At 46.1% G+C, this 118,588-nt stretch overlaps 2 protein-coding genes and 1 non-coding gene across 10 annotated transcripts; 1 reads left to right on the top strand and 2 right to left on the bottom strand.

Moving 5' to 3' along the window:
• Positions 1-36,692: 36,692 nt before the first annotated feature.
• CDR2 (cerebellar degeneration related protein 2) lies at positions 36,693-63,146 on the top strand. 2 transcript variants are annotated; one of them, XM_059154743.1, is made up of 5 exons: positions 36,693-37,035; positions 45,415-45,527; positions 59,267-59,415; positions 59,673-59,834; positions 61,281-63,146. In XM_059154743.1, the coding sequence occupies exons 1-5, from the start codon at positions 36,957-36,959 to the stop codon at positions 62,143-62,145; spliced, it is 1,368 nt and encodes a 455-aa protein (XP_059010726.1). In that variant the 5' UTR covers positions 36,693-36,956; the 3' UTR covers positions 62,146-63,146. The 2 variants fall into 2 exon arrangements, with proteins under 2 accessions (XP_059010726.1, XP_059010725.1); XM_059154742.1 differs by lacking the exon at positions 45,415-45,527 and having other exon boundaries at positions 36,897-37,035.
• A 14,566-nt stretch (positions 63,147-77,712) lies between these two features.
• On the bottom strand, positions 77,713-115,896 carry POLR3E (RNA polymerase III subunit E). 7 transcript variants are annotated; one of them, XM_059154292.1, is made up of 22 exons: positions 115,738-115,876; positions 105,034-105,266; positions 102,622-102,694; positions 101,012-101,062; positions 98,761-98,838; positions 97,895-98,010; positions 97,528-97,610; positions 93,541-93,648; positions 93,165-93,214; positions 91,296-91,415; positions 90,236-90,321; positions 89,839-89,883; positions 89,639-89,730; positions 88,571-88,691; positions 85,957-86,038; positions 84,392-84,451; positions 84,138-84,295; positions 83,683-83,744; positions 82,672-83,207; positions 80,453-80,530; positions 78,694-78,819; positions 77,713-78,080 (listed from the first exon to the last, which is right to left on the bottom strand). In XM_059154292.1, exons 3-22 carry the CDS (start codon positions 102,655-102,657, stop codon positions 78,024-78,026), a joined length of 2,145 nt encoding a protein of 714 aa, XP_059010275.1. In that variant the 5' UTR covers positions 102,658-102,694; positions 105,034-105,266; positions 115,738-115,876; the 3' UTR covers positions 77,713-78,023. The 7 variants fall into 7 exon arrangements, with proteins under 7 accessions (XP_059010275.1, XP_059010276.1, XP_059010274.1 ...); XM_059154293.1 differs by lacking the exon at positions 105,034-105,266 and having other exon boundaries at positions 93,165-93,211; positions 115,738-115,896; XM_059154291.1 differs by lacking the exon at positions 105,034-105,266 and having other exon boundaries at positions 115,738-115,895.
• A 166-nt stretch (positions 115,897-116,062) lies between these two features.
• TRNAL-AAG (transfer RNA leucine (anticodon AAG)) lies at positions 116,063-116,144 on the bottom strand. Its single transcript has one exon. It is a non-coding gene; the product is annotated as a tRNA-Leu (tRNA).
• Positions 116,145-118,588: the final 2,444 nt, after the last annotated feature.

Genomic DNA, 118,588 nt, shown 5'->3' with positions numbered 1-118,588 from the left:
TAAGATAGCTGAAGTTGAATTCCTGTTCCTTCATAACTAAAAGCTCTGTGACTAAGACGGTGAGCAGTATAAATCTGGGTTTCCTACGCTAGACCCTGAATCCCCCAAATCTGACCGCTCTCAGTCACAGGGGAATCTACAGATCATGGTAATACGGTATTACTTAATGAAAAGGAAAAAGGAAATGATGTCTTCACTAATACAACCAGCTAAAGAAGCAGTAAAGGGCTTACAATAAAAGTGGCATGTACGGTCAGGTGGGCTCTGGGAAACCAAATCAACTCAGAGGGATTCAAGGGTGAAGAGTAACAGGTTGTGGCCAGGGTCCACAAGACCACTTGCAAACAGCCAACAGAGAGAGGCCTTAATTCCTATTTAACTTTCTTTCGACTATTATTATAGTCGAAAAGCCCTGAAACATGATGGGTTTTATTTGTTTGTTTTATCTGTTTTGTTTTCTAAACAAATTAGAGGTTATGAAGAACAGTTTTGCCTTCTGGTATAATGTAAACTCGATTAGAACAGATAAGCAACTGAAGTTTTATTTGAATCCCATGATAGCGAGCATTGGCCTTAAAGAGCCCTGTGTAGTCTGTCTTGTTTCTGATTGAGAATGGGCTCCAAACCAGAATCTGAATTACTGCAATGCTCAGGGGGACCAGGCAAATCAAATTAAACATAGCATCATGAAGATCTAAAATTGTACTAGGGAAAGAAAACCATCTTTAGGGCGCCTGGGTGGCTCAGTGGGTTAAGCCGCTGCCTTCGGCTCAGGTCATGATCTCAGGGTCCTGGGATCGAGCCCCACATCGGGCTCTCTGCTCAGCAGGGAGCCTGCTTCCTCCTCTCTCTGTCTGCCTGCCTCTCTGCCTACTTGTGATCTCTCTCTGTCAAATAAATAAATAAAATCTTAAAAAAAAAAAAAAAGAAAAGAAAACCATCTTTAGTTTCTCCAGTGGTTTCTTTTCTTTTCTTTTTTTAAGATTTTATTTATTTATTTGACAGAGAGAGATCATAAGTAGGGAGAGAGGCAGGCAAAGAGAGAGAGGGAACAGGCTCCCCGCCAAGCAAAGAGCCTGATGCGGGACTCGATTCCAGGACCCTGAGATCATGACCCCAGCCGAAGACAGAGGCTTAACCCACTGAGCCACCCAGGCGCCCTCTAGTGCTTTCTTATTAATTCGAAGCTATATAACAAAAAGTTTCAGAACAGTTAACGCTTTTTAAAAATAACAGAAATGTCATCAAATAATCTGGATTTTTCCAAGTAATTGAATAATCCCTACCTTGCAGTTGCCGATACCAGAGGAGGCTGGCATAAAAGCCTGTGATCATCATGCCTGAAGGACCTCACACAGAGAACAGGGGAAGTTGGAGGGCCGACGTGAGGCACAATGCATAGGTACATACTTCAGTCTTGAAATTACCATCCAGCATGTTTTAAAGATTTATTTTAGAGAGTGCGCATGCGTGAACATGGATGAGTAGGGGGAGGGGAAGAGGGAGAGAATCTTCAAGAAGATTCCCCGCTGGGTGCAGAGCTCCATGCAGGGCATGATCTCACGACCCATGAGATCATGACCTGAGCCAAGACCAGGAGTCCGACACTTAACCACTGAGGCGCCCCCTTCCGAGATGTTTTAAACAAAATGGTGGGAACCTGGTATTCATTTTTATTATTAAATGTATTATTATTATTCAACACAATTAGAGATGATAAGAGGAAACCACAGTTAACAATGTTATTCAGAAGTAGCATGTCCAGGTTTTCTGCCAGGAACTTCCACTAAACTCCAAGATCCCTGTGGTTCTTGATTATGTACCTGATAGATTTTTTTTTTTTTTTTAATTTAAATCATATACAGGAAAAGAGGGCTCCTGATTATTTGGGGGCTGACTATCCATTCTGCTGCTGCTTTTTGGTCACCTGGGTTACCTAAAATATCACCTCATTCATTCAATCAATTGAGGAAATAAGTGAAAAGACCAAACTAGATGATAGTTTAGGAAGAACAAGAGGCAGTTTGTTACATTTTCGTACTAAAATCAGCTGCTATTAGGAGAAACTAGATCTCATTCATTCATCTTAAAAAAAAACAAACAAACAGTCACTGTGTGATTATTAATGTGGTGACCCTGGGCTAAGTACTGGTATTCAATGGGAGGCAAAACTGATGGAGCTCCACCCTCAAGGAGCTGACCTTCTAGTGCAGGAGCTGGGTATGCATCAGGTAATCACAGATAAGAGTGATTTACTTATGGCAATATAAGATCATTGCTCTAGGGGCACTTGGGTAGTTCATTTGATTAAGGGTCTACCTTCGGCTCAGGTCATGATCTCAGGGTCCTGGAATCAAGCCCCACGTTGGGCTCTCTGCTCAGTGGGGAGTCTGCTTTCCTCTCTCTCTCTCTCTCTCTCCCTCTAGGCTCTCCCTTCTTTCCTCCTCTCACTCTTTCTCAAATAAATAAAATCTTAAGAAAAAAAAGTTCGCTGCATTAAGTGCATTAAGTGCTGTGATAGAAAAGTACAAGGTATTAGATGGGAGCACATAGCCAGAGGGTCTGCATACTCTTGGCAAGCCGAGTCCAGAGAAAGCTCGCCTGGGAAAACAGTATTGGAACTGACCTCTGAAGAATAAGTAGGCACTAACTAGAGGGCTTTTGCCTAGAATCATGTGCAAAACCTCCAGCCATCACTACCTCCTCCTCTAAAAGCCATGGCTGGGAATGCATGTCCTTGGTGCTCTAGACCGGACTGCATTGGTTAGGAATGGCCACCCCTTCCAATCAGTGCTCCAGAAGACCACCCTTCATCTTGAGTCCTAGTCAGTCCAAGAAGTGGTTATGACCTACCAACCCATTGTTCTTGTGCTGCTACTTTCTGGGTTCTGAGACAAACACAGAGCCTTGGGTCCCAGGCTGAGCCATCCAACACATAACAACTGTAGCCTCGGGAGGTAACAGAGGCACCAAGGGTGCCACTGAAATGTGGTGTCACTTCTCTACCCAAACTATCTATGGAAAACCTCATTTCTGGGGGCACAGAGTGTTTTGTCTTCCCTGAATTCCTTCCTTCCTTTAAGAAAAACCTCTCTTTTCTTCCCTCCCCAATCGACTACACAACTCCGACTCCCTTCTCTCTCTCTCTCTCTCTCTCTCGACCTTCACCCCTCCCCTTGTGCAGCTCTCTCTCAAATCTTTTAAAAATGTGTTTTTTTCCTTCTCATAAATTCATATTATAATGTCACTTTTAGTTCAGATCTAGATATCTTATCTCAGCTCCAAACTCACCAGCTGTGGAACTTTGGGCAACTCTATTAACCTAGTTAAGCCTTAGTGTCTTCTTCAGGGTTATTATGAAAATTTGTAGCAATGACGGAAAACCGTCAAACAGGACCAGGCACATTGTGACCCTGTAATCCATGTGATACCATCATTATTCTTAAAAGGGTCTCATCAGGCTGACCGTAGAAAGGAAATGTTCGCTTTCTGTTCTTGAGGTAGCAACAGAGAATAAGTTTCCCAACCCTAATTCAAAAGCATCTGTACTCCCACAAAACAGTATTACGGTTTAGCAAGTATAAGCTAAGACAAGAAAGTGAAGAAAAAGACCCCAAACAGCAATATTTTAGATGTCAGAACCTGTAGGGAGGTATTTTTTTCTTTTGAAAACAGAACATTATGAGAGAAAATTCAGAGCAAAAAAATTTTTCCATAAGCAAGAGACGCAATTGCTATTATTACTATAGGATAACATTAAAGATATCTCTGTATTGTTTCTGCCTCCACTACAATTGTTGATGGTAAGGATCGTTGTTGGTTTATTTACTCTACATTGCAAGCACCTAAAACAGTAAGTGTGCGTAAATACTTATTGAGCGAGCAAAATTCTAAGCGGGGCTTAGGAGTTATTTTTCCACCAGAGATTCACTCAAAAATGTGAAGGTTGGGGCGCTTGGGTGGCTCAGTGGGTTAAGCCGCTGCCTTCGGCTCAGGTCATGATCTCAGGGTCCTGGGATCGAGTCCCGCATCGGGCTCTCTGCTCAGCAGGGAGCCTGCTTCCTTCTCTCTCTCTCTCTCTGCCTGCCTCTCCGACTACTTGTGATTTCTCTCTGTCAAATAAATAAATAAATAAATCTAAAAAAAAAAAAAAAATGTGAAGGTTGGAAAGTATAAAAGCCCAATTGAGGGAGGAAAAGAAACTCTCTAAATCCTGTGCATCTTTCCCAGATTAGAATTACATTTTAAGAGCAAGAGGGACTCTTAAGAAAAGAGCAGAAAGAACAGGGAGATTTTTTTGAAGAGAATCAAACGATTCATTAAAGTAGTGGGGAAATAAATGTCCTCTGCTTTGGAGCACATGAAACATTAAAATCGTTGCAGTTTCAGTAATAATAGCAAGATCTGCCCCAGAGCACTAGGGCTTAAACCACAAGAAGGTAGTTATCAAATTGCCCTACTTATTGAAATATTCATCCCACTGCCTTTCCTTGAGCTTCTAGCCTGAGGCTTTCTCTCTGCTGTATTGTTAGCGTGCTCAGAGGAGGCTTTGCCTCTGCAGATCACCACAGGGGTTCCGAATGCCTCCCCTCACCATGGAAGAAAGAGAAAAAGACAGTTCTGTCTTGGAGATCGAATGTCTCCTGGAGAGAACCATTGGCAGCTGGAATCCAATTTCTTGATATTTCTGAAACCGGGATCTGTTATAAGTAGACAATGCCAAAGGGTAATGGGCTCCTACTGCTTTCCAAACACTCAGATAAAAATGTACGGAAGTGCGTCAGCCAAGCACAAACCAGTCTTTTCATAAAACACTGGGCTTCTCAGCACATATTGTAGTAATTCTGTGACTAGCAGCTCATGGTCATGGCTCTGCGGTTCTTTTCCTGTTTAAAGGTCTTGATTAGGCCAGTTCTTTCTTGCTTGTGTTTGGGAAATGTGTGATTTAGGCTGCTTCTAACTGGAACTTGGGTTTCTGTTACCTTGTTGACATCTGGCACCCACTGTCAATCCAGTTCTCTCTCCCGGTCTGTCTTGTGGTTCCCGTCAGCGAACAGTCAAAGGTCGTGAGACAGGCATGTGCACACCTACAATGTCACGTTCAAAAGTACAACCATGACCTTGTCTTCTCATTCTCAAAATCTGTGCTCAGCTGTTTCAAACCTCCTATGTCCTTGTTAGTAACGGCCAATTAGAAACCCTGAATCTTTTCCCTATAACGGTCAGAGGCTGCCAATTTATGGTAATTGGGACATAAGTGCCAATGGGAAAGTGCATTATTATTCAAGCTACTTTGGCTGTGAAAGAAACCCAGTGCGGGCTAGCTGAAATAAAAAAGGAACTTGCCAGCTCCTATAACTGCAAGGTCAGGCAGAGGTAGATCTGGGTAAGTGCCCAGATTATGATAGGAACCTGTTTCTTCTGTCCCTGACTTTCCTTCTGCAAAGATGCAGCCTTTCACCACATGGCAGCAAGGTAACTCCAGGCTTACTTGGGCCCAGCAGCGTAAGATCCTAAAGGAAACATGTACATTTCTCCCAGTAGCACCGCAGAAGTCCCCCGGAGGACCCTGAAAAGCCTTCCGTGAGTCACATGCCCATCGCTGACTCACTTAGTGGTAGCCTGAGGCTGGAGTTCTGACTAGGTCTGGGCACATGCCCAGTGCAGTTCAGTTGAGAGCACCAAGGACATGCATTCCCACCTATGGCTCTTAGAGGAGGAGGTAGGGATGGCTGGAGATTTTGCACGTGATTCCAGGCAGAGTTAGTGCCTACTTATTGTTCAGAACTTAGCTCAAATACTGCTTTCCACGTCGTGGGGCTCAGTCTCAGAACCCTGAGATCATGACCTGAGCCAGAATCAAGAGTCAAATGCTGAACCACCCAGGAACCCCAGAAAAAATAAAATTAAAGAACAGTCATATGCTTTCTGTGAAAATGAATTCAGAAAGTTTCAGTGAAAGGCAATGACCCATAACTAATACTAAGAACACTAACAGCTTGATAGCATCACATTACTGATAATGGAAATGTAAGATTGTAACTCCCTATACACCTGCTTTTCTTCGTGAGAAGCTGGGGATATTGTTAATGTTTCACATTAGTTTTCTAAAGACGAACTAGAAAAAAGAAGCGTATAATATTTCTCAAAAAAAAAAGAACCCAAAAATGAACAAAACAAAACAAATTCTGAGGGTATCTCCTTTGTACATAATCTTGTCCTCAAGCAGTCCCTTTGCAATGGAAAAACATCGCTCTTATATACAGAAGAAAGAAGCGAAAAATGGGGAAGAAATCATCATCACTGGTAATTGCACATAAAACCCAGGATATAGGGCGCCTGGGTGGCTCAGTGGGTTAAGCTGCTGCCTTCGGCTCAGGTCATGATCCCAGGGACCTGGGATCGAGTCCCGCATCGGGCTCTCTGCTCAGCGGGGAGCCTGCTTCCTCCTCTCTCTCTGCCTGCCTCTCTGCCTACTTGTGATCTCTGTCTGTTAAATAAATAAATAAAATCTTTAAAAAAAAAAAAAAAAAAAAAAAAAAAAAAAAAAAAAAAAAAAAAAAAACCCAGGATATATATTATTGTGGTCCTATGAACTTGAGGATAGGGTTTCCTCTACATCAGCTTACACCACAACCCCATTTCTGACACACCATTAGTAAACTGCTTTAGCCTCAATCATAATCTTTTGGACCAAATGTTTTTAATTTGGAATGTTACGAGGGCTCCTGTTCAAGATACTTGGGACTTGGCAAATGGACTCAGTATAGAACACCGTTAAACAGAAATTATCCCAGTATTTATTCTAGCAACCCCAACAAATGTGTATGCTTATAGGGACACCTTCCTTGCAGCTGTAACATTTTGTATCTTTTTAATCCTATATTTCCAAATAGTGATGGGGGAGGGGGAAGTCATATTTTAAAATTTAAGGCTCTGAAAAAAAAAAATTAAGGCTCTGCATACATGAGTGTCCTATCTACTGACTACTGCTTGCTCTTCCAATGACCCTATAATAAGCTGCATGAGCTCTTCAGAGAAGGGGGTGTTTGTTTTTCCTATTCAAGGCTCTGTGCGTCAGTGGCTTCATAGGTCAGGAGTATGTAAAAATATTAATCAAGGGATTTACAGTAAGTATTTCAGAACTACAGCAGTGTGATATTGAATGGATAGCTTGAAAGAACAAAATCCACCAGCACCAAGTATGATATGTAAGACTAGCCCATTTCTAGTCTAAGTAACCTAATCTTTAGTACTGAATAAAACCACCAACTTAGTCCTAATATGAAACAGAAATCATTAAACAAGCAGGAGAGAGTTGTTGCCTGAGAATATCCAGGCTGTTGCTATAGTAAATCACTATACAAAGCACTTATTTTCAAAAACCAGCTTTAAAATTGATTTCCATGATTAGCTACATATAATTAAATACCAAGAATATTTTCATTACTTAAAAGACAAAGCCTTGAGGTTATTTGTTATTTGTCAGTTATACACCCTGAAGCAATTCACTTTTGATCTGCTTCTTTGCTGGAGTTTAAGACAGTATTGTTTACTATATCATTAAGAGAAAAGTCATTTTCTAAACTTCTGTTGCAAGTATAACTTTTGAAGTATTATGAGCCTTTCAGACAAAAGAGAAGCAAAGGGAAAGCTACATTTACAACATTTAAAAACACACTTGGGGCGGCGGGGGGGGGGGGGGGCTGAGCCTGGGTGGCTCAGTCTGTTAAGCCTCTGCCTTCGGCTCAGGTCATGGTCCCAGGGTCCTGGGATGGAGCCCCGCATCGGGCTCCTTGCTCGGCGGGGAGCCTGCTTCTCCCTCCGCCTGCCACTCACCCCTTTCATGCTCTCTCTCCCTCTCATTTTGTCTCTCAAACAAATAAATAAATAATCTTTAGAAAACACACACTTGAATATGTAGCAGACTGATCTAAAGAGTATTTTTTTTAAGTCATGTATTTTTGTCTGAGTTTCCTGCAGAGTCTCCACAGAGGACAAACTCTAACTCCACACATGAACTGGCAGATTTTGACGACTGGGGAAATGCATCTTTCTATTCCAGAATGTCTCATCGCGCAGCAAGAACGTGGCCAGGACTCTGAGACAGCGCCACGCCATGGAGTCAGAGCCGGGCCCCGCGTTCTGGAACAAGGAGCCCAGTGCCCAGCCTGCGCTCCTCCTGCTCTCTGCTTATCTCAGTCGAGGACTTAGCCCGTTGTACCGGACTTTCTGTCTCCAGTCGGCCTCACCGCCAATGCCACGTAAGTTTCGAAGGGCAGGAAGGCGTCATGCCTCACGACTCTTTGTATCCCAGCTCCCAGCTCAGTGCTCACATCTACTAGGTGCTCCACACGTGTTTGCTGACAAAAGAAGGCAAGCGTGCTTTACTGGCCAAGTAGGAGGAGTAGCCTTTTTTCCATGACATACTAGGATTTCATGGTCATTTTGTGTGTGCGTGGAAAGTGTGGACATTGTTGCACTTTTAATAGAACTTACACGTATAAAATAAGATAATCAGTATCCAATATTATGACATAAAGTACCTTATCCCCTATAATTAGAAGAGATGACGCATTGATTTTCTTGCCCAAGTACCCCATTTGTGAATCTCCATTAACAATAAACTAACCATTACATTTACAGGCTACTGAGTAAGTATATCCTTTGGTCAATAAGAGGAAAATAGATCAGGGTGCCTGGGTGGCTCAGTCAAGAATCTGCCTTCAGTTTAGGTCATGATCCCAGTGTCCTGGGATTGAGCCCCACGTCAGGCTCCCTGCTTGGCGGGAAGCCTGCTTCTCCCTCTCACTCTTCCTCGGTGCTCTCCCCTCTCTCTTTTCCAAATAAATTAATAAAAATTAAAAGAAAAAAAATGCTCTATTTTACAAAAAGAAGAAGAAGAAGAAGAAGTAGTAGTAGTAGTAGTAGTTAGAAAATAGATCTATTAAACTTAGTAAAATAATATGCCCCTTAGAACCAACATTTCTCTAACTGTATCAAGAAATCACAGACCAGGGACGCCTGGGTGGCTCAGTTGGTTAAGCAGCTGCCTTCGGCTCAGGTCATGATCCCAGCGTCCTGGGATCGAGTCCCACATCGGGCTCCTTGCTCAGCAGGGAGCCTGCTTCTGCCTCTGCCTCTGCCTGCCATTCTGTCTGCCTGTGCTCGCTCTCTCCCCCCTCTCTCTCTGATAAATAAATAAAATCTAAAAAAAAAAAAAAAAAAAAAAAAAGCTCAAAATATTTAAAAAAAAAAAAAAAAAAAAAAAAAAAAAAAAAAAAAAAAGAAATCACAGACCAGGGGCACCTGGGTGTCTCAGCGGGTTAAACCTCTGCCTTCGGCTCAGGTCATGATCTCAGGGTCCTGGGATTGCGCCCCGCATCGGACTCTCTGCTCAGTAGGAAAACTGCTTCCCCTCTCTCTCTGCCTGTCTCTCTGCCTACTTGTGATCTCTCTCTCTCTCTCTGTCAAATAAATAAATAAAGTATTTTTAAAAAGAAATCACAGACCATTTTCAAAAATGGCAGGGGCAAGACTAACACTCCTGAACTGTACAGTTCTGCATTTTGTAACAATAAAGTATTAATCAGATACTAGAAAACTTCCTTACAAGGGGCGCCTGGGTGGCTCAGTGGGTTAAGCTTCTGCCTTCACCTCGGGTCATGGTCTCAGGGTCCTGGAATCGAGCTCCGCATCGGGCTCTCTGCTCAGCAGGGAGCCTGTCTCTCTCTCTCTGCCTGTTTCTCTCTCTGCCTGCCTCTCTGCCTACTTGTGATCTCTCTCTGTCAAATAAATAAATAAAATCTTAAAAAAAAAAAAGAAAAAGAAAAAGAAAACTCCCTTCCAAGCATGAAATATATTCCAAATAGACATTTGCTAAATTCATATACCATGAATCTCAAAGCACTCTCTGATCACCTACCATATCTGTTAAGTGTGCAGTTGACCTCTGGACTTCAGTCAGGCACTTTCAGATTACCAATAGCAGTGTAAGGCCACCAGATACCAAATGTTATCACTCAAAGATAAATAATTCTTGAGTGTCCTACATGAGTTTTTAATTCTAAAAACGCTTACTGGACCAGAAGACTACTTTGCCAACGTGTCTGGTTGTCAACGTATCTTTGCCCAAGTCAACAGGAATTCATCTCTAGAGCCGCTGTTTCCAAGGAAGTAAAGCTTTAGGTTCTCCACATTGGCTCCACAATCGAATAAACTAGTAAGTTGGAAAAAAATACCAATGTCTGGATCTCACTTCCAGAGATTCTGATTTAACTGGCCTAGGGTGTGGCCTGGACATCAGGACTTTTTCAAGCTCCAAGTGATTCTAATGTTCAATGGGGTTGAGAAACATTACTTTAGGGCCTCTATTCTCAAAGAAAATGTAGAGGGACACAGAGTTATGCACCCCCTTCTTCCTGCATCCTCTCACATCGATCAGTGAATGAGCTTTGAGTCCTTTCTACCCCAGATTCTGTTCCTCTCCCCTTCCAGTCATCATGGTCTTCTTCCACGACACTGCTTGAGACTTGTCATGTTACCTGGATTTCAAGCAACTTCCCTATGATTCTACAGAAGAAATGCCATCCAGAGCAGTCCACACTCACTCATTCACTTCCAGTGTATACTCAGCTCATTTCTTTTTTTTTTTTTACAATTTTTTAAAAAGATTTTTATTTATTTATTTGATAGAGAGAGATCACAGTAGGCAGAGAGGCAGGCAGAGAAAGAAGGGGAAACAGGCTCCTTCCTGAGTGAAGAGCCTGATGTGGGGCTCGATCCCAGGACCCTGAGATCATGACCTGAGCCAAAGGCAGAGGCTTAACCCACTGAGCCACCCAGGCGCCCCTACTCAGCTCATTTCTTAAGACACAGTTGCCCAGTTGTGAGTCATGCCTCTGTAACCAATTATCACCAAGTTGTGTTGATTCTAACTCCTCCATCTCTCTCATGGCGAGCTCCTCCTTGCTTTCCATGGTACATTGCTTTAGTTCAGACCCACACCAGCATTTCTCATATAAAAGCAGTCCATCGCATTGGGGAGGGTATGTGCTATGGTGAGTGCTGTGAAGTGTGTCAACCTGGCGATTCACAGACCAGTACCTCTGGGGATAAAACTACATTATATGTTTATAAAAAAATAAAAAATTTAAAAATAGATTAAAAAAAAAAAGTAGCCCATCAGCCTTCAAACTGTTCTTTTTTTGTAAATCGGCTAACGTCCTTCAAACCATACTTCACACTGCAGGGTGCTGTTTTCAAAAGCAAATCTGCTATTACCACTCCTTGGTTTAATAATAATAATGTTCCATTTCTTTTAGAATCAAATCCACACTGCCCAAGCGCTTCATAGACCATTTGCAGGTCCTCCAAGCATGTCACGTGATCTCGTGCCTCTGTACTTGCGCAGACTCCCACTCCATTTTCAGAATTCAGCTGAGAGATCATTTCTTTGCCACCCAGTCTGAACTACATGCTTAGCTAGGTGTACTCACATGGCATCCCATGCCTCCGCCTCTCAATAATACCTAACACATAGCATTATGATTTTCACCACAATTGACATCAGACTTATTCAGAATGGGGGCTGCATCTTTTGTCTCTTCGTGCATTAGGGCTTATAAAGGGAACTGATACCCAGTAAGTGTTCAGTAAATGTTTCAGTAAATGAATACCCTGTCATTTTACAAGTCCATGCTTTGCATGTACCATTACCCCTCCCTGGCTACCTCCAAACTCTGTTCACAGTATTAACACCTCCATTGGAACCCAGTGGAAGAATCTTCCTCTGGAAAGCCTGAAACGGATTTCTGAGTCCGTACAGATCATACCCACCTTTTAGCCACTATTATATCTTGTATATACTTCTAGTCATTGTAACTACCACTCCCTGCTGAGGTTACCTGTCCTGTGTCTGTCTCCTGCAGCAACCTATTTCATTTACCTTTGTATCCGAAGCACTTGTTACATCATAGGCAATGAGTAACCATGCTTTAATTTTTGTGCTCATCTAATCCTTGATTAATGTGACTGCCAGAATGTTCTAAAACAAAATTTAGGTCCTGTCATCCCCAGCTTAAAAACTTTCAATGATTTCCTTTATCTGTAGCAGTCTTTCCCAAAGAACAGGATCTGTGCTCCTGGTAGTACACACGATGATTTTCACATGTCACACAATTGTTCTTTTCATTTTAAGTGTTTTGTGTTAGGAAAGAATGTTTTGTGTTAGGAAAGAATGAAACCCACCAAATGAATGATTTTGTGTATAATTTTGCTTTTGACACATAAGATTTTTTTTAAATTCGTAATTAAAGAAAAATATTTATATTTAGCAAATAATAGTTCAGAGAGTAATCATACAACAACAGTCAAAAAATCATCATACTTGGGAAACGCTGATGTATTAGGATTAAGAACTAAATCTAACATTCAGGTCCTTTACAAGCCCTGATTACCTTTCCAGTCTCACTTCCCTCCACCTGCCCTCAGCACGACATACCGTATGTTACCAACTAGAGGTTTCCATATATTACTCCTCTCCCCCGTTCAGTCTTTTCTCAGCACAGCAGCCAGAGGAATGCTGTTAACGGGGTAGGTCAAATCAGGTCATTACTCTGATTAAAACTCTCCAGTCAGAATGTTTTTCTTTCCAGGAGATGTATACTAAACTGTAAGATTTATAAAAATAAGATCTATTTATAAATGTATAATATAGATATTTACAAAGATACATATTTATATATTTACAATATTTACATATATTTATAAGATATATTTACAAATATATATTTATAAAAATAAGATCTATGAGGTGCCACTATATCTGGAACTTAACCTTGAAATAGTTAAGAGAACAAAACACACACATACACATAACTAAAGATAAAGTCAATATGACAAAATGTTAACAGCTGTTGAATCTAAGGAGTGGGTGTATGGATTTTCTATATTTTCCTTTCATTGTGTGTGTGTGTGTTTGAAATTTTTTATAAAAAGTTGTGAGGGAAAATAAAATGGTTTGATGTATAATTAGAAAGATACATTGATCAATACGTAATAAAACCAATATGGTTAGATATAAACAGGTGAATCTAGCTGGTAAATATACAAATCTTCCTTATACACCTTTTTCAAATATTTGAAAATGAAAATGTTCATAATAAAAAGGGGGTAGGGATGTAAGAAAAACGTTAAAAAATAAATCCTTGGTGATGGAGAAAATCCAGAAGAATCAACAACAAAAACCGCCTGGAACTAATAAGCAAGGTTATTATAGCAAGGTTGCAGGATAGAAAGCTAATATTCAAAAGTCAGTTGCTTTCCTATGTATCAGTGATAAAGAAGTGGAACTTGGAATTAAAAACATAACACCATTTATATTAGCATCCTGAAAATTAAAGACTCTAAGTATGATGATTTTTCAGATTCAACAGCAGAGGCACGATTTTTAAAAGAAATAATTGATAAACTGGACTTCATTAAAGTTAGAAACTTCTGCTCTGCCAGAGACACTGTCAAGAGAATAAGAAGACCAGCCACAGACTGGAAGAAAACATTTGCAAAAGGCATATATTTTTTAAAATATTAATTATTTATTTGACAGAGAGAGAGATCACAAGTAGGCAGAGAGGCAGGCAGAGAGAGAGGGGGAAGCAGGCTCCCCGCTGAGCAGAGAGCCCGATGTGGGGCTCGATCCCAGGACCCTGAGATCATGACCTGAGGAGAAGGCAGAGGCTTAACCCACTGAGCCACCCAGGCGCCCACAAAAGGCATATCTGATAAGAGGTTGTTATCCAGAATATGCAAAGAAATCTTGAAACTCAACAATAAGAAAATGAACAACTTGACTAAAAACTTGGCAAAAGGGGCACCTGGGTGGCTCAGTGGGTAAAAGTCTTTGCCTTCGCCTCAGGTCATGATCTCAGGGTCCTGGGATGGAGCCCCACATCAGGCTCTCTGCTTGGTAGGGATCCTGCTTCCCCCTCTCTCTCTGACTGCTTCTCTGCCTACTTGTGATCTCTGTCTGTCAAATAAATAAATAAAAATCTTAAAAACAAACAAACAAACAAACAAAAAAACTTGGCAAAAGACCTGAACAGACACCTCACCAAAGACATACAAATGGCAAATAAATATATGGAAAGATACTCCACGTCATAAGGCATTGGGAAACAGCAAATTAAAATGAGATACACACCTATTAAAATGACAAAGTCCAAAACACTGACAACACCAAATGCTGATGAGAATGTGGAGCAACAAGAACTCTTTATTTCTTTGCTGATGGGAATTCAAAGTGGTACAGCCACTTTCTTTTTTTTCTTTTCTTTTTTTTTTTTAAGATTTTACCCATTTGACAGAGAGAGATCACAAGTAGGCAGAGGCAGGCAGAGAGAGAAAGGGAAGCAGGCTCCCTGCCGAGCAGAGATGGTGGGATGAATGCATGGAGCACAGAGGATTTTTAGGGCAGGAAAACTATCTCTACGTAGTAGTGGGTGCATATCATCACACCTTTGTCAAAACCCACAGAATGGGACGCCTGGGTGCCTCAGTGGGTTAAAGCCTCTGCCATCAGCTCAGGTCATGATCCCAGCGTCCTGGGATCAAGTCCCACATCGGGCTCCCTGCTCAGCAGGGAGCCTGCTTCTCCCTCTGCCTCTGCCTGCCTCTCTATCTGCCTGTGCTCGCTCTCTCTGTCAAATACATAAATAAAATCTTTTAAAAAAAAAAGAAAAAACCACACACACAGAATGTACAACACCAAGAATGAATCCAAACGTAAACCATGCACTTTGGGTGATGGTGAATGTCAGTGTCACGTCATTGACTGAAACCAGGGTACCACTCTGGGGCGGGGGGTGATGTTGCTACGGGGGTGGCTGTCTCTGGTGGAGGACAGGGAATACCCAGAAACTCTGTACTTTCTGCTCAATTATCTTGTGACTCTGAAACGGCTCTAAAAAGTAAAGCAAATGGGTCACTTGCGTGGCTCAGTGGGTTGAGAGACCAACTCTGGGTTTCAGCTCAGGTCGTGATCTCAGGGTCACGAGGGCAGGCTCCGCCCTCAGTGTGAGTCTGCTCAAGATTCTCCCCCACTCCCTTTCCCGCCCACGTGGCTCCTGCCTGCGCCCCACACTTGCATGCGCTCTTGCTCAAATAAATAAATAAATAAATAAAATCTTTAGAAAAGAGTAATAAAGCAAATAAATAAAAAATGAATCCATCTGCCACTGCCTCACTACCACCATTTATCTCACAGTGAAACCAAAGGAACAAAGCAGGGCTGCAAAGGCCCACAAGACTGGGCCTCCCTTGTGCTTCCTTCTTCCTTGTGAGGTCTAGAAAGCCAGGCAAGCTCTTCCTCTGTTCTTTTACACTTGCTATGTTTTCTGCCAAGAGTACTCTTCCCCTAGAGAGCCTCCACGGTGCCCTCCCAAATCCCTGCATTTACCCAAATGTCACCTCCTCAGGCCCCTATGTGGCTCAGTTGGTTAAGTGTCTGCCTTTGGCTCAGGTCATGATCCCAGGGTCCTGGGATCGAGCCCCACATTGGGCTCCCTGCTCGGCGGGAAGCCTGCTTCCCTCTCCCCCTCCCCCTGTTTGTGATCCTGCTTTCACTGTGTCTCTCTCTGTCAAATAAATAAAAATCTTAAAAAAAAAAAAATGTCACCTCCTGGGACCTGCCATCACTCTAATCAAAAATGCAGCTTTTGGGACGCCTGGGTGGCTCAGTTGGTTATGCAGCTGCCTTCGGCTCGGGTCATGATCCCAGTGTCCTGAGATCAAGTCCCACATCGGGCTCCCTGCTCAGCGGGGAGCCTGCTTCTCCCTCTGCCTCTGCCTGCCTCTCTGTCTGCCTGTGCTCACTTTCTCTGACAAATAAATAAATAAAATCTTTTAAAAAAAAATGCAGCTTTTCCCAAACCTTTCTCATTCCCCTTATTTTTCACCAAAAAACTTACTGCCAGCTAACATACTATGTATTTTATTTAATTTTTCGTCTGCTTATCTCCTCTTAAAGCTCAGTCTATGAGGGCAGGGAATCTCTCTGTTGGTTTGTTCACTGCTGTTCACTCTACGCTATCCCAGAGCACAGGACGTGGCAGGCTGTCAATGACGTTTGTTGACTGAATAAATGAATAGCTTATTAAGAGTTCTCTTGTGCTTCCAGACATTTTCCATGCTGTTTTCTCCACCTGGAATGATGTTCTTCAGGGTTCAGTAGGGGAAATCCAACTCAACCTTCAAAACTCAACTCAGGAACCCTCTCTTCTCAGAGGTGCTCCTTGCTCCAGGGACACTGAAGGAGGAATCTCTTCTCTGTATTACCACAGTGCCCCATTTTATGGTTCTGGTAGAGCCTGTATCTCAGTGTTTTAATCTGTGGGGCTCCTTGGACACTCCTAATTCGTCTTGAATCCCCAACACCTTTAAAACTAGCAGATATTAGCATGCCCTCAGAAACATTTGTGAATAAATGACTTCGATAAAAAGATTTAAAAAATCAATATGTAGTTCAGTGTGAATTATATAGACATTTGTAGCATCCTTTAAAGAACATCCTTACAGATACTCCTGTGAAAATGTCTTTGACATTAATACTTTCTATTTTGGCTTATTCAAGATCTGAGAATTAATGACTAATAATATCCAAAGTCCAAGATAATTGCCCAGTAATCAATGTAAAAGGCTGAGTTTCCTTTCATATTACCTTTACATTATTTCAAAGGTATTTTTACTCTCCCCAGACAAAAGGTAGCTTAGAGAGTATCATCACTGAAGGTAAAGACTGAACAGGTTTTGTAAACCAAGCATGGATGCCAAAACCATTGAGAAAAGGGGTGACCTGAAACAGACAAAGATAGCATGGGTCTGTATTACAAAGTGCATATGTGTATATATGTGTATGTATATCAAGGACCTTTTCATCATTTAAGTCCTCCTTGACCCTAACCAGACACTCATAAAAATAGTATAGTAGTTATAGCATATTAACCTCTCAGTGACAGTGGTTGTAGAGATAGAAGAACCAAACTCTTTCAAGGAAGAAACAGATCAAAGACACAGCTAGACTCTCAAATGCTTGAGAAGTGAGAGCTGTAGGTGCCCTGTCCTGTGTTATGTCATTTAAACACCACAACAGGGGTCCCTGGCTGGTTCAGTCCATGAGTTCAAGCATCGCACTGGGCGGGAGAATACTTAAAAAAAAAAGTTGTGAAACCCACAATAATCCTATGAGGAAGACATTATCAGTCCTATTTTAGAGATGAGAGAAGAAATGAACTTGTCCGCAGTCACACTGACATTCACCATCTCCCAAAGCGCAATGGTTTACGTTCGGGTTCACTCTTGGTGTTCTACGTTCTGTGGGTTGTGACAAAGGTGTTAAGTAGTAGAGCTAGGATTCACACTTAAGTTTCTTAGCCCAGTTTTCATGAAGGGTTACTTAAATGTGTTCTAAGTAAGAATCCTGCCATATCATTTTTTCTAAAATATTTTATTTATTTGTTTGTTTGTTTATTTGACAGACAGAGATCACAAGACAGAGATCACCGCTGAGCAGGGAGCCCAACTTGGGGCTCAATCCCAGGACCCAGAGATCATGACCTGAGCTGAAGGCAGAGGCTTAACCCATTGAGCCATCCAGGGGCCCCTTTGCCATATCATTTTTGATACTTAAGTTATGTCATATTAAAAAATCAATAAATCCAGTGCATTGACTGGATAAACTTGAAACCCTGTCATATTCTCACTAATGGTGGAAACCTTGTAACCAAGGAGGAGAAAGAGAAGAAAAGGCAAGAAAAGGGGGAGGAGAAAGAAAAAGAAAGGGAAGAAAGATGAGGCAAGAGAACAGGAGGAAGTCTGATCTGATAGGAAGAACTTGGGTTTCACTCCCAGTCCTTCAATCTGATGGTTATATGACCTTGGGAAGGTTAACCTTCTCATCAGTCTTAATTATGGTCATATGATAATATTGTAATACAATTACTGTCTCTCTCCCCCACTAGGCTGTCAGTGCCACAGGGTAAGGGCTACATCTGTTTTGGCTCATTGTATTAAGTTCTTTTTTTTTTTTTTTTTTTTTTTTAGGTTTTATTCATTTATTTGACAGAGAGAGAGGAAGAGAACCCAAGCAGGGGAAGTAGCAGGCAGAGGCAGAGGGAGAAGCAGGCTCCCAGCAGAGCGGGAAGCCCAACTCTGGGCTCAATCCCAAGACCCTGGGATCATGACCTGAGCTGAATGAAAGCAGTTGCTTAACCAACTGAGCCACCCAGGTGTCCCCATTGTATTAAGTCCTTATCTGACTTGATCAGGACAATCAACAGTTGGCTAGAGAAAAGCAATACTTTTTAGAAGCAGAGATGCTAACTACTCTGTTTTTGGTGAAATGTACTCATTCATTGACCTTTTCTTTGGGTTTTTTTCTTTGAGTGTGGGCCCACAGGTGAAAGTACTATATCGTCTTTCTTCCAAGGACAGTATCCATATTACATGATCTACAGGTTCTACTGCCAGTTGTAGAGAGAACCTAAAGTTGTTTTTTACAAGGCAATCTGAGTACACAATAGCTTTAGGTTTTTATGACTTTCCCCCAAGATATTTATAGCTCTCATCACATAAGATCTGAGAGTTTTGTTCTTTTTTTTTTTACATCTTACCTTTGTCAAAACTTTATAAAGCATTTAACTTAGTTTTCATAGAAGTAACTTTCATCTCACCCTTACAGTTCCTAAGCAATTAAATGCTGTCATTGTAATAACATTTACAGCTCACATTAATAGATTTAACACAAAAAGTACTAACTCTTGTTAAGGGTACAACTTATTCTTTTTTAAGATTTTATTTATTTATTTGACACAGAAGTCCCAAGTAGGCGGAGAGGCAGGCAGAGAGAGAGGAGGAAGCAGGCTTCCTGCTGAGCAGAGAGCCCGACGCTGGGCTCCATCCCAGGACCCCGAGACCACAACCTGAGCTGAAGGCAGAGGTTTTAACCCACTGAGCCACCCAGGTGCCCCCAACTTATTTTTTTTATGAAGAATTTACTTATTTGTCATAGAGAGCACACAAGCAGGGCAAGTGACAGGCAGAGGCAGAGGGAGAAGCAGGCTGATCAAGGAGCCCAAAGCGGGACTCAATCCCAGGACCCCAGGATCATAAAATAAGGATATAATTTATGCTACCAGAAAAGCACCAGGTATCCTCCAGATTAGCCACTTCTCAAAAGCCTGCAACACGCCATGTATATAGAGTGTGTTTTAGGAGCACCTGGCTGGCTCAGTGGGAGAAGCATACAAGTCTTGATCTCGGGGTCGTGAGTTTGAGCCCCACATTGGGTGCAGAGATTACTTTAAAAGTTAAAAGGGCACCTGGGTGGCTCAGTTCGTTGAGCGTCCAAATCCTGGTTTGGGCTCAGGTCATGATCTCAGGGTTGTCAGATCAAGCCCCACATTGGGCTCTGCACTCAGCATGAAGTTCACTAGAGATTCTTTCCCCTCTGCTTACTAACCTGCCCCTGCTTGTGTGCTCCTCCTCTAAAATAAATAAATAAATAAATAAATAAATAAAATCTTTCTTAAACGATTGAAAATTTAGGGGCGCCTGGGTGGCTCAGTGGTTAAGCCACTGCCTTCGGCTCAGGTCATGATCCCAGGGTCCTGGGATGGAGTCCCGCATCGGGATCTCTGCTCAGCAGGGAGCCTGCTTCCCTCTCTCTCTCTCTGTCTGCCTCTCCGTCTACTTGTGATCTCTCCCTGTCAAATAAATAAATAAAATCTTTTAAAAAAATTAAAAATTAAAAAAGAGAGGAGAGTGTATTTTAGAGGGATCTGTTACCAGGCCTCCTATATTGTATCTCCAGCGTTTACCACAATGCCTGACACATTCGGAGGCCATCAGTACATATTTAAATATCTACCACACAAGGCTGGGGTGAGACTTGAATGAGCAAAAGCCATATGATGCTTGTACACATTGGCGTGTGGTAAATGTTGGTGTTCTTTTCTTCCCAACTGTTTGAGACATTTGATTTACTTGTTTCCAGTCTCATTCAAAAAGAATTTGAGAGGGGCACCTGGGTGGCTCAGTCGGTTAAGTGTCTGCCTTCTGCTAAGCTCGTGATCCCAGGGTCCTGGGATGGAGCCCCAAGCTGAGCTTCCTGCTCAGTGGAGAGTCTGGTTCTCCCTCTGCTGTTCCCCCTGCTTCTGCTCTCTCTCTCTCTGGCAAATAAATACATAAATAAGGAAATATTTTTTAAAAGAATTTGAGAGTTGTAAGATGTCTGCTGAAGTTTCTTCTTATTCAGTTACTTATTTTTTTTAAGTGGGGGGGAGTAGAGGGAGGGAACCATTTTTTAAAGATTTTTATTTTTTTTTATTTGACAGACAGAGATCACAAGTAGGCAGAGAGGCAGGCAGAGAGAGAGAGAGGAGGAAGCAGGCTCCCCGCTGAGCAGAGAGCCCAATGTGGGGCTTGATCCCAGGACCCTGAGATCATGACCTGAGCCAAAGGCAGAGGCTTAACCCACTGAGCTACCCAGGTGCCCCTACATGACTCATTTTTAAAAAGTCAATTTTCTAGACACTGGTGAAAGGAAGGAACTCACCGTCTTGCTTATCAGCCCAAACATAACTTAGTAACAAAACCCTGAAACAGAAATGAATTATATAAAGCTGGGTTGGCAAAGCTTTCCTCAATATAAATTTCATTAAAAAAAAAAAAAAAAAAAAGAGGCCATGCAGTCTGAATGTTTCCACAGAGCTGATAAAGGATGTACCTGTGTTAAAATAACACATTCCTCTCTCATCTGTAAAATAGGGCACATGTCAGAAAACATTTACCAACCAAGTGAATTTTATAGCTTAAAACCCGACCAAAGAACAAAACCTCTCACCAGCAGCAGCTTATGACTTTTCAAGTAAAAAAAGATAAGGTGGACCTTTTTTTTTGTTTTTAATCTTAATTCTTACAATGTCACAGAGCAAAAGCCACTTTGCCTTAACATCCAGGGCACTAAGTGATATTGCAATAGGTAGAACATAAAGCCATCTGAGATTTCACTTTGGTTTCTGAGATCTGATCCTGTTGTAGCATCGGCTGTGTGAACCTAAGGGATAAAAAATTAGGATGTCCTTTCAAAAGCAGGGGAAAGTTGCCCAGGGCAAACTACAATAAATATCCTATTATGTTCTGTTCTCTAATTCCCAATGATGCCGCTTATGATTGTCCCTTAGATACGTGATGGGTAGTGCCAAAATAACAGGCAGACTCCGATAGGTCCTCTTTCCAAGTGATATTCTATATGTGATATAGCTAATATTTGAATAAATGTACTTACTGCCGATTGAAATTCAGTAAATCTGCATCTACCATGTCAGCTAGTGGCAGGTTAAAGAAGCCAAAAACAAACAAACAAAAAAAAAACCCTTGCACAATCACCCTAAAAGCTATTCTAAAATAGACAGATAAAATATGCATATAACTAGGAGGCAAAGATTTTGTTTTAAAAAAAAAAATCAAATGAAAGTTGAAAATTTGTTAGAAAGAAAAATGAAATAATGTAGTTCAGTCTGACTCTTGAACAATATGGGGGTTTGGGGTGCCGACCCCCCCGGCAGTGGAAAATTCACATATACCTTTTGCCTCCCCCAAAACTTAATTACTAAGAGCCTACTGCTGACTGGAAGTCTTTTTTTTTTTTTTTTTTTAAGATTTTATTTATTTGACAGAGATCACAAGTAGACAGAGAGACAGGCAGAGAAAGAGGAGGAAGCAGACTCCCTGAGGAGCAGAGAGCCCGATGCGGGGCTCAATCCCAGGACCCTGGGATCATGACCTGAGCCAAAGGCAGAGGCTTTAACCCGCTGAGCCACCCAGGCGCCCCTGCTGACTGGAAGTCTTACCAATATCACAAAAAACATATTCTGTGTATTATATGTATTATATACTATATTCTTACAATAAAATAAGCTAGAAAAAAGAAAAGGTTAATTTAAAAAATCATCATGGGGCGCCTGGGTGGCTCAGTCAGTTAAGCATCTGCCTTCAGCTCAGGTCATGATCCCAGGGTCCTGGGATCGAGCCCCCCATCGGGCTCTCTGCTCCATGGGAAGCCTGCTTCTCCCTCTCTTCCCTACTTGTGCTCTCTTGTTCTCTCTGTCTCTCTCTCAAATAAATAAATAAAATCTTTTTTTAAAATAAAGTCATCAGAAGGAAGAGAAAATACATTTAGAGTACTGTACTATATTTATTCAAAAAGTCCTCCTATAAGTGGACCTATACTATTCAAACTTGTGTTGTGCAAGGGTCTACTGTACTATAAACGTGAAGATATTAGGCACACGTTTCGATCCTTCTCTATGAACATACACTTCTCTCTTTTTTTAAAGATTTTATTTATTTATTTGACAGAGAGAGATCACAAGCAGGCAGCGGGGCAGGCAGAGAGAGAGGAGGAAGCAGGCTCCCCGCTGAGCAGAGAGCCTGGCTCGGGGCTTGATCCCAGGACCCCTGGACCATGACCCAAGCCGAAGGCAAAGGCTTTAACCCACTGAGCCACCCAGGCACCCCTATAATTCTCTTTTAAAAATGAAATAACAGGGGCACCTCAGTTGGCTAAGCCTCTGCCTTCGGCTCACGTCATGATCCCAGGCTTCTGGGATTGAGTCCCACATGGGGCTCCCTGCTCAGTGGGGAGTCAGCTTCTCCCTTTTCTGCTCCCTCCTCTTGTGCTTTCTCTCTCTCTCCCTGCGTCAAATAAATAAATAAAATCTTTTTAAAAAATAAAAATAAATAAGTATGAAATAACTATTGTTTCTTGGGATTTTAAATAATGGGTGTTTGTTTTTAAATTCCAGTGAGTTAACATACGGTGTAATTAATATTAGTTTGGGTATATACTTTAGTGATTCAAGGTTTCCACACAATCCCTGATGCTCATCACAGCAAGTAAGCTCCTCAATCCCCACTCAACTCCCCTCCCCAATCTATCCCCAACCATCACTTGCTCTCTATAAATTAAGTCTGCTTTTTAAAAATGGTTTTTAGGGGTGCCTGGGTGGCTCAGTGGGTTAAAACCTCTGCCTTTAGCTCGGGTCATGATCTCAGGGTCCTGGGATCGAGCCCTGCATCGGGCTCTCTGCTCAGCAGGGAGCCTGCTTCCTCCTCTCTCTCTGCCTGCCTCTCTGCCTACTTGTGATCTCTCTCTGTCAAATAAATAAATAAAATCTTAAAAAAAAAAAAAAAAGAGGTGATGAGGACCTGAACTAAAGGCATGGCAATGGGAGCAGAGAAGGGATAGATTCGGGACATATTGGGAAAATAAAACTACTAATAAACTGAGAGCATGTTGATTGTAGGAGACAAAGAAGAAAGGAGAAGACAAAGACAAAGTCGCTGACTTGGATGCCTACGCGGACTGTATAGAGCCATTTCCCAAGATGGGGCCGAAGGCTAAGAACATGTTTTGGGGGCAATATCCTTATTTGGCAGCAGCATTTACTAAATGATGCACATTAATAGGTTGAAAAGAGGAATTTTACTACATAATCGAATGTATGAAATAACTTCAAAAAAGAAGCTGTGAGGAGCACCTCAGTGGCTCAGATGGTTAAGCGTCTGACTCTTGGTTTCAGCTCGGGTTATGATCTCAGGGTCCTGAGATTGAGCCCTGTGTCAGGCTCTGTCTGGGCATGGAGCCAGTTTAAGATTCTCTCTCTCTCTCTCTGCCCCTGCCACCTCTAAAAAAAAAAAAAAAAAAAAAAAAATGCAGGGACACCTGGATGGCTCAGGCTCAGGCCATGACTCCAGGGTCATGTAATTGAGTCCCATTATCAGGCTCCTCGTTCAGCTGGGAGCTTGCTTCTCCCTCTGCCTGTTACTCCCCCTGCTTGTGCGTTCTCTCTCTTCCAAAAAATTAAATAAAATCTTTTTTTTTCTTTTTTTAGAGTTCTTTGATCTTTTTTTTTTTTTTTTTTTTTAAGATTTTATGTATTTGGGGCTCCTGGGTGGCTCAGTTGGTTAAGCGGTTGCCTCGGGCTCAGGCCATGGTCTCACAGTCCTGGGATCGAGCCCTGTGTCAGGCTCCTTGCTCGGCAGGCAGCCTACTTCTCCCTTCTCCCTCTGCCTGCTATTCTGCCTGCTTGTGCTCTTTCTTTGTCAAATAAATAAATAAATAAATGATTTTAAAAAGATTTTATTTATTTATTTGACAGGGAGAGAGAGAGCACAAGTAGGCAGAGTGGCAGATAGAGGGACAGGAAGAAGCAGGCTCTCCACTGTGGGGCTCAATCCCAGGACCCTGGGATCAAGACCTAGGCCAATAGCAGCAGCCTAAATGACTGAGTGGCCTAACTGACTGAGCCACCCAGGTGCCCCAATAAAATCTTTTAAAACAGAAAAAGCAGGGGCGCCTGGGTGGCTCAATGGGTTAAAGCCTCGGCCTTTGGCTTGGGCCATGATTCCAGGGTCCTGGGATCGAGCCCTGCTTCGAGCTCTCTGCTCAGCAGGAAGTCTGCTTCCCTTCCTCTTTCTCTGCCTGCCTCTCTGCCTACTTGTGATCTCTGTCTGCCAAATAAATAAACAAAATCTTAAAAAAAAAAAAAAAGCAGCTGTGAACATTCAGACCATTTGGAAGAAAGGTACACTAACTGCCTAGAAATGAATATTCAACACAATTCAGATCAAAAGTATTTTCCTCCTTGAAAAGGTGAATGGCAAGACCTAGTGTAATTTGGGGACTGGCCCAGGCACTTACTTACATGATGACAGTGAGATAAAGAGCCAGAAAGTAATAATATTATTGTCTGAGAAATAACAGGACAACGGAGGCTGCTCCTTCTAGGTAATAAGAAATTAAGACAGTTTTATAATAACCAAACTTCTTCCCCCAGGACTGACTGATAAGTACAAGGCACTGAAATGGAAACGGGGTGACATAGTTTTTTTTTTTTTTCTTTAAAGATTTTATTTATTTATTTGACAGAGAGCACAAGTAGGCAGAGAAGCAGGCAGAGAGAGGGAGGAAGAAGCAGGATCCTTGCCGAGCAGAGAGCCCGATCCTGGACTCGATCCCAAGACTCGGGGACCATGACCTGAGCCGAAGGCAGATGCTTTAACCCACTGAGCCACCCAGGCGCCCAGGGTGACAAAGTGTTAAGATGAAACACCATGAATTAGGCGTACTCTTGCTGATGACAAAGTAAATGTTCTCAGCAAAAAAATAAATTTGCTTCTGAATTGTAGTATCCGTCGAAACCCACAAGTAATATTGTCTATTGTGACCAGAAATGCTATTACTCATATATATCCATGAAAATTGACTAAGGATAGTAATATTCCATAATAACAAAGGAACAGCCATCATCTCCTATAAAACGAACCAACCCGAAAAAGGTTTCCTACATTTTCATTTTCACACTAATATGAAGATATTTTACTAAAACCAACTATATGAAAGAATCCATTGCTTGGAAATGGGACACCTGGGTGGCTCAGTCTGTTCAGTGCCTTTTGATTTCTGCTCGGGTCGTGATCTCTGAGATGGAGCCCCGCGATGGGCTCCACACTCAGTGGGCAGTCTACATCCCCTCTCCCTCTCTTTGCCCCTCCCCCACACCACTTGCACACTCTCTCTAAAATAAACAAATAAATGTTAAAAAAGAGAGAGAGAGAAACAATCAACATTGCTTTATGGTGATGCGAAAGGTCCAACTAAAATCTAATATAAATCCAGATTTGAAGATTTGGGGTTAAAGCCTGGAATTCACTCAGCATACAGTAGATAAAACAAATATTTATTGAATAAATGAATATATATTTCACTATTGTTCTTATTGTAATATAGCTGAAATGTACTTTTTAATCCTAAAATCGAGTATCATAAACAATAGTTTATGATTCTATCCACATTTCTTTGGGTTTTGTTTTTTGCCTAATCTTACATATTTTCATAATTCTAATAGGCTCATGTTGAGAGCTCAGACTTAACATTTTTTTTTGCATTTCAAGCTAACATTGAAAAAGTTCATTGTTCTAGATTGAAAAGTTTGTGCTAAATATATGTATGGACATTAACAAAGATCAGAAATTATTCTTTGTTTTCAGTTAAAAAGTACATTGTTTAGCCTTGAAAAGTTTTCATTAACCAAATGTACATATATTACACGAGAATTTTGAATGATGTAAGTAGAATAGAAATGTATTGTAATAAACAAAAGTGTTTTTCCTTCTAACTTTTTGGCTTACTTCTCTACTTTCAAGGAACAAGAGCTCATTTTCTAGATATTAAAGACAATGAACGGCTCAGTAACTGATGTGATCCAAGTCACTTCTTAGAGTTCTGTAAGAGAAAATACATAGAACTCCCCAGCAAGTCCCATTATAGTCCTCCGTATCAGAATAATATTGTAAAATCACACATTTCCACATATTGGAATGAAGCCTCTTGTGCTTGGTCTCTAATGCATGAATATACAAAACACAAGAAATTATAATAATATAAGAAATATGTGGCAGCGTGGAAAGGGCAAGATTTTGAAATCAGATGTCCCTTGGTTTGAATCCAGCTTTGTCACCTTACCAGCTGTGTGATCACAGACAAGTTACTTTATTTTAAGGGACATTTCCTCCAGCGAACAATCTCTCTGTGTGTCTCTGCCTGTCACCGTCTCTCTGTCTCTGTCTCTCTTTCTCTTCTAGCGTATACTCAACATATAAGCTACTCAATTGCTAGCTACTACTATAATATCCAATATATAAAAAGACATGAGCCAATGATATAAATGATAAATTTGGGAGAGACTGCTTTTTCACTTACTAAAATAAAGTCTTCTACAAACTGAGAGTTTTGGCTCTCCATTCGTGTTTATTGAGTAGGAGTTTGTGAACAGTGTGTCTCAGCATAAGTGTTGGCAAACCTATGCCAAAGAAGCCTAAAACAAAACAGATAAAGTCAGTGTGTTCTTGCAGTGGAAATCTAGTAAAATACTTGCCGTAATCGAATCTTAATAAAAACAAAACAAAACAAACAAACAAAAAAAAACCCTAACATTTCTAAAGGGTTTAGTTTGTGCCAGGAACCATTTTAAGTACTTTGTATATTTTGAGTCACTTAATCCTCATAATAATTCTATTCATTAGGCACTATTTTTATTCTCATGTTACAGATGAGGAAACAGAGGCACAGAATGATTGAGTAACTTACCCAGGGTCGCAGAGCTGGTAAGAGGGGCGCGGAACTCCTCTCTGGCAGACTCCATGTTCTTAACCCATTTACTATCCTGCCTCTCTGAGGGGAATGAGATGTGGAAGAGTCACAGAGAGAGAAAACATGGATAGGGGGAAGGACAGAAAAGAAGAGAGAATCCCAGACAGATTCTACAACGAGCACGGAGCCCAGCGCGGGGTTACGTCTCACGATCCTGAGATCATGACCTGAGCCGAAACCAAGAGTTGGATTCTTAACTGAGCCACTCAGGCACCCCAAACTGCACGTTTTAAACGAGTGAATTGTATAGTATACGTGAATTACGTCCCAATGAAGCTGTGAAAAAAAAGCTATTTACTTTATTATTTATTATTACTATTTTTTTTTAATTTTAAGTAGGCTCCACACCCAACATGTGGCTTGAACTCCTAACACTGAGATCAAGAGTCACATGTTCTACCAACTGAGCCAACCAGGAACCCCTACTCTTTTTTTTTTTTTTTAAGATTTCATTTATTTATTTGACAGAGATCACAAGTAGGCAGAGAGAGAGGGGAAGCAGGCTCTCTGCAGAGCATCAGAGAGGCTCAATCCCAGGACCCTGAGATCATGACCTGAGCTGAAGGCAAAGGCTTAACCCACTGAGCCACCCAGGCGCCCCTCTTTTTATTTTTAACGTGAGTTTAACAAACTTTTTTCTTTCACTTAGAGGAGATACTCTAGACAAGTACATGATTTTTTTTTTTTTTTTTTTTACTGTTGGACTTTTTTTTTTTTTTAAGATTTTATTTATTTATTTGACAGACAAATCACAACGAGGCAGAGAGGCAGGAAGAGAGAGGTGGGGGGGAAGCAGGCTCCCTGCTGAGCAGAGAGCCTGATGTGGGGCTCGATCTCAGGACTCTGAGATCATGACTTGAGCCGAAGGCAGAGGCATTAACCCACTGAGCCACCCAGGCGCCCCTAGACAAGTACATGATTAAAAGTGAGAAGATAGGGTGCCTGGGTGGCTCAGTGGGTAAGCTGCTGCCTTCAGCTGGGGTCGTGATCTCGGGGTCCTGGGATCGAGTCCTGCATCGGGCTCTCTGCTCAGCAGGGAGCCTGCTTCCCTTTCTCTCTCTCTGCCTGCCTCTTCATCTACTTGTGATTTCTCTCTGTCAAATAAATAAATAAAATATTTTTAAAAAATAATAAAAAAAAGTAAGAAGATATCTATTATAGATAGGCATATATTAAAATGTACATATGTCTTACAATCTGATAACACAGATAAGAGCACATACAGTTCCCCATTCTGGGTCATTGAACATAGGAGCAAACAGCTTGACAGACTTCCAACTGTCCTGAAGGAATAGCATCATTTCACTATGCACACCTAGTACCTGGGACTATTCTGATGAAGCTAAAAATGATACTCTATTTGGTCTACTCTGCTAAGTAAACCGTGTAAGCACAGTACATTTTAGAGACAGGATCTAAAAGTGTATAGCTCTAAAGGCAGACACCTCTGAACCTCCCTTTTCTTATCTGTAAAGACAAGAAGAGTCTTTCCCTTGGAGGTGGTTGTTGTGAGGATTCCATGAGATAGTATGAGCAATGGGCTAGGCATGGTTCATGACCCACAGTAAGCACCCAAGGGGACTTACCATTATTACGGTATATACAGTAACCAAGCTGTGACAAAGGCCTCAAGCTAATCTTCAAAAACGCAAACGGTATCCTGTGTCCTTTGCATAAGAAAGTGTGGCGACACTTAAAATATTTTAGAACTATTTCTATCCCGCATGGTTTAAATATTTTTGAAACCATGTAAACACATCAACGAAGTAAAAACCCTTCTGTCTAGAATGACTTATTCTCTGAAGAGGATAATGAATTTTACTTATTTAATTATGAAAATCGGAAAAACCCATATCATAGGCTGGGTTAAGTCATATTTTGGGGTGACATATTTAGGTGAAGGAAAGCAATATGATTTATCAGCTCTGCAAATGGAGTTCAAAAAAACCCCAGCAGGCTGGTAGACTTTTTGAAGCAGGACGTGCCCTTTCCAGTAATGGTCATGAGCGTGGAATTTTAATAACGTTCTGGAATTCCAGGACTCAGTCTTTCAGCCAAGTGTTTTGAAAGCTGGTTTCAAGAATTCTTGATCAAGTAACCCTCTTCCTTATAATGGTTACAGGAAGGTTAAATGCCTGGGTAAAGCAAACCGGCTGTTTATTTCCCGCCATACCTCTGCTACGGTTTAAGTGAGAAAGCTCAGGAGAACAAAATTCAAAAGCTAGAAGGTTTCAAATATTGTAGGTTCACTTTTCTTTTTTCTTTTCATTTCTTGTTTCCATTATGTTTCTACGGAATCTTACATAACACCTGAGGCTCTGAATCTTTGGGTGTCCCTCTCTCTCTCTTTTATTTAAAGATTTTATTTATTTATTTGACAGACAGAGATCACAAGTAGGCAGAGAGGCAGGCAGAGAGAGAGATGGAGAAGCAGGCTCCCTGCTGAGCAGAGAGCCTGATGCGGGACTCGATTCCAGGACTCTGGGATCATGACCTGAGCCGAAGGCAGAGGCTTTAACCCACTGAGCCACCCAGGCCCCCCTTTTTCTCTTTTTTCTAATTGAAATACAGTTGACATATATGTTGTATTAGTGTCAGGTATACCACCTAGTGATTTCACAAGTCTCTATATTATACTACACTCACCCGCAAATCTAGCTGCCATCTGTCACCTGACATTATTGCAATATCATTGACTCTATTGTCTTCAGGTCTCTTACAGTGTCATTTTGACAAACTGCTGATACAACAGGTTTTTAATTTCCTCAGCTAGGTAAGAGTTAAGTGTTTATCCTTGTGGGAAGTTACAGGGAGAATCATCACATACCTGTGGGCAAATAAAGCCTGACCTGTACACGAGACTGCTTATGGAAGAGGGAAGAATGTCCTTAGGAATGAGACTATCGGCAAAGATCATCATGAAGTTATTGGAGAGGGTTAAATGGAAGACTTGGAAGAAATTTATTTTCAGAAAAAGGCAAAAGTTTTGCTGAGTCAAGATCTGTCTCATCAATAGAGACCACGGAGGTCCAGGGGAGATCCTGCTCACTCTCTGAGAAAAGGTTTTCCTTGGGGCTTCTCTGGTAGGTTCCAGGTAATCACGTGGCACATGCCAGTGTAAAGGCTGGCCACGGCAAGAGGAGCCATGATCACAGCAACAGCCGGAAAATTGAGTAAAATTTCCACATTATCGGAGTGGGGGCCACAGGAAAGGATCCTACCAGTGATGTCATTTGGCTAATTTTAATAAGCTGAAGGTGACTTTTGTGTCTAGTGAAAATCTCTGCCGACCTTGTTGATAGTATTTCCAAGGGAACCAAGGAAGCAGGAAGCCTATTGAATATAAAGGGGCACTGTATGGAACAGAACTGCGTGGACTGGAACAGCAGTCAGCCTGAGAGTTGTTGTGAAAATAGCCAGTCAGGTCATTAAGAGCATGCCAGATCATTAAAATCATCTAGGAGAACAAAAAACAAACAAACAAACAACAACACAGGATTATTTTAGTGTGTTTTTAAAAATTTTTTTAAAGATTTTTATTTATTTATTTGAGAGAGAGAGATCACAAGTAGGCAGAGAGAGAGGAGGAAGCAGGCTCCCTGCCAAGCAGAGAGCCCGATGCGGGACTCCATCCCAGGACCCTGGGATCATGACCTGAGCCGAAGGCAGAGACTTAACCCACTGAGCCAACCAGGTGCCCCTAGTGTGGTTTTTATTGATGAAAATGACTCCCAAACTTTTAACGTGAAATAACCCAAACTATAAGGGGTGGGGGAGGCATGGGGGAGGCAAAAGTTCACTGCTTTCAGAACCAATAGGGGGCGTACGTCCTGTAATATCCTTAATCGGATTGGTTAATACCACTCCAAAAGCCAAGGCGTATTCAATTTGTGTTTAGGCATTGTACAAATAGTTACATCGATTAATTTATTAAATCCTCAAAATGATCCTAGGAAGTGGGTACTACAATTATCCCTGCTTTACAAATGAAACTGAGGACCGTAGAAGTTGATCAATTTGCCTAGCTAGTTAGTGACAGAGTCACAATCTGAGCCAAGGCAGATGACCTCAGAATCTGTGCTTTCAGTCGTTATGTTAGACTTCTTTTTAAGGCACACAAGGCCACACCCTACAGAGAATGATGGCTTTTGTATATACCATGGCATAGTTCTACACAATTCCATTAAGGAAGGTTAAAATATCAATGTTTGCCATTGCAAAATGCCAAACAATACTAAATAAGTCAAGTTCGCATTGGTGGTCATAAATGAGTAATATTATAAAATATAAGAGTTTTAACACCATTAACTCTATACACCCTGACCATATAATTGGTAATGAGTTACAACCCAATCTGTGGTTACCACGGACCTTCTCAAGACATAGAATATCTTAATAATAATTCTAATTGTTCCATATAAGTGAAATTTCCAGATAACCAAAGCTTTTCCTTTAAACTCTAAAGCTTTTACGTTTTAAGTGGCAATCTTTTCAAAAGTTTCTTTGCCCTCGAACAGAGGATTTGGACATGGATAACCTTTTCTTGAAAAGACAGCTGTGTGAAGAATCAGCTCTTTGGAAAATCATAATAATCCCCCGTGGGGAAGGAGAAAGTCTGTCCTAGGTGATAGGATAATGAGGGCTCCATCTCACTTGGGCTTGGTAAAAGGCCACTTCTGAAATCTTGTACAGATATAAAAAAAGCTTCACATAGTAGAAACTGAAGACAGAATTTAGCGTTTCAGTCCCTAATGTTAGCATAGAATATGCCCAAGCAATGGGTTTGATCCTTAAAAGTATCATTTTTCATGCAAAGGAATTCTTCTTCCTTTAAAAAAAAAAAAAAAAGGAAAATGGGGTTAAAATTCACTGTTTGCATACAATACATGATGGGTGGCAAAATTCCACTGAACACTAATTTAATTTTAGTTAAGTAAAAATCTAAAACCACTAGCTGTTACCAGATTCAGCATTTTACTTTCTTAACCATTCGCTCAGCATTTTTTGAGAAGTTGCTAGGTACCCTAATTCGCATAAAGTGTAACTCACTTGCATATGTATATATATATATTTTTTAATTTTTAGTTATCCCTAAAACCCAACACGGCGCTCAGACCCAAGACCCCAAGATCAAGAGTCACATACTCCTCCAACTGAGCCAGACAGGAGCCCCTACTTGAACATATTTTTAATAACTCTTCCAAGTTATAAAAGTGAGATTTACCCATGAGTTTGGATATGCTTAACTAGGGGCCAAAGAGATGTGTCTATGGCATTATTATCCTCCCTGCTTGGGAGGGTGCAACAGAGAGGGAACAATGAAATGACATCCTTTAGCTAAAGTCAGACAGAAGGAATACAATCTTTCATCTTAGTATAAAGTAGACCTTTCAGTAGTTACAGAGTTGCACTGGAATATTTATTGTTGGTCTTCTCCTCACAGACTATGTAACTTTGGCCCAAAGCATGTATCTAAAATGGATATTAGAACACATTAGTAACACATTCTGGGGGTGTCCATTGTGAAATCAAGTCCTGAGTTGGGTTAATTTTCTTTCTTTCTGCCCCACCCCCTCCGGCGTGCACTTGCTCTCTCTCTCTCTCTCAAAATAAATAAATAAAACCTTAAAAAAAAAAAAAAAGAAATAACACATTCGGGTCTTTTCTCAATGTAGACGTCCCTCGTAAATCTGGCCTATTGTCTCAGCCTTTCAATGACTTGATTTATGCAACTGGAAAATAGGAAAATAGGTTAACAAAACAAGATTCGTCTTTCTTTTAACCCTGACTGTAGTTTTAGATAACACCATGATTTTTTTCGTTTTACCCCTAACTTCCTGGAATATTTGGCTGGGTCAGCATAATCTTACTGTGTCACAAAACAGACAAATATCCAGATAACTCAAGAGAAGTCCCTTGCTTAAATAATCCTTGGGAATTCAGCGGACACTGCAGTCTTTACTGCCCAGTTTCTTAGGGAAGGACAAGCTAGAAGCAAGCAGTGAACAGCTGGTTCAAATTATCTAAGTCCCTGAGCTTCACTTTGCATTGGGTAGATCCAAAAATGATTCCAAATATATGGGAAGCAGGACCCTACAATGAAAAGGGGTTATGAAACCCGTATGCAGACCAAGCATTGCCTGTGTACTGAATAAAGAATATTTTGCTTGTATGTGCACTACTATTCTTTTTTGTTGTTGTTGTTAGTGCACTACTATTCTTAAAATGTTTGTAGATTCTGCTGTAATGATAAGATACTATATGAATTTTTTTGTTGTCATTATGCAGTACCCAAACACTTGAAAAGTACAAGTACCATTTTGTGGAGGTCAGCCAACATTTTTGGCTGTAAAGGTAATTCTCAGATTTGAAAAAGCTGGAAATACCAGTGAAGACCCCCTTCTAGGGAGTTACTTCTGGTGTAAGTGAGAATGAAGATTGAAGACTGGGTTGCCAAGAATGCCAAAATAAGGGAGTCCGTTGAACCAAAATCCAAGATACAAATTTAGTCCCCCCAGATGTAGGCACTCTTCTTTTTCTTAGTTTTATTTCAGGCATGCTGAAAAAAAAAAGAAGCATGCCACACATTCTAAGCTGATCTATCATTAAGTCAGGAAGTGGGTATTTACAAACTCAGAATTTTGCAGAGGATCATAAATTCACTGAATTGAGTTTTGTTGGTTTTTTTTTTTTTTTTTGAAGATTGTATTTATTTGAGAGAGACAATGAGAGAGAGAGAGAGAGCATGAGTTAGGGGAGTTGGGGGAAGGAGATGTCCCCTTGAGTCGGGAGCCCGATGTAGGGCTCTATCCCAGGACCTTGAGATCATGACCTGAGCCAAAGGCAGCCGCTTAACTGACTGAGCGACCTAGGTGCCCCAAGTTAAGTTTTTTTTAAAAAAAGAATTTGAGTTAAGCACCCATCCTGTCTGAAACATGTGAATATAAGGTCTTAGTAACATTATGAAAAACTCTTATAGCTTCAACTTCTCTTTGTTCGTATATACTGAGAGGAGGAAGTAAAATCCCCCTTATTTCCATTTGCAAAAGGAACTATCAAAATTTTGCTTTACATTATTTTCATCATAGTAAATACTTATTTCAGTAAATATCAAACTGAAAATCACTACTTAGAATTTTTTTCAAAGCCACCACTATCTAAAAACTCTCCTTACCTGATTTTACTATAGCAACAAGAACAAACAAGAATTTTTAAAAATATTTTATTTACTTATTTGACAGACAGAGATCACAAGTAGGCAGAGAGGCAGGCAGAGAGAGGGGGGAAGCAGGCTCCCTGCTGAGCAGAGAGCCCGATATGGGGCTCGATCCCAGGACCCTGAGATCATGACCTGAGCTGAATGCAGAGGTTTTAACCCACTGAGCCACCCAGGTGCCCCACAAACAAGAATATTTTATCTTTACGAGCACAGACAAAAGACTTCTGAAACTGGTTCTTCTTTACCACAAAAGGTTTTATACAGAAGAGTTTAAACAGCAAAATGGTATGATGGTTAGGCTGGGCAGGTGTACAATGTACCAATGAATTATTAAATGAAAACCCAAACCCTTCTTTTTAGAATCAACTTGGGTTGTTATTCACTAACCTACCATTACACCAAGTAATATCAATGTCCCTGAAAAGCCTGTTGATGATTGCTTCTAAGTTTTGACTAAATAGGCTGTCAAAGAATGATGGGGACCCCTCGAAAACATGGTTTTGAGCAGTGAATGCTAACATCTCTTTTTCAATGCAATTGTTGTTCACGTTTTCCAGGGAAAAAGTTTCTTCAAAAGGTGTCTGTACAAAGAACCCAAGAGTACGAAAGATGTAAAGTCTGTCCTTCTGCCATTTTAATCTATCAATAATATTAACTCTCCATATCTTTTTTTTTTTTTGAAGGAGAATGCAAAAGAACGTTTCAATACACTGACCAGTTTGATTTGGAGTTCAATGAGTTATTTGCCATGGAGAAAAAAAGCTAGCATTTCCAATCTTGCGGATCAGTGACCAGGGGAGATGAGTCCCTTGAAGGTCAAATGCCTGATTTTAGCCCTTCAGCTTCCACAAATCACCGTCAGCAAATCCTAAATCCAATCATCTCTCTTTCCAAAGAGCTCAGTGTGCAGTGACTTACTTTTAGATTAAGACAGTTGGCTTTAAATTATTTTCTTTTGGCTCAGGACTATATCTCTATCTGAATTTTGACAATTAGGGCAGTAAAGGCTATAAAGGTAACCTAGTTTTTTTCTTCTTCTTCTTTTTTTTAACCTAGCAATAAAAAAGTTAAAAAAAAAAGTAATCAGTAACATTTTGCCTTTTAGTACACCTGAATTCAGAAAAGGACTTGCTTTTACCATTCCTCTTTATTCCTTTCCAACACCATTACTCCTTCTGCATTTATTGGTTGGCACTCTGCTGTCGGGGAGCGCCCTGCTTTTATCAGCAGCATCTTTACCCTTACGTCAAGGTCGAGAACACGGACCATCCAGTCACCCCACTTCAGTTTCTATGTTGGGTCTGCACCGTGATGGTAAAAGCCGCACCCCACGATCGGTATGGACTTGAACTCTGTGCGGAACGAAGTTCACTGCCCTGCTGGCCATCCAGTGCTATAGGGCTGCATTCAATTCCCTCCAGGGGCCATGTCGTGACCCCTGGGTACCTCACCGGCGGTCAATGAACCTTTTTATAAAATCACGTGCAAAAGTGCTTGCAATTTCTTTTTCTAAGGAGCTCCCTCCAGCTGCACCCTTTTCAGCTCCCCAGATACTTCAGTGGGGCCCTCCGTTTCCGGGGAAGTGAGCACAGCTCTCAGTGGGCTGGAGGTGAGCGCTCAGATCACGAAGGAGCAAACAGCCAACAGCCTCAACTCCAGAGCAAACCCGGGAGTGCACAGACCAGAAGGGGCCAGCCAGGCGGGGGACCTCGGCTCCCGGCACCCTTCGCGCCTCCGCTTGCACGAAGGGCGCCCCCACGACGACCGCCCACGGCTCGGAGGCAGGACGCCCGCCCCCTCAAGCCCACGGAGCCTGTCCACCGGCTAACTGGCCGGTCGGACCCCCCACCCCCACCCCTCACCACCACCAAAGGCACCACGGAGGCCGCCACCTCCACACCCAGGGCTCGGAACGCCCGCCCAGAAGTGACCCAACGCAGACGGGAGGGCGGGGCCGTCGGCCGCACCCCTTCGCCTTTCCCCCGCCTTCTTTGTTTCTTCCGGAGTCACCATTGGCTGCTTGCCCGCTAGGCCGGGCGCGCCGCGGGCCTGCGGTGAGACAGGATTGGACGACGTCGCTGCCGCTCGGCCGGCGGCCCGCTCGCGATTGGCCGAGGCGCCGCCGGGGGTTTGAATCGCGGCCCCGGCCGGGGAGGGTTCTGCCAAAGTGCCACGTTGGGCCCGGCTGCGGCGTGAGGAGCCGGCTCCGAGTGCCGGCCGCCCGGGGCGCTCGCGCCGGGGCTCCGGCGGTCGGGGCCGTTGGGCGGCTCGAGGCGGGCCGGGAAGCCCGTCCGCGGCGTGCGGACGGGGAGCAGGTCTGGTCGGGAGGCGCGGCGGAGCCGGGGCGGCGTCGCGTCCCGCCCGAGGGCGGCTCTGGCTGAGGGCGGAGGAGCCGGGGGAGCGGCCGGGGCAGCGGCTGAGGCGGGACGGCGGCGGCGGGGGCCGCTGCCCCCGGAGGAGCCGGCCGAGATGTTGGCGGAAAACCTGGTGGAGGAGTTTGAGATGAAGGAGGACGAGCCGTGGTACGACCACCAGGACCTCCAGCAAGGTGAGGGCGCGGTCGCTCCCCCACCTCACCCCACCCCCACCTCACCCCACCCCACCCCCACCTCGGGCGGGCGGCCGGCCTGGCGGGAGGCTCCCGGGCGCGAAACCGTTACAAAGTTGCACCTGCCGGCGCCGGGTGGACGCCAGGTGCGGGAAGGGCCGGCGGCGCTCACCTGGCGTGGGCCCGGGCGGGTCCCTGCGTGGGGGCCGGGCCGGTCGGGAGCGCTCGGCGGCTTGGCTGATTGAATCCTCCCCGCGTCCCTAGGAGGCGCCGCACGGCCCCTTCCCGGCTTGCACCCCCGCGGCCTCCGCGCCTCCTCTGGGACCCCCCGCCCCGAGCCCGCCCCGAGCCCTCCCAGAGCAGGAGCTGCGGCAGGTGGCAGGGGTCGCCGCGCCAGGTGGCAGGAACCGTGCCGGGCCCGCCCACCTCCCCCTCTCTCCATCCATGCCTCCGAGAGGAACCCTGGTCCCCATTTCCCAGATGGGGAAAGCGAGGCCACAACGGCCCAACGATTTCGCCCCGAGTCAAGTGCACGTTTTGAACCCACACGCTCAGAGCGAGGAGTCGCAGCCGCTGCCTAGACCCTATCGCTCCTTTATCACCGGTTTGCAGCTGCTTCAGCTGGGTGTTAGGAAGTCGAAAACGTTTTGGGGGGGGGGCTTGTGCGTAGATGCCAAGTGAGAGTGACTTGGGGCACTGGTGCCTCTGCGGCTTCTTGCAGTTCGCGCCCTAGCTTTTTCGTTAAAAACAAGACCCTCAGATCCTGGCCTGCCTTGGCTCTCTTGCCGAAGCTGTCTCCAGAGAGACCTCTCAGAGCAGCCTTCCGTGTGGAGCCAGTGCCCCGACCTTGTTGATGTGTATTAACCCGAGGGAATTTGCATTTGGGGATGCAAATTTTTGCAAATTTTGCAAATTTTTGTGGGTTCTTATCACTGGTGCTCATTCTGTCCTCCCATCGAGCTGTGGACGTAGACTAGCTACTGTTTGGGGGGCGGCTAGGATTTCCACGCCAAACTTGAGAGCAAACTTTCTTAGCTACTCTACTGAACACTCCTTGGGAAGTTTTTTCAGGCGTCTTCGGTCTCTGCAGTTCTGGGAAAATCAACTTTTTCAGCTTTAAATTTGCACTGAGAATTAACATCTCCTTTAGTTGAATATGAAATAACCATGATGTTGGCTCATGGTAATCGTTGAACTGGGTGGGAACAGGGAGTGGGGGGCGGGGGAGATGCAGGCTTGAATGACTTGTTTTGTTTGCCTTTTCTGAATACAGGCAAGCTCTTTGGGGGAAAGGTGATTTTGGATATGTCGTGGACAGTCACTTGAACCACAGTGGTTCACCGTTTCACTGAAATAGCCCAAGCTGTTAAGTGACTGCAGTGCAGTATTTGCCATCATATGTTCTCAGTGTCCACAAGGCAGATTTGTCTTAGGCTTTAACAAACCTGTTTTCAAAATTCCCCATAAGGATTGATGGCCTAGTTAGATACTTTCTCCAAGATTAATGAGGCAACCACTGCACAGTTGCAGCATATCCCTACAATAAATGAAGCAGTTTGTATAATCAAAGCTAAATATTTTTCTTTAACAAGCATAGATCTGTGAAGCTTCCCCCCCCCCTTTTTAATCTAACAAACTTAAGCATATAATAGAGGCTCAGTCTTAATATTTGTTGACCTGAGTCAACAAATATTAAAACAGGATTACTGTTTTCATGGCTCCCTTCCACCGGGCGCTTTAATCCACAGTGCACTTCTACCCTGTGGGAAGTTGTTAGGAGCGACCAGTTGTAAGATTTCAGTCTATGGGAAACAGATGCAACCTGTTGCCATGACATGTGGAACTCTTTAACCTCTGATCAAAGCAGAGCCATCAGCTGTTCAAGTTTAATGAAACCGTAATGAGCGTAGGTCCAAACCTCCTTAATGTCAGTTTGCATTTGGGATTTGTTTCCTGCTTTTCAAAAGATTTTTACATCTAACCCTATATGTCAAAACCCAAGTGCATGGGGTAGGAATAGATGTGAAATTCCAACAATCACAACTTGTGAATATGGCCTATAGAAGAAGGAAGTCTGTATGGTGAATAAAAGGATATCTTTGTCCCAACTTTTAAAAATTAACATGTACACATATACAGAACATCTAAACTTCTAAAGAATTTTTAAGTGTGTTAATTTCTGAAGAATTTATTATTGAGTCTGTGCCAGGAATTCATCTAGGCACCGCAGTCACAGTGCCTATCCACAAGACAGAATAGATAGGGTCCTACTCCCGGAATTGACAGTCTAGGAATCTGTTTACTAGTTGTGCCTGGTGATAGTGCCTCCTGCTATGTGCGCAGCTATAGTGCCTGGCACAAGGGAGGCCCTCAGTAGATACTTGATGCTGCATACAGTTTGGAAACAACTCTGTCCTGTTAAACAGATTGATAAGCACATCTAATGGGATTTTATCAAATGCAGACATCTGTTTCCTTTTTTTTTTTTAAGTCTTCACTATGAAGTTTACTGAGCAAGCCTTGTTTGGAGAGAGCTGCTAAAAATGTTTCAAAGTCATTAAACTATAAACTTGTTTCCTTTAGCAATAGAAACATTATTTAAGTAAATCGACCACATCAAATTTGCTGGGGAATTCTTTTTTAAATTAAAATTGCGGAAAAATTCTAACCTCGGAAGGATGTGGTCCACCATTTATACCTTGTTAGAAACATGTAAAGCTTGTGCAGGCAGAAGGAGAAAACCCTCTGCTTTTACAGAACACTTTGATAAAGAGACTCTTTTGTCAGAGGGCTGAGTTGGCACAGTAAGAATACTGACAATGATCTCTATGGGTAAGATCCTTTCTGGGACAGCAGGAGCCTTCTGTGCAGGTAATGATGGTGCTTGCTTTGAAATGTGCCCCGAGAACAAGGTGGAAAGACTTCAGAGACGGAGTTTTCTTTTAGTCCAGCTGCTATTATAATTGTCATTTGGTGAGCTGTGCAAGCTTGGAATAAGGTTTCAAGTTCCTACTAGGTGGATCAGCAAATTAGATCTTAGTTTAAAGGAACCCTCATATTTCTCCTCCTTTTCATGATGAGTACACTTTCCATGTGTACAACTAATTTGCTGAATCGTTGTTGAAGGGTCATTAAAACTGGCACCATTGGGGCGCCTGGGTGGCTCAGTGGGTTAAGCCGCTGCCTTTGGCTCGGGTCATGATCTCGGGGTCCTGGGATCGAGTCCCATGTTGGGCTCTCTGCTCGGCAGGGAGCCTGCTTCTCTCTCTCTCTGCCTGCCTCTGTCTACTTGTGATCTCTCTGTCAAATAAATAAATAAATAAATCTTTAAAAAAAAAAACTGGCACCATCATTTTTTTTTAAAGATTTTATTTATTTGACAGAGATGACAGGCAGAGAGGGGTGGGGGAGGAAACCGGCTCCTTGCTGATCAGAGGGCCTGATGTGGGCCTCGATCCCAGAACCCTGGGATCATGACCAGAGCCGAAGGCAGAGGCTTAACCCACTGACCCACTCAGGTGCCCCTGGCACCATCATTTTTCTGATGTTTATATTCAGGTTTTTTGCTTTCCCAATTACAGTAACGTTGGCAACAGGAGTTACACAGAAACATCACCAAATGACGCATTTGATTTTGTAATAGGAAAAGCTGTCAGCCCTAATGTTGTTGAATTACAGCTGCAGCCTACAGCTAACACGGGAATATGTTGTCCTCACAGTTTGTGAAAACTGAAGTAAAATAAAAATATAATAGCAGGGGAATTTAAAAGTTTCAGAATTCTGGAATAAAGAATCTTTAAAAAAAAAAAAAAAATCACTCAGCTGCCAGAGCTAATCTTTTGCTTTGGCATAGGATTGGGTAGAGTACCTGCTTAGAGCTTACATTTTACACTGTTAAGGTAGATTATCACTTGCAAAGATTAATTAGTGAAATATTAAACATAGGAAGGTATTGATAGATTGTAATTCTCAAGCCAGCAGTAAATGTGTGGTATTTTTGTGGCTGCCTAGCTCAGTTCAATAGGATTTAGAAAAGACAACCTCTTGATGAAAATTCTTGTTGAGAAATAGAGATGATCAGGTACATAAGGCTTCAAAACTGTATTGTTACCTTTCCTTTTGTGCCTTAATTAAAAATATAAAGGACATTGAGCATTCTGCCATTCCCCCCACTCATTATTTAGAAACACTTCTTGGGCTTACTGCCAACTTTTGGCTCCTTTTGGTTATGGAAGCCAGATGCTACACAACAGGAAATGAGGGTTTTTTTTTTTAAAGACCAAAAAAAGACCCTTGTCTTTAAACTAACAGATGAAGTAATATCCTATTATGCAGTGTGACTTCACAGACACTTACTTGTAGTTGAGACTTGTTTTGCCAGAATTCTACCCTAAACTTTTATGAAATATTTAGGAGATTGAGACCTCAGGTTACTGAACCAGGTTGGGGCTTTGTTTAACTGGAAATAAGGATTGAGATAAGGACAAGTCTCAAATTCTTTTCTGCTTGCTGTTTACTGGCACAGTGCTGTGCTTGGCATCTCCTTCTGCAGCAGCCAAAGCAGGAAAGCCACTCCTGGCTGTGTATTAAGGAGTAGATAGATGGTTTCTTAACTGAATCAAAGTAGTAGAAGATGGTCTCAAGTTAGTCTTGAGTCTGGAAGAGGGTTTGGCTCAGGTTTTGATCATTAGTTAAGAACACCTTTGGTGGGGCGCCTGGGTGGCTCAGTGGGTTAAAGCCTCTGCCTTCGGCTCAGGTCATGATCCCAGGGTCCTGGGATCGAGCCCTGCATCGGGTCTCTCTGCCTGCCTCTCTGCCTGCCTCTCTGCCTGCCTCTCTGCCTACTTGTCATCTCTATCAAATAAATAAATAAAATCTTAAAAAAAAAATCTTTGGTGAGTCTCTAGTCCTTCCCAGTGAGGAATTACCATCTTACAACAGGCCAGGAGAGCCTGAAGTAATGTTTGGGTAATGTTTATATGCTTTGTCTTAAATAAGCACAGTGGCTCTTTGTGGGGCTTGTATACACATTACATGTCCTATGAGAACAGAATAGTTATTTCTGGAGCATCAGCATAGTTCCTTTTGCATTTAATGAAAATGGGAATTTAGCTTGCCTGGGATTGTGTGTGCTTTCCCTGGCAGAGCAGGCAATAAAAGCCAAGTAGCTCAACTCTGATTTCTCCTTGCTATCTCCAAAAACAAGTGAAAAGGTTAAGTACCTCAAGGAGAAATGAACTCCCTACCTAAAACACCTCCCTGTGGTGTGCTCCCAGTATGAGGACTGTGAAGTTAGAACCTGTTGACAGAGGTTTCTGTTTCGCTGTGACTCATCATGTTGATTTGGTCAGGTCAGTTAGCATCTTTGTGCTTCAAATTGCCTCACTGAAAATCCAGGCTAAGTGCCTTGAAAAGATAGAAAAAGTAAAGTCTTTTAAATGCTTTGAGCTGTTTGTAAAGGTTCTATGCCTTGTGAATAGAAGATGTTATTTCATAGACTTGTTATCTGAGGTCTTACCCACGTTAATAGATGTTGTTAATATTTAAATCATGAGAGAATGTATTTTAACACCTGTCTACCGGCATACAGACTGATTTATTATAAATGGGTGTAAGATGTTTTAAAATGAGCTGAAGTAGTGTGTGGTAGGTGTTGATGCTTCATTTTTTTTTTTTTCCCAGTGAGAGAAAACTAACCAAGTAGAATACTAATTATGCACTCTAATGGACAGGACCGGGTAATAAAAGTTGTGGCTTTTCTTTTACTACTTTCTCTAGGTTATGTTTTAATGTCGGTAGTAATGAGTAAACACAAAACCTTATTTGTCAACCTCTAAAAATTTAAAGTTTAAAGAGCATATGTAGTGGGCGCCTGGGTGGCTCAGTGGGTTAAGCCGCTGCCTTCGGCTCGGGTCATGATCTCAGAGTCCTGGGATCGAGTCCTGCGTCGGGCTCTCTGCTCAGCGGGGAGCCTGCTTCCTCCTCTCTCTCTCTCTGCCTGCCTCTCTGCCTACTTGTGATCTCTCTCTGTCAAATGAATAAATAAAATCTTTAAAAAAAAAAAAAAGCATATGTAGTGAGGTTCCCTCTTTTCATAATATTTTTTCATATTACTTTTTATGACATGAAGTAAAATGTCTTTCCATCATGCTTAGAATAAAATTTAAACATTCTTTATTTACCATGGGTTAAATCCTGCATGTTCTGATTGCCGCCTCCTCTCCACTCTCCCCTTCATGGTTCTGTCACACTGGCTTTTGGTCAGGTCATAGACTCTACTAAGTTCTTCCCTGTTCAGTGCCTCCTCGGGCTTGTTTATATGGCAAGATCCTCATGCCTCAGCTAAAATGTCCCCTCAGATTTTCCTTGTGACCACCCTTTCTAAAATAGATCCTTTATTCATGATCACCAAATCTGTTTTTCTTTCTCACACATCACGTTTAATTGGTCGATAATTCTTTTCAGCTCTGCTTTAAACCGTGTCTGGATTCCTGCCTCTTCTCTCCATCTCTGCCCGTGCAGTCCCCGCCGCCCTCACCCAGACGACTGCAGCCTCCTCCCTGCTCCGGTCGTGTCTCTTGCAGCGCGTTTACAGTGGCCACTCATCCTGTCAAAAGCTTTCTCTGGGTTCCCTTTCACTCAGAGGAAAAGCCAAAATCTTGACCTTCGTAGGCCTTACACAAGCTGGCTGGGGAACCTTAGAGCCCCTCTGACTTGTCACCGTCTCTGCCCCCCCCATATGCACTTTTGTTTCCACCTCCTTGGACTCCTTATTAGCTCCAGTCACGCCTCTTCCTAGAGCCTTTGTACGTGTTTTATCTCTGCCTGGAATGCTGGTTCTCTCGATTGATCTATGGGGTCATTTAGTCAGTTCCTTCACATCTTGATTCAAATGTCACCCTTGTCACGTGTTCTTAAAGTTCAGCCTTCCACATGCACATTCTTCTTATCCCCCTGTTAGCACTTACCACTGTCTGTCTGATAGTCTATTATGTTGTTTCTCCCAATAGAATAGAAGCTTCCTGAGGACAGGGAATTTTTTAGCTAAGTTCATACTTGTATACCTAGTGCCTAGAACAGTGTCTGGTATTAATAATGAATGTATGCATGCCCTTATGAACGAAAAGTGTTCTATCCCATTGGCAAATTTATTTATTTGCTGTCTGGTTTCTCCCGTTAGTCTCTGGAAGTGTCTGGATGACAGGAACTTCATCCATTTTATGCATGGTTCTATAGCTAAAGCTTAGTAGCATAGTACCTAGCAATAAAAACATGAGTTTGTGAGTCAGTGCGTACTAATAATACTTGGACTTTGCATGCAGCATAGTGTCTGAAGTCCTCCTTTATCACTTCATTTGATGTTCACAATCTCACACTGACAGGGCCGTCTTCTCTCTAGACAAAAATACTAAGTGTAGGGACCTTTAAAGTCCCCATACTGAAAGTGTTCACCTGGTAAATGGTAGTCAGAACTCGAGCTCAGGCCTTGCTCCTCAGTTCAGTGCATTTCTCACTATGTTAAAGGGCCTACCATGCAACTTGCTATGCAAGTAAGTGTTTCAGTTACCTGTCTTATTATACTGGTGTCCTTGTTTGTATCATTAAATTTTTATTTCCAGGGTATAGACAAATCCTGTCTTGTGTACATATATGCCTAAGATGAGAGAGAGTTGAAAAATGAGGTTCAAAATAGAAATACGGTTTTGTACTAAATCAAAGTATAAGCTACTGACATGTAATTACCTTAAAAACTGTCACTGCGCTGCTTATCTGGTTTGCTCGTTTTGGAGAAGGACATGAAGAGAAGAAGGGAAAAAAATGAGAGACCTGGGGCTGTGTTCTTATTACTGGTGTATTTTTCCCTTTTTTGCCTTAATTTTTAGTCTCCTTAGGAGGCCAGGATCCGTAACACAAATTTTACTTTGATAGTTGAATTCATAGCAGCCAGATTTCATGGGAACTTCAGAGACTATTGAAAGATATACCTATATTTTGGCTCAAAGGTCTCCAGGAAAAAAGCAGACAATGAGGTTATGAATTAAGTCCAATCCATGAGCAAATAATTATGATGTTAGACATTACCATGGTGAATGATTATTTCCGAACTAATGTATACTTCTCTGTAAAGTAGATCACTATTCTTCAGTCTTACAAGTAAGGGTACATAAGAGCACACATTACCTAGTAGAGAGACCCAGCTCAACAGAATTTTAAGTAGAACTCCGGTTTCTTTCTGTGCTATTCCACCTTCCGCTGGGATCTGACTTAGACTTTATGTGTTGGGTTAGGTCTTGATTCATTCTTATTTTAAGGACTGGGTTATATAAAATGTTGAAGTGAGATCATTTGCATTCTCCTAAAATTCACTTGTTGTGCTAGATCTCCAACTTGCTGCTGAACTGGGGAAGACGCTACTGGATCGGAACACAGAGTTGGAGGATTCTCTTCAGCAGATGTACACAACCAATCAGGAGCAGCTACAGGAAATTGAGGTAATTTACTCATTAAGAGCATTACACTGGGAGTTGTGGCATGTTGCCACTGTTGACCAATCATGTTCTGCTAAGATAGCACTTTCCAAAAACCATTGGAGAGGGTGGGGCGTATGATTTATATTTTCTTTATGCTTTCGCAATATATGTCTGATGAAAGAAATTTTTCTCTTCACCTTGAAGTATACTAGAAGCAAATGGTCCAGTATTTACCAGTATGTAAAAACAATAAAGTTGTGAATATTATGCTTCTTTTTTTTTCTTTTAAATGAATTACATAATATTTCAGATATGCCAAGTGGGATAAGGAAATAATACAGTGAACACCTGTGCACCCACCACCCAGCTTACGAAACAACTACCCGCACTGTTGAGGCCCCTCCTTGTTTTCTCTTTCTTCTCCAACCACTGCCAAACATCATCCTAAATTTGGGTTTAGAAGGAAAAATTTTTTAAGTTGCAGTACCCGGTTTCATAATGTGTTTAAACTTCTTGTGCCATTCAGAGAATTAATCAGGGATGCCTGGCAGGCTTGGTGAGTAGAGCATGCAACTCTTGATCTTAGGGTTTTAAGTTCAAGTCCTGTAATATGGTAGAATTTACTTAAAAAAAAAAAAAATCATAAAATGGATATCTCTTTGTCCTTGCTATGATCTTAATTTATTTACATTTTTGGTAGATTTTTTTAAATTAAAAGAGTACTTTTTCCCCCAGATTAACAAACTAAAATGAAAGATACTAGATTAAGGCATTAAAATGCAAGATGTGGGGCACCTGGGTGGCTCATTCATTAAGCTTCCGACTCTTCATTTTGGCTCAGGTCATGATGTCAGGATTGTGAGATCAAGCCCCACTTTGGGCTCTGTGGTGGGAATGGAGCCTACTTAAGATTCTCTCTCCCTCTGTCCATCCACCCTTAAAAACAATAAAAACTTAAAAAAATAAGGCAAATTCGTAATCTCAATATCCTTAGTTTTACATAAGAGCCATATTTAAGATGTGTGTACAGTAGATCCTCTCCATCAGGATCTATGAATATAGTCAGTGATGTGACTGGCTCTGTGGGAAATAGACTCATGATTCTAGAAAGTTGTATCTTAAATGATACTAAAGTTATCAGCTACGATTTTTAGCATATTCTATATCAAAAGAGCATAGAACATGCCTACCCATAATTGTACAGTTGGTCAGAAACCTAAAAATGCAGAAAAACCAGGCATTTTTAAAACTGTTAAAACTAACCGAGTGTCATGTTGTTAAGGAATTCATCCCTGCTTAATGTCATAGACATACAGATTTCATAGAGCAATCCTAGGGCATATACATGAAGACTGTCGCATACTGTGAAATACATCTATTTGTTCTTGGGTAGAAACATAGTCTTAATACACTGTATTGGTGTTTTCTGTCAAAGCACCTTAAATCACTATAACTGATACCTATTTTAGAGTATCTCCCAAGTATAAGTGAAAAAAGCACAAGTATTTGCATACGTAAAAGAAAGGTGCCTATTTGTTACCACAGGAGATCACGAATACAATTCCTTTATGATCTAAGTTACTTATTTCCTAACTCCCCCACCCCATGGTATTGAGGATGATTAAACAGTTAAGACAAATTGTTGACATTGGGGAAAAAATCAACAGATCTTTGATATTCTCTAAATCTACAAGTACCAGGGACACCTGGGTAGCTCAGTCAGTTAAGCATCTGTCTACGGCTCAGGTCATGATCCTGGAGTCCTGGAATCGAGCCCCGCATTGGGCTCCCTGTTCGGGGCGGGGGGTGAGGCGTAGAGAGTCTACTTCTCCCTCTCCCTCTGACCCTCTTCTCGTGCTTGCTCACTCGCTCACTCTCTCAAATAAAGAAATAAAATCTTTTAAAAATAAATCTACAAATAACAATACCATCTATTGTTTTCTGTAAGATGTTGCAAAGTATAATGGAAATGTGGTATCCGGTTCAGATATTAATGATTAAATATAAAGTTAAGTTAAATATATGTATAAGCCATTCAAATAAATTCAGCCTGGAATATTCTGGCACCATTTTCTTGAATCTCTTGTTTCCATAATAGAGCTGCCGTCCTCTAGTTCATAAATCATTGTAGCATTCAACATTTTACTCTTTTTTTTTTTTTTTAAGATTTTATTTATTTATTTGAGAGAGATCACAAGTAGGCAGAGAGGCAGGCAGAGAGAGGGGGGGGGAAGCAGGTTCCCCGCCGAGCAGAGAGCCCGATGCAGGTTCCATCCCAGGACCCTGGGATCATGACCTGAGCTGAAGGCAGAGGCTTTAACCCACTGAGCCACCCAGGCACCCCTCAACATTTTACTCTTAATCCAAAGCTGTGTTTTGATTGAGAACAGCACCTTCATAGATTTCTTCTCTGCCATTGCAGTTGGCTTTCTTCTTTATTTTTATGAATTACTTTATGAAAGTCAGTGGGGATGGGACAAAATGGGGAGATGAAATGGCAGGGCCGGTTAAACATGCTTACCAGCCAGAGGGATCCCCATGCCCCATCACCGCCACTGTCAAAGCTCAGGTCACAGCTTTTCCTGTGCGGACTTACAAGTCACAACATAAACTTGCAGTAGTCTAAAGCAAGGAAAAACTTGATGCTCTTATAAAAGGAAGCAGGCACCCACAGAGCCTAATTCCCTACTAAAAGGTGACCCTTGCATTATGTGTTACTTATCATTGCGAACTTCAGGAACCCTCTAAGCTTTATAAGGGCTCTTTCTTTAATTCAAACCTTATGTCGGTTTTTTTTTCTTTTATAAGTAAAGTTTATATTGAAATATGCATACAGAAAAAAATAAATCCTAAATATATAGTTGAATGAGTTTTCATAAAGTGTACTGATGCAACCAACACCCAGATAATGAGAACATTATCAGCTCTGCCTGTCCTCACTCCCACTAACCAGTATTCTAACATCTAGATTTAGCCTGTTTGAACTTTACCACTTGTACAAGTTTAAACTAACTTTTCAGATTGTTTATTGGGACTTTTCCTTACTAGAAAAGTAATACATGATCATTTTTTAAAGTTAGGAAAAGATAACAATTGAAAATCAAAAGGTCAGTCCTTATCCAGCCACCCAGAAAAATTTGAAATGAGACAATCCAGAAGAATGCTACTGGAACAAACTACTGAGAATGGATAAAGAATTGTGCAGAACTGGTGAAAATACTAGGATAAAATCCCCCAAACTGTGACATTATAGAAATAGACAACCAGGAAACTGTCAAGGGTATTTTGTAAGTAGAACTACAAATATGCTTTCAAAGACTGAGTGGGTTTCAAATAATCCTCATAAAAATTGATCAGTATTTTTTCTTAGTGTTTTTTTTTTTTTTTTTTTTTTTTTAAGATTTGATTTATTTGAGAGAGAGAGGGAGAGAGAATGCGTATGCACAGAGAGAGGGAGAAGCAGGCTCCCCGCTGAGCAGGGAGCCTAATTTGGGGCTTGATCCCAGGACCCTGGAACCATGTCCCCAGACGAACGCAGATGCTTAACTGACTGAGCTACACAGTAGCCCCAGTTCCATTTTGTTTTAAAGATTTTATTTATTTGAGAGAGCGAGCGCAAACCAGGGGGAGGGACAAAGGGAGAAAAAGCAGCAGACTCCCCACTGAGCAGGGAGCCTGCTGTGGGGCTCCTCAATCCCAGGACCCTGAAATCATGACCAAGCCAAAGGCAGACGCTTAACAGACTGAGCCACTCAGGCCCCCCTTAGTAATTGCTTTCAATGTAAAAAAATTTAAACTATTGAAAGTAATGATTGGCTTCAGAGATGCCTATAGCCTGTGTGACATGATTCACTGCTGGCCTCAGGACCTCCCTGGTTTCAAGAGCTTATGTCTTCCTTGGAAGTTTTAAAGCATTTTGTGCTTCCTTTACTGCATTTACCAATATTCTACTGTATATTTATTGATCCGTTCCAGCCCCTCCGCCCATTTCCCATTGCACTGTTGAAGGCTGTTGCTGTGTTTATCCATGGTCATCCATCATCAGTTTATCCATCATCAGTAAATACTTGTTGAAATCAGTATCTGTTGTTTTTTTGTTTTGGTTTGTTTTTCTTAAGTAGGCACTCTTCCCAACATGGGACTTGAACTCATGACCCTGAGATGTGAGAGTCACATGCTCTACTAACTTAGCCAGCCAGGTAACCCCTAAAGTCTGTATCTTAAGAGAGGAACAGATGAACAATTTGCAAAGCGCTTCGAATGATTCCTAAACTCTGGGTTTATACCTTTGGACATTTTTTAAGGTGATGGAAGGAGCTTTGGCCTCAGCATTAGGGGATTGAAGTTTAAGCCCTCGATTCTATGGCAAATAGCTGGAGATGTTAGGCATGTAAATTACCTCTTAAAACCGTGTTTGCTCTGCTGTGTAATGGTGATAAGAATGCTTGCACTACTTTGGCACAGGGTTGTTCTGAGAGGATGAGGTCATGTAAGTGTGTGTATTTTAGACAGTATAAATTGTTGCACAGCTGATCCATGTTATAAGAATTCTAGTAATGAAAGAATCTTAATTCAGAAAAAAATAAATCTTTTCAGTTACTGTGAAATCGATCTTAAAAAACAAGCCAAGCTTTGAATAGTGAGATTATATTATAGGGGGTTTTTATTTTCATATTCATGCCCTTTTTTCCCCCTTAAATTTCCTACAGGGGAAATATTTTAACCAGGGAAAAGTGGTTTTTCAAAGGTAATAGGAAATATTTCTTGAGTATTGTAGAAGGTCATTTTGATACTAAATTTAGAGGATTTGGGTGGTAATCCCTAATATAAGGATAATCCCAATACTGCCTAAAAGCCAAATTTCCATTCTATTCCTTACGTGTTTTTAGTTGTGTTGTCTCTCTCTTTTCCTGCATTCCTGTCAGAGTTCTGCAGGTACAAGTAGGTGCTAATAAAATCTTACTGGCCTCTCTTTTTTAAAGGTTTGTCTCAGTTGTTAAGGTGACCTATTTATAGCTTTTGTGCATAACCTGAACCTTGTACTCCTAGTCAAGGTGGCACTCCATGCAAATTCCAAGACACGTGTGTGTAACTCATGGAACTTAAACTTTGATACTCTTGCCTATAACATTGACACTTTTGCCTGTGTTTTTGCTGCTCTCGTATTCCCCTCCCCATGTTTTGTTCAAATATCTCCCTTTCTGCTATTTACTATGACACATGTTTTTGTACTTGAGCAGTTTTTGGCACTTGCATTTTGGGATCTTGGCAGTCCTGTCAGATTCATTTGAGGCCATGTATCAAAGATTCTAAATGGAGAAAACCAGAACATTAGAAGTTTATCTGTGCCTTTATTTATTTATTTTTTATTTACTAAGATTTTATTTGCCAGAGAGAGAGAGAGAGAGAGAACACACAAGCAGGCAGAGAGGCAGGCAGAGGCAGCGAGAGAAGCAGGCTTCCTGTCAAGCAGGGAGCCCCATATGGAACTCGATCCCAGGACCCTGGGATCATGACCTAAGCCAAAGGCAGTGGATTAACCAACTGAGCCACCTAGGCGTCCCTATCTGTGCCTTTAAATGAAGGGTAGAAAATCAGTGAACACATTTTCTTCTAGATTCAGGAAGAATTTGGTAAATACTGATTTAAAACTTTGGAAGACAAGCTTTAAAGCAGTGTCTGCCGACACGGAGTTCTGATTCTTTGGCCCTATATCAACACTTGATAAGAGAGCTAGTAATTTTTCTTTTAAGTTGCTGACCAACTTAGTCAGACGTCTTTGTTAGGTAACCTATTACAGATTCTCGGAGGAGTAAAGGGCTTTTCTGATTCGTTTTGATTTAATAATAATAAGATTAAACTACCATGTGAAAACAACCTCCCTGTCCTTAAAGCCAAGTCCTCTAAGACCAAAACATCACAAGCTCTTTGTAGATAGTTTCATTGTGGTTTTTATTACAGGTTTATATATCAAACGAGGGGGACTTGACTGTAGTTTTGTTTTGTTTTTTTTTAATGCACTAGTCCTCCTCACCTCCCCAGTTTGTGGTTGCACTTTCCGCAGTTTCAGTTTTGTGGTCAGCCCCCATCCAGAAGCAGATGATTCTCCTTCCGTCACATGGTCGGAAGATCCGTGGTGGCTTCACACTGTGTCACAGTGCCTGCCTCACTCACCTTATCTCGTCACATGCTATTTTATCATCTCACATCATCACAAGAAGTGCGATACGGCACAATGAGATCCTTTGAGAGAGACTACATTCACATAACTTGTGTTACAGCATATTGCTATAATTGTTCTATTTTATTACTTTCTTGCTGTGGCAAATTTATAAGTTAAACTTTATCATAGGTGTATATGTACATATAGGGGAAAAACATAGTTGTATATTTAGGGTTCAGTGCTATCCACAGTTTTAGCCACCTCCTAGGGGTCTTGGAATGTATCCTCAGTGGATAAGGGGGGACTGCTGTAGCCTCTTTGTACTTTATTTGAATATTTACTTGTTTCCTTTATATTGGCTACAACTCTAATTTGAACAATATCTTTTTTTTTTTAAGATTTTATTTATTTATTTGACAGAGATCACAAGCAGGCAGAGAGAGAGTGAGAGAGGGAAGCAGGCTCTCTGCTGAGCAGAGAGCCCGATGTGGGACTCGATCCCAGGACCCTGAGATCATGACCTGAGCCGAAGGCAACGGCTTAACCCACTGAGCCACCCAGGCGCCCCTGAACATTATATCTTTAAAAAGAGAACAGTGACGGGACGCCTGGGTGGCTCAGTGGGTTAAGCTGCTGCCTTCAGCTCATGTCATGATCCCAGCGTCCTGGGATCGAGTCCCACATCGGGCTCCTTGCTCAGCAGGAAGCCTGCTTCTCCCTCTGCCTCTGCCTGCCACTCTGTCTGCCTGTGCTCACTCTCTCTGACAATAAATAAATAAGAACAGTGGGGCGCCTGGATAGCTCAGTTGGTTAAGCGCCCGTCTTTGGCTCACGTCATGATCCGAGAGTCCTAAGATTGAGTCCCGCATTGGGCTCCCTGCTCAGTGGGGGGCCTGCTTCTCACTTTCTCTCTGACTGCCACTCTGCCTGCTTGTTCTCTGTCTCTATCAAATAAATAAATAAAATCTTTAAAAAAAATAAATAATAAAAGGGGGCAACAGTTTGGGGTCCACATAATAGCTGGTGGGAGTTATAAATGTCTTTCAGATTACTGGGAAGTATCTGTGCCATGGGAATAAATACAGAGAAGTCTATAACTGGGGCAAGAGGGGAGGGAATTTGTGACTATTAGGACATTTTCCCAAGAGGGTTATAACCAAAGCCCTTCTTAGAGTCTTTCAATTAAGTCTGAATATTTCAGCCGTCTTAGTTGTGGTAGAGAGCATGATAAGCTGTTGAGAATAGAGGTGTAGAAATTGCCATTTTGGGGCGCTTGGCTGGCTCAGTCGGTAGAGTATGCGACTGTTAATCTCAGGGTCATGCGTTCAAGCCCCACATTGGGGGTGGAACCTACTTAAAAGAAAGAAACTGCCATTTAGCCAGTATTTTTGTGAATCCCTACTATGTGTTAGGAATTGTGCTAAATGGACTAAAGAGAAGAGGCTTTCTTTTTCAAGGAGGGTTAGAAAGACTGGACACTGACAGGTAAGCGTTTTGGTGGTCTGTTGTGCTAACTGTTTTGAAGGAAATGAATAAGGTGCCTTGGGGGGGGTGCTGCTTGCGTGGTCTGGAAAGGCTTTGGGAGAGTTTACACTTGACCAGAAGCCTAAAGGACAGTCAGAGTTCTTAACCACTTTTGTGTCCTGATCCCTTTGGTTGCCTCGTGAGGTCTGTGATAATCGCCTTAAAATACGTAGAATAAAAGGGAATCTGTTATATTGAAATGCCTATCAAAATATTGAAAAAATAAGTGTGTGATGTGGTAATGTGTTTTGTTATTAATATATTAAATACCCAGATCTAATTGTCAGTCTAAAAACTAATGTCAAATAGTGATGAATGTAACCAACACATCAAGATTTCTGCCACCACTATCCAATTATATGAAAATAACCTGTGATTTCTGTTGGCGATGAAGTCCTAGGTACCCCATTATACTACTGATGGCTTGTTGCCTCCATTCAAAATCAAAGGAAGTGCTAAATGTCAGAAACCAGAGAAAAATGAAGATGTAACTTCTCCCTCACCCAAATTCATAGATGCTCTCAGTTCTGTGGACCGCAGGTTGAGAACTGCTGGTTAGATGGAGCCAGCCGGGAAAAACATCCCCGAAAGGAAGGGGGGCTTGCTTAGAGTGAGGTAACTCCACAGTTTTACGATAAAGGTACACCGAGTGTAACATAAGGATGAATTAACAGCTGCCTTGTGACGCTAGAAGAGCCGCCTAAGAGACAGGTGGGAAAATACTAATTTTCTCTGAAACACAAGTAGATGATAGTAAGGCATTATTGGGGTTCTTTTAGGTATGATTAGAACATAGTTAAAATGAAAAGTCTTTTCTCAGAAATACATGAATATGTATATTTGACTTAAGATGTCTTGGTTTTGCTTTAAAATGACTGGATATGAGGAGAGAAGAAAAGTAGAGATGCAACAAGATAGATAATTGTTGAAACTGGACGATGGATACGTGAGGGTCCGTTAAACCATTTTTTCCCCCATTTATGTGTTTGGAATTATCCATAATAGTTCTAAAAACTTTAGTTTTTTAGTAGATTAAAATTAGCCATCTGTAAAGAGTCCATACTTAGGTAGACTGAGGAAGCTGCACACAAGGTCAAGACAGCCAGTGTGTTATTGCAGGGATGTGTGACTAGGAACGTACGAAGTGACGCTTGCGAAGAAAGCTGCCGGGGTATTTGTAACATCGCTTCATCTTAGTGAAGAGCTACAGCCAAACTAAGCCCTAAGGAGGGAAAGAGTAAACATTAAGCTTAAGAATCATTATTGATCCAAGTGAATGCTGATGCCTCCTGGACCCAAGAGAAAGAGGCATTAGTTTGGGGAAGGGGAGACACCCAGGATTTTCCAGGTCCAAGATCAGCATTTCTCTAATAAGTGTGATCCGTGGACCACTTGTACTGACATCACCTGGGGTTTTTGCTGAAAATGCAGAGTGTTGGCTCTGTTCCAGTCCCACTGACTCAGAATTTTAGGGGAAAGGGGCCCAAATTCCTATAGCTTAATAAAGCCCCCAAATGAATCTTAGCACACTGTTTTCAAACCGTAACTATAGGTAAGATGACAACAGCTGCGTCTCACTGAACAGTTTTACCATATGCCCATGCCATGCTGAACCCTTCACACAGTTGAACCTTACAGCAACCCTTGTGCGGTAGATGATGAGGAAATCTTGCATGAGAAAAATTAAGCTACTTGCCAAAGGTTACCTGGTTAGAAGTGGTGAAGCAGAACTTCAAACCAAATTCTCACCCCAGAGCCTATGCGCTTAGCTCTTGCTGCCTCCCACCGGGTCCTTTTCTCTGATCCTCTGCCCACCGAGAGTTTTCTGTGGGAACTGACCTCGCATCTGCACTCTGCGAGGTGGATGTGTCCTAAGAGGATGTGACTATTCTAATCACTGGGCAGAGACAGCTCCTGTCGTAAATTAATAATTAGTGTCTGGTCTATGCGTTAGCCTTTTTTCAATTGTTGTGAATCAGTTCCAAAGAATACTTGAGACCTATACTTGATATAAAAGTAAGTAGCTTGTGAGATTTCTGAACTTATTGTATGTATCCCTGTACTCTAAACGTTTGTTCCTAAGAGATTGAACACCTTCCCATTAGTGACAGGAATCTGCTATGACATTGCTAACCAGAGGACAGGATTAAGGACCTCCTCCTAGGAGAAGCTGGTGGGTACTGAGGGAGAAGAACACACACGCACAAGCTTTTACAGGAACTGTGGTCGGTGTGTGCTCACTTCCCGTATTTAATACTTTAAGTCTTAAAAGATAGGTTAGTCATTGAACCACAACCCCTTATTTTCAATTCTGAACCCAAAGGGCTCTGTAAAACAAGATTACTTTTTTCTTAAGCTTGCAGCAAATTCATTTAGCAGCAAACCCTAACCTGAACTGATGATGTGAGACTGTTTATAATCCTTATTCATACTTTTCAGTGCAGAAATATTAATGTCAATTAGAGGGTGCTGCCCTCACCTCACTGTGAGGATGTTTTAAAGTATGGTGTATGTGCCATGTTGTCTTTCTAAAATTTAAAGAATTTTCCAAAGACCTTTTTGGCCCCAAGAGTTTCAGATGAGAGAGTTGAAGTTTTCTCAACACGTTGAGAGTTCTCAAACACAATGAGAGTTGTGTTTTCTCAACACGTTGCTACCAAGTTAGATAACTAGATTATTTTAAAAGGTCCTATAAGGTTTTGCTACATTGTCTTTTAAAGAGCCCACTGAAAATCATTTAGCACAGTCTTTGAAGGAAGTCTATTAGCTTTGCAAATACAGTTGTACAGTTGACCCTTGACAACACAGGTTTGAACTGTGTGGATCCACTTACACAAGGATTTTTTTTTTCCTGATATAGAACAGTAATGTAAGAGTCTCTTATGGTTTGTCTCCCTCCCGATCCCATCTTATTTCATTTTTTTCTCTCCCAACCCCCAACGATCCCCCCCGCCCCCCGCCTCTCAAATTCCTCTTAATCTCACAAAACAAACTGAGGGGGGTTACTGGGGGGTGACAGGTAGATATAGGGTGGCTGGGTTATGGACACTGGGCAGGGTATGTGCTATGGTGAGTGCTGTGAATCGTGTAAGACTGATGATTCACAGACCTATCCCCCTGGGACAAATAATACTTAGTACGTTAATTTAAAAAGGGGGAGTGGGAAGAACAGTAGTGTAAATGGATTTTGTCTTCCTCATGATTTTTTTTTAAAGATTTATTATGTAAGAGAGAGCAAGCGAGCAGTAGCAGGGAGACGGGCAGTGGGAGAGGGAGAAGCAGACTCCCCACTGAGCAGGGAGCCTTAAGGGGAGTGGGGGCAGCTCGATCCCAGGAGCCTGGGATCATGACCTGAGCCAAAGGCAGACACTTAACCAACTAAACCACCCCAGTGTCCCTCTTCATGATTTTCTTTTCTCTAGCTTACTTTATTATAAGAATATGGTATCTAGTTCATATAAACATATAAAATGTGCTAATCAACTATTTATGTTATCGATTTCCAGTCAGTAGTAGGCTATTAAAGTCTTGGAGGAGTCAAAGGTTATACAAGGATTTTTGACTCTGTGGGAACTGGTGCCCTTAACCCCACATTATTCAAGAATCAACGGTATAGTTGTATAAAAAGCTCCAAGAAAGATGTTGTTGTTGTTTTTAAGATTTATTAGAGCAAGTGGGAAGGACAGAGAAAAGAGAATCCCAAGCAGACTCTGCTGAGCATGGAGCCCACTGCAGGGCCCAGTCTCATGTGATGACCTGAGCTGAAACCAAGGGTCAGATACTTAATGGACTGGGCCACCCAGGTACCCAAGACATGACTTTAAAAACACTTTTCTTGGGGCAGCTGGGTGGCCCAGTCCGTTAAGTGTCTGACTCTTGGTTTGGGCTCAGGTCATGATTTCAGGGTCATGAGACTGGGATCCATCTTCAGCACAGAGTCTGCTTAAGACCCTCTCTCCCTCGAGCCCTCCCCCTGTGTTCACGTGCGCGCGCACGCTCTCAAATCAATCAATCTTTAAAAAATAAAAATCATGTTGGGGCATCTGGGTGGCTCAGTTGTTAGGCGTCTGTCTTTGGCTCTGGTCATGATCCCAGGATGCTGGGATCGAGCCCCACATCAGGCTCCCTGCTCAGCGGAAAGCCTGCTTCTCCCTCTCCCACTCCCCCTGCTCGTGTTCCTGCTCTCACTGTCTCTCTCTCTCTCCGTCAAATAAATAAAATCAATAATCTTTATAAATAAATAAATAAAAGCCATGTCTTCGGGCACCTGGTTGGGTCAGTCAGTTTAATGTCTGACTTTTAAGGTCTTGATCTTAGGGTTGTGAGTTCAAACCCCACATTGGGCTCCACTCTGGGCATAAAGCCTGGATGGATTTATGGATGGATGGATGGGTGGATGGAAAGAATGAATTTAAAGCCATGTCATTGTTCTGTTGCCATTTGATCATTGGTGATGCTTCGAACCTACGTTTTTTTCCTCTTTATAGTCGCGCTCCAGAGAAATATTATGAATATTTCATTTGAAATAAATACTGTGTTTCATTGTCTTCTGGTAGAGTTGAGTAGGAGAGGGAACCAATGTAATTTAACACTGAAGCATGAAGACTGTGATTATTTCCCTTTATCCTTGGCTATTTAGAAAGGAATCTTAGCATTATCAGAATAAATAATCTGGCATATTTCTCATGGATAAGGAGGATTATAGTGATAACACTCTCACAGTATTAAAAATAAGAATCTTTGAATCATAGTAAGCTAAATATCTCTTTCTGCTTAATGTTATTTTCCCCATTTTTGGGTCCAGAATGGCTCCCTGGGAGAAAAAAAACTGGATTTTTTTTTTCCGCAGACAAAAAGTCCCCTAAAATTCTCTACTTTAGGCTTTCTTAATTCTGTAAAACATGATATTTTTGCTTAAACATTAATCATGTACCATTGCTTTTTCTCTTGAGGGATTGTCAGTCTTTTTAGATTTTCTTGTTGAATATTAGTTTTATGCATGTATTGTGCTTTGTAAGAGTAGACTAGCCTCATGATATGTTGGATGTTGGTAAGCATTAAGGTAAGTAAACATGTGGGGGGCCTGGGTGGCTCAGTGGATTAAGCCACTGCCTTCGGCTCAGGTCATGATCTCAGTGTCCTGGGATCAAGCCCCGCATCAGGCTCTTTGCTCAGCAGGGAGCCTGCTTCCTCCTCTCTCTCTCTCTGCCTGACTCTCTGCCTACTTGTGATCTCTCTCTCTGTCAAATAAATAAATAAAATCTTTAAAAAAAAATAAAAATAAAAGGTAAGTAAACATGTAAAGGATGGCCTGTACTTATTTCCTATTAGACAAGTACTTTAACTGGGATTTAAAGTTTTTCTTTACATAAGATAAACCTGTGGCATTGTGGCATAATGAAAATCATGTATTTGATCTTCATCTCTAGCTCCTGGCTCAGAGCTTCTAAAACACTTGGAATTCCCTAAATGATAGGATGGGGATTGGTTACCAGAAGGAGCACAACCATGTTATTAGAGGATTAGACCATCAGTCCAACCCCTAGCCTCTGGGGTGGGGGGACCGGGGCTGGGCTGGAGATTGACTTTAGTCACACGTGCCTATGCAGTGAAGCTTCAGTAACCCCTGAAACAATCCAGCTCACGGATGTGCTGGAAGGGTGGTGCGTCTGGAGAGGACCTAGAGGCTCGGTGCGCCTCTCCACGCCTGTCCTTGGCCCTGTGCCTCTCTTCCATGTAGTTAACCTTTTTAATAAAGCAGTCGGTGTAAATAAAGTGATTTCATGAGTTCTATAAGTTAATGCAGTGAATTATTGAACTTGAGGGGAGATTGTGGGGACCTTCAGTTTTGCAGCTGATTGGTCAGAAGTGCAGGTGGCTTCTGGGTCTTGCACCTGGTGTCTGTGGTGGGACAGTGACATGGGACCGAGCCCTTCTAACGAGCCCTTCTAGTGGGGTGACTGCAGGCCGGTAGTATCAGAATTTAATTGTAGGATACCCAGTTGGTGTCGGAGCACTGTAGGTATTTTGTCTGTTTAATGTATAACCTGGTCGCAATCCTTTTCTCTTACAGTATCTGACCAAGCAGGTGGAGCTTCTACGGCAGATGAACGAACAGCATGCAAAGGTTTATGAGCAATTAGATGTCACGGCAAGGGAACTGGAAGAAACAAATCAAAAGCTAGTTGCTGACAGCAAGGCCTCACAGCAAAAGATTCTGAGGTAAATTTTCTAGAAGCCATTGAGGAAGCCCTGGGGAAAGTCATTTAGTATAAACTAGAATAGAATGTGGCTGTAGTGGGTTTCGGTCAATATGGGGTATGGTTTAATTTAATTCTTTATGGAGAGTAGAGATTAAATAGAAGTCTTTTCCAATTAAGAAAGCCCAGTTTGAATGGCTGGCAACTAATCTCTCCTCACTGCTTATGCCCTTAATTTAACATGACAAGCAGCAAATGGCTTCTGTCTGTTCCTCACAGTCTGACCGAAACAATCGAATGCCTACAAAACAACATTGATCACCTCCAGAGCCAAGTGGAGGAGTTGAAGTCATCTGGCCAAGGGAGAAGGAGCCAGGGGAAGTGTGACCAGAAATCGGCACCAAGCTTCTCGTGTCTGAAAGAGCTGTACGACCTCCGCCAGTAAGAGCCTGCCCTTTTATGGCACTGATGAGCAGGGGAGTATCTTGTGTCCACAACACATCCTAGACTTCAGTAGATAGAAAGGACCCTTTTAAGAAATGCCACTTGAGGGGTACCTGGGTGGCTCAGTGGGTTAAGCCTCTGCCTTCGGCTCGGAACATGGTCCCAGGGTCCTGGGATGAAGCCCCATGTCGGGCTCTCTGCTCAGCAGGGAGCCTGCTTTCCTTCCTCTCTGCCTGCCTCTCTGCCTACTTGTGATCTCTGCCTGTCAAATAAATAAATAAAATCTTTAAAAAAAAAAAAATGCCACTTGGCAATTAGACTACAAGTGGTTTGAGCAAAGCCACTTAGACCTACAGCTGGTAGAGTTCTTAGGTATTAGTAATTCTGCAAAAACTTATTTTTGGCGGTCTTGGGAGTATTCATTTCAGTGCTTTTCCTGTTAACTCTTAGCTAAACTAAGGTGCAGTGCTTCTGAGAGACTACAGGTTTGGGAGTTGTGTTTCATAGAGTGGAAAAAGTTGGAAATTTCAATGAGACCAGCTTTTTGCCTACAGAAATGCCTTTATAATGTAGAGTTAAGAGACGGCATATTTAAGAACTGCTCCTTGAACACCTGGTATATGGCACGTGCTGTGCCAGACAGGAGGGGCAGCGAGCAAAATACAGTCCCTGCCCTCATACTTCCAGTCTCCGTGAGAGGCAGACACAGATCATCACACAAATAAACACAGTTAAAATTACCAGCAACTCTGCACAGGAGAGCTACTGGCTTCTGGCTCTCGACCTTGACTGTTCATCAAGTCACTTTAGACTTTTTCAAACATCAATACCAATGAGTCCCTCAGGCCTAAATCAGGATCTCTAGGCGCCGCTGAAAAGTTGCTCTGGTGATTCTGATGTGCGGGCAAGGTTGAGAACCACTGGGTCATTCTAGTTTCCTTGACAGGTATCAGTCATACCTCTGGTCTTTGAGAATGGGTGTTCTGTAGTACTTCTAATATTTATTTGTTTATTTTTAAAGATTTTACTTATTTGTCAGAGAGCACAAGCAGGGGGCGCAGCAGGCAGGAAAGAAGTAGGCTCCCTGCTGAGCAGAGAGCCCGATGTGGGGCTCGATCCCAGGACCCCGGGATCATGACTTGAGCTGAAGGCAGACGCTTAACTAACTGAGCCACCCAGGTGTCCCTCTGTAGTACTTTCAATGGTTAAAAAAAAGAGTCAGAAAAATTATGTTTTCTTACATGGGTTTATTTGCTAGCCTTGCACAGTTACATTTTAACCACTGCTCTTGTGCAGAAAAGGCAAAAAATTGATCACTGTCACAGTTCCTGAAAAATACTGAGTTGAAAGAAAAAATTAATCTCCCTCTTTTCATTCCCAGTTGACCTGTGTAACATATACACCTTTTTTTGGTAATACATTCTTTCAACATTTTTCTCTCAGACACTTTGTGTATGACCACGTGTTTGCCGAGAAGATCACTTCCTTGCAAAGCCAGCAAAGCCCTGACGAAGAAGAAAATGAGCATTTGAAGAAAACAGTGACGATGCTGCAGGCCCAGCTGAGCGTGGAGCGGCAGAAGCGGGCGGCCATGGAGGAGGAGTACGGGCTTGTGCTCAAGGAGAACAGCGAGCTGGAACAGCAGCTGGGCGCCGCGGACGCCTACCGAGCGCGGGCCCTGGAACTGGAGGCCGAGGTGGCCGAGATGCGGCAGATGCTGCAGTCGGAGCATCCTTTTGTGAATGGAGTCGAGAAGCTGGTGCCAGACTCTCTGTTCATCCCTCTCAGAGAACACGGCCAGAGCCTGCTGGAGGAGATGCTCCTGCCTGGGCCAGAGGCACACAGAAAGCCCCTCAAGCGCAGCAGCAGTGAGACGGTGCTCAGCAGCCTGGCGGGCGGGGACATCGTGCGGGGCCACGAGGAGACCTGCATTCGGAGGGCCAGGGCCGTGAAGCAGAGGGGCATCTCCCTTCTGCACGAGGTGGACACTCAGTACAGCGCCCTGAAGGTGAAGTACGACGAGCTGCTGAAGAAGTGTCAGCAGGAGGAGGACTCCCTGTCCCACAAGGCGGTGCAGACCTCCAGGGCTCTGGCCAGAGACCTGGCCGGGACCAATGCCCAGCCCGAGCCCGGCGCCAGCAGCTGGGAGCCGGCCTCTGCCACCCCAGAGCGCGTCAGTTCCCCCACCACCACGGCCCCTCCGGAGTACAAAGCGCTCTTTAAGCAGATCTTTAGTTGCATCAAGAAAACTAAGCAGGAAATAGATGAACAGAGAACAAAATACCGAACTCTTTCCTCTCATTCCTAATTCACCCTCCAGCTCTGCTACTAATTCGTCCCTTGCTTTCACCTGTCCCGATCCGACGAGTGTTTGGCACTGCTGTGACGCTGGCCTCGTCACTCTCCTTATTTAGCAGCTGCGAGCAGCAGCGGGGAAAGGAGATGGCTGCCGGTGTCCGCTCGACAGTCCGGTTCCATTTACGCTCCTCAGGAAACCCCGCGACAGACTGGCCTCTGGCTGGCGCACTGATGAGGCTGTGATTCCTTGAAAAGTCCCAGAACCAGTGGACAGTAGATCGTGCTCCTAAGGGAAGCAGGCCTGGAGTTGCTGCGGCACAAAGTAGCTGGTGTGGGGTATATAGGGGCCAAACAAAACTAAGGCAACTCCTACTGCCCCCTTCTCAACTCTGGAAGTCAGATGGCTGCCAAAGCGAAGTAGCTTTCACAAACACTGTTGGATACTGTGAACTCATTAAGAAGAATGTCCAGGAGAAAGCAGGGGCCTAATCCAAAATAAATGGCATTAACAAATACTCCAAGCCTTGAGTTTTGTTACGTCTGCTACCAGTTGAGCTGTGACTGACAAGTAATCATAACGCATCTAAATCCAACTGAAACCAAACCCAACTGAAAGGCAAGCTCTGGTTTGACCAAAGCCAGCTTGTTCGCACAGGCCCTAGAGGGCCTGCTTCCCTCCATTCAGATGTTTTTACTCAAAGCTGTAGTGGGTAGCATAGGCAATTATGTAAATCATTCTCAAAGTCAAACTAAAGAAGCAAGAGGAAACCCCTCACTCCTGTGTTGTCCAAGGTGGGGAAGCTGACTTGCTCAGTTCCTGTGGTTCCTAGAAATGACTTGCTGCAGAAATTCCTGTCTGCTACTCTACTAAACAGTATTGTCCTGTGGGAATCCACTCCTCTTCTCACTTGTGGACTTTTAATTTAAAACTATTTAAAAGAACTGAAGTTCCAGTTATTGTATATTATTTTTCTAAAAACCAAATAAAACTATCTATGAAAATGAACCAAATGGGTCACTTACTTATTTTAAGCTGAAGCCTTTATACTGTTATAACCAACTTTCTATTTTTTTTCTTCCAACAGATAGCTCTGAGATTTGATCATAATTTATTTCCATTTTTCCCCCATTTGGGATTCTTATGTTAATATGTTCATTAGAATAACTATATATGATTGAAAAATACTTTCAAATGTATATACTTTATATATAAATGTTCACTGTTTTAGAAATGTCAGACCTGGTTCTTGAATTAATAGCATTTGGCTCAAAACATTTTACCATTCAATTGTAGGAAAGACACTTCATAATATTTAAACATTAAAATGAGCCTTGAATCGAAGTTTTGTTTTCATTTTGAGAAACAGTACGAATAGTTTAAGGAAAGTGATGTTCTTGTCCTCCCCAGGATCAACTAGTTACCAGTTTCTTGTATTTTCATTTCTTTCTTTTTTTTTTTTTTTAGTTTCTTGTATTTTCTTCCAAAATATTCTCTGCATACGTTAGTACATGAGTGTTTCTATCAGCCCATATTCTTAAAAGCGTATACAGCACCAGCTGCTGTCACTGTAACTTCCATTTTCACTGAACCGTGTGTATCTGGATCATTGGCCATCTACAGTCTTCATGATAGTGCGACGGTATCACGTCTGTGGGTAGAAACTCCACACGTACCTTTAATCAGTGGATATCGCTGAGGAAAGAAAGTGGCTGCTGGTGTCCGTTCTATAATCCAGTTCTGTTTGAGCTCCTCCTGAAATCCCATGACAGACTGCCCTCTGTTTGGCACGCTGATGTGTGTGTGTGTTACACATATCACACACATGCATATGGTATACATATCCATATAGAAGTCAAGTTAAAAGATCCTATTTTGCTATGACCGTCTTCCAGGTTACTGAGCCCCCAGCTCCCAGCCCTCACTAATATGGGAGGACACCCGGTTGCTCCCACCTGTGCCAGTAAACTTTCTGACCCTTGTGAAATGAATGGAAGAAAAGTGGGGTTTCCTTGTTTAAATTTCATTTATTAAGGTTGAATATCTTATAATCTGTTAAAGGGCCATGTGTATTGTCTTCTGCCTATTTTTCTTATTTAAGAGCTCTAGCATTGAGGGAATTTGTTTTGTAATTAGGAATTACAAATATTTATCTGAATTTTGCCTTACTGGCATTTTGCCAAGCAAAATTTTTGTGGTTCTATTACTCCTTTAATACATTTTTGTGCTTAACAAGTATTTGATCCACCTGAACTTCATTTTTTTCTTTTTTATTGTGGTAAAAATACACTTAAAACAATCACCATCTTAATCATTTTTGAGTGAATAGTAAAATGTTATTAAATTCACATCACTACCATTCACCCTCATGACTCTTTTCATTTATTTATTTATTTATTTATTTGACCCAGGAGAGAGAGAGAGAGAGAGACAGACAGAAAGGGAACACAAGCAGAGGGAGCAGGAGAGGGAGAAGCAGGCTCCCCGCTGAGCAGAGAGCCCGATGTGGGACTCGATCCCAGGACCCCAGGATCATAACCCAAGCCGAAGGCAGACACACTTACTGACTGAGCCACCCAGGTGCCCCAATTCTCTTCATTTTTAAACATGAAACTAGGCCCCCATTCTCCCCTCCCCCCATCTGCGGCTACTACCATTTTACTTCTCTGTCTTTGTGACTTTGTCTAAGTACTTCACAGAAGTGGCATCATGGAATTTGTCTTTTTGTGGTAGGCTTACTTCACTGAGCATAGTGACCTCAAGTTTCATCCATGTTGTAGCATACTGAATTATTTTTTAGGGCTGAATACTATTCTCTGTGTATGGGCCACATTTTTTTTTAAATCCACCCAACAGTGGACACTTGGGTTGTTTACCTGTTTTAGCTGTTGGGACTAATGCTGCTATGAACATGTAGGCACAAATACGTCTTTGAGACCCTGCTTTCCATTCTTTTGGATACATACTCAGAAGTGGAATTGCTGGATCATATTGTAGTTCTGTTTTTAATGGGTTTTTTTTTTTTTTTAAGATTTTATTGATTGGAGAGAGTGCACGTGCAAGCAGGGAGAGTGGTAGGCAGAGGGAGAAGCAGACGCCCCAATGAGCAGGGAGCCCGACGCGGGACTCCATCCAAGGACCCTGGGATCCTAACCTGAGCTGAAGGCAGATGTTTTAAGCAGCTGAGCCACCCCGGCGTCCCTCTGTTTTTAATGTTTTGAGGAAACTTCATCATACTATTTTCCACAGTGGCTGTTACCATTTTGCATTCCTATTACAGGGCACAGAGTTTCCGATTTCTCCGCAACCTTGCAAAATGTGCTTTCTGGTTTGTTGATAGAAGCCACCCTAATGGTGGTGTCTTACAGTTGTGATTTGTACTTCTCTGATTAATGATACAACTTTTGATGTGCTTGGCCATTTGTGTATCTTCTTTGGATAAATACTGGTTCAAATACTTTGCCCATGTTTGAATTTGTTTTTTTCTCTTGATATATATATATATATAGATAGATATAGATATATATAGATATGTAGATATCTATAGATATATATATAGATATATAGATGTAGATATCTTGATATATATATCAATGTGTATATATGTATCAATGAATATATATATTCATTCTAGATATTAATCCATTATCAGATAATATGATTTGCAAATTTTTCCCCCATTCTGAGGATTGCCTTTTTACTGTTGTCTTTTTTTTTAAGATTTTACTTATTTGTCACAGAGGAAAGGAGAGAGAGCAAGCACAAGCAGGGGGAGTGGGAGAGGGAAAAGGCTCCCCACTGAGCAGGGAGTCCAATGCAGGGGTTGATCCCAGGACCCTGGGACCATGACCCAAGCCAAAGGCAGACAGCTAACCGACTGAGCCCCCAGGAACCCCACCTTTTTACTCTGTTGATTGATACATAATGTTTTTAAATTTTCATGAAGTCTAATTTGTTTTTTCTTTTGTTACCTGTACTTTTGATGTCATACCAAGAGATCATTGCCAAATCCAATGTTATGAAGCTTTTGCAATATGGTGTTAACTGAAGGGTCCAGCTTCATTCTTTAGCCTGTGGATATCCAGTTTTCCCAGCACCGTTTGCTGAATAGATTGTCCTTCCCCCATTAATGGTCTTGGAACCTTGTCAAAAATCATTTGATCATATGAGTGAGAGTTTGTTTTTAGACTCTCTGTATTCCATTGCTCCATGTATCTCTCATTATGCCAGTACCGCACTGTTTTGATTATGGTAGCTTTGTAGTTTAAGTATTGAAATCAGGAAGTGTGAGTCCTCCAGTTTTATACTTTTTTTTTTTTCCAAGATTGTTTTGGCTATTCAGTGTCCCTTGAGATTCCATATGAATTTTAAGATCGTTTCTGCAAGAACTGTCATTGTGATTTGGATAGAGATTGTGTCACATCTGTAGATCACTGAATAATATTGATATTTTAGCAATATTAACTGCTCCAGTCCTTGAGAATGAGATGTGTTTCTACTTATTTATGTCTTAATTTCTTTAAGCAGTGTTTTATTTTTGTTGTTTGAATCTTTCACCTCTTTGATTGAATTAATAACAAGGTATTTCAGGATGCTTGGATGGCTCATTTGGAGGGGTGTGACTCTTGATCTTGGGGTTGTGAGTTCAGGCCCCATGTCGGGTGTAGAGCCTACTTAATAAACTTTTAAAAACTTAGTATTTCTTCTGATGCCATGTTTTAAATGGAGATTTTTTTTTAATTACCTTTTGGATTGTTCATTGCTAATGTATAGAAATGCAATTCTTTTTTGTGTGTTGACTTTCTATGCAGCTACACTGCTGAATTCATTTATGCTCACAGGTTTTCTTTTGTGGAGTCTTTAAAGTTTTCTACATAAAAGATCATATCATCTGCAAGTAGAAAATTTTACTTCTTCTTTCCCAATCTGACTTCTATTTGTTTTTCTTGCCTAATTGCTTTGGCTAGAACTTTCAGCACTGTTAAATCAAAAATCATTAAAGCAGGTATCTTTGCCTTGTTCCTGAACTGTGAGTAGATTCTTTCATTTTTTCAATATTGAGTATGATATTCACTGTTGATTTTTCATATGCGGCTTTTATTGTGTTGAAGTAGTTATCTTCCTAATTCATTGACTTGTTTTTTTCTTCAACCATGAGAAGTGTAGTATTTTGCTATAGGCTTTCTCTGCATTATTTGAGATGATGATGTAGGGGTTTTTCCTTCATTCTGTTGACGTGGCATATTGTATTGATCGATTTTCTGTTTTTATTTGTTTTTTATTTTACTTATTTGCCAGAAAGAGCACAAGCAGGGGGAGTGGCAGGCAGAGCAGGCAGAGGAAGAAGCAGGCTTCCTACTGAGCAAGGAGTTCAACGTGGGACTCAGTCCCAGGACCCTGGGATCATGACCCTAAAGGCAGACACCCAACCAACTGACCCACACAGGTATCCTTGTTGATCAATTTTTATATGTTGTACCATCCGTGCATTCCAGGAATAAACTCCACATTGTCGTGGTGTGTAATCCTTTTAATGTGCTGCTGAATTCTATTTACTGGTATTTTGTTGAGGATTTTTTGCATCAGTGTTCATAAGGGATATTGTTCATAAGTATTTTCCTTGTAGTGTCTTTGGCTTTAATATCAGAGTAATGCTGGCTTCCTAGACTGAATTAGGAAGTGTTCCTCCCTCAGTGTTTTTGTTTCTGTTTTTGTTTTTATTAAAGGTTGAGAAGGATTGGTGTTAGTTATTTAAATGTTTGCTCAAATCCACAGCGAAGCCATTTGGTCTAGGGAGCTTTTATTATTTTTTTTCTTCAATACTGATCAGCTCATTATTACTTACAGGTCTATTCAGATTTTGTCTTTGTGATTTAGTCTTGGTAGGTTTTTTGTTTCTAGGAATTTGTCCCTTCTCATAGGTTATCTAACTTTTTGGCATACAGTTATTCATAGTTCACTCTCTCACACATGCTCTCGTAGCAGTGTCTATAGTGGTTTTTTATTTTTTTTAATTTTTGAGAAATTTTTTATTTTTTTAAATTAATCTCTACACCCAGTGAAGGGTTCAGACTCACAACTCTGAGACAGAGAGTTGAATGTTCTACTGACTCAGCCAGCCAGGTGACCCAATACAGTTGGGGTTTTTTTTGTTTTGTTTTGTTTTGTTTTGCTTTGCTTTTAGAGATTTTATTTATTTGACAGACAGAGATCACAAGTAGGCAGAGAGGCAGGCAGAGGGAGAGGAGGAAGCAGGCTCCCTGTGGAGGAGAGAGGGGCTCTATCCGAGGACCCTGGGATCATGACCTGAGCTGAAGGCAGGGGCTTTAACCCACTGAGCCACCCAGGCGCCCCTACAGTTGTGTTTTTTTTTTTTTTTTTAATTGAAGTGTAATTGATATAAAATGTGTTAGTTTCAGGTGTACAACATATTAATTTGACAATTCTGTATATTAGTGCCTACTATACTCTCTTACAGTCCTTTTTATTTCTATAAAATCTCCACTTTCGGGACGCCTGGGTGGCTCAGTTGGTTAAGCAGCTGCCTTCGGCTCAGGTCATGATCCCAGCGTCCTGGGATCGAGTCCCACATCGGGCTCCTTGCTCCATGGGGAGCCTGCTTCTCCCTCTGACTCTGCCTTCCACTCTGTCTGCCTGTGCTCGCTTTCGCTCGCGCTCTATCTCTGACAAATAAATAAATAAAATCTTTAAAAAAAAATAAATAAATAAATAAATAAAATAAAATAAAATCTCCACTTTCATTGCTGATTTTAGTAATTTGAGTCTTTTTAGTCTATGTAGCTAAAGGTTTCTCAATTGTGTTTAATCTTTTCGAAGAACCACTTTTGGTTTCATTGATTTTTTTCAACAGAAAAAACCTTTTTAAAGATTTTTTTAGAAAATTTATTTGATAGAGCATGTGTGAGATAGCACACAGGCAGACAGAGCAGCAAGGCAGTGGGAGAGGGAGAAGCAGGCTCCCTGCTGAGCAGAGACCCTGATGTAGGGCTCAGTCCCAGGACCCTGGGATTGTGACCTGAGCCAATGGTAGACACTTAAACAACTGAGCCACCCCAGCGTCCCTATTGTTTTTATATTCTGTAATTCATTGATCTCTATCATAATCATTGTTATTCCCCTCACTTTGGGTTTAATACTTTTTTTTAACTTCTTTAGTGTAAATTTAGTTGTAGATTTAATATCTTTTTTTTTTTTTTAAGATTTTCTTAGAGTAATCACTATACCCAACATGGGGCTCAAACCCACAACCCCAAGATCAAGAGTCACACATTCCCCCAACTGCGCCAGCCAGGTGCCCTTCTTTCTTATTTTTTTTTTTTAAGATTTTATTTATTTATTTGACAGACAGAGATCACAAGTAGGCAGAGAGGCAGGCAGAGAGAGAGAGAGAGAGAGAGAGAGGGAAGCAGGCTTCCTGCGGAGCAGAGAGCCCGATGCGGGGCTCGATCCCAGGACCCTGAGATCATGACCCGAGCCGAAGGCAGCAGCCCAAACCACTGAGCCACCCAGGCGCCCCGTTCTTTCTTATTTTTTTTTTCCAAAGATTTTATTTATTAGAGACAGAGAGAGCATGAGCGAGGAGAAGGTCAGAGAGAGAAGCAGACTCCCCATGGAGCTAGGAGCCCGATGTGGGATTCGATCCTGGGACTCCGGGATCATGACCTGAGCCAAAGGCAGTCGTCCAACCAACTGAGCCACCCAGGCATCCCTCTTTCTTATTTTTTAAGGTAAACATTTATAACACAAAATTTCCCCTTTAACACTACTTTTGCTGTGTTCTGTAAGTTATGGGATGTTGTATTTTCATGTTTATTCATCTCTTAATTATTTTCTAATTTCCTTTTGATTTCTCTGATCTATTGGTAGTTTAAAAGTATGTTGTTCTTGGGGCGCCTGGGTGGCTCAGTGGGTTAAGCGTCGGCCTTCAGCTCAGGTCACGATCTTGGGGCCTGGGATCAAGCCCCACATCAGGCTCCCTGCTGAGTGGGGAGTCTGCTTCTACCTCTCCCTCTCTCAAATAAATAAATAAAAATATTAAATAAAAGTATTTCGTAATTTGATAACTTTTCCAACTTTTTGTTACTGATTTTTAAATTCATCTTGTGATCAAGGAAGGTAGTTTGTATTATATCTTTTAATATCTGTTGAAACTTAATTTGTGGATTATGGTTTCTCCTTAAAAATGTCCTATGTGCACTTGAGAAGAATGTGTATTCTGTTGTGTAGAGTGTGCCTTATATGTTGCCTTATTGCGTTAAATCCTCTGTTTCCTTAGTTATATTCTGTCCAGTTTTTCTCTCCATTATTGTGAACGGGGTATTAAAGTCTCCTAATTTCCCTAGAATATCTTTTTTCCATCATTTCAATTTCAACCTGTTTGTGTTGTTGGATCTCTCTCTCTCTTCCTATAGATATAAATAGATATAGATGTATTTGTTTATTTGCTTATTTGAGAGCACAAGCAGGGGGAGTAGCAGAGAAAGAGAGATGAGCGGAGAGCCCGATGTGGGGCTCGATCCCAATACCCTGCAATCATGACCTGAGCTGAAAGACGCTTAAAACCACTGAGCCACCCAGGTGCCCTGTGTCATTGGATCTCAGGTGAGTCTCTTGAAGACAGCATCTAGTTGGACCGTGTGTATGTGTGTGTGTGTGTGTGTAAATTGAAGCATAGCATAGTGTTACTAGTATTAGATGTACAATATAATGATTGAGCAGTTCTGTACATTACTTAGTGCTCAAGGTAAGTGAACTCTTAATTCTTTTCATCTTTTTCACCCATTCCCACTTCCTTCCCCTCTTGCAATCACCAATTTGTTTGCTGTATTTTAGACTGATTTGTTTCTTTATTCATTTGTTTCTTAAACTCTATATATGAGTGAAATAATGGTATTTCTTTCTTTAGCTTATTTCATTTAGCATAATGCCCTCTAGGTCCATACATGTTGAATGATGTGTTTTTATCTCTTCTGCCCATATCTGTCTTCTGATTGGAGAGGTTTAACCATTTACATTTAAAGTAATTTTGATGAGGAAATTCTCTCATTGTGCTATTTGTTTTCTATATGCCTCACATTTTTGTCCTTCATTTCCTGCACTCCTATAGTCTTTTGGGTTTAGCTGATGATTTTTTCTTTTTTTTTTTTTTAAAGATTTTATTTATTTGACAGAGAGAGATCACAAGTAGGCAGAGAGGCAGGCAGAGAGAGAGAGAGAGGAGGAAGCAGGCTCCCCGCTAAGCAGAGAGCCCGATGTGGGACTCGATCCCAGGACCCTGAGATCATGACCTGAGCCGAAGGCAGCGGCTTAACCCACTGAGCCACCCAGGCGCCCCTGATGATTTTTTCTTTTTTTTTTTTTTTTTTTTTTTTTTGTAATGAGATGTTTAAATTCCTTATTTCCTGGGCCCCTGGGTGGGATTGAGCCCCGCATCAGGCTCTCTGCTCAGCGGGAAGCCTGCTTCTCTTCCTCTCTCTCTCTGCGTGCCTCTCTGCCTACTTGTGATCTCTGGCTGTCAAAAAAAAAAAAAAAAAAATTCCTATTTCCTTTCGTGTATATTCTACAGCTACTTTATTCCTGATTGGTATGGGGAATACATTTAACAACCTAAAGTTAAAACAGAATTTGAATTTATACCAGCTTTTCTTCCATAATAAAAAACAAAATAAAAAAAACTCTGTTTCTTTACACCTCCAACCCCATCCCTTATAGGTGCTGTATACCCCAAAACATAAATTAATATATTTTTTAACATACTAGTCTTTTAAATTACATAGAAGACCAGAAGGTGCCTCCTTAGCGCAGTAGGCAGCGTGTCGGTCTCAAAATTCCGTAGAGGACCAGATTTGGATTTACAAATCAAAGTTACAGGGGGCACCTGGGTGGCTCAGTCGCTTGAGCATCCGACTCTTGGTTTGGGGTCAGGTAGTGATCTCAGGGTCATGAGAATTGGGCCCAACACTGGGCTCTGCACTCAGCAGAGTCTCTGGAGATTCTCTCTGTCCCTCACCCTCTCCTTCTGCCCCCCCTCACCCGTGCTCTCGCTCACTTGCTTTCTCTCTAAAATGAATAAATCTTTAAGAAAACAGGGACGCCTGGGTGGTTCAGTTGTTAAGCGTCTGCTCAGGTCATGATCCCACGGTTCTTGGATCGAGCCCCACATCAGGCTCCCTGCTCAGCAGGAAGCCTGCTTCTCCCTCTCCCACTCCCCCTGCTTGTGCTCCCTTTCTCACTGTCTTCCTCTGTCAAATAAAATCTTTCAAAAAAAATCTTTAAAAAAACAAGGTTGCAGTAATACTACTTTTACACTGATTTTTTTTTCTTTAAATGTTTCTTTTTTCTTTTTTTTTTTTTTTTTAAAGATTTTATTTATTTACTTGAGAGAGAGACAGAGAGAGCATGAGCGAGGAGAAGGTCAGAGGGAGAAGCAGACTCCCCGTGGAGCTGGGAGCCCGATGCGGGACTCGATCCCAGGACTCCAGGATCATGACCTGAGCTGAAGGCAGTCGTCCAACCAACTGAGCCACCCAGGCATCCCAGTTTCTTTTCTTTTTTAAAGTAAGCTCTATGCCCAGTGTGGGGTCTGAACTCACAACCCCAAAGTCAAGAGTCACATGCTCTATCGACGGAGCCAGCCAGATGCCCCAAATGCATTAGTCTTTTTTTTTTTATTTATTTAAAGATTTTATTTATTTGACAGAGAGATCACAAGTAGGCAGAGAGTCAGGCAGAGAGAGAGAGGGAGAGGAGGAAGCAGGCTCCCCGCTGAGCAGAGAGCGCTACGTGGGGCTCGATCTCAGGACCCCGGGACCATGACCTGAGCCGAAGGCAGAGGCTTTAACCCACTGAGCCATGCAGGCGTCCCTGCATTAGTCTCTTAAGTCATGTAGAAAACAAAAAGTACTATTACAAACCAGTGTTAGATTGGCTTTTAGAACTGTCTAGACATTTATTCACCTTTATTGAAATCTTTCTCATTAGGGTGTCAGGTTACTGTCTAGTGCCCTTTCGTTTCACCTTGCAGGATACATCTAGTGGTCATGAACTCCCTCAACTTTGGGTACCTGGGAATGTCTTAACTTCTCCCTCACTTTGGAGGGACAGTTTTACCAGACATAGGGTTCTTGGTTGACAGTTTTTGTTTTACTGCTTGTGAAGCACTTTGTCTCTATTGACCCACTGTGTTCTGGGCCCCAAAGTTTCTAACAAGGCATCTTTTGATTATCTTATTGAGGATCCCATGTGTGTGAGGATTTGCTTTTCTGTGGCTTTTCAGAATTCTCTCTGGCTTTTGCCAAGTTTGATTACAATATGTCTCAGTGGGTCTGAGTTTGTTACTTGGAGTTTACAGAGCTGCTTGAATGTTTATCTTCATGCATTTTCATCAAGTTGTTGAAGTTCTCAGCCATTATTTCTTCATACATTCTCTGCTCCTTTATCCTTCTGGGACTCCCACAATATATATATGGTCTTTTTGGTGGCATCACACAGGTCCCTTAGGTTCTGCTCACTTTCCTTCACAGTTGTTTTTATTTCTCAGATGCGATAATTTCCATCACAGAAGTTTGCTGATTCTTCTACCTGCTCAAATCTGCCTTTGAATCCCTGTAGTGAATTTTTCATTTCCATTGTTTTTCAGCCCCAGAATTCTTTTTCCTCTTTAGTTCTATCATTTCCATTTCGTTCACACATTTTCTTGACTGTCTACATCCTCTTGTTCTTTTGAGGTCTTTAAAACACATTTGTCTTAAAGTCTTTGTCTACTATATCTGCCATTAGGTCTTTCAGGGACAGTTTCTGTCGATTTATTTTTTCCTCTGAGTGCCCCCTATTTTCCTGGTTTTGCATGCCTCGTGATTTTTCGAACACCAGACATTTGAATCTGATAATGTGGTAACTCCAAGATTCAGATTCTCACCCTCTCCCAGGTTCTGCTGGTTTTCTTGGTTATTGTTTTGTTTCTTTAGATTGTTGTAGGCCAGGTCTGTGCCGAGGATCAGCCTGAGGTGTAAACTTAGGGTCTTCTCAGGCCTTTTCTGAGCCTTTCCCTGGGCATGCATAGTCACTTTCTAGTTTTCTCTGTGTATGTGATCATTTTAAAATATCCTAGTTTTTAATGTCTCCCCAAAGGGGAAAAAGTGAAAAATGAAGAGGGCGGGGCAGGGAGCACGCCAGTCCTTTCGACCCCGGCGGTCACTTCAGCCTCCACTGGAGAGACTTGCAACAACGGGGGCGGAGGGACAGCGGCGACCAGCTCTGCACCTCTGTCTGGCCGGAAGCAGCCATCAGGGCAGACTGCTGACCCTTGAAAGGGCTTTCTGCCCACGCAGGTTCCTGTGAGCTGTTGCAAGCTGCTCTGTGAGTATGACTAGTGGCAGGGTGGTTGCTACTGTACTAGGAGCCAAAGTTGACCCAAACTGTCAGCAACGGACAATCCTGGTTCTCCCTGGAAGTTACAAGTCTTTATTTAGACTCTGTTCTAAAATCATTGCATCAGACAAATTCTGCCTGTGCAGTCGGTGACTCGGTCAGGAGAGATGGCTGGTGCTTCTCACACTAGTGTCTTTCCAGAATCTTCCTAAACTTCACCTACTCCCCATCAGTTTAAATCACCTGAATCAGTACTAAAGATCTACGTGAATTTGAATTTGAACTGGTTTCTGTTCTAGGATTAGCTTTCATGCCCTCTATGGCAATTTTTAATCGCTTTTATAGCTTGATATTTTCTGGTTGAGAGAATATTGCCTCACTGCTCCTTCAGTATTTCCCTTTTCCCATTTTTCCCAATATGACCTTTAAAGTTAGCTTACCTGGTTCTTGCCGGGAAATGGTTATTGGGATCAAGTTTAAAAACTGGTTAAATTAAGTACAGACTATAACACAGAGACTTCAATCCAAAACCAAGGGTGTATGCTTTCTGGTTGTTCCAGGGGTCTTTGTGTCTGTTTCCCAAATTTTTATCAGTTAGGTGCTACAGATTTTAGAAGGTTCACACACCTCCTGAATATTATCTTTTCTGTTAAAACATAGGTATGTATCTGTGTATGGATGGGTTTCATTATTATTTGAGAGTGCACACACATAAGCAGCGGGAAAGGCAGGGGGAGAGGGAGAGGCACTCTGCACTGAGCAAGGAGCCCAACTTGGACTCACCCCAGGACTCTAGGTCATGACCCGAATAGAAGATAGACGCCTAACCAACGGAGCCACCCAGGTGCCCCTATACTGTTTTATTTTTATGTAATCTCTGTACCCACTATGGGGCTTGAACTCATGACCCCAGGAATGTTCTTCCAACTGAGCCAGCCAGGCCGCCCTACTTCTGTTTATTTTCTTACTGTAGTTGCATATAGGAAAGCTATTGATTCGTTATTTTGTTGAATGTTTTTCAGAGTAGCTTTTTTGATTCTGTTGACATATCTAAAAAAATTTTTTAACCTCCACACCCAAAATGGGGCTTGAATTAATAACCCCAAGATTGAATCACATGCTCTACCAAACCAGCCAGGCACCCTGAAAAGACGTTTTAACTCCTGTCTTTTTTGTTAGATAAAACTCATTTGTCTAAATTTTTTATTTTAATGTAGTCCTTCATCTAATCTAAGTTGTATACCCAGGATCTTAACTATGGTGAGTGACCCTGGATCTCCATCCTAAGGACTATGTGGGTTGTTTGATGCAGCGGGTTAACTTTTTAATGAGGTTAATGAGAATCCATCTACTCCTATTTTAAGAACTTATATCTGGAATGAGCTGTAGATATCAGTCCCTGAGACGATTATTTTTTTCTCTTCACGGCATGAGCTTTATTGTGCATGTCCTCATATGACCCTCGCGTTTCTGTGACGGTAAGCCTTCCCAGGATCCTCACACTTTGCAAGACAAAGTTGCTTATTTTTTTTAACACGCTACTGCAATTTACTACTTAGGTTTTAAATCACTACTTCAGGAGTATTTGGAGGCTCCTCATATGCTGACAAACCCTTGGGTCTGTCACAAAGATGTGATCATAGTTCAACCATGAAAATACCTGGATCTTTTCCTCTAATAAGTGGTCTGTTGTAATTTTCTTTCCAACCAGTTTTAAGGCTTATGCCATTTTCTTTCATGGGTTGGTGTAACTTACAACATTGATTTTTACACCTTTAAAATAGTTCCTATATTCCTCATGTTTATTCACTTTCCTATTTAAATTGTGTTTATTTTAAAGAAAGATAGGATTTTTTTTTCTTTTTAAGATTTTATTTATTTGACAGAGATCACAAGTAGGCAGAGAGGCAGGCAGAGGGAGAGGGGGAAGCAGGCTCCCTGCCGAGCAGAGAGCCCGATGCGGGGCTCGATCCCCTGGGATCATGACCTGAGCTGAAGGCAGAGGCTTTAACCCACTGAGCCACCCAGGCGCCCCTTGAATTCAGTGTTTAACTCCTCCATCCTTACCAGCGTGTTTCAGGCTAGGACTCCCCACGAGCCCCATCGCTTGGTTACTTTCCATCTCTGTTGTACACCATTAGAAGTCCAAGAGCGGGACATACTCTGTCAACTTTGCAAAGTTTTTTATGCTTTCCAGGCTTATGTTTGTTAACAATTAGTACCAAGAACATAATGTACCACCATCCTGTTAAACTACAGGGGCATACACAGACCATCACCTAAACGTCAGATAGTGGCTCTAGTGCCCAAAGCAGTGCCCTAACATATAGGTAGCAGAATTTCGTATCTTGCCCACCCCAGCTTCCTCCGCTCCCCCCCACCACTGCCCCCAATCCTCTAGGGCTGCATGATCTGCTAAGGTCACCATTAGATACATGTCCCAAATGAACACTTAAACCATGGCTGGTCCAAACTGCAAGCATCGTAAGTATAAGGTACCAGATCTTGAAAATGGAGTAGTTTACATTTTTTGTACTAACATTTTTATTCTATATTGCTGTTTTAACTATTACGTTAGGCTACAGGTATTTTTACCCGTTTGTTTTTACTATCGTAGATGATTGCGCCATCCTGCTGGGCAGCGCGAAGTTCTCCCTCTGTCCGTCGGCTCCCTTCCCTGAGACCGTGCAAGGCTCTGAGAGCTCAAGCAACACTGCCTTCCTGTCACCCTTAGAAGACAGTAGCACCATGATGCCAGGTTAGTGTTAGTATTTATTTTAAAAATACACAAAATACAAATTTTTTACATCAAAGGGTGATAACCTCACTTATACATTGTTCCATACTTACCTGGTTTGGTTTGCTTCCTTACGCAAACATTAATAGATGGACTTCATTCTGATTTTTTGCTAGGGTTCATGTAAGCAGCTGAGACTGACTGCTACATAAAGTTGTCTTAAAAGGGAAGTTGGCCACAGACACCCAGCAGTGCAACAATTCGATTTGGTTTAATGAAATGGGCAGAAGTCTTAGCAGATAGGTAATCGAAGACTAAATATTGGCTTCTAGGCATTTTAATTACTTAAAACCTTAAGGTTTTCTTCATCCTGTAAACAAATGTGACTTAGTCCCTTGTTGGCATTAAATCTGAAAAGTAAAATATTAAACCATGATTTTCATCAGCCTGCCTGTAGTCAGGATACACTCTCTTTATTATGAGAATGAAACCAAATAATAACCAAAATACATCAGGAATTTCAAACTATACTGTAATGAAGGTCCCGGCTGCCCTCTCTCCTAGGAGCGATCTCAGTTCAGTGCCCCTGCCCCCGGCCGCGGATGCCCCCCGCTGTCCGCCAGACAGCACAAGGCTCCGGCCGTGACAGGGTCGTGTCCTCTTGCTCCGTGTCTTCCGAAGCCGGGAGACCGCTGCCGCCTCTGCTGGCTCTGCCGGCCTGCCCTGGGCTGGGGTTCACCGGGTCAGCGGTTTGGGACTATTGTCAAGACTGTACTGTCCCTTTAAGGTACCACATGCCGCCACAGCTCACACAGCAGTCCTGGGAAGAGAGACAGAGAGGGGTGTTAAGGGCGGACCTGAGCAGGAAAGGTGGCGACTCTGTCCCATACAGAACCCACAGGTCCGTCCACGACGCACGGATAGAACACAAACGGGAAGTCCAGAGCTGCCTCCTCACAGCGCTGCGCGAGCAGCATTTGGGCCTCAGGGCCGCCTCCTCTCAGGGGGCCCAGAAAGTAGGGAACCATAGATAAACGTGCTTGGCAAGCACAAGCTTAAAAACAAAAAACGGTCCCTAAGCAGACCCAGAACGAAGGTGCCTCAGCAGTCGCTCTAGCTTACGGCCCGGACGGCTGAGGTCAGCACGACGGGACGAAACGGGGAGCAGCTCTCCAGGCGGGGGTCTGCAGGGCGGTGCGCGTGCCGGCTGCTCCCGGTTCTAACGGGGAGACGAGTCAGGACTCACAGGCCCCGTTATCTTTGCGAAGGTGGCGTCCACACCGCCCTCAGCTCACTGCTTTGCCCGCACCCTCCAGCAGCAGGAGCAGAGACCCCCTGGCTGGGGCAGAGGCCGGATGTACGAAGCACCCGAGGCCGGGAGGAGCCAGCCCTGGGCGCCCCAGCCAGGGGCTGACGGCGCGGAGCACGGATACCTTTAGCACTTTATCCACCTCCTGCTTGCTCAGGTCCTCTCCGCACTCCTGGGTCAGCCGAGATTGGATCATGTTCCGGCGGACCCGGTAATTTTTGGAAAAGATTTCAAGCAAAACCTGTCGGTGCTTTAGTAGCAAAAATAAGTTAGTGCGGAAAACAGTCACCTAAAAGAGAATCCTCTCCAAACAAGAAAGGCAAAGCTATGGCCCTAACCGCACACCGCAGTCCGTGTATGCCCAGGACTTCTGTTTAAAGATGAACACACCTGACCCACCGGTCATCCCGTGACCCCCAGGACGAGGAAGAAAAGCCAGGGAAGTGCCCGCAGAGGGCAAGCAGTTTGGACTTGGTGTTTCCTGATAACTAAGCAGGGAGAGACCCCAACTAAGTCAGCTGTGTGAAGACCGGGCAGGAAAGCTCTGTCGCGTGTATTTTAAAAAATAAGCCTTTCTTTGAATCTGATTAGGAGAAAAAATGGTCAAATTCTTTGAATTTCTGACTCTGCGAGAACTAGAAAACTCCGAGGCCTCTCCTGGCAAAGAGCACAGAGGCTGGCTCAGAAAGAGCCCCTGCACTGCCCTAGTGTGAGGGCCCCTGCTGAGGCCATAGGGGGATGCTCCCCGCTTGCTCCCCACACCTTAAGGATAGAACCTGGAAAAGGGCAGACGTGTGTTTGAGCAGTTTAATCTTCATCCGTAAACTTGAGGCAAGTTCATGATTTAAGGACAATTTCTGGACCTCAGGGTCCATGAGTATAACCAAATAGACACTGCTGCTGGTTTGACTCCTACTGTGCTCACTGGACCCTCGGGACCCTAACTGCTGGGGTGACAGGAGGCAAAATGGACCACTTTCTACCTTATAAACCAGCACCTGAGCTCTAATAAATCCTTCTGATTCTTACTGCCAGAGGCCACCTGACAAACATGGACGGTCACTGGTTCATGAGCCCAGCTGGATGGCCGAATCCTCAGGAAAGATCTGTAGACATGTTGGGGTGCCTGGGTGGCTAAGTCGGTTAAGTACCTGCCTTCTGCCAGCATCCTAGGATCAAGTCCCACATCGGGCTCCCTGTTCAGTGGGGAGTCTGCTTCTCCCTCTGTCTACCACTCCCCTGCTTGTGCTCTCTCAAATAAAATCTCTTTAAAAATCTGAACAGGTAGGGGCGCCTGGGTGGCTCAGTGGGTTAAGCCTCTGCCTAATTATGATCTCTGTCAAATAAATAAATAAAATCTTTAGAAAAATCTGAACAGGTAAATACCTAGCTCCTACAGAACTGAACTAAATCTCTGGCGTCAGTGCTAAGAGCCTACATGTATTTTTAAAAAGAGGATTCCAGGGACGCCTGGGTGGCTCAGTGGGCTAAAGCCTCTGCCTTTGGCTCAGGTCATGATCCCAGGGTCCTGGGATCGAGCCTCGCATCGAGCTCTCTGCTCAGCGGGAGCCTGCTTCCCCCCCCCATCCGCCGCCTGCCTCTCTGCCTACTTGTGATCTCTGTCTGTCAAATAAATTAAAAAAAAAAAAAAAAAGATTCTAATGCAGATTCTAATTCGACTGGCAATCGGGAACCACTCGTTTCAACTCAAAGGGCAGGCAGGTCCAGCCTGTCTTAACAACACACAAGAGACACAGAGCCAAAATGTGTAAAATGGGCAGGGGCCAGAAAATCTTAAGTGTACATTCTGTGATCTGGGTCTCCCTAGAGGCCTCCTGCCCCCAATCCCTGCTCTGGGGGAGAAAGCCCAGAAGTCACCTTACCTGGTCGCTCATGTCTCCAGACTCCCAGAGGGCGAACACCTTTTGCTCGTCGGGGGACGCAGCACTCTGGGGGGGAAACTAACCAAGGCCCAGGTGTGAGCTGTTCGTCCTTACCGGCTGGTGCAGCCGCCCTGCCCCTCCCCCTCCCATTCTGCGTCGGCCCCGTCCAGGGAACGAGCCCACGTGAGACCAGGGGTTCCAATTCCGGCTCTTGCCACTCACTAGGGCTGCAGTAGGATGGAGCAGGAACCCCCAGATTCAATGGACGAGGGGAATCTGGTTTCTGCTTCACAATGCTTGGCATTAGCTCACCTCCAGCATCCAGTATCGGGGGCCTACCCTAAACATAAGCCCTGAGACGTGTCCTGAGCAGCACTCCCGCCCCCACCCACCCTAGGAGTATCCTAGAGATTCCTTCCAGCCCCTTCCCTCAAGGGCTATGGTGGTACAGGTGAGAGGCCCTGCCCGACTCGCAAGCAAACCACACCACTTGGGTCAGCAGGGTCCGAAGGCAGACCAAGGAAAGGGGGGCCTGGCTCAGGCACGTGGTAGCGTGGTTTCCAGCCCTGACCCCACGACACAAGCAACAGTGGTCGCTCCTACCGCATAAAGCCCCAGAGGGACCGAACTGCACAACGTCATTCGATCATCAGAAACCAGAGAGGCGGAGCAAGGTGTTGCAGCCTCCCCCCTCTCCATGGGAGAATCCAGCTCAGCGCTGACTTCGTGTCTGCTCACACATCTAACACGCGGCAGGACTGTGAGTCGACTCACTCTCCCTGGACCTCAGCACCCCGAGGCTGGACACATCGGAGGGCTTTTCCTCCTCGGAGGGGACCATCCTCTAGGGTCCCCACATCAGGATCATGGGGAGGGAGGTCAACGTGAGCAGCAGAGAGAGGCCACGGTCTCCTGGGGACACCAGTCCCACCAAGAGGAAGGAGCAGGGCAGGGGTACCTAAGAGCAGCCTACCTCATGTCCCTCTCCCATATGACCCCAGACCCCAAGTGGCTTAGCTAACCCTGGGCAGGCGCCCTTCCCCTGCCTGGCCAAGCTCCAACAAAGGGATCCTGGAGCTAACTAGACCCATTTGCTGGGTGGGCAAGGGTGGCTCCAAATAGGACAGGGCCCCCATACCCTGGTACCTTCCCTAGGAAACTGCACCAACAAGGCTCCCGCCACGAGGGCAAGATGTCCCGGGACAGCCTAGGCAGCATGGGGTCCAGGGCCTCTCGTCCTAGTCTGTGAGTCTCACACAAGGATGGCCTTCGCCTCAGATCACCGGAGGCTACAGGTGCTTCTGACCTTAAACTGCAAACGTCCATGTTCCCTTAACCGGCAGCCACAGTCCCACAGCAGACCTGCCTGCTGCCAGGTCTGAGCAGAGCCTGGGGGACAGAATGACCAGCACCACATCCTGAAGCCACAGCCTGGCCCTCTCCACCCTCGGCTAAAGGAAATGGTCTGCGACACGCCGTCCGCGCCTGCGCTTCTCCCACTGCAAGGCCGGTGCCCACAGCGGGCGAGAAGCCCGGGCTGTGGCTGGCTCACGCTGCCGCCTCAGGCCCGGCGGCAGAAACACAGAGCACACCAGCCTGCCGGAGCCCGGGCGGCACAAGCCATGGGCTCGGGTCAAAGGGTCTGAGCATCAGTTAAAGCAGGAAAGATTTCAGCCCGGCTGCCGCTACACTCGGCTTCCAGCTCCGGCACCTCCTGGGTATACGACCTTCACACAATCAATGAGATTCGCTTCTCTGAAAATCAGTTTCTACACCTTCAAATTGCAAAGATCAAATGACAGGAGTGAACTCATCCTGAAAAATGGGAGGGCTGACATGGACCCCCATGGACCAAGGCCCTCCTGTAGGCCAAGCAAGGGGTTAGCGCCTTCGGACACCGCAGTGAACCCTCACCCAAGGCCCAGGGTACCAAAGCCCACATGTGCCCACATCAGAGGCGGGTGCAGAGCCTAAGGGGCGCAAGCTCACACGAAGCCAACCCATGAGAACCAATTCAGACCAAGGCCAATGCTCCTCCCGAGTTCCCAGGCAGCCTCCAAACAACTGGTTCCCCCAAAGCAAGCAGGGCGCAGGCTGCTCCGGAGGGTCCCCCACTTGCCTTCCTGCCGGGAAAGGTGCCGCGTGCCCGGAGCCCTCCTGAGGGGCAGAGGGCGGCCTGGCGGGTCCGCCCACCCGGAGGCGCGCCGCGCTCTACTTACAGGCACCAGTATCTGCTTGCAGCCGGCGGCCAGCACCGTGTCCTGCAGCATGCGGTCCGAGATGCCGCTGAACAGCGTGTGGCCAGGCGGCAGGCTGGCCAAATGCAGGTTGAAGAGGCGCTTGAGTTCACTCAGCGTGAGCACGAACTGTCTCTGGAAGGTGGCCTCCACGAAGGCCCTCAGTTCCTGGGCCACCGGGGCGCTGGCGCAGCCCGGCGGCGGGTGCCCGTTGAAGCTGTCCCCGCCGGCCGCCCGCCCGCTCGGCAGCCCGTTGGCCAGCCTGTTGTGGAGGCCGCCACCGAGAGAGGTGAGAGAGGTGTCCATGGGCTCCTGGGCTTCCTCTGCCTCTCGATCTTCCTCGTCCTCGCCCTCCTCACTCACGGGCTCCTCCTTGATGCGCACGCCGGGCAGGCCCGCGGGCGCCCGCAGCTGCTCCTTCCTCCGCTGCAGCTCCCGCTCCAGCAGGGCGTGGTTCTGCTGGGCCTTGCTTTTGGCCACTTGGACCCGCTGGTCCCCGGACAGCAGCGCAGCAGGTCCTGTGGGGGGACGCAGTGCTGCTGTGGGGGCTCCGGGACAGCGCAGAGAAGGGCCCTTCGCCCAGCCCGACGGGGCTGAAGCAGGTGCTGTGCTCCCGCCTTCCGCCCCCGCCTGAGCCCGGAGGGATGGAGCGCCCACCGCCGTGAGGAAAGAAACCAGCGGGAAAACCAGAATCCCACGCGGGGAGGTTCGAACCGGGACGGGCGACTGCCGAGTCCCTCCCTGCCAGCTCCTCCTGTCCCATCGCCGCCTTCTGCTGACCCAGGAAGGCCTGCACCCCAGCACAGCCCCCGAGGACAGAAGCCCTCTGTCCCCGAGGCCAAGCCCCAAGCTGAGGTCTGTGGGGACGGGGAGGACGGCACCGAAGGACCCCCAGGGGGAAGAGCCACACACCCCTCTGCGGCCCGCGCCCGGACAAGCCCCTGCAGAGCAGGCCTCCCGCAGCCAGGGCTGGCTTAGGGGCCCCGTGCCCACCTGATTGTCCATCTGACTTCTTTGGCAAGCTTTCCTTCACAAGATTATACACTTTTTCTAATCTGAAAAGAAAAATAAACTCTCTTAACTTTACACCGCGACCCCAGGCACCTGCCCCGCTATAGCAAGCCCCGCTGTCGAGGCAGGGACATCCTGGTGGCTGCAGATGCTGGCGCGCGGAGCCCTGCCGGCCCTCCCGACAGCACGCAGGCCCCACGGCCCCTGGGAGCCTCCGGGCTGGGGCGGGCGGCGGTGCCCCTCCCGGCTCCTCAGAACGGACAGGCCGGCTCTGATCGGGAGGGTGGCTGTGCCAGGCCGCTGCTGGGGGGCTCTGGGATCGAGGGCAGCGTCCGTCCGGAGTGGAGGAAGGGGCATGCAGGGCCCCGGAGTGCCTTCCCCGGCCCACACTTGGCCTGGGCGGCCAGGCTGCTGTGGACTGCCCAGCAAGCCCTTACTTGGCCTGGATGCCCGTCCACAGCATGTGCTGCCGCTGGACCACATCTGGATGTTTCCTGATGAACTCCCCGTCGTAAGGCAGTAGGAACTCCCAGCCTTTGTTGATCCTCACCACGGCCATGTGCTCCAGGAAGTCCTTCACGTCCTCCGTGCAGAGCTGCGGGACACAACGAAGGTGGGGCCTGCAGGCCAGGAGCCGCCGGACCCCGCTCCCTGCAGCCGCGGGGCCAGGCCTCCGACCGAGAGCACTTACCTTAGTCACTGCTGCCACCTCCTTCCTCACCACCCACCGGCTCTGCGTGAACTTCCACATCTGAGAGAGAAAAAGCAGCCTGTTTCCAGGAGGCAGAGACAGATTGCTCCGAAGACCATCCCCCAGAGCCCTGTAGCTGTCCTGGGGGCCTGGGATGAGGGAAGACCGTCCCCGACAAGAAGTCAGACTGGAGCAGCCTCCGCCCAGGCCCGACTCTGACGGCGTCCGCGCGCAGGGCCACGGGCTGGCAGGCAGTGGCAACCGGCACACGGGCTCCAGTGGGTGAGCCCAGGAGTGGATATCCGCTGCACCTGGGCGCCGAGACAAAAAGTGCAGGGGCACCTAGCCTCTAACTGTCCAGAGAAGCTGGGACATCGAGTCAGGCAAAGAGAAAACACAGCCACTCTCTCGGACAGCTTAGGGGCTGCCCTACCCACATCACAGTCACCGCGGACAGCTTAGGAGACTGATTTCCCCAAACTCGGAGCACAAAGCTGAGGTCAAGGGAGGCAGTGCAGATCTCAGCTGCTGGGGTCCAAGCCCCTGAGAGGAATGCCTGGGCCAGAACTTACCAGATGAGGGCAGGGCAACGGAGTGGGGAATGAGCTGGCTCAGGAGTTGCCAAGACCCACGGCAGTAAGGGGGGAAACACATACAAGAGAAGCAGGCCTGCCCGGGACCGTGGGGGATGCTGGCACTGTCGGGCCCACCTAAAGTCGGTGCCACTCAGGGGTTTGGGCCCCGCGGTACTCAACTGCCCAATTATTCATAATGAACTAAAAATCTGGTTTGTACCAGAATTTTGAGTTGTAAACAATTAATTCAAGTGAATTTTTTTTTTTTTTTTAAAGATTTTACTTATTTGACAGAGAAAAAAAAAAGCACAAGAAAGGGGAGTGGCAGGCAGAGGGAGAGGGAGAAGCAGGCTCCCACCCAGCAGGTGGAGCCTGATGTGGGGCTCGATCCCAGGTCATGGCCTGAGCCTAAGGCAGATGCTTAACCCACTGAGCCACCCAGGTGCCCTCAAGTGAACAGTTAAAAAAACCTGCTCAGGGGACTCCTGGGTGGCTCAGTTGGTTAAGCAGCTGCCTTCGGCTCAGGTCATGATCCCAGCGTCCTGGGATCGAGTCCCACATCGGGCTCCTTGCTCCGCGGAGAGCCTGCTTCTCCCTCTGACTCTGCCTTCCACTCTGTCTGCCTGTGCTCACTCTCGCTCGCTCTCTCTCTGACAAATAAATAAATAAAAATCTTTAAAATAAAAAAAAAAAAAAAAGAAAAATTTAAATGTTTAAAAAAAAAAAAAAAAAAAAAAAAAAAAACCTGCTCAGGCCAAAAGAAATATGTTCCTTAGCCAGAGTCCACCTAAGGGCCTCTGGTTTGTAATCCCCAGGCCAAAGGAACTCTAACGCTCATGTGAAGCCCAAGACTCCAGGATTCCGAATCAAAGGAGAAAGAACCATCCAGAGCCACCCCCTGCCCTCGCCCTGGCCACAGAGACCTGCCCTTCCCGTGGAGCCCCTGCCACAATCCCGGATGACCGGAGGCCAGAGAGCCTGGGCACTTACAACAAAGTCGCGACCGCGGCAGAGCACCTCAGCAGGCACACCACTGTGAGGGCTGGAGGAGTCCTTGGGGTACAGGATGTCGCTGCCAATGAGAGCAGAAGCAGGGGGTCAGTCCTATTCCTCAGCCCCTCTGCCGCCTGCCACCCCCCTCCCCCTGCTCCAAGCGCTGGCCCAGCCCCTGCCTCTCCAACATGGGCTGGGACAGCTGCCCCCGGGGCTGCCCTTTCAACCGTGGAGCCTGGCTCTGGGAACACATGTAGAAAAGAAAGAGTTCTTCCTCCCGCCCTTCCCGACCTTCCGTGCACACACTGGCCCAGCCCAGGCCCAGGGCAATCAGAGAGGGCAAGGGCTCAGAAACAGGCCTGGCACTGTGGGAGGAGAGCGAGCCCCACGCGCAAGGCAGGTGTGAGGCCTAGGGAGACTGACTGGGAAGCAGGACACAAGGTCTTCACCACGTGCCCAAAAGGACAGGCAGGCGGTGTGAGTGGGAGCAAGCCGGGTCAGTGGCTGGACCTGGAGGGACCCTGAGGCACGAGTGGGGCTGAAGCCTCCGGAGCGAATGGGACCGGGAGTGCAGCTCAGAGACCTTGAGGGCCCAAGGGCAAATGACCAGGTTGCTGAGGCTTACAGGTATAGCCTTGACCGAGTTCAGCCACAGGCCCTGTCATACACCCCACCCCACCCCCAACCACGCTGTGCCCGAGGAGCCCCCGCTCTCCGGCGCCGCTCCTGCGGGGGCTCTCTCCTCCCTGGCAACCGGCTAAGAGTCTTCCTTCCAGGTCGAGCTGTGTCCGCTCCCTTCCGAGAAACACGCTACGGGGACAGGAACTGCCACTGCCGCACGGACGGAAGGGAGGCCTAGGAAGGGACTGAACGGGCGGCGGATGTGGTGCGCGCCCCGGGTCTCTGCACTCGGGGAGCTCCTCTGAAACGGTGCCCCTGTCCGCCCCACACATCTGAGGACGGGGACAGCGCGTGAATGACAGCAGAGCACGGGGCGCAGAGCACACCATGGAGACAGATTTAGTGAACGATGCGTGAATTCTGCATCTCCTCAAGGAACCCACAGTAGGACCAACAAGCAAGCAGCACCACCCCCAGGCCGCAGCGTGGCAGTGAGGGCTCGTGGCAGGACCTGACAGACAGGTCGCAGGGACAGACCCCAGGCTGAAAGGGCAAAGCACCAGGGCCACACGCAGTGCTGGGCAAAGAGCTCAAACCCCATCTCGGTGGCTGCCTTGCTGCCAGAGGTTTGGCCAGTCTCTGCATCTCAGGGTCAGTGTCGTCGGGAGTGATGGGATGCCCCCCCCGGCTCTCGCTCATTCGTAGCATAAATATACCCAGGTGGTCCCATTTAACAAGTGACGCACCATCCAAAGGTCTTCCACAACGGACACTTAACGTGGCTGGAGAGGACAGCCGCGACCTCCGGACAGACCCTGGCCCTGTTTCCCAGTGCAAGGGCGCCACCAGGTGGCAGCAACGTGAATAGCCTTTGCAAGCACTTGGCCAACTAACCGAAATGATGGACTTTCCGCAATGAAGTACTCGAGAATTTTGAAAAATTCCTATTTTGACAGATTGTTCACCTTACACACTTTCTAAAAAGTGAGGCTTTATTAGCGTATTTTATGTTACACTATTTTAAATTAACATAATATAGATACATGTATATTCAGCCACACTTAGAAGCCGGGGTCTGAGACGTGCCAGGCATTACACTGAGTGCCAGGGACAGGAGGGAGGGTCCACACAGAAGTCCCTCCCCACCTCGCAAGTGACAGTCTGGTGGAGGGATCACAGGAGAAAAACTCCTGAAAGATATCAAGCCACATGCTCCGAACCCCACAGCACGTGGGAAAGGAAACTTGCGCTCAGACGCATCTTAATGAACTGTGGAAAGCCACAAGAGCAAATCTCAAAAAGAGCCAGAGGGGACCAAGGGTAAAGAGAGGAGACTCGTCACTATAAACAACGAGAATGAGAATGCAGGGAATTAAGTCAGCGTGTGGAAGGAAAACAATCAACCTCGAATTCTACACTCAGGAAAAATAACCTTTAACAACAAAGGAATAGACGTCTCTGACCATACGAAACCCAAGGGAGCTCCTCCCCTGCAGACCTTCGTTAAAGGAAACAGCCTAGCGGTTTTTGGCAGAAGGAAATTATCCCAGATAGAAACTCGGGCACAGAGGCTCATGATGAGCAAAATAAACAGAATGTGAGTAGATCTGAAGAATATTGACTGGATAGGATACTGTTCTGTGGGTTGTAAGATACAATTAAAAACTATATAAATACAATGGCATGTGAGTTGGGAGGAAGAGAATTAACATCCTAAGGTCTCTGAATTGTCCTGGGTGAATCCAACACGATCAGTTATGAATGCACCACTGCACCCTGAAATCTACAGGGTGCTCCCTACAGGAGCCCAGAAAGGATAATTTCCAAATTGGCAGAGAGAAATGGAATAATAAAACAAGAATCCAGTAGCATGTAAGAATGGATATAAAATGCAGGACAAACAAGACAGCACTAAGGTAGACTTAAACCCAAAACATCAGTCATCACGTTGAATTTCAATGGGTCAGATACTCCCACACAGAGAACTTACCTCTTCACAACCCAGTTTCCTTGGACTAACATCGCCACCTTCTGGATGCCACGCAGAACAGCCACAGAGTCGATGGAGGGGCCGAGGAGGCTCATCAAGTTGGCAAAAGGCATGACCTTCACTGAGGACGCAGGAGACATGAGACAAGGGAAGAGAGCCTGGGCACGCCCCCCACCCCCAAGTCTATGCAGCCTCAGGCTCCCATAGCCCCCCCCCCCCCCAGCGTGGGACAAACGCTGGTGACACAGATAATAAGCGCTGACTCCACTGGCTGCTCCTGCAGGCACCCCGCGCTCACAGAATCCTGGAGCGAACATTACAGGATGCCCGGCTGGCTAGTTGGTATAGTAGACCAACTGGTAGAGTAGACTCTAGATCTCAGGGTCATGAGTTCAAGCCCGACATTAAGTGTCAAGCCTACTCAGGGTGGGGGGAAAAAAAAAAAAGGTAAAATCATTACTACTGGGGCCCAGAGAGGGCCTGGAGTAGGCCCCATGTCCTCTGCAGCAAGGCCAGTGGCCTGGCACCCTGGCGGCCCCAGGGGGAGCTGGGCTCTCCCTTCTGCTCAGGCTCCTGAAGATCCTAAAAGTGGTAGCTCCGGAGGGGAGCCCAGGCCCGGGACTCAGCTCTGAGACTCAGGGCTCATGTCTGCCCTACAGGTTCCGGCTTTCCGAGTCCTCTGAGAAAGGAGACCATCCCCGCTGTGTGCAGGGGCGCCACCAAGTCATGCGAGCAAATGTATGGAGCTCATGTTCACATCCAAGACTCGGTGTAAGCCGTTAAGCTACAGGTCAGCCCTCTGGAGCTCTCCTAGTTCCTTAGACGCAGCGGGGTCAGCCACCTGCCCAGGCTCACCCAGCAGGGGAGTGCTAGGTGGGGGGGAGAGCAGGAGCCCAAGCCCAGCTGAGGGAGCCGCCGCACTGCTGCGGTGCGATCCTTCCGGACGAGGCCCCAGCTGTAAAGCAGGAGCCTCTGGCCTTGCCTCTCAGTCCTCAGTCCGTCCCACACTCCGTTCCTCCAGGAGGTGGTAGGCCTAGGGCCCCCTGGGAGACGCGGGTGTCCACCCACCATTCTTCATCAGGATCTTGATCTGGTCAGCCAGGGGCAAGGTGCGCAGCTGGGCCATGGACAGGACGTTGCTGGGGGCCACGGGTTTGTCTCTGTTGAAAACAGAGACGGTGGGTTAGAGGAGGGGGTGAGAGGGGAGATTTGGGGTGAGAGGGGAGGTTTGGGGTGGGGAGGGTGGCGTCCAGCCCAGCTCTACTCACTTCTCCTCCTCCGGGCTGGGGGGCATCAGCATCATGAGGTATTCGCTGCAGGAGAGAGGGTAAGTCAGCAGCTCCGGGCTCTGTCCCTGTCCCACCCCCGCCCGCAAATCCAGGCTGCACCTAGGCTGAAGCCTCCCCAGGGGAGGGCTGGGGGCTGAGACCATGCCCACCCTCCCCTAGCGTCCCCCAAACCTGCGGAGAGCGGACGACCATCTCTTCCCACCCCCACCCCCCACTGGCCCTCTCCAGAGGAGGACGGGCCCCCTCCCATGTCCATCTCCCTTGCTTCAGAAGGGACCACGTCCCCAGGAAGGCCCCACACCAAAGGGACCCTACTGGGGCCAGTGGTAGGCTCAGGAGCCCACAGGACTAAACACCCTGGCCCGGCTGGTCCCACCTGGGTGACTTGACGAGCTCTGTGTTCTCGACCCCGCTGGAACCCTGGCACAGCAGGTACTGGCGCTCGTGCTCAGAGCGGCTGTCCTGTTGGGGAAGCAGCAGGGGGGGAGGACCCTCGGCCACCACCCTGGGGCCTGCGCCACCCCCCCCCCCGAGCCCCTCTGCCATCCCGTTTTCACCCCTGCATCACCCTCCACTCCAGCTGCCCACTACCCTGCCCCAAGGCCAGCCACACAACCACATCTAACCACCAGAGCATGGCATCCAAGCCTCTGTGAGGTGTCCTTCACCGCTTCCAGCCCCAACACCCATGTCTTGGGTGCCCTGCCTGGGACACAGGGCCAGTAACCACCAACAGTAAGAGGATCAGCTAACAGTCACTCAGCACCTACTACGGGCCTGGCTCTGGTCTAATGGCTGCAAATGTACATCAAATTCTCTCATTAGGTAATTTGCATAAAGTCACACACCAGGAAAGAGCAGAATTTCTGGAAGTCTGACTCTAAGGCTCTGTCCAAATGGACCTCTTTCAGGAAAGTTCCAGAGAAATCAGGAGTTGCTCCTCCCCCAGAAAGAAGTTGGGGAGCCTTATGGCATCTTTGACTTCGATTCAATCACTTCCCTTACTCCAATACAGTTTCAAGGTCTGGGTTTTAAGCACATGAGATGAAAACCAAGCATCGTCAAAGCGCCCAGCGGTGAAGCTGGCCTGCGACAGCCGGCCGGTTCTCCGTCGAGGGCCCACATTCAGGACCCACGATGCATGAGACCTGGGGCCAGCAAGAAGCTCACAGGAGGAGAGCCTGCGGATGCCCACGCTGCTGCCCCAGGAAACGGTGGGCTCCTTTCTCGGTCTCCTGCTCCCCGGGGGACACACGCTAAGTAGACCGGCTGGAACAAAGGACAAACTGTCCCCAGGACTTCACCCTCTCTCCTCGGGCTCCCCACCACCAAGTGGCTCTCACTTATTCTGAAACCATTTCCAGGTGAGACTGGGCTCCTCTCCCAGGATCCTGGCCCAGGGCCAGCGTCAGCCGCCGGCCAGGACCCCAGCTCACCCTCAGGCCGTAGTAGTGCAGATGCACCCACGGCTCCTCAGCGTGCTTCTTCTGCAGGAACTCGTAGGACTGCACGCGGCGCTGGCGGGCCTGCTCCGACTCCGGACGGGAGAACCGCACCTGGGGGGGTGGTCGTGGCCTCAGGCCTGGACCCATCCTGGGCTGCCGGCCCGCGCACGCCAGACTGGAGCGCCCAGCACCACTCCCACCTCCCCTGGTTTCCCGACACACATCTCTTAAATTCAGCTCCAACCGTGTCCCTCTGTCCCTGACTTGCCGACACAGGCCAGGGAGCAGCTTTCTCTTGCTTCTGCCTGCCCGGCACCCAATCCATTTCCACTCCCACTGGTAAGAGCCGCCCCCCACTTTGCTTGGGAAATGCCCAGTTCCCCCTCAGCTCAGGGGAGCAAGTATCCCTCCCCCGGCCCCCACCCCCACACACGTTCCCAGCCACAGGAGTGGGCACGTGACTCAGACCTGGACAATCCGAGCACCAAATCCTCTTAGCCACAGGGGCTGGTTCAGGGTTGGCCAAGCCAATGAGTCCAGTCTGGGACTTTAGTTAGAAGTAATGAGAAAGAAGTTTCTTTTCCCCTGGGGTCTTGGAAGCTGGGAGGATGAGAGCCTGGAGCTGGGACAACTCTGTACCACTGGGGACAGACACCCTGCCTGAGAAAGAGGCCAAAAGAGGAAGGCAGAACCTAGAGATGGGAGGGAGAAACCAGGTCTCGATGACAGAGTCTGAGCACCTGAATCCAGCCATACCTGAAGCTACCCCCTCAACTTTTCAGGAACAAGGGCCAGTACATTCCATTTGGGGCTCATGCCAGGTAGATCCGGGCTTCTGATGCTTAGTGTCCGGACCCAACAGGGCCCTCACACCTCTCTTATCAAGGGGACCCATGCAGGGGCGTTGGAGGATTACAGAACCCTGGGATTCTTTTTTTTTTTTTTTTTTAAAGTAGGCTCCATGCCGAACATGGGCCTTGAACTCATGACCCGGAGATCAAGAGTTGCATAATCTACTGCCTGAGCCGGCCAGGCGGCACAGAATCCTGGGATTCTACATGGGTCCTTTGAAGTTCATGGGCCCAAGAATGACTTGTTTGACGAGTCAGGCTCCTCGCCAACTGAGTCCCCAAGAAGGGAAGGAGGGTGATCATTCAACAGGCCACTGAGAGAACAGGGTGAGCACCCACCACCACACACGGTCATATCGGTATCGCCCCATCTTCAAGGATGCGCAAAGGCTCACAACTTAAGCCGTGTCTGAATGCCGCCCATGTCACTATTTATGCCTTCTTCCTTAAACACTCATTTTACCCTTTCTGTGCTTACACAGAGGGAACGCTACAGGCCATTAATGGAAGGTCAATATTCTTCTCGCAGTGTATGAAATACAGGAATAAATATTAAAATAGGAATGTTGCATCTGTGCACCACTGAAAAGACAGAATTACATGGTTAAGTAACATGGGATTCTGGCTCCGCTGGGACACAGGCTTCATGGCGCAGACGGGGGGGCGGGGGGGGGTCCCCTGGACTCCCTAGGCCCCGGTTTCCTCCTCCCACCCAATTCCAGTTCCAGCCACGCCCCAGGGTCCCTGCTCTACAGAAGGCCCGGGCAGCTATCCTGTACTCGGCCGGGGCAGGTCTGGGGCGGGTGGAGACAGGTTAGGCCCCCAGGCTGCCCAGCAGGAAGGCTCGGAAGGATGGGCCCCTGTTTGGGTGCCGGCTTCGCCCCCGGAGCCCGGGTTCCGCAGAGCCCCCCCCCACACCCTATGCGGCCTCCAGACAGCTGAGCTACCGAGCCGGCGCCGCGGCCCCCTCCAGCGGCACCCCCTCTCCTCGGGGCCAGAGTTCACTCACCGTGATCTGCTTCACGTCTTCTTCCGCCTCATCCTGCGAAGAGTCTCCTGCTGCAAGAGAAAGCGGGCGCTGCTTGCAGCCTCTGGTGTTGCCCCCAATTCCCCAGGCTTCAGGCAGGGGTATCTGGGAATTCTTCTAGACAGAGGTCAGTGGACAAGTCAGCGCTTTTCAGCTGGCAGCAATTTTGCCCACCAGGGGCCACTGGGGAATGCAGGAAGACGTCTGGTTGTCCAGCGGCGCGGGAGGCTGCTCCGGCATCCCGTGGGGGGAGTGGGGACGCTGTGAAGCATCCTGGAATCCAGCCCCCTGCAGTTTTTCCCACAGCCAACCCATCCCAAGATGCAGCCAGAATGAAGGCTAGGGGTCCAGGGCTCACCCTCATTGGCCGCCTCCCTCTCCCGGTGCTTGGCGTCCGCCTTATCCAAGTAAGAGAAGCTTGGCCGCAGCTGCAGAATGCCATGGAGAGGCGTCAGGTGCAGCTCACCTGGCAGAGGAAGAAGACCTTGGACTTGACTCTGGGAGCTGGGGCCAAACCACCCAGCTGGGCTCACAGCAGTCACAAAGGGCGCTGTGCTCCCCCAAAGGCCTCTGCCCACCTGCCCCCTCTGCTCTAGCCCCCAGTCCCAGGGCCTTGGGACCACCAGGCCTGCGGCCCTTCCCAACCCCACCTGGCCCAGTAGGCACACAGTTGCAGCAGAGCACGAACACAGACTCTTCTGCTCCAAGACAGTTCGTTTTTGGGTTTTTTTTTACGATTTTATTTATTTGACAGAGAGATCACAAGTAGGCAGAGAGGCAGGCAGAGAGGGGGGGTGGGGAACAGGCTCCCTGCTGAGCGGAGATCCTGAAGCGGGGCTCGATCCCAGGACCCTGGGATCATGACCTGGGCTGAAGGCAGGCCCACTGAGCCACCCAGGCCACCCTCCAAGCCAGTTCTTTAAGCCGGCCTGCACTCCCTCCACCATGAGCATCAAAGGCCCTTATGACCCTGGTCACCACCCCTTCCCCCCGCAGTGGCTTGCTCTGGCACACGGCAATTTTTCCACTCTGAACATGGCCTGCTCTTCCCCGCCAGGCCACTCAAGGACATCCTCAACGCCCCCCGTCCTCTCCCCGCAGACCGCCTCTCGTCCTCATCCTGCAGCGTGGCTTGTCAAAACCCCGTCCGGGGGAGCCTGGGGGGGGGCTCAGCGGGTTACAGCCTCTGCCTTCGGCTCGGGTCATGATCCCAGGGTCCTGGGATCGAGCCCCGCATCGGGCTCTCTGCTCAGCGGGGAGCCTGCTTCCTCGTTTCTCTCTGCCTGCCTCTCTGCCTACTTGTGATTTCTGTCTGTCAAATAAATGAATAAAATCTTAAAAAAAAAAAAAAGAAAAAACAAAAACAAAAACAACCATCCAACCTGCTCAGAAGTCTGCTAGCACAAATGTGGCTCCCTACAGCCTGGCCAGCTAGGGGAGCATCTACACGGTCCTAGACGCAGCCAGGACTTTTCCTTGTGAATGAGACCCAAGCACTGGCAGGCAGCGCGAAGACCATCAATTTCTCTCAAGTCAATGTGGGCTTGAAAGAGAAGAAATGACACACTAAGGCTCAAGTAAGGGGCTCTCTGGACTCCAGAGGGAGCGGCATGCTCACAGTCAGGAGTACAGAAGCAAATGGTCCTACAAATACCATCTGATTTCACTCGTATGTGGAATTTAAGAAACAAAAGAACGGGGGGGGGCAGGGGGGAAGAAGTGCGCGCGCACGCACATACACGCACACAGAACAGATTTGGGGCTTCTGGCTGGCTCAGTTGGTAGAACACGAGACTCTCAATCTCTAAGTTACGAGTTTGAGCCCAAGCTGGGTGGGCATGGAGCCTACTTAAAAAACAAAAACACAGAAACACAGAACCCACAGACTGGTCACTCAGCAAACACACTGATGGCAACCACAGGGAAGATGGTGGGGGGAACGGGGGAATGAGGTGACAGGGACTCAGGGTACACTTGTCGTGAGGACCAGAGTCGGGTACAGAATCACCGAACCACTCTACTGCACACCTGACACTAACAGAACACAGTTCGTTAATAGAATTTACAAAATTAAAATGGAATCTTCTTACTACCCTACATGCAAGAATAATTTTCAGAAATGTTAAAAATTTTGGTATAGGGGCACCTGGGTGGCTCAGTGGTTTGGGCTGCTGCCTTCAGCTCGGGTCTTGATCTCAGGGTCTGGGATCAGGCCCCGCATCAGGCTCCCTGCTCCGCAGGAAGCCTGCTTCCCTCTCTCTCTCTCTCTGCCTGCCTCTCTGCCTACTTGTGATCTCTGTCTGTCAAATAAATAAATAAAATCTTTAAAAAAAAAAAATTTTTTTGGTATAAAATACTATAAATACCAGAAAAAACTTTAGGGGCGCCTGGACAGCTCAGTGGTTAAGCGTCTGCCTCGGGCTCAGGTCATGATCCCAGGGTCCTGGGACGGAGCCCCGCATGCGGCTCCCTGCTCAGCGGGGAGTCCGCGTCTCTCTCTGCCCCTCCTCCTGCTTGTGTTCACTCGCTCTCTCTCAAATAAAATTAAAAAAAAATTTTTTTTTTTTTAGGAGAACCTTTGTATGAACCTAGGATGGGAGAAAGAATCCTAAAAAAACAACACAAGAGACTCAGAAGAAAAAGGACAGGACAGGTCCATCTGGCTACACGGCACAAGTGCTGGAGTCGGACGTGGGTGACAACCGCACAGCAACGCAGATGCCCTCAATGTTACTGAACTGCGCACCGAACACTGGTTACAATGGGGGTGCCTGGGTGGTGCAGTCAGTCAGACGCCCGACCAGGTTTCGGTTCGGGTCATGATCTCAGGGTCGTGAGATCAGGCCCCGCACTCAGCCCCCGCGCTCAGCAGAGTCAGTTTATGAGTCTCTTCTTCCTCGGCCTACTCCCCGCCCCTACCCCCTAACCCCAGAAGCACGTTTTGTCTAAATCTTTCCCAAAAATGGTTAAAATGGTAAATTTCATGTTATGTACACTTTACCATAATAAAAACGAATAAAAAGAAACGAACAGCCCAGGTGCAAGGCTTGAGACCTGGGTTCAAAAAAGAAGGCTACAGTTATTTGGTGCTACTTTGAGCCCAATCTAGTTGTTTCCTTAGTGCTCAAATTAGTTTCACTTACTGCTTTCTGAATTCTAAATACTGAGCTACAATTCACATGCCATACAGAACTCCCCATTTAAAGCACACTGGTCAGTGTATTTTACTGTATCCCTGGAGTTGTACATCCAGCACCACAATCAATTTAAGAACATTTTCAGAGGAACCTGCGTCGCTCAGTCCGTTCAGCATCCAACTCCTGATTTCAGCTAAGGTCATGATCGCAGAGGAGGGAGACTGTGAAGCCTGCTTGGGATCCTCTCTCTACTCTGCCCCTCCCCCACTCCCCATGGAGAACATCTTCATCTCCCCAGAAAGAAACCCCAAACCATCCTCAGTCACTCCCCATCCCACACTGCTCTCAGCCACAGGCAACTACTACCTGCTTTCTGTCTCTCCATCTGCCTCCCCGGGACACCTCCTGACCTGGGCGGCTATGACGCGCGGCCTCCCGCGAGCGGCTGCTCTCACTGCGCATCACATTCCCAGGCTCATGCGCACCGGGGGACGGTCAGCACCTCACTCCTGACGCAGCCAAACACATGCACGGCCTAGTGCACCTCGCCATCCAGGCGTCCGCTCGCAGACTTAGGGACTGTCCCTACCTTGTCACTACTATGAATGATGCTGCTACGAACATCCGCGTACAAGTTTTGTGTGGGTGGACGTTTCGCTTCTCTTGGGTAGAGGCTGTCTAAGAGTAAAATTGCTCATGCAGAAATATCTTGTATTTTTTTCCTTTTTGAGAGGGACGGAGAGACAGCGTGAGTGAGTGAGTAAGGGGAGGGGCAGAGGGGGAGAGAGAACCCCAAGCAGACGCCCTGTTGAGCGTGGAGCCTGGCGCGGGGCTCCAGTCTAGCACCCTGAGATCACAACCTGAGCAGAAATCAAGAGTCGGAGGCTCCACCAGAAGCCCCGCAAGTACCTTGTGTTTAAAACAAAATTCTCGAACCGGTCTCAAAAGTCATGCTGTATGTCTGTGTCCCAGGAGGACAGTGACCTTGGAAGCACTGGCTCTATTGGGTCAGGCAGCATCAAGAGCCAGAAGTCCTTAGAGGTGGCCTCTTCCAGCCCCTGACAGTGTCATTTCTATAATCTGCCTGGCCCCTATGGGCATCCAGCATTCGGGGAGCAGCAGGCTGGGTCCCCCCACCCCCTATCCCGCTTCCCTCCCAGAAAGCGGCCTCCCAGAGCCATGGCAGCCTGGCTGCCCAGCGCGGGTACCTTGCCTGTAGAGTGCGGCAGCGTATCGGGCTGTGTTACTGGTGCTCTGGGAGGAGCAGAACGTCTGCTTGTCCATCAGCTTCCTGGGAGCACAGGGAGGACAGACTTCAGGGGGAGGAAGCTCCAGGCCCAGGGCATGGCAGGCACAGCCTCCTCCACCCCAGACACCTCCTGAATTCAACGTCCAGGGACAGAGATCAAGGCCCCAAGTTAGCATGTGTGAGCCTCAGGAGGGAGGCTGGGGAAGAGAAAACCCAAAGCCTGGTTTGTGGTCCAAGGACAGGACAAGCCCCCACTCCCATCACGGGGCCTCTCGGGAGGAAAAACATTTGCCAAAAAGCCAGGAGGCTGGGCACAAGGGACTCACGAGGAGTAAGTGCTGCTCTCATCTGCACAGGCGCCGTCCACGTTGAGCGCAATCTGCTCCCCTTTGCTGCGGCAATAGTTGGGGTTCAGGGTGTCGATGGCCATCTCAAGCTCTACCTGCAGGCATCAAGCACCCCCAGCAGCTAGGAGGAACTCAAGGACACACCCAACCCGGCCACAGCCATGTCCCGACCCCAGTCCCTGCCAATCCCAGCCCTGCCCAGGCGCAGGCCAGGCACGCATGCCTCCTAAAGGACCCCAGGGTTCAGTCTGCATCAAAGGTCACAAAGCCTAATTCCAACAGAAAGGCCACAGAGCCTTTATTTGGGGGGCGGAGGGGTGCGGTCACAGAGTTCCCTCTGTCCTCCCATTCTACCCTCCAAAATCTAAATTAGGGACCAACATTTAAAGCTCAAGAGATTTTTCTCATAAAAATTCTCATTTCCAACTTCTCTTGAAAAGTCAGTGCAAGTGGCAACGGGGGGCCGGCGCTGCAGCCACCCTGGACAAGACACGTGTCCAGAGCTCCCGGCCTGTCACCCCATCCCTTCGAGGCACTTCGAGCTTACCAGAGCTGCCACATGGCAGCCCGTGCCTTACCCCTGTGAACACGAGCCCCCGTTCCCAGTCTCTAACTCACACCCGGCCGTGCTCTCCCCCGGCCTCTCTGGAGCTGCCTACCCCCTTTCTTTCTGGGAACTTTCCTTCCTCAGCTTTCCAGGCTCAAGTGACTGTTCTCTTCCCAACCCTTCAAGTGCTCTTTCTCTGGGCTTCTAGTCCCCAGAGGGCCTGCCTCCCGCCTCACCGGCACCAGCCCCCACCGGTGTCCCCCTCCCCTCGGCCCCCTCCGTCAGAGGGCAGACCCACCTTCTGCTGCTTGGGCTTGATCTTGGCTGAAAGGTGTGGAATGTCATCGTAGGTCATCGAGGCCGGACGCACAGGGTACTGGGGAGGGGAAAGGAGCCGTCAGTCCACCCTGCCCAGGCTGGCCCCGCCTAGCCCAGAGTCGACACCAAGCAGAGACCTCTTGGTCTCCACCCGTGTCCCCTTTATATCGGCTCAATCCAGCTTCCTTCCAAAAGGCAATTTTCGAAGGCCTCTGACCTCCAAGGAACAGCCCTAAGCGTCAGGAACCCAAACAGGCCCCTCTCTGGTAATCCACAGAGCGCTGCCGGGCAGGCAAGAGTGAGGAGGCGGCAGGGGACATCCCGCCAAGGGCAGGGGACACGAGGCCACGGGCAGCACAGACGGAAGACCCGAGCAGTGCCGTGCTGCCGGCGGAGGACGGGGTGTGAAGACGTTGGTCCGCTCTCTCGCCGCCGCCTTGTACACTTTTCCATAACAAAAAGCTGCCGCTGACCCACTCAGCCCCATCTGGGCCCCAATGTCACCATGCCAAAAGCCGTTTTTATGTCACACTTAAATATACTGCTCTGGTCACTTGTTTGTTCTGAACATGCTGGGCACATCTGCCCACAACAGTCCTCCCAGAGGCACCTTCCCTTTCTCTGGCGCCGGACGGACACTAGTGGACGGATGAGTCACGGTTTGGACCCGCCCTCGAGAAGCTGTGCCCAGCGGAGCCCGTACCCCAACACGCTCTGGAAGGAGCCTGCTGGAGGCGTGGCAGCGCATACAGTGAACCCTCTGTGTGGGGGCCCTTTGGCTCTGCTACGTTCCAGCCCAAGGCAAAGGTGACTTCCTAAAAGCTTGCTCAGACAGCAACTCCTTGCTTCCTGGGCCAAGCTTATAGCAGCAGCAGGAAGAACAGTCTGGAGCCCCACTGGTCTGGCCTGAGCCCTCGCGGCTCTGCCACCTCCTGATCTCAGGCTGGGATGGGGCCGGGAAAGGGCAGGTGCTGGAATCAGGCCTGGGTTCTGGTCCCAACTCTGCCTCTTGCAGTGTATGGGCCGGGGCCAGCTCCTCACCACCGCCAGCGTGAACGTCCTCACCTCACTGGGCTGCTGGGGGCGGGGAACGAGGCAAAGGAAGCGGACACTGCCACACGGTCTGGGCCACCGCGAACACACACGGGGTCAGCTCCCCGCCAGCTCCCCGCCATTTGCAGGCAGCCAAGGACTCCAGTTCGGAAGGCCTGAAGGACAGGCTCCCAGCCCCAGAGGCCCCGGGCCTCTCTTCCCGGCTCGCATTTTGAGCAGCCCCACTGCTGCCCCGTCCTGGGCGGCGTGTGCAGCGGCTGGCCCCCTGCACCTCACCTTCTCATACGCAACATGGAAACCAAACACTTCAAACCATAACCTTCTTGTTCAAAATGCAAACAGTCGGCCTGCTCCTTTAAAGAAGAAACAATGTTTCCTTTGGATCTAGCAATTCCACTCCTAGGGATGTGCCCAACACCACCACCTGTCCACAGGGAAAACTTGCGAGAGATGCTCACCGCAGCACTGTTCGTAACAGCCCCAGCCGGAACCGACCCAGCCAGCCACCAGGGTGTGGGTAAACTCATCGTCCGCAAAAAGGAGTGCGGTACCGACACGTGCTAGAACATGAGTGAGCCTTTGAGACCATGCCACTAAGTAAGAGAAGCCACCTATGCCACGATTCCGTGTACATGAAATGTCCAGGACGGGCCGATCACAGCGCGAGAGAACAGGTTAACAGCTGCCGCGGGATGCAGGCAGGAATGAGGGACACGGGACAGAACTGTCCTAAAACAGACTGTAGAGCTGAGCTCTGGGCTGGGCTGGGCTCCGAGCACTTTGCACGGATTCATCCAACCTGCACGGTGACACCTCCGCGTGGGTAGTATAACTGCCACCATTTTGCAAATGAGCAAACAGACACAGAGAGCTTAAGGACGTTGCCCGGGGCTCACAGCTAAGTCACGATGGCACTGGGCCTCAACGCGCCTGCCGCTCTCCAGAGCCTGAACCACGACACTGTTCTGCCTCACGGCAGCCTTGGATTCCCCGTCTTCGGTATCAGAGACTACTGACCTGCCTGCCCACAGAAGCCAAAAGAACACCCCCCCACACCCCCGCCACCCACTCCACATTCTGGTGTCCAGAACCCTAAGCAAAGCTGAGGTTTCCCGGTACCCCCCACTCCCCACGCCCATGCCCTAGGAGGCCCCTTCACCCTCTGGTCTCACCATTACCTGAAACAGATAGAGCTTCTCTGCCAGACTTTTGGCCAAGTACACATCGATCTGGGAAAAAGGGAAGAATATTTCAACAGGAGACAGACAGGTGCCTGGCCAGAGTGGCCCTGCCCCTGCTCCCTGGATGTTAGGGTTCATGGTTCCTAGAGGCAGTGTGGGGGAGAAGGCTCAGCCACCACTAGAAACAGAGGGAACCGAGGCTCCAGCCTCCCGCTCTGCAGCTAGTGTTCCTGGCCCCGCTAGGTCTGCTGCAACCCAATAAAAATGGGCTTTCCGGGATGCCTGGGTGGCTCAGTTGGTTGGGCGACTGCCTTCGGCTCAGGTCATGATCCTGGATTCCCGGGATCGAGTCCCGCATTGGGCTCCCAGCTCCATGGGGAGTCTGCTTCTCTCTCTGACCTTCTCCTCGCTCATGCTCTCTCTCAAATAAATAAATAAAATCTTAAAAAAAAAAAAAAAAGGGCTTTCCACGAGGGCTGCTCAGATCACGATGCATCCTAGAGCCAGAGCAAATACTTTTCTGATGAGGCCGGGGCAGGGGAGAGCTTACGCACTTGCTGCACTTCCTCCCCGTGTCCTCCGCCACCTCCCCTGGACTGACCTGTCACCCACCTCAAGGTGGTCAGTAAGCCCATCTGAGAACGACCCGGCCCAACTCCTCCTCCTCGGCACCAACCGGCCTGCGCCGCCGTGCGGCACTTTGCCTCCCGGCTTCCTGGCTCTTCGCGCTAACCATGTTCTCTCCCACCACGGCTCTTCGCGCTAACCATGTTCTCTCCCACCACGGCTCTTCGCGCTAACCATGTTCTCTCCCACCGCCAGGCCTTAAGGAGGAGTGAAGGGCATCAGCGCAGGCGAAGCCTGTGTGAAGGGCATTCTAGGTGGAGGGAGCAGCATGTGCAAAGGCCCAGAGGCTCTAGGATGTGTCTGGATCTGGGCTGACTCTGGAACCTACCTCCCCACCATCTGCATCTTGGGTCTCCTTCTTTGTCAGATCCCAAGTTTCCCGAGGGCAGGACACTGCCTTGCTCACGGCTGTCATAGCCCCCAGCACATAGTGGATCCAGCGAACAACTGCTGAATGACTTCTGGGTAGGCCCAGGAAGAAGGAGGAGTTGTTGAGCCCATTCATTCATTCAACAAATCATCACTGGGTATCTACTGAGTGGCAGGCACTGAACTTGGCTTTGTGGACACCGTGGTCAAAGAAGAAAATCCCTCCCTCATGAAGCTTACATTCTAGGGAAAGGAGATTCTGTCTAGGGGACGGGGAGTGCTGTGACCAAGCACAGGGTGTAGCCAAGGGGGGCTGGGGAGGGCCAGGGAGGGTGTTCACGAGGCGGGTTGGGGGCCAGGGGTGGGATCAGGGAATCCTCTTTGACAAGGAAATGCTGGATCAGAGAATGGGAGGAAGCGAAAGTCTCAGCGAGGCAGTTATCTGGAGGAAGAGGGTTCCAGACAGAGGGAACAGACTGAGTTAGGGATCCCTAGAATACCAGCTGATGCCCGGCCAGCGCGATGGAAGAGCCCCAGCCCCGCTTCCTGCAGCGCTGCACCCGGGCACTGCTCCCTGGTAGCCCCGGCAGAGCGCGGGCAACAGCAGTTACCTCCTGTACGACTGGGTCATCCTCTTCATTGGCCATACTAGGGGGGACCAGCCGCACGATCCTCGGACTCGATCTGCAAGGGAGAGTAAGAGGCCTGAGTCAGTCAGCCATCCCGCCAACACCCCTGGGTGTCTCTGCTGCCACAGGCCTGCTCTGAGAGGGAGGAGCCGGAGACAAACAGGCACTGACCTCCTTTCTACAGCCTTCCTGGAATCAACAAGAGACGGCCCATTCTATACCCCAGTGGCCAGAACCAAACAGGAAGGTGAAACCACCAAGGCAGCACCTGGCGGCTACACCCGCGGGAAAGAATAAATGACCAGCTTTAAGGTTTCGTTGACCACTCACAGGAAAGAGGTCACTATCAGGCAGCAGATGGAGGCTGGCTGGTCCACAGCTGTGGTACAAGCACTGGAGCACTAACCGTGGGCCACAGGGAACCAGTAGGGGAGTCTGGCGTCCAGCAGGAAGAGCAGGCAGTCCCAAGGTTTTCCAGGGGGCTCGGTCTCTGGTATTTGACTTTCGAGCAGACTTCAAGCCCAACCCCCACGAGAGGATTCTGTTTGGTGTGTGTGACACAAAATGACCTTCTTCACAGACTTTAACGTATTCAACACACCAACCCTGCAAGGTGGCCCGACTGTCCCCATTTTCTAAGGGGGCACTGGACCTCGGGGATGCCGTGCACACGCGAGCCAGAGCCGCAGGGCACGCAGACGACGCACTGGGCTTCAAAGCCAGGCCAGCCAGGCTATCTGACTTCGGGTAACAGCCAGCAGTCGGGGAGCTCCAAGGGATGGGAAGGGCCTTCTGCCGGGAAGGAGGAGGGGGCACCTGGGCTGGACCCTGAAGGAGAGAAGGATCTGGACAAGCCACGACACCAGACGGTAAGGGATCCCAGGGGACTGGCCACACATCAAGCACCTGCAGCGGAGAAGGCTGCAGGTCTCCCCAGCAGAGGGAAGTCATTCCACGGGACTGACTCTTCCTAGTCCCAAAGGGAGGGGCTGGTTACTCAGATACCTTCAGAAGCCCAGCAGCCCCCAGGGCCCTAGTTCTGGGTTAGAACATCATGATTTTTGTTTTATCTACTTAACATCTGAGTTATTCAATATTTAAAAGGTGCAATACCTTCACCACAGGTGGGGTTCAAGGTCCTCTAAGCCCTCCGCCTGAGCTGTATGACCCGAAATCCGTTCATGCGTTCCAGATCCACGTTCCCAACTCAGGCTGCTCAGTCCCAATGCCAGCCTCATCCCCGAGCCCCTGCTCCCCTCACCGCACACAACTCCTGTCAGGCCCACCCTGAAGGCAGTCTGGGGTCCGGCCACCCCACGGCAGCCTCCCCCGTCCAGCCAGCTCCACTGCCGGCCTGCATGACAGCGACGCCCTAAATGATCTCCCTGCCCCACTTGCAACCTTACGATCTTCACCCAACCCCACAGCCAGCACCAGTGATGGCTCTGAAAACCCCATCAGCGCTCGCCACGCCTCTGCCTTCAAGGGCCTCCCGTCTGGTCCCCCTCAGGACAGACGCTGGAGTCTTTCTGGCCGACGCGCGGCTGCCTGCGCCCCTTCACCTCTCAGACCTCACCTCCCACAGCCCCTCCCTTCCTCTCCCCCCACCTCGGGCCTTGGTCACCACTGTACCCCCAGAGCCTCCCGGCTCCTGCCCTCACCTCTTCCAGGTTTTTGGCCACACCTCACCTCCTCACTGAGACCCACCCCGTCTAACCTACCCCAAATGGCAACACCCGCCGACAGTGCCCTTCCCTGCTCTGGTTTTCCCCAAAGCACGGATCACCACAGGACAGTTAACACCTCCGTTACTATTTTGTCCCCAGCCCCACTGCCACTAAACTGTAAGTGACACGGAGACTGAGATGCTAGTCTGTTCTGTCCCTTGCCATTCCCCGGAGCCCGCAGCAGACACTGCACACAGACCTGCTGTCTGAAGAAAGGAACCACAGAACGGCTATTTAACAGGGAGCTACCAGAGACTTTTGAGTGGAGGAAGATGTGGAGGACGCAAGACGGCAAACCCGAGGGAAGCCGACTGCCCCAGCAGTTACAGCCTGACGACAGGAGGAGGATCAGAAGGCCTAGACGGACAGTCCGAGGTGTGCGCTCCTGCCAGAAAGAGGCGCACGGATGGCAGAGCCCCAGGCCCTTCCCCATCCGCACTGGCTGCCAAGGGTCACAGGTGCACAGGGAGCCCAGCCTCTCTGCAGGGCTCTCTCTGCAGGCTGGGGGTCTTCCACGCGAGTCCGGGAACAGGTCATATGTACAAAGAGGTGTGGCCTGGGAGGTTCCCCAGACGCAATCATTCCTGAGAAACTGGCTCTCTCAGCTGTTACTGGGCTCTGCTGACCTCTCGCCCAGCCACCGAGGAACTCGAGGAGGAAGAGGTACCTGGAGTTGGGGCTCCTCCTCCACGGTGCAGACTAGGGTGATGGAGGGCTCTCACTTCCCCTCATCCTCCTGACCAACATCATCCAACTCCGAGGCTTCCCAAGTTCTCCGCCCAAGACCTACAGCCAGAAATCCACTGCACGCCGGAGCAGCAAGATGGCGAGGAGTAAGAGACCGAAATGCCATCAGGTCCCAGGAGCTGAGCCAGATAGTTACCAAACCATTCTGAACACCTACAAACGCAACAGGAGATAGAAGAGCAGCAACTGTAGGAAAAGAAAATCAACCACTTTCCGGAAGGTCGGACTTGTGGGAATGGGAGTGCCAAGCGATGAGAAGGCAGACCGCGGGGGAGGGGCGGCTCCCCAAGGCGGAGGCAGCCAGTCAGGACTTGTGGCCCTCACGTTGCTCCAGAGGCTAAGCGGGGCGTCGAGCCCTCACGGGGACAGTGTGGTCTCAGGACCCACAGGGTCACAGACCAACCGGGGTGTCTGGCTTTGGCAGAGCTGCCAGCTGTCGGAGCGGGGAAGCCAGACGCAGAGACGGGGCCGAGGAGTGCGCTCTGGGCTTGGGGTTACCTGAAACTGTGATCCAAGGCACAGCCGGACCACGGCTCTTCAAGCAGGGACCCCACAAGCGGCAGGTGCGGGGAGACTCCCTTCTTCCTCCTCTGGGAGGAGCGGGGCAGGAGCACCGTGCAGGAATCTGCTGGATTTGGAGACTCCAAACAGGGCCGGGCGCCAGAGACAGAAACGCGGGGTCACAGGCCAAGCGAGCCTGGAGCATGGTGGGAGCCCAGGGAGAGGGGAGGGACTGACCCCCCTTTTCTGAGGGCGCCCTGAGGAGCGGGGCCCGGAGTTCTAGGCAACCCGGGGCAGAGACTGGGAGGCCGCCGTCTTCACTCCCTACCTCGGAGCTCTACGGACAGCGGACAGCGGACAGCTTGGGAGCGAAGGCGCGCAGATTACACCGCCTGGCCCGGGCAAGGGCGGAACAACACCGCCTCGGGCAAAGACATTAGAGAATCACTGCAACAGGGCCCTCCTCGAGAAGATCGGCGAGAACATCCAGCCAAGGGGCGCCTGGGTGGCTCAGTGGGTTAAGCCTCTGCCTTTTGGCTCAGGTCATGATCTCAGGGTCCTGGGACTGAGCCCTGCACTGGGCTCTATGCCCGGTGGGAAGCCTGCTCCCCACCACCCCCCCCAACCTGCCTCTCTGCCTACTTGTATCTCTGTCAAATAAATAAATAAAATCTTAAAAAAAAAAAAAAAACTTTAAAAATTAAAAAAAAAATTTTTTCTCATTATATTTTTTAAAAATTTTCCACTTTCCTATTTTAATATATTTTAAACTATTTTATCTTATCAATACCTTTTAAAAATATTTTTAAATTCTCATTATTATAGTCACATTTTATACTGTAATTGTATTTAACCCTTTTTTTTAAAGATTTTATTTATTCATTTGACAGACAGAGATCACAAGTAGGCAGAGAGGCAGGCAGAGAGAGGGGGGGGGGAAGCAGGCTCCCTGCTGAGCAGAGAGCCCGAGCTCGATTCCATGACCTCGGGATCATGACCTGAGCAGAAGGCAGAGACTTTAACCCACTGAGCCACCCAAGCGCCCCTTTAACCTCATTTTTAATATACATATAAAGTTTTTTTTTCTTTAAATTTTGGGATACAATTTCTTCTAATAGATCAAAATATACCCTAAATCTAGCACATGGCTTTGTTCTAATCTCCGGCCTGATCACACTGGTTCCTTTTCTTTTCTCTTTTTTCAACCAACATATTACCTTACCAATTCCTTTTTTAGAATCTTTTTAAATTTTCATCTTTACAGTCATATTCCACCCCTTCATCATGTTTACCCTTATTTTTGTAATATATAAGTTTTTCTCTAAAATTTTGGGAGGTAGTTTCTTCTAACAGACCAAAATACATCCAGAATCAAGCGCGTGGCTTTGTTCTACTCACCAGTCTAATATCTATAGATTTTTTTTCTTTTTCCCCCTCCATTCTCCTCCCAGCCTCGGGTCTCCTCTGATTTGGTTAGTGTATATTTTTCTGGGGTCGTTGCTACCCTTTTAGTATTTCGTTCTCTCATTCATCTGTTCTTACCTGGATAAAATGACAAGGCGGAAAAACTCACCACAAAAGAAAAAATGAGAGGCAGTACCGACGGCTAAGGATCTAACCAATACGGACATTAGTAATACGTCAGAACTAGAGTTCAGAATGAGGATTATCAAGGTGCTAGCTGGGCTCAAAAAAGACACGGAAGATATTAGAGAATCCCTCTCTGAAGAAATAAAATCCCTTTCTAGAGAAAAAAAAGAACTAAAATCTAACCAAGTTGAAATTTTAAAAAAGCTATTAATGAGATGCAATAAAAAATGGAGCCTCTTACTGCTAGGATAAATGAGGCAGAAGAGAGAATTAGTGATATGGAAGACCAAATGATGGAGAATAAAGAAGCTGAGTAAAAGAGAGACAAACAACTAGTGGACCACGAGGGGAGAATTCGAGAGATAAGTGATACCATAAGACAAAACAGTATTAGAGTAATTGGGATCCCAGAAGAAGAAGGGGGGGGGGGGGCAGAAGGTATACTGGAGCAAATTATAGCAGAGAATTTCCCTGAAGTAAAAAAGCATCAAAATCCAGGAAACACAGAGAACCCCCTCAAAATCAGTAAGAACAGGTCCACAATCTGTCATCAAATAGTAAAACTTACAAGTCTCAGTGACAAAGAGAAAATCCTGAAAGCAGCTCAGGACAAGAGGACTGAACATACAATGGTAGAAATATTAGATTGACAGCAGACTTATCCACAGAGACCTGGTAGGCCAGAAAGTACTGGCATGATATATTCAGAGCACTAAACTAGAAACATATGCAGCCAATAATACTACATCCAGCTAGGCTGTCACTGAAAATAGGAGGAGAGATAAAAAGCATCCAGGACAAACAAAATCTAAAAGAATTTGCAAACACCAAACTAGCACTACTGGAAATACTGAAAGGGGTCCTCTAAGCAAAGAAGTAACAGACCAGAAAGGAACAGATACAATATACAGTAACAATCACCTTACAGGCAATACAATAGCACTAAATTTGTACCTTTCAATAGTTACCCTGAATGTAAAAGGGCTAAATGCCCCAATCAAAAGACACAAGGTATCAGAATGGGGGTGGGGGGTGGGGGGACAAACAGACAAACAAAAAAACACACAGACCCATCAATATGCTGTCTACAAAAAACTCATTTTAGACCCAAAGACACCTCCAGATTTAAAGTGAGGGGGTGGAAAACAATTTACCATGCTAATGGACATCAAAAGAAAGCTGGGGTGGCAATCCTTATATTAGATAAATTAGATTTTAAGCCAAAAACTATAATAAGAGATGAGGAAGGACACTATATCATACTTAAAGGGTCTGCCCAACAAAAAGATCTAACCATTTTAAATATCTATGTCCCTAACACGGGAGCAGCCAATTATATAAACAAATTAATAACAAAATCAAAGAACCACATTGACAGTAATACAATAATAATAGCGGATTTTAACACTCCCTCTTACTGAAATGGACACATCATCTAAGCAAAAGATCAACAAGGAAATAAAGGCTTTACATGACACACTGGACCAGACGGACATCACAGATATATTTAGAACATTCCATCCCAAAACAGAATACACATTCTTCTCTAACATGGAACATTCTCCAGAATAGATCACATCCTGGGTCACAAATCAGCTCTCAACCAGTACCAAAAGACTGGGATCATTCCCTGAATATTTTCAGACCACAATGCTCTGAGCTAGAACTCAATCACAAGAGGAAATCTGGAAAGAACTTAATACATGCAGGCTGAAGAGCATCCTGCTAAGGAATGAATGGTCCACCAGGATATTAAAAGAATTTTAAAAATTCATGGAAACAAAGGAAAATGAAAACACAACTGTTCAAAATCTTTGGGACACAGTAAAGGTGGTCCTGAGAGGAAAGTGTATACCAATACAAGCCTTTTTCAAGAAACAAGAAAGATCTCAAGTACACAACCTAACCCCAAACCTAAAGGAGTTGGAGAAAGAATAGCAATGAACGCCTAAACCAAGCAGGAGAAGAGAAATAATAAAGATCAGAGCAGAAAGCAATGAAATAGAAACCAAAAGAACAGTAGAAAAGAGCAACGAAACTAGGAGCTGGTTCTCTGAAAGGATTAACAAGATTGATAAACCCCTGGCCAGACTTATCAAAAAGAAAAGAGAAGGGGAGCCTGGGTGGCTCAGTGGGTTAAAGCCTCTGCCTTCGGCTCAGGTCATGATCCCAGGGTCCTGGGATTGAGCCCCACATTGGGCTCTCTGCTCGGCAGGGAGCCTGCTTCCCTTCCTCTCTCTGCCTGCCTCTCTGCCTCCTTGTGATCGATCTCTCTCTCTCTGTCAAATAAATAAAGAAAGAAAATCTTAAAAAAAAAAAAAGGAAAGAAAGAAAAGAAAAGAGGAAGGACCCAAATTATAAAATCATGAATGAAAGAGAAGAATTCACAACCAACACCAAAGAAATACAAACAATTACAAAAACATATTATGAGCAACTATACACCAGCAAATTTGACAATCTGGAAGAAATGGATGCATTCCTAGAGACTATAAACTACCACAACTGAACCAGGAAGAAATAGAAAACCTGAACAGACCCATAACCAGTAAGGAGATTGAAACAGTCTTTAAAAACCTCCCCAAAAACAAGAGCCCAGGGCCAGATGGCCTCCCAGGGGAATTCTACCAAATGTTTACAGAATTAATATCTGTTCTCCTGAAACTGTTCCAAAAAACAGAAATGGAAGGAAAATTTCCAAACTCATTGTATGAGGCATTACCTTGATCCCAAAACCAGACAAAGACCCCATCAAAAAGAATTACAGACCAATATCCTTGATGGACACAGATGCAAAAATTCTCACCAAAATATTAGCCAATAGGATCCAACAGTACATTAAAAGGATTATTCACCATGACCAAGTGGGATTTATTCCTGGGCCGCAAGGTTGGTTCAACATCCACAAATCAATGTGATAGAATACATTAATAAAAGAAAGAACAAGAACCATATGATATCACAACGGACACTGAAAAAGCATTTGACAAAGTACAGCATTCTTCTTGATCAAAAGTCTTCACAGTGTAGACACAGAAGGTTCATACCTCACTATCATTAAAGCCATCTATGAAAAACCCACATCGAATATCATTGTCAATGGGGATAAACTGAGAGCTCTTCCCCTAAGGTCAGGAACACAGCAGGGATGTCCACTAACACTGCTATGTCAACATAGCACTAGAAGTCCTAGCCTCAGCAATCAGACAACGAAAACAAATAAAAGGCATCCAAATCGGCAAAGAAATCAAACTCTCACTCTTTGCAGACGATATGATACTTTATGTGGAAAACCCGAAAGACTCCACTCCAAAACTGCAAGAACTCATATAGGAATTCAATAAAGTGTCAGGATATAAAAATCATTGCACAGAAATCAGTTGCATTTCTGTACACCAACAGCAAGACAGAAGAGAAAAAAAAGGGAGTCGATCTCATTTGCAATTGCACCCAAAACCGTAAGATACCTAGGAATAAACCTAACCAAAGAGGCAAAGAAACTGTACTCAGAAAACTATAAAGTACTCATGAAAGAAATTGAGGAAGACACAAAGAAATGGAAAAATGTTCCATGCTCACGGATTGGAAGAACAACTATTGTGAAAATGTCTATGCTACCTAAAGCAATCTACACATTTAGCGAGATCCCTATCAAAATACCATCCATTTTCTTCAAAGAAATGGAACAAATAATCCTAAAATATATATGGAATGAGAAAAGACTGAATAGTCAGAGGAATTTTGAAAAAGAAAGCCAAAGTTGGCGGCATCACAACTCCAGATCTCAAGCTCTATTACAAAGCTGTCATCATCAAGACAGTATGGTACTGGCACAAAAACAGACACACAGACCAATGGAACAAAATAGAGAGCCCAGAAAATGGACCCTCAACTCTATGGTTAACTAATCTTCAACAAAACAGGAAAAAATGTCCAATGGAAAAAAGAGAGCCTCTTTAACAAATGGTGTTGGGAAAATTGGACAGCCACGTGCAGAAGAATGAAACTGGACCATTTCCTTACACTACACACAAAAATAGACTCAAAATGGATGAAAGACCTCAATGTAAGACAAGAATCCATCAAAATCCTTGAGAAGAACACAGGCAGCAACCTCTCTGACTTCAGCCCCTGCAACTTCTTCCTAGAAACATCACCAAAGGCAAGGGAAACAAGGGCGAAAATGAACTATTGGGACTTCATCAAGATCAAAAGCTTTAAAAAAATAATAAAATAAAAATAAATTTTAAAAAATCAAAAGCTTTTGCACAGCAAAGGAAACAGTCAATAAAACCAAAAGACAACTGACAGAATGTGAGAAGATATTTGCAAATGACATATCAGATAAAGGTCTAGTATCCAAAATCTATAAAGAACTTATCAAACTCAACACCCAAAGAACAAATAATCCAATCAAGAATTGGGCAGAAGGGGCGCCTGGGTGGCTCAGTGGGTTAAAGCCTTTGCCTTCAGCTCAGGTCATGGTCCTGAGGTTCTGGGATCGAGCCCCACATTGGGCTCTCTGCTGGGCAGGGAGCCTGCTTCCTCCTCTCTCTCTGCCTGCTTCTCTGCCTACTTGTGATCTCTGTCTGTCAAATAAATAAATAAAATCTTAAAAAAAAAAAAAAAAAAAAAGAATTGGGCAGAGGACATGAACAGACATTTCTGCAAAAAAAACATCCAGATGGCCAACAGACACATGAAAAAGTGCTCAACATCACTCGGCATCAGGGAAATACAAATCAAAACCACAATGAGATACCACCTCACACCAGTCAGAATGGCTAAAATTAACACATGAGGAAATGACAGATGCTGGCAAGGATGCGGAGAAAGAGGAACCCTCCTACGCTGTTGGTGGGAAGGCAAGCTGGTTCAGCCACTCTGGAAAACAGTATGGAGGTTCCTCAAAAAGTTGAAAATAGAATTACCCTATGACCCAGCAATGGCACTACTGGGTATTTACCCGAAAGATACAAATGTAGAGATCTGAAGGGGCACGCACCCCAATGTTTATAGCAGCAATGTCCACAATAGTCAAGCTGTGGAAAGAACCTAGATGTCCATCAACAGATGAATGGACAAAGAAGATGTGATATATATATATATATATACACATACACACACAATTGAATACTATGCAGCCATCAAAAGAAATGAAATCTGGCCATTTGCAATGACATGGATGAAACTAAAGGGTATTATGTAATCGAAGTAAGTCAATCTGAGAAAGACAATTATCATATGATCTCTCTGATATGAGGAATTTGAAAGCAGGGCAGGGGGTCCTAAGGGGAAAGGGAAAAATGAAACAAGATGGGATCAGGAGGGAGACAAACCATAAGAGACTCTTAATCTCACAAAACAGAGGGTCGCTGGGGGGTGAGGGGAGAGGGTGGCTGGGTGATGGACACTGGGAAGGGTATGTGCTATGGTGAGTGCTGTGAAACGTTGAGCCTAGCGATTCACAGACATGTACCCCTGGGACAAATAATACATTATATGTTAATTAAAAAATAAAGAGAAAAAAAAAACCCACCGCAGATCAGCGACCCTGAACATGCACGCAATTACAAAACTAAATCAAGGTTTCACATAAGCGTAAGTGCCCCTGTTGGATGTGATGCAGGTTTCACATAAGCGTAAGTGCCCCTGTTGGAGGTGATGCAGTGAGGTTTTCTGCCCTCATTCTTTGAAATTAAACATGCTGGTTACAATCCTCCAAAGTGGTTTCACATCCCACTAATAAAAAAAAAAAATTTAAGTAATCTCTATGCCGAACGTGGGGCCTGAACTCAACACCCCGCCGTGCTCTACAACTGAGCCAGCCGGCACCACTCACGAATCAATCTTGACCCGTGACTGACAAGCGCCGCTCCAACAAGCCTCCCCGAGGTTCTCTCGGCTACCTCCAGTCCGCCCTGAAACAGCCACAGCTGTCCTTGCAAACGAGTAAATCACATCATTCTCCCGCTCAAAACCCTTCACCTGCCACATAGAATAAAATCTAAAGTCCATTCCATGGCCTCAAGGCCTTATGTGATCTTGCCCCTGCCTTTCCCTCACCATCCACAAGGCCAGGTGGCCATCTGCCGGGCCTCCAAAAGTTGAGTCCCCCCCACAGTCTGTCTCAGGACCTTTGCATGACAACTGCTTTTCCCAGGTCTTTTCAAAGCGGGCTGCTTTTCGGTAGATATTCCGCTGCCAGCCCCTCCTAGAGGCAAGTTCCCTGGCGCCCACCGGAAAGAGCCCTCCCAACCAGCTCAGAGTCAGGACCACCCCTCCCTGTTTCCTTTCCTTCACGGTTCTCACCGTCTGGAACTATCTAGTCTGTCTGCCTTTGTGCTGCCTGCCTCCTGCACTGGAATAGAAGCTCCACGGGGCCTGGCAGTTACCTCAACCATAAAGTAGAGATCATTATACTCACTTCATCAAGTTGTTATAAGGATTATTATCTCTTTTCAAAATCCATGCTGTTCTCCCAATACCTAGAACAGTGCCTGGCATGAAGTGGACGCTCAATACAGTACAAAGAACAAATAAATGAACGCGTGAAATCAGGCGGTTACAGACCGTTCACCAGCCGCATCCAGACACTGGCGGACTCATGGTTTGGGTCTCACAGACATTTGCAGACAGACAGGGGCTGTGGCCCAGGCAGAAGCAGACCTTCCAGCCGCAAGCCAAGCTTCTCCAACTGAAGCGACCACCTGTGACCAACCTGGGTGTCCTGTGGCCATCATGGTACTCTGGGGGCAGTGGCTGTGCCCTTCAGCACTCGAAATTTCCTCCAGGAGGGAGCTGCCAACTAAGGGAAAGGAGACAAGGACCCCAGGTGGAGGGAAGGAGGGGTTCCCAGCTAAGGAAATACCCCAGTGCCACCCCTGGGGGCATCCCGGTGCACCTGGGAATGGAACCGGTCAGACAATCGGAAATGCGGAGGCATCTCCAAGGTCTCTCTAGCTACTGGAGGGAGAAGACCAAGTACGATGCAGTTAAGAGGAAAGGACCCCAAGGACAAACCGTCTCAAGGCCTGGATTCTAAATGCCTGTGTGTGTCTCTGGCAAGACATCTCCCCGCTCTGGGTCGCCTCAGCTTCCACCTGTGTGAATGCATTAACCCTTAACCAGCATCAGCCCCTTCTCCGAGGACTTCACACATGTTCTCATCCTCTCAACGGTCCTCTACGTCAAGAGTCATCCTTGCCAGTTAAGAAACCAGGGAACTCGGATCCAGAGAGTAGGGAATTCTGCCCAGGGTCGCTGTGCCGGAGAACCGCAGAGCCAGAGCGGAAGCCCAGGTCCGGCTGATGTCAACCACCCGGATTCTTAACCACGAGGCTGCACCCCTCGTCCAGGAAAGGCACTATGGGATAGTGGGGAAGAGCCTGGCTGCTCAGCACCAGACGCCACCGGTTCAAATCCCACCTCCGCTACTTCCGATCCGGGGCCGGCTGCGAGCGGTCTGGACGGGGCCAAGTCTCGCTCTTTTCATCCCTTTCAAAGGGGGGATAAGAAAAGGACTCAACCTCCCCAGGGGCTGCGGTGAGGCTTAACGAAGGGTCATAAATGGAACCTGCGGAGAGCTTTGTTATTACTTGGCAACATGTTTGTTTTTTGGTTTTTGGGGTTTTTTTTCCCCCCCAGGTCGGAGAGCACACCGCGGCCACAAATCAAACCCCGCAGAGCCGGGGCTGCTGGCGTCTCCCCCGAGTCGGCCGACCCACCGCAACCCGACCAAGGCCGCTGGATTTTCCTGATCCCCGTTTCACAGGGGACGAAACGCTGGCGATGGAGACGACCTCCTCGTCGCCCTCCGACTCTAAAGCGGCGCAGAACCCAACCCACGACCTTGCTCGCGTACGGGCCGCCCGGCCGTGCGTCCCGGCCGACTCGTCCCCCGAGCCCACGGTCGCGGCCGTCCCCGCGGCGCCACGCTGGCTGTCCGCGAACGCTGCATGGCGGCCCGAAGACGTGAAGGAGACGCGTCGGGCCCGGCCCGGCCCGGCCGCGCGGAGGCTGCTCGGGCTCAGGGCGAGCAGGGGGGGCCGGGGCACGCTTGGGTAGCGCCCGCCCTGTCCGGCGGGGACGGGCCGCCAGCCCCGGGCCACCCTGTCCAATGGGTCCCGCCTCCCTCGCAGGCGGTCGGGCCCCCTCTCACGCCCACCGCCCGGCCATCGCCACGAGCCGCCGCGCGGGCGGGACACCGGCCGCCTTCGGACAGGCGCTCCCGCAGGAGGCCGGCCGGGGCCGGGCGGAGCACCGCGGCGGGACCCTGAGTCAGCGCCGGCAGCCTCGGCCGCGACATCCCCGACTGCCGGGCCGGGCCGGGCCGAGGTCGGAGCCTGCGGCCGGCCCGGGGCCACGGTAGCGGGCTGCCCGTCCCTCCCGCCGCCCGAGGCCCGGGAGGCTCCCCAGACCCCGAGCTCCGCGCGGCGCGGGCCTCCCGGCCTACTCGGCAGCCCGGCCCAGGCCCACCTCGCGAGTGCGGCCCCGCTCCAGAGCCGGCGTGCGCTGCCTTCTGGCCACTCACCTCTCCGCGGGGGCCGCGCGCGGGCGGCGGCAACGGCCCAGGGACCCGCGGGCTGCAGAGGCGGCGGCGGCCCGGCTCTTCTCTTAGGCGGCGGCCATGTTGCTGGCGGAGAAACTCCAGCGGACACGTGGGGGGAGCGGGGCCGGGCCTCACGCTTCCTTTTACCCACAATGCCCCGCCCCGACGCGCACAGGCGCGCCTCCTCGCCGCTCCATTCATGCCGGCCGCGGGCCGGGTCAGGCAGCAGGGGGCGCTGATGATCCGGCAAAAGAACAGAAAACGGACACTCCCCCGCCCAGGCGGCGAGGACAAAAGTGAGACATCCTGGCAGCGGTGGGATTCGAACCCACGCCCCCGAAGAGACTGGAGCCTTAATCCAGCGCCTTAGACCGCTCGGCCACGCTACCCAGCTGGTAAGATGCTCTTCCAGGAAGCTACTTAATACTTTACTGAGCAAATTTCACGGACGTTTCTAGTCCTTTGCCTGATTTTGATGGACTTAATTTTGAATGTGTCATGTATTTTAAAATAAATCATTTGCTCCAATAATTGCACCCAGATTCGTTTCAAATAGGTTTTAGAGCAAAAAGCAGCTTAAGAATCTGCGTTCTGGGTCGGCTGTTTAATCCGGAGATCTCAGAAGGAGCCACGTATCTCCGTGGAAATGACGGATTCCAGCAGTGATTCTCCCTAGGGGCTACGAAAACCAAATCGGGGGAGCTGGTGTAAGCAGTTTACTCTGAAACGCTATGAGTTTTAATGTTTAGTTACTCAAAAAGTAAGTGAATTATTGCAAAATATTTACACTTTGCAGATAAGTTATAATGCTCTTTTATCTTTGACCCTAAGTCCCAGCCACAGAGGTAACCAACTTAGTAACTATCTTTCTGGATTTTCTGCTGTGAATGTATGTGGATTTTTTGGGATATATTCATATGCATACATAGATACCCATAGAGAATTGATGTTTTGTTTTTTATTGTGTATGGGTTTTTACATAAATATTATCATACTATTACTCTTAATCTGCAACTGTTTTTTCACCCAAATATACTTTTAAAATTTCTATCCATGTTAATGGAAATAGATATTTAAAAATATAGAAAAAGTACAAAGAAAAAATAATCACCCACATTCTCACCACCTAATATTGTGGCATTTCACTTCCAGTTCTTTTCCTACGTACATACTTTTCATTAAAAGTTATTCAGGAAACAATATAAATATGCTGTCCTTTTAAAAATCCATTTGAAAATATACTAGAGCATTAAACATTTTTTTAAATAAAAATATACTAGACCTTTACAAATTAAAAATAAATCCTCCTTCCCAAACATCCTACCTTGGCTATGACTATTATTATGACTTGATGTGTATTCAATCCATTTTTTATCCCTTCATATCTATATATATTTATATCTATAGATACAGATATTTGTGTATTTATACATATATTCTCATGAACAATATATAGAATGGTCTTCTGTATGTTTTCCATTTTTGTAAATATTATTGTGCCAAGATCATTCTGAAACATATTCCTCTACTCCAACATTATGAGTTCTATTACCAATGCATAGAGATTTTATTCCACGATGTGAATATGGACCTTTTAGTTGTTTATATTATTGTTATATTCAAGTTTCTGGTTAATATCTAACTAGCACACACCCTAACATCTGGGCATTCCATATCTCTCCTTATCTTCAATTCCTCCTCAACTGAGTTTTTCCCCATCTACTTTTAACATAAGTATTGATAGGCAACGATTTCATTGCATCAGGAGAGTTTGTTGCTTTTAAAGGAATTTTTAAAGAAATACAGTAGCAGCCATCTATTGAGGACACACACTAGCCATTGTGGGGGATTCAGAGCTAAATGAGGAATAGTTCTTAAGATCAAAAGAGGCATTCATCTAGTCGCAGTGTTTTAGTACTAGGAGGGACTTTGTGAGTTGTGTGCCGAGTTTTCCAAAAGGAAATATCCTCATGGTAAAGGCTAATTGCTGGAAGATCTGCCTAATCTCACTCTTCTAAGAATTGCCTGCACTGCCCAGAGAGCGGATCCCTGGCAATCCCCTCAGTGCTGTGCCCCCATCCCTGCCCATGGTGTGCATGGGCAGGGGTGTCTGTGGTAGATACAGCACTCGGGTCAGACCAATCAGAGCCTCTTTTGAGATTCTGAACTGAGACATGGTGGTTTCCCGATTTGTTAATTTTAATGTGTTCAGTGTTAGAGTGTCAAGGATTAGGGTCTAAGACTGACAGGAGCATGGGAGAAAGGTAGATTTGGGATGGCCATATTCTGGGAAATAGATTGGAGAAGTAGAGAAGGCCCGTGCGTGGGGGGAGAAGAGAATGATACAAGCAGAAGAACAGAGTCATAGAGAAATCCTGAAGGTTTTCCGGCTCCCACCTCAAGACCCTTCCTAGGACCCAGTGGGATTCACATTTGCGGAGATATCCTTTTATCATTACAATAAATGCCCCTCATCGGCTCAAGCTAGTGCTACCTTGTAGCTGGCCATCATAAGAAATAAACTCCGCTTGTATGGTAGGGGCTCAGATGAAGCTAGAGGTATTTCTGACAGAAGATTCTGGAGCAATTCAGGTCTGTCCCTACTAATATTATACTGAACGGGGTACTTAACAGGCATCCTGCACAGATGCAGGCTGATTCTGAAAGGCAGAGCCCCAGGCCTCCCTTGGGGAGTTTCTTGTAGGGTCGAAGCGCCCTTACACAGCTGTCTGTGACAATCAGATGCAAACCTAAAAAGCAGGAGAAGCAGAATGTTGTATCAGAACTCCCGGACCTGCATCCCAGCAGCTTTAAACCGGGGAGACGGAAGGAA

Source organism: Mustela lutreola, chromosome 17 (assembly GCF_030435805.1).
Source record: "Mustela lutreola isolate mMusLut2 chromosome 17, mMusLut2.pri, whole genome shotgun sequence".
In the NCBI taxonomy this organism is placed as follows: Eukaryota; Metazoa; Chordata; class Mammalia; order Carnivora; family Mustelidae; genus Mustela; species Mustela lutreola.
The sequence above is the reverse complement of the archived record's forward strand: the minus strand, read 5'-3'. Positions and strand labels throughout refer to the sequence as shown.

Bases quoted from the DNA above. Each gene is read 5' to 3' on its own strand.
- CDR2 (XM_059154743.1), top strand. From the start codon at position 36,957: ATGTTGGCGGAAAACCTGGTGGAGGAGTTTGAGATGAAGGAGGACGAG. The intron at 59,416-59,672 runs GTAAATTTTCTA...TGTTCCTCACAG, and splicing joins TCACAGCAAAAGATTCTGAG to TCTGACCGAAACAATCGAAT. The intron at 59,835-61,280 runs GTAAGAGCCTGC...TTTTTCTCTCAG, and splicing joins GAGCTGTACGACCTCCGCCA to ACACTTTGTGTATGACCACG.
- POLR3E (XM_059154291.1), bottom strand. From the start codon at position 102,657: ATGGCCAATGAAGAGGATGACCCAGTCGTACAGGAG. The intron at 101,063-102,621 runs GTAACTGCTGTT...CCTTTTTCCCAG, and splicing joins ATGACCCAGTCGTACAGGAG to ATCGATGTGTACTTGGCCAA. The intron at 89,731-89,838 runs GTGAGTAGAGCT...TGTTTTCAACAG, and splicing joins CCCAGCCCGGAGGAGGAGAA to AGACAAACCCGTGGCCCCCA.